This window comes from Somniosus microcephalus, chromosome 11, assembly GCF_052327205.1.
Source record: "Somniosus microcephalus isolate GS21.2 chromosome 11, FLI_Smic_1.0, whole genome shotgun sequence".
Taxonomy (NCBI): domain Eukaryota; kingdom Metazoa; phylum Chordata; class Chondrichthyes; order Squaliformes; family Somniosidae; genus Somniosus; species Somniosus microcephalus.
In genome coordinates this window covers 204,176,650-204,320,828 of record NC_140997.1, presented here as the reverse complement: position 1 = coordinate 204,320,828, position 144,179 = coordinate 204,176,650, and the positions used below count along the sequence as shown (strand labels likewise).

General features: G+C 46.1%; 2 protein-coding genes and 1 long non-coding RNA gene across 7 annotated transcripts in view; all 3 read left to right on the top strand.

Annotated features, from left to right (window-relative positions):
- Window positions 1-11,577, top strand: part of cnbpb (CCHC-type zinc finger, nucleic acid binding protein b) — a 19,855-nt gene extending 8,278 nt beyond the window's left edge. For all 4 annotated transcript variants that reach the window (XM_086001749.1, XM_086001748.1, XM_086001750.1 and 1 more), the window contains exons 3-5: window positions 1,388-1,450; window positions 1,534-1,732; window positions 10,585-11,577. In XM_086001749.1, coding sequence (XP_085857875.1) covers window positions 1,388-1,450; window positions 1,534-1,732; window positions 10,585-10,702 — 380 coding nt within the window. In that variant the 3' untranslated portion in view covers window positions 10,703-11,577. The remainder of the gene's footprint in view (window positions 1-1,387; window positions 1,451-1,533; window positions 1,733-10,584) is intronic.
- A 13,288-nt stretch (window positions 11,578-24,865) lies between these two features.
- On the top strand, window positions 24,866-58,042 carry LOC147111142 (uncharacterized). Its single transcript, XM_086000000.1, has 3 exons — window positions 24,866-25,003; window positions 25,537-26,172; window positions 56,858-58,042. The coding sequence occupies exons 1-3, from the start codon at window positions 24,866-24,868 to the stop codon at window positions 57,164-57,166; spliced, it is 1,083 nt and encodes a 360-aa protein (XP_085856126.1). The 3' UTR covers window positions 57,167-58,042.
- Window positions 58,043-88,393: 30,351 nt separating this feature from the next.
- LOC147111141 (uncharacterized) lies at window positions 88,394-101,601 on the top strand. 2 transcript variants are annotated; one of them, XR_015080049.1, is made up of 3 exons: window positions 88,394-90,365; window positions 96,894-97,053; window positions 99,864-101,553. It is a non-coding gene; the product is annotated as an uncharacterized LOC147111141 (long non-coding RNA). The 2 variants fall into 2 exon arrangements; XR_015080050.1 differs by having other exon boundaries at window positions 88,637-90,365; window positions 100,631-101,601.
- Window positions 101,602-144,179: the final 42,578 nt, after the last annotated feature.

The following is a 144,179-nucleotide window of genomic DNA, read 5'->3' as shown; positions in this document are numbered from 1 at the left end:
ATAATAGTTGGGTGGCATATATTGAGAACATAATATAATTGAGGATTCTGATGTATTTGTAAGCAGTGAGCAGAAAGCTGAGCTGGAATTGTAAACATTGCAACCCGAAGATTATTCGGCTATAACTAGTTTGTAATTCATCTGTATATAATGTATGATAACTTTATACCTGCAAGTAGTTATGGGATGGTGAATACCAGAGCTATCCAAACAGTGGTTGGCTTGCCTGATTGTGGGCATAGAGAAGCAACCGATCCCTCTGCTTGGTTAACTAGTCTGCTCTTGCTGATAATTCCTTGTACAGGAAACTTTGTGCTATCTGGAGGTGAGCTATCTGGCAATCTGGAGCCACCAGCAAAAATCAGCAGCTGTTTTTTATTCTTTTTGTTTTTTTTTTGCTTTGTTTGAACAGTCAAGCTCTGCAAGGTCTGTAGCTTTCGCAACAGCTTCAGCTACAGAGCTTTAGGGCCACACCCAAGTGTTTAGAAGCTGTTGCTAAGCAACAGTGTTTGTTGTCAAATACGGAGATAAGAATCTCCGTTTCTCTCAACATTAACTCTGGAGAGTACGGCAGTTTTGAAGCAATGGCAGCAGCTCGGTCCCGTGGGTGCCGGATAGCACAAAGTTTCCTGTACGTAGGGCTATCTTTTAATCCCTAACGGGTTGCCCAATTGTAATTGGCTTCCCATCATCTTGGACATGGTTTTTTTTCTGTTAAAGATTCTGCTATAACTAAACTCCCATCAGAAAGTAAACTGCTCCTGGCCCAAGCCCTTCAAGAATACAAAGAGCTGCTTATACTGAGGGCATGTCGGACAATCCTTTATAAATGTGGTTTATCAACTCATTGGAGCCATAACATGGGCAGGCTTTGTCAAATTCTGTGGTAACTTAGTTTCTTCACAGAAGAGTGATGCCATCAAAAATTGAAATAATATCCTGGGTCAAGTTTAATGACACCAACAGTAATCCAAGTGGGGTTTGACCATTCTAGATTTAATTTTTTTTTTTTTTAAATGTTTGTTCCATCAAGATGAAGGATGTTGAGAATGGAAAGCTTTTTCACCTTGGAAAACCAAAGTTAAGCATACCCAAGTTTGGTAGATTGGCAGGTGGAATGGAAAGTTCCTTATTGCCACTTTTTATAAAGCTACAGAATGCTGCAGAGATTAGAATTGCACATCTACGCATTACTAGATATTTCAAATTCTTTTCAGTACTCGCTTTTGGATAGTCTGCATTTTTCTTCCAATATTTGTTTTCAGTACTTGGAATCTGTCAAACTATATAAGTAGAATTGTAGTGGAATTCAAGCGTAAACCATATCAGTGGTGTGTTTTTATCACTTGCTGAACTCCATTTTAAATCTATACTCTGCTAATTCCAGATATCTGCTATCGCTGTGGTGAATCAGGCCACCTTGCGAAGGATTGTGAGCTCCAGGAAGATGGTAAATATGTGAACATTTTTGTTGGAGAATGGTAAAAAGTAACTTGTTGCAAACGAAAATAATTTTATACTGTCATATTTCAGCCTGCTACAACTGTGGTAAAGGTGGCCACATTGCCAAAGACTGTAAGGAGCCAAAGAAGGAGAGGGAACAGTGCTGCTACAACTGTGGCAGACCTGGACATCTGGCCCGTGACTGTGATCATGCTGATGAGCAGAAATGTTATTCTTGTGGAGAATTTGGGCACATTCAGAAGGATTGCACTAAAGTCAAGTGCTATAGGTATGGAGCAGATGACCAGCATTTTTTGTGAATTTTATTCCTGGATGTTGTGCTGTGGATTCAGTTGCTAGTTGCTAATTATAATTTCTATCTAGTTATAGATGCCTATTGGTTTCTGAAAATAAGCAATATTTCACTTGAATTGATTAATCTAAAATGTCTGCTGGAATAATTTTTCTTTTACAACATAACACACAAGCCAAGCACGCACCGGCCATTCATGGAGCTGCATTTAATTCATTATGTTTGAATACTTTGTTCATGTTTCTTCAGTTAACCAAAATCACAGGTGCAAATGTCCATTTGTTGTCTTCATGGCTAACTATATAAACATTACTGCAGTGTAAATGAGAATAGTGAAGTGTTCTTGAGAATGAACAGTATAAAACCTCATGTTGCCAATTGCATGTCTTTTTCCTCGATGGGAACTTTAAGAAAGCATTTGGGCATCTCAACAGTTCAGTTAAGTTGGGCGGCTGTATTTTTGTAACATGGGCAATACAAGAGACGTTTTTTTCTTGCTAGGTTTTTTCTCTCCCTTCCTCTAATGCCAATATTGACTCTCTACTAGGCTAAAGTTTTACAAGTGCCTTCCTGTGTTTTGCCCATTTGGCCATTCCATTATGTGAGCCCCTCAACAGTGCGGCTATTTCAAAAACAAGGCATTGCAGCTGAGCCCAAATCTACACAAGTGTACTTAAGGTAAGGGGCTGTTACTGGGTAGTAATCGGGAGCAAGAGCACTGGCCAATGTCCTGTCCCCACCCCTTCTCTCTTTCTCTCCCCCCCCCCCCCCCCCCGCCATTCCTTGACCTTGGATTGCTGAGGCTAATGCCATTGCTTATACTGCTGCCCTGGCTGAATGGGCCAGGTATTAACCTGGGATCTTCCAATCTATATGGCTCAGCCACTTGCTTGCCAAACCATCACAATCTGACATGAGCCCTTTAAGCAATCATGATTATATGTACGCTTGAATGAGAATTGTGCTATAAAAAAATCTTGACAAATGTTTGATATTCCAACATTCGGGGGTTTCCGAGCCAGCAGTATGACTCATCTGCAGAACTTGCGGCTCTAGCATCAAACCCATGTAAAGAAAGCATTAGTTAGTCAGCGTTCATTTCAAAATTTTCAACAGGAATGGGGGCTGCAACAACTTGCTGTGGGTACTTGGGTGCATCTGACAAGCCAATGGAAATGAGATTGAGGGCTAGAAGTCCTGTGTACATGTATATCTATATTGGTTTCTGAAAGAATAGTGGGTATCTGCTACACCAGTACATTACAGGGCTACTTGTAATGCATTAATAAAAATATTAAATGGACAAGTAACTGAAATGAGATCTGCTGAACTTCAAATTTGATCATATATGGTCAAGTGTATGAGATTTGAGTGATAAATAACCATTGGTTGTTAGCGTGTGAAGCTTGTACTTATTGCATCTTGTATCCAGCCTGAAAAATGGAGATAATCAGCTTTGGCTCAGCTCTTGTCATGAATTTATCTCGGCTAAATTTTTTAGGTGTTCCATGTATCTAATATTAAAAATCTTGTGTCTGCGCACACTGTCTACAAAACAGCTTCCTGTTGTCAACTTTTGTCTCGTGTTTCATTTTCCCATTAGAAATTCTTGTCAACATTTTGAATGGAACTTTTTTCTTGTATAAACTGGTCAAACTGTAATTACACTTTCATGCCAGTAGTGGTGCTGTTAACACTTTAGTGTTGTCTCCCAGCTCCTTGGCTTGTACTAGAGAAACTCCTATACTCCAACACTACTGCTTCCCAAATTACTATTCAAGTATAACTATTAAAATCAGTGTTATTAAAAAAAAAAAAAAAAAAAAAAGGACTGACAGTAGGATTTTAAAATGGGGACTGAATTACATCTTCACACCCTGGTTTCACCTGAAGACTGCACTTGGTCTTGACTCCATGTGGGAGGGGGGTCATCTATTGTGATTGTTAACATATTCATAAGGTTTGAAGTGGTTTTTATTTCATTCTGGTTAAACTGTTAGGTTATGTATGACAAAATTTGAGAAATTTAGTGAGATTAAAGTAATTGTTTACAGTTACATTGTGGTTTAATGACATTGATTAGAAATCTTTTTTGAAGGATGCTGACACCAAATGTAACCTCACGGGGACATAAATATAAGGTGGTCACTAACAGATCAACTAAAGAATCTAGGAGAACTTTAACAGGAGAATGTGGAACTCGCTACCACAGTTGATAACATTTAAGGGGAGGCTTGGCACATGAGGGCGATGGGAATATAAGGATACAAGAGGTGGGGTGGGAAACTACTGAGTGGGAGGAGGCTTGTGTGACACAAACACTGACACCATTGCGGTTCTGTGATGCAAGTTCCATGTAATTCTTCGTGACCTACCCAAGTATTCTGCTCCCTTTACTACACACCCATCAGATGATCGGCACCATTTCTTGGCACAGAACAAACCACCATCTCCCAGTTCCATTTGACAATTCATCGATTTTCCTTTACAGGAATGGTGTGGCACTGGCGAGATAGAGTTTCACTTAGAGGGAAGAATCATGGCCAATAACCCATATCCAACTACTCCATTGCACAGTGGATTCGTAGAATGATGCAGCACAGAAGGAGGCCATTGTACCTGTACTGGCTCTTGGAAAAAGTTGTCCCACTCCCCAGCTCTCTCTCCCATAGCTCTGCAAATTTTCCCCATCAAGTATTTATCCAATTCCCTTTGGAAAGTTGTTACTGAATCTGCTTTCACCACCCTTTCAGGCAGTGTGTTTCAAATTATCACAACTTGCTGCGTAATTTTTTTTTTGTTCCCTTCTGTCTCCTGATTCTTTTGCCAATTTCATTAAATATATGTCCTCTGGTTATTCACCCTTCTGCTATTAGAAACAGTTTCTTACTGTCAAAACCCTTCATGATTTTAAATCTCCCCTTAACCTCTGCTCTAAATGAGAACAACCCCAGATTCTCTAGTCTCCATGCAACTGAAACCTTTCAGCCCTGGTACCATTTAGAGTAGATGCCCTCCTGCACCCTCAAGGCCTTGACATGCATCCTGAAGTGTGTGCCAGAGTTGGTCACAATACTCCAGCTGGGACCTAACCAATGTTTTATAAAGATTTAGCATAACTTCCTTGCTTTTATGCCTCTATTTATAGAGCCAATGATCCCATATACTTTTTAACAGCCTTCTCAACTTGTCCTGCTACCTTCAAATACTTGTGTATGTGCACCCCCAGTTCCCTCTGTTCCTGCACCCCCTTTAAAATTGTACTACTTAGTTTGTAGTGCCTCTCCTCAGTCTTCCTACCAAAATGAATCACTTCACACTTCATGTTAAATTTCATCTGCCATGTGTCAGCCCATTTCACAAGGATGAACTATTTTTAACATTTAAATATTGACTTCCTATTCTACTGAAATTTGAGTCTTTTAATTGTTTATTTTGAGATTGTTATTTAATTAGAGGCACATTTCTATCACCACACTGTATAAAGCATAATTGAGTTTATCTGACTCCATCATTGAAAACTGAATCTTTTGTAGAAGCTTGTAATGCTATCAATTAAATTCAAAACGGCTGTTTACCTGTAAAATAAATATACAAGTAATTCTTGCAGTTGATATTGCCAACTTAATCACAACTAATTCCCCAAATTTCCATTTGTTGTGCTGGGGGATTGCAGATCAAGGAGAAAGCTATGGTGCTGATTTTTTCCCAGGTGTTTCTGCATAAAGTAGTGGATTACATGGGATACAGAGCACAGAAACCGATCATTCATCCCAACCAATCCCTGCTGAGGTTTATGCTCCACTTGAGTCTCCTCCCATCTTTCCTCATCTAACTCTCAGCATAACCCTTTATTTCCTTCTCCCTCGTAGGCTTATCTAGCCTCCCCTTAAATGCATCTATACTATTCACTTCAACCACTCCGTGCTAGCGAGTTCCACATTCTCACCACTCTGGGTAAAGAAGTTCCTTCTGAATTTCCTATTTGATTTCCAAGTGACTATCTTATGTTGATGGCCTGTAGCTTTGCTCTTCTCCACAAGTGGAAACATTCTGTATCTACTCTATGTATCTCCTCTATCAAAACCTTTCATAATTTTACAGACCTCTATTAGGTCACCCCTCGGCCTTCTCTCTTTTCAAGAGGAGAGACCCAGCCTGTTCATCCTTTCCTGATAGATATACCCTCGAATTTCTGGTATCATCCTTGTAAATCTTTTTTGCACCCTCTCCCGTGCCTCTCATTTTTTATAATATGGCAACCAGAATTGTACGTAGTACTCCCAAGTGTGGTCTAACCAAGGTTTGATACAAGTTTAGAATAACTTTAACTTTTCAATTTAATCCCTCTAGAAATAAACTTTGGTGCTTGGTTTGCTTTTTTTATGGCTTTGTTAACCTGTTGCTACTTTCAGTGATGTGTATTTGCACTCGGATCCCTTTGCTCTTCTACCCTACTTGGATTTGTATTTTCCAAGTATTATGTGACCTCACATTTATCTGTTGAATTTTATTTGCCCATTCTGCAAGTTTATATTAATGTCTTGTAATTTGTTGCTGTCCTCCTCAGTATTGACTCTTTTCCCCACCCCCCCCCCCCCCAAAAAAAAAATTGGTGTCATCTGCAAATTTAGAAATTGTTTTTTGATTCCAAAGTTTAAATTGTGAACAACAGTGGTCCCAGCACTGATCCTTGTGGAACACCACTTCCACCTTCTGCCACTGTGAATAGCTACCCTTTACCCCTACTCTCTGCTTTCTGTCTTGAAGCCAGCTAGTTATCCATTCTACTTGTCTCCTGATTCTGCATGCTCTGACTTTATTCGTCTATTATGTGGTACCTTATCGAAGACCTTTTGAAAATCTAGATAAATTACATCTACTGCATTACCTTTGTCTACTCTTGTCACTACTTCAAAAAAAATTCAATGAAGTTGGTCAAGTAAGACTTTCCCTTTTGAAATCCATGCTGACTATTCATTATTTTTGGTTTCTAGATGTTCTATTTTCTCCTTTTTAGTAGGGATTCCATTTTTCCTACCACCAATGTTAAGCTGACTGGTCTATAGGTCCCTGGACATGTTCTATCTCCCTTAAATATAATTATTACGTTGGCTATCCACCAGTCCTCTGGCACTATACCTTGTTCTAACAAATTATTAAATGTGTAGTAATGCCTCTGCTAGCTCTTCCCTAGATTATTTTAAAATGTGTGGGTGTAATCCATCCGGACCAGGGGTTTTATCCTGAGTTTGATTAGCTTATTTAAAATTTCTTTTATTTTAAATGCAGTTGTAGCGGTACCACTGGTTGTCCCTTACATTGAGACACAATTCCCTTTAACTTACCTTACTGTATGTTTAATTTACCTTTTGGGGCCGCCACACAGTTCTCCTTTCTAATTTCATCTGATGTCATGTCCACCTGTTCTGTCTCCCTGGTAAATACTGAAGCAAAGTAATATTTCTGCCATCTCTCTCGCTGCCTGTGATATCCTGTCCATCCCTTAGTGGCCCTATTTTTTTTATTTGTGTATGTAAAACATTTAACTCTTGTTTTGTCCCTTGATAATTAAATTTCATAGTTTCTGTTTGCCTTTCTAATTTTTTTTACTTCTATCCTAATCTCTTATTCTCTCGTCATGCTTTCCCCTGCTGTCCATGTACTTAGTGTATGCCTCTTTCTTTGCCCTCAGTTTTTCCCCTTGTGTCTTTATTCATACATGGTGTCTCATTAGTGTTTAGCTTCTTTAGCGGAATATATTTTTCTCGGACTCTTGAACACTTATTTCCCATTGCTGTTCTACGCCAATATTGTCCATTTTATTTTTCCCCAAGTTCTATTCTCAACCCCTCAATTTACTTTTCTCCAATCTATTACCCTGGTCTTTGTCATACTTATGTCCTTATCTATTATCTTAAAGCATATTATATAATGGTCACTTGCCTAGATGTTCCCTTTTTATCTGCTGTTTCATTCCCCATTACTAGATCCAATAGTGAATCCTCCCTTGGGCTTCTTGCATATTGGGTTAGAAAGGAATCCTGTACTCATTGTAGGAACTCCATTCCCTTATCCCCTTTACCTATATCTTCTGGCCAGTTACTATCTGGGCAGTTGAAATCCCCCATGAAGATTCTATTTTTTTACTCATCCCTAATTTGTTTGCATATTTCTTCCTCCGCCTCCTTCCACTATCAGGTGGTCTGCAGCTACCCCTATTAGTGTGATTCATCCTTTATTATCTTTAATCCACATGGATTCCATTTTTGTCTTGCTGATAGCTGCGTCCCTTTTTTTACTGCCATTGTTATCCCTAATAAGTACAGCTACTCCACTTCGTCTTTTTTCCCCTCTATCTTTTATATGTTATACCCTGCAATGTTTAATTCCCAGTCCTGATTTTTCTGTAGCCATGTCTCAGTAATCCCTACTATGTCTGGTTCCTCAATGTATTATTGTCTTCAGCTCCCCTATTTTATTACGGACACTGCATTGCTGTACAGACAGTTTTAACTCATTTTTAATAGCAGTTCCCCTTTATTGTTAACCATATTTTTACACTCCTGTTCTATAACTCTATTTCCTGGCCATCAATGTTCTCCTGTACTTCTTTCCTATGCTCTCTTTTCCTGTTTTGTTTATAGTTCGGCTGGTTTAATTTCTTGCAGATTGCTTCCTCTTTCTCTTCTCTCCCTGTGCGGCACCCCCCCCCCCCCCCCCCCCAAAAAAAATCTTGCTAGTTTAAAGCCTTTGCCACCTCATTTTTTTCCATGAGGACACAGGTCCATCCCAGTTCAGGTGGAGCTGATCCCATTGGTACAGCTTTCTGTTCCAGCACTGGTGCCAGTGTCCCATGAAAAGGAACCCTTCTTTCCCACACCAGCCCTTTAGCCACGTGTTAATTCTCCTGATCTGACTGTTTCTATACCAATTTGCATGTGGCTCGGGCAATAATCCAGAGATTATTGCCCTCTAGGACCTGCTTTTTAATTTCACTCCTAACTCCTGATACTCCCTCGGCAGGGCCTCCTCCCTGTTCCTACCTATGTAATTTGTTCCAACATGGACAACAACAACTGGATTTACCCCCTTTCCAAATTCCTCTCCAGCCACCTTGAGATATTCCTTACCCTGGCACCGGGTAGGCAACACGCCTTTCGGGATTCTCGTTCATGGCTGCAGAGGACTCTATCTATCACCCTAATTATAGAATCCCCTATCACTGCCACACTTCTATTCTGCTCTTCTCCCTCCTGTCCCTAGACAGCCTTCTGAGCAGCGGTGCTTTGGTCTGCATTGTGGCTGGTCCCCCCTGTAGTCTTTCTCCTTGTCCTCACAGGTAGCGAGTACATTGTACCTGTTTGGACAGGAGCATTGTCTGCGGAACCTCCTTCTCAACCTCCTAAATCCCCACTACCTGGCTCCCTGACAGTCGCACCCTCCCTTTCCTGAACCTGTGCTTTCCCCTGTGGTGTTACTGTTTTCTGGATAAAACTATCCAGAAATTCCTCCCCCTCCCTTTATATTTTGGAGTGTGTCTGTCTAACTCTCTCTCCAGCTCAATAACTGAGCCAGAGTGACTGGAGGCAGAGACATTTCCTACAGGAGTCTCTCGCTGTCCACAAACTCCCACATACTAGTTCCAACACGCAGCCTGCCCTGCCATCTCTCGTCATTATTTATTTGCTTATTGATAGCCTGAATTAATTTTAAGTTTTTATTCAAATGATTATTTAGTTATATTAATTAGTTTCTCTAGTTATAGTTCCCCAGCTCTTGGTTTAAACCACTACCTAGCTTAGAAAAAAAGTTATAATACCTACCAACCAATCATCTACCTGCTGTCCTGTGGAGCAAAAGCAGCACCTTCCTCTGCAGAGAATTCCCACTCTCCAAATTTCCAAGTTTAACGCTGTTTAAGTGCACTCTGTTTAAGATCACTGCACAGAAGGGGGGTGGGGAGGAAAGGGTCAAAGATTGAATACAGTCCCCACCACTTGCAATGCCTCTGCTGATCCTGGATAGCCACTTATATTGGGTAAATGGCACTTATCATTTGCCATTACCATAGGCATCAATTCCACGGGCACCACTTAAAACATATTAAGTGTGTGATTTTTCAGGCAGTTCAAGCAGCTGTTCACATCTTGTTAAAAGTACAATTACCTGTTGAGTTCTTTCAGGCAGCCCCAAGTGATGAACAAGTGGCAAAGCCTGCTGAAACTTGAGCTGCATTTACAGTACATACTGTAGTAGTGAAATTGACCCGACTGTTGCATACTTCAGCCCTGTTCAGCTCTCCATAGCTGAATCGGGCAAAAAGCGTTCACTGCGCGAAGTTTGTCTGTACAAAAGAACATTTTACACAATATAGTTAAATAATTATATAGAAGCCCAGAAATCCTCTTCCAATCTCCAGCAGCTCATTTGGAGTGGGCAAAAAGGTAAGACTTTCTGCAAGGGGCCACTTCCTGAGCGCTACTCTGGAGAATCACATTCATAGAGGGTGTTGAGCTCTGAACTCAAATACCACAGCTGCCGGTACTTAAACAATAATGAGGTGCATTTTAATTTCTGAAGTTAAGCTAAAATTGATCTTTCCTGATACACCAGCCACTGCGTGTAGTGCGTGAATTGGATTGACACCCACACGTCCACTAGAAGCGGTGGACTGTAATCGTAAGGGCTCTGGATGGATCGAGCTTGATGCTTTTTCTCACACTGGACTTGTGTTGCATAATTCTGTATTTGCTTAGTAATGAACCTAAAGTTGAGTGTAGCTCAGTGTGCATATTGAAACTTAATGTGTCTTGTTTAAATTACAGGTGTGGTGAAACTGGTCATGTTGCCATCAATTGCAGCAAGGCCAGTGAAGTGAACTGCTACCGCTGTGGTGAAGCTGGACATCTTGCACGGGAATGCACGATCGAAGCTACGGCTTAAATCTTACATTGTCGCCCCTCCTTTTCTGATTGATGGTTGTATTATTTCCTCTGAATCCTCTTCACTGGCCAATGGTTGGCAGATAGAGGCTAGTCCCAGGCCAGTGAGCTTTACTCAAAAAATGTAAAAGGAGGAAAGGGGTGGAAATCGACTTTCTGCATTTAACTACAAATGTTTATGTTTAGTTTGGTAGAGGTGTTATGTATAATGCTTTGTAAAAGAACCCCCTTTCCATGCCACTGGTGTATAGGGATTAATGAGTGGGAAGAGATGAGTCAGATCAGTGACCCTTTCTGGGTTCTGGAAGCGATTCTGTGTGAGAGGAAACCAAACCTGGAAGTGTAAAAACTTCCGCATGTGATTTCTTGAAATGTTGGCTTTGAATTGTTTGATCTTGGGAGCAGTTCATCACATAAACCAACATCTGTATCGGGGCCCTACGTACAGTAAACAGCAAAGTGGGAGTAAACAGAAAACAAGAAACAGAGCAAACCTGTTCTCAGCTGAAAAAAGTACAGGTTTTTTTTTTTTTTTTTTAAAGCATCATAGGAGTAAAGAGCTTACAGTAGCTGAAACCAGAGTCGGTGTCGGAGATACAGATGTTCAAGCAGAGGTTTGAATAAATTTTTGAATGTAGTTTAGCAACTATTATACCCATTATGAAACACATAGCAAACCGGATTGGAACTACACAGCAGTTGAATGTGTTTTCACAGAAATCAAGATGTTATTTTTGTATAATACAATTAGACTACTGTAAAGAATCATTTGCTTGAAATCAGTTTTTTTAAGACAGAAGGTAAAAGCAACTGAAGTCTTAGAACTATAGAAATGTAATTTTAAACTATCAATAAAGCTGGAGGAGGAAGGGGAAAGCTTGTCTGAGTGATCTTTGATTGTTGTACAGCAATGCATCTACAATTTCCATAGCTGTGACTTGCTTTTCAATTTGGGGAAGGAAAGTACAAAACTGGTTTGTGGTACTTTCCCGAGCACATGCACTACACTCCTGATTAAGTCAAACTATGTTAACACTGATTGAAATGAGAACTGGGTAAATGGCATTAGACAAGTGCACAGTGGGTTCAGATTAGTTTTAGCTGCCTTGTTGCTTCATAGGAATTTACAAGTAGATTGAATTATTTCCTTTTGCAACTGCCCTTCTGAAGGAAATATTTAGGGGGAGGGGTGGTTGCTACAGAAGGAAAAGCTGAAGAGAAATTGCTTTTCTTTGAGAATCTTGCGGTTTTTCTAATTAAATAACCACTGGGAAGTAAAAAAAGACTTGGGTAATTTGGTTAAATGAAGGGTTACAAAGTTGAGCAACTATTTAAAGGTAGATAAAGAATCCAGAAAAGAGTAAATTTTAAGGAGATGAAATCAAAATCAGCTTTGCATGCAAAGAAAGGAACCAGTAGGAGCTTCATGATCAGGATTTGACCTGTAGGCCATGTCTTCTACACCCCAGAGTGGAGGCCTCAAACCTGTAATTTAATACTAATTCAAGGAAGTTCTCCAAACTAATTGGAATAGCTTACTGTGACTGCCTGCATTGCGGTGTGTAATTTGTTTTAATGCAACCAGCTGATGTAGATTGCAGATTCCATGTAGAAAATTGAACAGATTGAGGAAAAAATGCAACTTGTGTAGACATTTACCGGATCAGCAAGAACTTCTACATGCAAAATTGAAGTGGTAGAGTAGTAAAAGTACATATCGTACAGACTTTTGGATAATGACTTGCAAGTCAAGGGATATGGCAGTATTTTGAGTACAGCTGGACTTCTCAAGGCCATTCTCGCAAGCTGCTTTGTATTCTTGAGATATGCAAGCATTGTTTGAAGACTATTTCCAAAGTTATAAAGCTATTAGTTCCATGCTTCATCTTTGTGGTTCAGTAACAGGCAGAGGCTTTGAAATGGTCATGGTTTGCCATTTGGGGTGCTCTGTCCTTCACCTTGGAGGCATTGCAAGCGTCAGGGTTCACTGTGTCTGGCAGTAAATAATACATAGGAACAGATCGTGGCTGTGTAAGATTTTTGTAGCCAATAGGCTAGCCTAGGGAAAAATTGAACGTTCAACCAGCTTTAGATGAATGGATGTGAACAGGAAACAGACAAATTAACACATACCCATGGAATGGGTGTAAAGTTTTGGAACCTTGGATTGATGCACAGTTCTATGCTAGCTCAAAAATATATCTAGCAATTATAAGTGAAGCCCAAATCATATGTCTGTGGAATATTAAATATATTCAAGGAGTTGGATATATTTCTTAAGGCTAAAGGGATCCAGGGGTATGGGGAGAAAGCAGGGACCGGGTACTGAAATTGGATGATCAGCCAGGATCACATTGAATGGTGGAGCAGGCTCGAGGGGCCGAATGGCCTACTCCTGCTCCTACTATGTTTCTCTGAATAATATGTGCATAACAACCGTTGGCTGATTCAGTATAAGTGGGAGACTTCTCAATAACTATGCCTATGCAACTTGCCGTGCTAGACCTACTTACAAGAGCCCCGTTCCCCATTATTTTCCCAAATCGTCTAATACTTGGGCTGGAATAATTTCTACAAAACTTTCCATTTTGGTACTGTTTATGAGCAGCCATCAATATAAGATAGTCACCAAGAAATCCAATTGGGAATTCAGATGAAACTTCTTTACCCAAAGAGGGGTGAGAATGTGGAACTTGCTACCACATGGAGTGGTTGAAGCAAATAGTATAGGTGCATTTAAGAGGAGGCTAGGTAAGCATATGAGGGAAAAGGGAAAGGGTTATGCTGATATATTTAGATGAGGAAAGCCGGGAGGAGGCTCGTGTGGAGCATAAACGCCGGCATAGACTGGTTGGGCCGAATGGCCTGTTATCTGTGCCGTATATCCAATGTAATCCTATGTAAAGCTCCTATTCAAAAGAGTTTTTAAAAAATATTTCCTAGTTTTTTTCTAGATTCTTAAATTTGCATGTTTACTGGATATTATTGACATGATTGGATTATTTTAAACAAACTGTTAACCATCAGTGCTTTTTTTTTCTGCTGGGTGTATTGCTGTTATATAAGTGGGGTGGATGGTTGACATGTCGCTAAGTCTTTTAGACTGAAACTAGGTATTTCTAGAATTGGCTGAGCCTAAAGGAATACCTGCTGAAGCCAAGGCAAACTACTCAGAACTAACATGAGGAATCATACCACTTTTATGTTTAAAGAAACCCAATATTACATAAGACGCAGGAGTAGGTCATTTGGCCCCAAGCCTGTTCCGCCATTCAATAAGATCATGGCTGATCTGATCTTGGCCTCAACTCCACCTCCCTGCCAGCTCCCCATAACCCTTGACTCCCTTACCTTTCAAAAATCTGTCTATCTCCATCTTAAATATATTTAATGACCCAGCCTCCACAGCTCTCTGGGAAAGAGAATTCCACAGATTCATGACCCTCAGAGAAGAAATTCCTCCTCATTTCCAATTTAAAAGGGTGCCCCCTTATTCTGAAATTATGCCCCCTAGTTCTAGATTCCCCCATAAGGGGAAACATCCTCTCTGCATCTACCCTGTCAAGCCCCTTCAGAATCTCATATGTTTCAATAAGATCACCTCTCATTCTTCTAAACTCCAATGAGTATAGGCTCAACCGTTCTTCATAAGACAACCCCTTCATCTCCGTAATCAACCTCAGGAACCTTCTCTGAACTGCCTCCAACGCAATTATATCCTTCCTTAAATAAGAAGACCAAAACTGTACGCAGTACTCCAGGTGTGGTCTCACCAACGCCCTGTACAGTTGTAACAGGACTTCCCTGCTTTTATATTCCATTTCCTTTGCAATAAAGGCCAACATTCCACTTGCTGTACCTGCATGCTAACTTTTTGTGATTCATGTACAAGGACCCCCAGATCTCTCTGTACCTCAGCATTTTGTAATCTCTCTCCCTTTAAAAAATAATTCGCTTTTTTATTTTTCCTACCAAAGTGGATAACCTCGCATTTTCCCACATTAAACTCCATCTACCAGATTTTTGCCCATTCACTTAGCCTATCTATATCCCTTTGGATATTCTTTGCGTCCTCCACACAATTTGCTTTCCCAGCTATCTTTGTATTAACAGCAAATTTGGCTACATTACATTCAGTCCCTTCATCCAAGTCATTAATATAGATTGTAAATAGTTGAGGCCCCAGCACTGATCCCTGCGGCACCCCACTAGTTACAGTTTGCCAACCTGAAAATGACCCTTTTATCCCGACTCTTTGATTTCTGTCAGTTAGCCAATCCTCTATCCATGCTAATATATTACCCCCAACCCCGTGAGCTCTTATCTTGTGTAGTAACCTTTTATGTGGCACCTTATCGAATGCCTTCTGGAAATCCAAATACACGACATCTATTGGTTCCCCTTTATCCACCCTGCTCGTTACATCCTCAAAGAACTCCAGCAAATTTGTCAAATACGATTTCCCTTTCATAAAACCATGCTGACTCTGCTTGACTATATGATTTTCTAAATGTCCTGCTACCACTTCCTTACTGATGGAGTCTAGCATTTTCCCAATGACAGATGTTAGGCTAACTGGTCGATAGTTGCCTGCTTTCTGTCTCCCTCCTTTCTTAAATAGGGGTGTTACATTTGTGGTTTTCCAGTCTGCTGGTACCTCTCCAGAATCCAGGGAATTTTAATAGATTACAACCAATGCATCCACTATCTCTGCAGCCACCTCTTTTAAGACTAGGATGCAGGCCATTGGGTCCAGGGGACTTATCTACCTACTAGTTTGCCTAGTACTTTCTAGTGATAGTTTTAACTCCCCCCCACCCAAAAGCCCCTTGATTATCCATTATTGGGATGCTTTTAGTGTCTTCTACCGTGAAGACCGATACAAAATATTTGTTCAAAATCTCCGCCATTTCCCTGTTTCCCATTATTCATTCCCCAGACTCGTCCTCTAGGGGACCGACATTTACTTTAGCTACTCTCTTCCTTTTTATATACCTGTAGAAGCTCTTACTGTCTGTTTTTATATTTCTTGCTAGCTTACTCTCATAAGCTATCTTCTCTCTATCATTTTTTTAGTCGTCCTTTGCTGGTTTTTAAAAATTTCCCAATCCTCTGGCCTTCCACTATTCCTCACAACATTGTATGCTTCTGTTTTCAATTTGATACCATCCTTTACTTCTTTAGTTAGCCACGGATGGTTCATCCTTCTCATAGAGTCTTTCCTTCTCACTGGAATATATCTTTGCTGAGAGTTATGAAATAGCTCCTTAAATGTTTGCCACGGCTTTTCTACAGTCTTACCCTGTAATATATTTTCCCAGTCCACTTTAACCAAGTCTGTCTTCATACCTTTGTAATTACCTTTGTTTAAGTTCAGGACACTAGTTTGAGACCTAGCTTTCTCACCCTCAAACTGAATTTGAAATTCTACCATGCTATGATCACTCTTCCCAAGAGGATCCTTCACTTCGAGATCATTAATTAATCCAGCCTCATTACACATTACCAGATCTAAAATAGTCTTCTCCCTGGTTTGTTCCACAACATTGAGTATGAAAGTACATATGCTTCCATCTTAAACACTAGTGCTTTTTCCCCTCAAGTTTTGGTGGGCCCAGTTCCCTTATCCTATGAAGGTAAATCTTCAGATCAGAATTGGCATGCAGGATTGCAAGCCTTAATTGTATTATTTAAATAGTGAATGCTGATGACCTCAATAGGGAACTGGCTTGGAGAATTTATTGAGCCTGAAGGAGGGAGTAAAATGATCAGAAGCATTGGAGTTAACTATGTGGTAATCATTTTTCCTATTATCCCTTCACCCCAAAAGCTTTGAAGAAAATGTTGCATAGCTTCCCACGGAGATTTACATTGCTTCTAGACCTGTTCAGCACATTTACCCACTATATAGTTTTCCAACTGAATGAAGTGAGCTCCAATAATATATTCAGTAGGTTCCTCTCTCTGGCTAACTAATGTTTGGAAGTTTCTCATTGGATACTGATGCTTGGATATGAGTTCCAGTACCAGATTAGTAACCAGAAGCAGAAAGAATGCTGATTGCAGGTGTCTTCAATAGCAACCAGCTGGAAGGGAGCTCACTAGATATGTTATCCAAGTTGATCTTTTGCAATTGAGAACCAAATGTGTTTCTTTTTAGCATAACAGAATAGAATCTGGAAATTGTACAGAAGGTGACCATTTGGGCTTATGCTGGTGCTAGTTCTTCAATAGAAGCTATCTGGTCTAGTCCCGTTTCCCTACCCTTTCCCCATATTTTTTTAGTTTTTTCAAATATTTAGTCAATTCCTTTCTAAATGTTATATGCTCTGCCTCAATAACCACTTGTGTTAAAGCATTCAACCCTGTGTAGAAAAAATGTACAACCTCCCTCTTTGTTCTTCTAGTGATGATCAGTCTACGGCCCTTGTTACCAGTTTGCAGCCAATTGAAAGTATATTTAACCTCAAACCCTTGCATAACCTTGAAAAATCTCTATTTGATCCCCCATAACCTTTTCTATGCCAGTGGGAAATGTACTAATAAATTCCTTTGAATCAATCCTGGTTTATGGTGTCATGATTGAACAATGTGAATTGTGCGGGAGGTGTATAAGTGGTAGAAAATCTCTCCTGTAACCAGCTGAAAGATTGCTAATCAAGTTTGGTAAGGGAATTCAGTAGAAGATTTAATTGGGCCTGCAAGTGAGAAGCTTTACCTTTAGCCTAAATTTCCAAGTGCTTGTAATTTGTATGCTTCCAACAGACTGGAAAAGCCAGTTTTATATTTGAAAATGTAATAATACTTTCTTGCTGTTTAGCCACTGGAAGACTTGAATGCTAAATTGTTACAACAAAAATGAGAAATTTCATACTGTTGCACCGTATGAAATATCAAAAGGGCAGTTATTTCATTGGCTATTGGAACAGATGTTGATCATGGAAGTCTGTTTTATATATGTGACAATGATTAAAGATGAAAATTGTTTGATACAATGCAGCTGAAGAAAAAAGCAAGTCAGTTTGTTACCGTGGAATGGGTGGGTATGATCTGTGCAAGAGTAATACAAAAAGTGTGCGATAGTATTTGGGGGGGGGGGGGGGCATGAGTGGTGGAGTAGTGTCATTTCTCAATAGTGGTTACTTTTCTTCCAAGGAAGGGGTGTAAAGTGTTTTATTTGTTTTGCTAGATTACTTTGAGGATGCAGTTAATTTGGTGCATGAACATTTTCTTGTAGATACATAAATTCTTGATCAAAATATGAGACTGGTAATATTGAAACTGGGAATAATGTAGTTATGTATTTAATACATGAGGGAGCAGTTCTGTACTGGGAACTAACCACTGCATGAGATTCAGCCCAAGATTCTGCAGTTTATCCCACTAAACAACAGCTTGCCATGTGGGTTTTTTTCTTGCAAAGGAGGGAAGAAAATGATCATTGTTGTATGTATCATGTAATGTGATGGATACACTGTGGGCAAATTGCAAATAAAAGTATGTGATATACAATTGATAATAGAGCTCTGGTGACAAGATTAATAGAATTACACAGGGCCCTCTTGGATTATTTTTTACAAATTACCCACATGAAGTGAGTTCAAACAGAATTTGCTGATGACTTAATTTGAGAATAAATAAGGAATATTTAAAGGATTTTGGCAAAACTCAATTTAGAATAATTGATTTTTTTAATGTTAATAAAAGCAAGCTAGTATATGTAGGAATTAAACAGTAATTTTAACAAGATGATCTAATTTGATTAATAAATATAAGATGGAAAATTAAGAAACTTTAAGTGCTCTGCCAGGATTATAGCACTGAGATAACAAAACATAGAAACATAGAAGATAGGAGCAGGAGTAGGCCATTCGGCCCCTCGAGCCTGCTCCACCATTCAATGAGATCATGGCTGATCATCCAAATTCAGTACCCTGTTCCTGCCTTCTCTCCATATCCCTTGATCCCTTTAGCCTTAAGAAATATATCCAACTCCTTCTTGAATATATTTAATGAATTGGCCTCTACTGCCTTTGGTAGAGAATTCCACAGGTTCACCATTCTCTAGGTGAAGAAATTCCTCCTCATCTGTGTCCTAAATGGCTTACCCCTTATCTTTAGACTGTGACCCCTGGGTCTGGACTCCCCTGCCATCGGAAACATCCTTCCTGCATCTAGTCTGTCTAGTCCTGTTAGAATTTTATAAGTTTCAATGAGATCCCCTCTCATTCTTCTAAACTCCAGCGAGTATAAGCCCAATCGACCCAATCTCTCCTCATACGTCATTCCTGCCATCCCAGGTATCAGTCTGGTGAATCTTCGCTGCACTCCCTCCATGGCAAGAACATCCTTCCTCAGATAAGGCGACCAAAACTGCACACAATACTCAAGGTGTGGTCTCACCAAGGCCCTGTACAACTGCAGCAAGACATCCTTGTTCCTGTACTCGAATCCTCTCGCTACGAAGGCCAACATACCATTTGCCTTCTTAACCACCTGCTGCACCTGCATGCTTACCTTCAGCGACTGGTGCACAAGGACACCCAGGTCTCGTTGCACTTTGATTTTGAACAAAGTCTATTTCTGGATCTGCACCTATGCACTGTGACAACAAATTATTCTTCAGGCTTTTAAAACAAATTCTCCCCAATTCTAGACCTGACACTCACATGTGCACTTCTCAACGGGGGTCACTGAATAGCAATCCGAGGCGTGTACCCCTGCTGATGTTCCATAGCCCAAAGACTTGTAGCATCATAACTGCTGCCCGAGCTACAATCAACTATCTCCTCATAGACCAGGAACAATACCCGAGGCCTCTACCAAGCTGGTTCAGGTTTTTTTAAATTTTATAGAAATTCACAGAAATCACAGAAACCCCACAGTGCAGATAGAGGCCATTTCGGCCCATCGAGCCTGCACCGACACATATCCCACCCGATCCCCGTAACCCCTACACCAACACATATCCCACCCTATCCCCGTAACCCCACGTATTTAATCCCCCTAACACTAAGGGTCAATTTATCATAGCCAATCACCCTAACCCGCACATCTTTGGACTGTGGGAGGAAACCGGAGCACCCGGAGGAAACCCACACAAGCATCGGGAGAATGTGCAAACTCCACACAGTCACCCGAGGCCGGATTCGAACCCGGGTCCCGGGTCCCTGGTGCGGTGAGGCAACAGTGCTAACCACTATGCCACCGTGCCAAGAAATTAGATTGCTTGAATCTATAATTGTAATCTAAGAGGCATTATATAACTGCATTCCATACCAAAACAAATAACTTGCTTAGGGGTTGCTGACTTGTGGAAGAAACTGCTACCTGAAACTTGACTGAAAAGAAATGTAATGGACTTTGAATGTAAAGGGGTATAAACTTTAATGTAGAATAGTGAGGGGAAATGGAGAAACTTGCAGCATTGACAGTTCCCTGTAGTTTTTGATGACTGAACAATGATTTCTTCATCCACAAATGGGCAGTCTGGGGAGTGTAATCAGAACTCTAGTGAAATTCTATTGTGATTTTCTGGTTGAATCTTCTGATGGTAAAGAGAATGTCACAACAATAATGCAGTGTTGCAATAGTTATCACACCAATGTAAAGAATTAGCATTCAATAATAATTTTAGATACACCATCCTGATCCCAAAGCTGTTGTGTAACAAATTTAGACTCTGAGAAATGTGGTCTTCCATTCTTTCTCCCTCCATACCCCTGCCTCCCATCAAACTCTAGTGTATTGGATCACAGGAGGTTGACTTGCACACACTCTTATTCACGCTGGTTATTGGGATATGTACAGTAATGGGTCTTAGGTTACTTGCCCTTTGATTTGTTTTTCCTAAAATCTAGGCACCATCCCCATTGTCTGTGATCAGGAATTAATCTTGGGGTTTGAGTGGCTATCTTCCTATATAGCACCTTGTGATGAAACATCAACCTGTGGTGCTAGTGCCTTCCATGAAAAGACTCAGGCAGCGGGCGCATATGAGGATTTCTGTATTTTTTATTCCGATTTACTTTAGCATGTCATACTTTCAGAGCTAGTTTCAGTTTGGGGTAAGCAACATCTGCAATAATAAGGCCAAAGAATGAGCTTATAGTTAACAATGCAATATTTATATTCAGATTACCAGGGAACACTGTCCAGCAGTACCTTGTCACAAATTCAATAACTGGGAAATTTTGAGCAACCTTGAAAATAATAAACACCAATTGGTGACTTAGAAGTTAGTAATCCAATCCAACAAGTCAGATGATGTGTTAAATAGCAAGACTGAAGCTCTGGCAGTCTGTTAATCTGAACACAATTACTGTGTTCAATTCACTGAGAATGCTATCATATATATTTGCATAGGAAATTTTCTGTACAATTCCTTTTTATTGTAATGCATTTGAAGATTTCACAGAATCTTAGATTTTCTATTTCTTTTTTACATGAATTTCACAAAGGTTCATTACCTTGCAGATAAGAATTAGTATACCCTAAAACTAAATACCATACGACCCGTAAAAGGTCACAATCTGCTGAAGAGGAAACAAATTCAAATCCAACTTACTGTAAGAAAAAAATGTTGCTTGCACACCTCCCAGAGTGGATTTTTTTCCTTCCAATTTTCATCCTTCCATTCCACTCCTAAAACTACTGACTCCGAATGCATTGCAGTTCCATGGGTGCTAACACATTGTGGAAATTGCCATTCTTTATGTACTAGCCTAGACAGTGAACATAAGCAGGTTATTCTACCACGTGATGTTCAGGTGGATGTAAAAGATCCTATGGCACTATTTCAAAGAAGAGCACAGAGCTCTTCTGGTGTCTTAGCTAACCTTCATCTTTCAAACAACACCAACAATAACAGATTAACTGATTTACTGTTTGTGGGACCTTGCAAATTGGCTGCCATATTTTCCTACATAAAAGTGACTATATTTCAAAAGAAATTTTTGGCTGCTAAAATCAGGACCTTCTTGTGGATGTGAAAGTCCCTATATAAATGCAAGTACTTTATTTCTTTCAATGGGATGTATCACAGCTGAGCCAGATACAGTCCGCCCTGACATTCACACACATGTACTTTTCAACAGGGATCACTGACTAATGATTGGATACTCTAGCAGTTTTTGCCCACACCCTATCCCAGAGTCATTGAAGCCAATTATGCCCCTACTATCGGCTTACTCAGCACAGGTCGGATATCAAACAGAACCAGCTTATAGCTCAGCTCTATGCTGGGCATTGCTTTTACAACTGGGCAGGTTTTTTGATTTGTTCTTTGTACTGGAAGGGCTACAGATGCTTGGCCCCACTATACCCAAAGGGACAAGGAATGGATCTTTTACCTGGTTCTTTGTTCTAACATAAAACATCATCACAAAAAGCTTTATTCATCACACAGAAACCTCAGAGGATGAATGAGACTATTTTCCTCTGTATATCCATAAAATCAATTCAAACAGCTCCTGTTAAGCGAGTAGGTTGTTTAACACATTTTCTCCACCAATATTCATGAACCTTTTTTATTGCAAGTGACAGATATTTTCTCAGTGTCTTTTCTCCTAAAATTGCTCTGTAGCATTGTTAAGAAAACATGTAAGGGCAGACTAATCATTTTGCAATGCATTTCCAATCAAAATTGATTGATGAACGGTGCTATCCTGTGTCTTGGTATGGGGGAAATGCAAAGTGGTGATTTTTCAACTGCAGATCTTTTACGATGTGAAACAAGCTCCTATGCCTGCTTTCACTAACCGTAAGGAAAACGTCCATAATTACTGGGCAGTTGGTGGGCAAATAGCCCAACTGTGCGCCAGCAATTGGTTTTTCCTCGGCAGTGCAGATGATCTGTCAAAGCGCATGCGGAAATCCCGAACTTGCGGTATATTTCAATGGCGTACTCTCAGAGCACGCCCTCATACCCACCGCAAAATCCAGGCCTATATATTTAATTTCAGGAGTAAGAATTGAACCCACAGTTTATAATGCTACCACCAAGCCAAACTGATTGATATTCATCTTTAAATAATGTTCCAATTAGAGGATGTACATGAAACGCAGGTCAATGCTCAACTCTACCCTTTGTGATAGATTTTTACTGCGAAATAGAAAATCAAAGGTCTAATTATAGCATCTAAATTTATTTTAGTTTTTTGTAATTCAACTACACAGGTGAGGGAAGCAGGTTAACTTCCTACCTGCTAATTTAGTTGGTCTCCTTCACTCATTGAATAAACAGGATTGACAACTTTACGTTCAGTATCGTCTATTTACAACTCAACTTATTTCAAACATCAGTGTGCACTACAAGTGTAATCAATGCTGATTCCTCATTTATTTATTTGTATGATGACTAGATAAGAGAAACACTAGATGACAAACGTCAAAGGCATATTACTCACCACATTTTTAATTAAGGTTAGAATTTTTCTAGAAAGCCTACTCAGGTGTAACAGTACCAAGACAGCTGCAAAGCAGACACGTGAAGAGCTCGTGTTTCCATCGAGGGGTGTGTGTACATCTTAGCTACGTGCCTTCAAATCATGGAGTATCAGTGTCCCATGTAACGGCAAATGGGAAGCTAGGCTAAGTTGTGGAGGCCGGTTTGTATTACTTATTCTCAATCAAACATTAAAAGAAGTGTGCTGGTTAAATCATAATATTAGCCATATTAATTAAACAGTGTATTTCCTGCGGTGCCCACCGGTTGCAGAAGATCTCGGGAGTACCGGTGGACACTGCACATTCCCTCTCCAGGTCCACCCGGGCAGGGACAAGATTGCGGAAGCCAGGCAGCCAGAGCGACCCTCCCTAGGGTCATTCATCCTGGACCTGTGAACCACTGTTTTTGCCTGGCCCAGGAGCAGATCTAGGAGAAGATCCTCCAACTTGCCGCCCCCCCCCCTCAGTACCGGGTGGCCAAAGATCAGGAGTGTGGGGCTAAAGTTGGGCCAAAAGTTGAGAACCAGCCCCTTTAAATAGTAAAATAGCGGCTGCAATCTCTCGCACTCCAGGTATATATGAAATAAGGTTTCCTCCAGACTGCTGAAGTTACAAGAGGCCTGGGTGTCCTTGAAATGACTCAGTATCATATAGCATGCCGTTTCTCCATGCGACAGTCTTCACCAGAGATCCCCAATGGGGCAGGGAAGGGTCCCTGCATAGAGAGCCTTCCATTGGGGGCTCCCGCCGGATGGTAAGATGAAACACCAGGCCCTGTCCGGACAGAAGACCAGAGCGAGGAAGTGGAGACTAAGCAGGAGCAGCCCATACAGGAAGTTCCTCGGTGTGGTGCTTAAAAGATGGAGCGTTTCCACAAAGACAGTGGCATTCTTTCCAATTTGAGATCAAGTATTCACCTTCTGAATACAGGGGAGGCATTGCTGCACTGGTTTGGTTGCTCTCCACCTGCGATGATTTTAGTTAGAATTTATTAGAATGAATGGTGAAAACTCATTGTCTAATTTTGCTTAATACTTAAAGGATTAGACTAGCTTAATTGTAAATTCGTTTTGCATCTGCATGTCTGAAGACATAGAGGTCAGACAGATCACTAGAATACTATCCTACAGCATCAACCAGGAGCAAGCTTGGCTATCCTGATTCGTGTCGGAAACCAAGGGGAGGAGACACCAAAGGGCGCGAAGGCACTAGATTTATGTTTCGTAAACGTCTCCTACTAAAATAACTCAAAAATTACTTCCGTTTTTTTCTTACATTTCTAACGTTTTGTGCAATTTCATTGAATTATTTGTGCTTATCTCCAGCTTTTTAACTAAATATCTATGTACTTTTGCTCGTTTCTGTTTAAGGGTGATTCCCCAGCGCTATTGGCTATACTTGGATCATACCAGCTCACTAACTCCGTTAACTGCTTTGCTTTGAAAAAATAATTACAATACCTTAAACGATAACAAATGTAATGGAGCAGTGGCAACAGATTACGTGACAAAAATATTGGTGTTTACTGAATGACCTTTTAACTTAATTGATAAATGCCCGATACTACACCCCACTGACATCTCGTACTTAAAATCTTGTGAAAATTATTTTTTCTTAACAGTTCGCTTTGGATCCTTACGTTATACTTCAAACAGAATGTTTCTGGACTTCCTGGTTGCAAAATATAACGGCTTGGTATTTGTGAACAGCTTGCAAGATGATAAAGCTGATCGGAGAAGTCTCCTTGGCTGTAGGAAGGCAAACTTTTGACATAGAGGCAAATGAGAAGGTGGAAATAAGAGAACGGCCCATGGGAATAGCAGATCAGGTGAATGGAAGCGCTGACAACAGGCGGGTAAGTGTGTGGTCAGGAAAACGAGCGGAATTGCAAGGATGTGGGGATGGAAGTTTTGCAGAAACATTTGAGACCTGGCAGAAAAATGAAATACCTTACAAGCGAATACAGAACAGGGTGATCGGGAGAACCCCGTCGCAACAATTCATGAGTCTGTGCGTCGTGCCAGACATGGCATCATTCCTCTAACAGGAGGAGCACTGTGGGAGTACCTTCACCACAGGGACTGCAGCGGTTCAAGGCGGCGGCTCACCACCACCTTCTCAAGGGCAACTGGGGATGGGCAATAAATGCTGGCCTTGCCAGCGACGCCCAGATCCCATAAGCGAATAAAATAAAGGTAGTGGAGTGAGTGAGCCAGGACGTCGAACAGCTGGAGAAAGAACAGGACAAAAATGGGGCGAGCTGCCTTCAGCTGAAAGAGCTGGTCGTGCAGCGAAAGAAATGGACCCTGAACAATATCCCAGTGAGGACGCGGAGGGGGGGATGTGAAGGCTGCTCCCTGGATACTTAAGAACCTGTGCAGCTCGTAGGCATCGGAATGCCGCGAGATTGTGATCGATGTGGATGTTACACATGAAACCAAACAGGGGGCAGAATCCCCTGCTACTCGTTCAGTTTTACTACGTGAGTGCGACCAATTTGTGGCGACATATGATAAAGATCGAGGAAACCTTTTTGAAGAAGTCCTCCAACAGCCCACCAGCAGGACGTGCCTGGGTGTTGGAATTAATGCAGAAGTCCATTCATTTGAATCGGGTAAGATTGATGGGATCATGGCCCTGTTGCCTGAAGGTCCAAAGCCTCAGGATTCTGAACCAACTAAAGAGCACCAACTCCGAGAGAGTGAGGGCGCCTCCAATTCTTGCAATCTGACAATGGAAGAGCTTGTAGAGGAAATTGAGAACATCAGAGTAAAATATGCATCCAGTCAGGCTGAAATCAGCCGGCTGGCTGACAAGTTGAATGGTTCTAACCGTAAGGCTGGGTTGCTCGAACTGGAACTGGACACAGAAAGGGAAAGGAACCAGCGGCATACTCGCAGAATAAAAGAGCTGGAGAATGACATGACAAGTAACTCTGTTCTGATCGGAGTGCTCTCTGACTGCAAAACCAAAGTGGAACAATTAGAGGGAATGAAACGATTCTCACAAGAACTGATATTTAAAGTAAGTGTTAGAGAACTAAGTAATTACTATTGGAATGTGTAGTAAACCTGTGTGTGCGCATTCTACATAAAAGTTGCACTTGGTATTCACTTTACTGGTATTTTCACATGTAAATTCCCAATATGAATTCATATTTATTCCTGCTACCTGTACATGTTTAAAGATTTGAAATGCATGGTTTTTACTTATATCAGTACAGTATGTGGCGTTGCTCGCGGTAAGTCAGATGACTTCCTGTTGTATATAACAATAAAAGTATTGACAATATCAACATAATTACAGATGTGGAAGGCCAATTGGCACATTTTAATTCACACAACCAGCCAGTTCCTGAAGTCACCCACTATAGCATTCAATTGTTTCTTAAATGATCCCAGGGTTTTGCCTCCACGACTTGAAGTTTATTCCGCAAATTTGTGTGAACCCTGTGTGAAGAAGAATTTCAGTCCTAATGCCTTTTACTAGCTTGAACCTGTGCTCCCTAGCGCTACTCAGTTTAATTTAAAGTTATAATTTACCTCCAAGGTGTCTCTTACACATAAGACTACGCCCCCTTTTTGTCCACTTCGTCTTTTCCAAACACTCCACACGGTTGAATATTGTATTCATTTCCATCCTCGGGATTTAGCCACGTTACTGATACTCCCATCACACTCTAGTTCCCTAATGCCACAACAGTTCTGGCATCTTATTTCAAATGCTTCTATCATTCATTTATATACATATTACCGATTTGCCTCCTCTCATATTCCCCATTGTCTGCTTATACCTGGTCTCCAGTTCAAGTGAGTTTGCATCCATACCCGCTTGTTGATTACCTTCTACCCTACAATCTGTCTCATCTGAGATCTTGTTTCTTTCCTGCTCTCCTTCCACCTTCACCTGTCTAGTTTAAATGATTTTCTATTGTTGCCTTAATATTTCTCAATATGTACAACTCTAGCTCCAGGTAGACAGCTGTATCCATCCTGTAAGCATTGTCCTTATGACACACATGGGTATCCACTTTCCTGAGCAAAGAATCACCCGTGACTACAATCTGTGTGATCTGCATCATGTATCTTTGTCCAGTCTGTCCTCTTTGGTTTTCTAGTTATCCTTTCTACTGGGACCTTTATTATCTTAAGTAGCATTGGACAGTGCCTAGTATCTGTTTACTACAATCTCTTGGGTAGTTACACAGGGTTTCCTACCTCTCTTTTATCAACCGTAATCCAGTTGAAATCCACATTTCTTTGGATTCCCTCAGCACTCATCCCCCTGTCATTGACAACACTGTTCCTGGTTGTACTGTTCTCCAACTCCAATCCCTGAAGGTTCACTCTTGAGGGTTGGTGCTATCCTGGCCCTATCACGTCGGTGGGATGATTTACTTGTTGAACCCAATACTATCCACCTGCTTCTGAATTTCTCCTCAGTTCTGTCAGCCCTTGTTAAGTTCTTGTAGCTTTCTCTCTAAAGCCATAACTCTCTTTCTTTAAGCTTACTGATTAACAACGTGTTTGCATCTCTTTATCCTTCTATTAGATTTGGCTCTTTTTAATTTGTGAATGCAGAAATGACACGCAGCCTGGGTATCCACAAAGTGAGTTAAAATGGCATTTGATGCCACTACTCTGTGCAGCATTCTGAAGCCCAGAAACACTTTATAGAGGGTGCAGTATGGGAGGGAAAGACCACAAATTAAATTAAATATTTCACCTTTGATGGTTGTTTAACTCATGAAACCTAATACAGTGTGCATTTTGGTTGAAGCATTCAAAAGAGAGATGTGGCCATTCTGACTCATGGGGAGCAGAGAGATATAGAGCTGACACCAAGGCTGAAGGAAATGAAAATAATTGAGTGAGTCAAATAGTTAGATAGGCTCACTTTCTTATTGCCAAGATCATTTCCTTTATCATTATGGTACATTTGTGTTTCTGTAGATTTTTCTTTCAGACTTTATGAAATAACACCTACATAGCTTTTATGAATTGTGTAATGAATATCCGATCATTTTGACATTAGTCTGAGAATTAAGTAGTACAAAAGTGAGGAACCAATGGCAAAAACAGCTCAAAAGTTTATCCATCTGGGTTTTCATCATGCCAGTGATTGTTCTCGAATAAAGTGAACATTTTTAGTCAATAACTGTAATGCCATCTATCAAATTTTAAAACTGGTTAAATTCTTTGTGGTAAGTTTTGTGGAAAAAAAGTGTGTGGCACATGTTCAATTGGTTAGATTTCCTTAGAAGAAACACCTCTATATTAGAGAAGTTTGGGTGCCAAAATATTGTTTTATTCCATAATCATTATCATTTTTATGTTATATGTTTCAAAACATCTTGAACTGTTCTTGCCCAGCTACATTTAAAAAAAAATAAAAAGCTGATTTAGAGTCATAGATTCATAGAGTTATGCAGCATAGAAAGTGGCCCTTCGGCCCATTGTGTCTGCACCGGCCATCAAGCCCTGTCTATTCTAATCCCATTTTCCAGCACTTGGTCCATAGCCTTGTATGCTATGGCATTTCAAGTGCTCATCTAAATGCTTCTTGAATGTTGTGAGGGTTCCTGCCTCTACCACCCTTTCAGGCAGTGAGTTCCAGATTCCAACCACCCTCTGGGTGAAAAAGTTTTTCCTCAAATCCCCTCTAAACCTCCTGCCCCTTACCTTGAAACTATGCCACCTGGTTAGTAACCCCTTTACTAAGGGGAAAAAGTTCCTTTCTATCTATGCCCCTCATAATTTTGTACACCTCAATCAGGTCCCCCCTCAGCCTTCTCTGCTCTAAGGAAAACAACCTCAGCCTGTCCAGTCTCTCTTCATAGCTGAAGCGCTCCAGCCCAGGTAACATCCTGGTGAATCTCCTCTGCACCTTCTCTAATGCAATCACATCCTTCCTATAGTGTGGTGACCAAAACTGCACACAGTATTCCAGCTGTGGCCTAACTAGCATTTTGTACAGCTCCATCATAACCTCCCTGCTCTTATATTCTATGCCTCGGCTAATGAAGGCAAGTACCCCATATGCCTTCTTAACCACCTTATCTACCTGTCCTGCTGCCTTCAGGGATCTATGTACATGCACACCAAGGTCCCTCTGATCCTCTGTCCTTCTTAGGGTCCTACCATTCATTGTGTATTCCCTTGCCTTGTTAGTCCTCCCAAAATGCATCACCTCACACTTTTCAGGGTTAAATTCCATTTGCCACTGTTCTGCCCATCTGACTATCCAGGGAGCAGCGAGGAGGAGCCCGGTATAAAAACCGGCGCGAGCACCGAGGCCCGACCAGTTCCAGGGAGCAGCGAGGCGAGGAGCCCGGTATAAAAACCGGCGTGAGCACCGAGGCCCGACCAGTTCCAGGGAGCAGCGAGGAGGAGCCCGGTATAAAAACCGACGCGAGCACCGAGGCCCGACCAGTTCCAGGGAGCAGCGAGGAGGAGCCCGGTATAAAAACCGGCATGAGCACCGAGGCCCGACCAGTTCCAGGGAGCAGCGAGGAGGAGCCCGGTATAAAAACCGGCGCGAGCACCGAGACCCGACCAGTTCCAGGGAGCAGCGAGGCGAGGAGCCCGGTATAAAAACCGACGCGAGCACCGAGGCCCAACCAGTTCCAGGGAGCAGCGAGGAGGAGCCCAGTATAAAAACCGGCACGAGCACCGAGGCCCGACCAGTTCCAGGGAGCAGCAAGGAGGAGCCCGGTATAAAAACCGGCGCGAGCACCGAGGCCCGACCAGTTCCAGGGAGCAGCGAGGAGGAGCCCGGTATAAAAACCGGCGCAAGCACCGAGGCCCGACCAGTTCCAGGGAGCAGCGGAGGAGGAGCCCGGTATAAAAACCGGCGCGAGCACCGAGGCCCGACCAGTTCCAGGGAGCAGCGAGGCGAGCAGCCCGGTATAAAAACCGGCGCGAGCACCGAGGCCCAACCAGTTCCAGGGAGCAGCGAGGAGGAGCCCAGTATAAAAACCGGCGCGAGCACCGAGGCCCAACCAGTTCCAGGGAGCAGCGAGGAGGAGCCCAGTATAAAAACCGGCACGAGCACCGAGGCCCGACCAGTTCCAGGGAGCAGCGAGGAGGAGCCCGGTATAAAAACTGGCGCGAGCACCGAGGCCCGACCAGTTCCAGGGAGCAGCAAGGAGGAGCCCGGTATAAAAATTGGCGCGAGCACCGAGGCCCGACCAGTTCCAGGGAGCAGTAAGGAGGAGCCCGGTATAAAAACCGGCGCAAGCACCGAGGCCCGACCAGTTCCAGGGAGCAGCGAGGAGGAGCCCGGTATAAAAATCGGCGCGAGCACCAAGGCCCGACCAGTTCCAGGCAGCAGTGAGGAGGAGCTCGGTATAAAAACCGGCGCAAGCACCGAGGCCCGACCAGTTCCAGGGAGCAGCGAGGAGGAGCCCGGTATAAAAACGGGCACGAGCACCGAGGCCCGACCAGTTCCAGGGAGCAGCGAGGCGAGGAGCCCGGTATAAAAACCGGCGCGAGCACCGAGGCCCGACCAGTTCCTGGGAGCAGCGAGGTTTACCAACTCAGCAGCAGGGAGAGAGGTAAAAAGTAATCAGAGTGTGACGTCACCAGGGAGCAGGTAAGTGATTGGTTGGTGACTATTTCTCTTCTATAAACTTTAACTCTGTGGTTTATAGTTGCTAAAGTCTTTCTGGTGTAGCGGGGACTGTTGGTAAACCATACAAGCGCCTTAGAGTTTATCTTTAATTGGTGATAGTGAATTAATTTAAATTAATTAAAGGGTAAGTCATATCAGGACAGCACAGCCCCATGTTATGCTCCTCTTGCTCTATGTGGGAATTCAGGGACGCTGCCTGTGTCCCTGACGACCATGTGTGCCAGAAATGCATCCAGCTGCAGCTACTAGCAGACTGCATTGTGGCACTGGAGCTGTGGATGGATGGGCTTTGGAGCATTCACGATGCTGAGAGGGTCATGGATAACACGTTTAGTGAGTTGGTCACACCGCAGGTAAGGGCTGCACAGGCAGAAGGGAAATGGGTGACCATCAGGCAGAGCAGTAGAGGCAGGCAGGTAGTGCAGGGGACCCCTGTGGCCATCCCCCTCTCAAACAGGTATACCGATTTGGATACTGTTGAGGGGGATGACTTACCAGAGGAAGGCAGCAGTAGCCAACTTCCTGGCACCAGGGGTGCTTCTGCTGCTCAGGAAGGGAGGAAAAAGAGTGGGAGAGCAATAGTGGTAGGGGATTCTCTCGTAAGGGGAAGAGATAGGCGTTTCTGTGGCCGTAGACGTGACTCCAGGATGGTTTGTTGCCTCCCTGGTGCCAGGGTCAAGGATGTCACTGAACGGCTGCAGGGCATTCTGAAGGGGGAGGGTGAACAGTCAGAGGTCGTGCTTCACATTGGGACCAATGACATGGGTAGGAAGAGGGATGAGGTCCTGCAGCAAGAATTTAGGGAGCTAGGTAGCAGATTAAAGAGCAGGACCTCAAAAGTTGTAATCTCTGGATTACTCCCGGTGCCACGTGCTAGTGAGTATAGGAATAGGAGGATAGAGCAGATGAATGCGTGGCTAAAGAATTGGTGCAGGAGGGAGGGCTTTAGTTTCCTGGATCACTGCGCCTGCTTCTGGGGAAGGTGGGACTTGTACAAGTCAGACGGGCTGCACCTGAACCAGAACGGGACAAATATCCTTGCGGGGAGGTTTGCTAACACTGTTCGGGGGTGTAATGTATATACCTTTACGTGGGGAACTATCTTTTACAGCTCATGTATACTGTAGTACCGGCAGTGACTACACCTGTATATAGCCCTGAGTAGTAATCTGTACAGATCAGTTCCACTGTGAGCCACGTTGAGTAAACACCTGTTGTACTGTTCTCCGCAGTCTGTGTCTTATTATACACGGACACAACATTGACGATGAGGCAAGTTCGAACCTACCTGCAACTCTGCATCACCTCCCGGGGATTCGTTCCTGGAGATCAGTGGATTGGAGGTCAAGGCCAGAGACTCAGGTGTCGACCACGGGCAACTGCCCAGTCATCCAGCAGAGACTTGAGAATTGCGGGGGAGGCTGTCGAGAGCCAGGCTTGGCTTTCCAGTCGAGGTGGTCCAGCGAAATGGGCTGGCAACAGGTAGTGCGCAGACCCTTCCCGGACAGCGGCGGGCTAGAGCCCGACCGAGCGGCACAGCAAAGGGCCGAGCAGCGTTGACGGGGGAGAGAGAGAGAGGGCAGAGCGCACAGGGCGCAGCCGGTGTTCAGGGGCCGAGCAGCGTTGGAGAGAGGGAGAGAGAGATGCGCAGAAACCTACAGGACGCCGCCATTGCCACGAGAACTGCCGGGAGCAGCGTTGGCAGCAGCGGGGGAGGAAGGAAAGCGCGGGAGACGCCATTTTAAGCCATTGGGAGACGCCATTTTAAACCACACCCAAAATGCCGAAGAGTGGCAGTATCACCGCATTTGACAATGAAGTCGAAGATTGGACTACATATGTCGAACGAATAGAGGTGTACTGCAAGGCAAATGAGGTGTCAGATGACAAGAAAGCGTCGGTATTGTTAAATTTAATGGGTGCAAAGACGTATGGTTTATTACGAAATCTAGTAACCCCAACGAAGCCAATGGAAAAGAGTTTTGAAGACATAGTAACGATACTAAAGGAACATTTAAACCCCACACCGCTGCTGATAGCAGAAAGATTCAAGTTTCACAAACGGAACCAGCATAAGGATGAAAGCAATGCTGATTATTTAACAGAACTGCGCAAACTATCGAAACACTGCCAGTTTGGAGCGGGACTGGCAGATACCTTAAGGGACAAGTTTGTGTGTGGGCTTCAAAGTGAAGGAACCCAGAAACGGCTTTTATCTGAAAAGGACCTTACGCTGGAAAAGGCTTTCAGCATTGCGGTATCATATGAAGCAGCAGCACGGGGCGCTGCAGAGATACAACAGAGACCGCAAGAATATGGCACAAACGAAATGTCATATTGGACAGAGAAGTGCTATCGCTGCGGCAGAACAACACACGACCAGAATGATTGCTGGTTCAAAGACAAAGTGTGCAGACAGTGTGGAAAAGTAGGACACATAGCACGAGTCTGCAGGTCGGGAAAGAAAACCAGCAATAAGAAACCTACCAAAGAAAAGTACAAGAAGGTACATAAGATGACGGAGAATAGTTCAGATGAACAAAAGAGTGATAACGACTCCGAAAGCAGGGAACTGAGTTGTCTGAAACTACATAATGTGATCACAACGGAGGATCACCGAACCATTTGGGTCACACTCAAGATAGCAGGAGTCCAGGTAAAGATGGAATTGGACACAGGATCAGCCCTAACAGTCATAAACCGATGGGACTACAAGCGGCTATTCTCACACATACCCTTGAGAGACACAAAAATTATTTTGAAGACGTACACGGGGCAAAAAGTCTACCCCAAAGGAAAAATAAGGGTGACCGTTATATATAACGGTAAGGAAACACCAAAACTAGACCTGTATGTATTACAAGATGGAGGACCACCATTACTGGGACGTGAATGGATCCGGAAAATACAACTGGATTGGCATTCCATACAGGCACTGACTGTGGCTGACAAAAAGGATGACGACGTCACACCCGGGCGACTGTCAAAGATCCTAACTGACACGAAAGAAGTGTTCCAGCAAGGACTCGGAACACTAAAAGGCATGACAGCGACAATTAAAATTGAAGAAAACGCAAGCCCAAAATGTTTTAAGGCCAGACCAGTACCTTATGCGATCCGCCCAGCCGTCGAAGCAGAGCTGGAGAGTCTGGAACGTTCAGGTGTACTGTCCAAGGTAGACTGGAGCGAGTAGGCTACACCCATCATCCCTGTGATGAAAAAGTCGTTGAGCAGCACGCCTGGGGAACCAAGGAAGGTTCGCATCTGTGGGGACTTTAAGGTAACAGTGAACCCAGTCCTTCACACCATACAATATCCACTTCTGCGGATTGAAGATATTTTCGCCTCACTATCTGGAGGGAAACGCTTCACTAAGATTGATCTGGCCCAGGCGTATCTGCAAATGGAGGTAGAGAAGCATCAAAAAATACCTCACAATCAACACCCATAAAGGTCTCTACCAACACAACCGGCTGGTTTTCGGGGTAGCATCAGCTCCGGCTATTTGGCAGAGGGCAATGGAACAAGTCCTGCAAGTGATCCCAGGGACCCAGTGTTATTTGGACGACATCCTGGTCACGGGCGAAAATGACAGTGATCACCTTGCCAACCTGGAGCAGGTGCTCACTAGATTGCAGGAATATGGGCTCCGAGCTAACCGCCCCAAATGCGAGTTTTTTAGAAAACAGATCTCGTATTGTGGCCACATTATCGATAAAGAGGGGTTACGTAAGTCCCCAGAGAAGATTGAGGCAGTAGTCAAGGCTCCAGTACCGGAAAATGTGTCACAACTGAGGTTGTTCCTCGGGCTGGTAAACTACTACCATAAGTTCTTGCCAAACTTGTCTACAATACTACACCCACTGAACACCCTACTGCAAACTGGGGTGCCATGGAAGTGGAGTGACGAATGTAGACGAGCTTTCCAGAAGAGCAAAACACTAATCACATCGAAAGAGGTATTGGCCCATTACAACCCGGCATTATCAATTCGGTTGGCATGTGATGCGTCACCCTACGGCATTGGAGCGGTGCTGTCGCACAAATTCTCGGACGGCTCAGAGAGGCCAATAGCCTTCGCGTCACGATCACTAACCTCAGCCGAGCGTAACTACGCCCAGATTGACAGGGAGGCCCTCAGCCTAGTGTGGGGAGTGAAAAAGTTCAATCACTATCTGCACGGGCAGAAATTCACCTTGCTGACTGATCACCAGCCTCTTGTCTCCATTTTTAATCTGAAGAAGGGCGTTCCGGTGATGACTGCGCAATGACTACAAAGATGGTCACTTTTTCTAGGGGCGCACCACTATGATATTGAATATAAGGGCACGAAACAGAATGGAAGTGCTGATGGGCTATCACGCCTGCCACTGCCTACTGCGGAGGAAGCACCAACAGTGGATCCTGTCAAAATATTCCATTCGACTATGGTTGAATACCTACCGGTAACTAACGCTTGTATCAAAAAGGAAACCCAAAATGACCCGACACTGTCTCGGGTATATGATTTGACGGTGAAGGGATGGCCAGCACATGGCGACCACTGTTGCCAGCATTCTTGACAAGGAGAGAACAGCTGTCAGTGTGCCGGGGGACCTTGATGTGTGGATCCCGAGTGGTAATTCTACCCAAGTTAAGGGATAGAGTGCTCAATGAGCTTCATGAGGGTCATCTGGGAGGGGTAAAAATGAAAAGCCTAGCCAGGGCTTATGTGTGGTGGCCGGGAATCGATAAACAAATCGAGGACCTGATCAAGAGCTGCTCAGGATGCCAGAAAGTCCAAAATGCACCACCACAGGCCCCTCTACACCCATGGGAGTGGCCCTCATCTCCATGGCAACGGGTGCATATTGATTTTGCTGGTCCATTCATGGACTCAATGTTTTTAATAGCCGTGGATGCGCACTCGAAATGGCCTGAGGTCATCAAAATGTCCTCCACCACCACGGAGAAAACTATTGCAGTCCTACGGACCATTTTTGCCAGGAATGGCTTGCCAGAACAGATTTGCTCCGAGAATGGACCACAGTTTGTGTCCGAAGAGTTCCGGAGGTTCTTGAAAAAGAATGGGGTAAGGCATTACACATCCGCCCCGTATCATCCAGCCACAAATGGATTGGCTGAGAGGTTCGTACAAACCTTTAAGAAGGCAATAAAGGCTATGTACAATGACAACATTCCGCTGCAGCACAAGGTGGACAATTTCCTGTTCACCTACCGGAATGCGACACATGCAGTCACCAACCAGGCCCCAGCCATGATGTTCTTTAACCGAAGGTTAAGATCTCGCTTGGATTTGCTCAGACCAAATGTACGAAGAGATGTTGAGAGTAAGCAATTCCAGCACATCCATGAGAAGCCAACAAGGAGCTTCAATGTAGGGCAACCAGTCTTGGCCCACGACTACCGAACAGAAAAATGGCAGCCAGGAACGATATGCACACGGCAGGGCCCACTAATGTACACAGTGGACGTTGGGGAGAGCATCATGAGACGCCATGCTGACCAGATCCTAGAGTCACAGGAACAAGTCAACCCCATGCCTCGCCCATACGTACCTGGTGATGAGCCCGACGTACAGGTCGCATCTACCCCAGAAACAGTAGCATCGGAAGCTGATGAACCAACCGACGACAGGGGGCCAGAATCGCCTCCGCACCAAGAGCAAGACACTCGGGAAAGGCGCTATCCAGAAAGGATCAGGAAGCCTCCCCAAAGACTGAATATGTAAATAGACTATTTACAGCTAATGTTGCATGTTAAAAGTGTTAATTGTAATTAGTTTGATATTTAATTGTTAAATGAGTGTTATGGTACTGTTAATCTAAAAGGGGAGGAATTGTAATGTATATACCTTTAAGTGGGGAACTATCTTTTACAGCTCATGTATACTGTAGTACCGGCAGTGACCACACCCGTATATAGGCCTGAGTAGTAATCTGTACAGATCAGTTCCACTGTGAGCCACGTTGAGTAAACACCTGTTGTACCGTTCTCCGCAGTCTGTGTCTTATTATACACGGACACAACAGGGAGGGTTTAAACTAAAATGGCAGGGGGTTGGGAACCTGAGCAGGGAGACAGAGGAAAGGGAAACAGGGATAAAAGGAAAAGATAGGAAGGAGAAAAACAAAAGTGGCAGTCAGAGTAATCAACGGTTTAAATCAAACGTGGCCACAGTAAATAATAATTCTAATAGGTCTAAGAGCGTTAAAAAAACAAGCCTGAAGGCTTTGTGTCTTAATGCGAGGAGCATTTGTAATAAGGTGGATGAATTGGCTGCGCAAATAGAGGTAAACGAATATGATTTGGTTGGGATTACGGAAACGTGGCTCAAGGATGGCCAAGACTGGGAACTCAACATCCAGGGGTATTCGATATTCAGGAAAGATAGGCAAAAAGGAAAGGGAGGTGGGGTTGCATTACTGGTTAAAGAATGGATTAATACAATTGGAATGAAGGATATTAGCTCTGATGATGTGGAATCTGTATGGGTAGAATTGAGAAATACTAAGGGGAAAAAAACATTAATGGGAGTTGTTAGATCCGTGTGTTAATGGAGACACGGAATGCAGGAGTTGATTTAACAAGTGTTTACTGAACAAATTCTGGAGGTGAACTAACAACACAAGACGCTACACAGGCTTATATACCCGAGTGGTCACTACTGGTACTACAGTATACAAGGGCTTCAAAAACATAGTTCCTCTTAAAGGTACATACACTACAATTTCTCCCTTTTTACATAAATAGTACATAATAGTACATAACATTTTAAGTAATCATTAAATAACATTTTTACAAGAACAATAATATACACATTTGCTGAAGTTAATCAATTACAAATTCAGTCTCTCTGGAGGCTTCCTGACTCGGTCCGGGTAACGCCTCGGTGGTGTAGTAGGTTCTTTTGGCAAGGTCGATTCGGCTTCAATGCTAGTGTCGGGTTTATCTGGTTCCAGTATCACCGGATCGGAGGTAGATACTATGGGTATCTGCTTCATCACTAGGCGTTTCGAGTTGTGGTGTAGGTTGTCCTTTTTCGGATGACTCTATGATCTGGTCAGCATGGCGCCTTATTATGCTTTCTCCAATGTCCACGGTATACATCAGCGGTCCTAGTCGTGTGCAAATAGTTCCAGGCTGCCATTTCTCGGTACGGTAGTCCCGGGCCAAAACTGGTTGACCTATCTGGAAGGTTCTAGTTGGCCTTTCATTCATGCTTTGAAATTGTTGGTTCTCTACGTCCCTTCTGACGTTTGGCTTGACCAAATCCAGCCGGCATCTTAGTCTTCTATTGAAAAACATCATGGCGGGGGTTTGGTTTGTAACCACGTGTTGCATTCCTGTACGCAAACAAGAAGTTATCTACCTTATGTTGTAGATTTATGTCTTCATTACCCATGGCCTTTATGGCCTTCTTGAAGGTCTGGACAAACCTTTCAGCTAATCCATTGGTGGCGGGATGGTATGGGGCGGACGTGTAGTGCTTAACCCCATTGTTTTTGAAGAACTTCCTGAATTCTTCGGATACAAATTGCGGTCCATTATCAGAACAGATCTGTTCAGGCAGCCCATTCCTGGCGAATATGGTCCTTAATACTGTGATGGTTTTTTCTGTGGTGGTGGACATCTTTATTACCTCCGGCCACTTGGAGTGTGCATCCACCGCGATTAAGAACATTGAGTCCATAAATGGACCAGCAAAGTCGATATGTACCCTTTGCCATGGAGATGAGGGCCACTCCCATGGATGTAGAGGGGCTTGTGGTGGGGCGTTTTGGACCTTCTGGCATCCTAGACAGCTCTTGGTCATTTCTTCGATGTCTCCATCGATACCTGGCCACCACACAAACGCTCTGGCTAAGTTCTTCATTTTCACTCCACCCAGATGCCCCTCGTGAAGCTCCTTTAGCACTTTATCCTTGAGTTTGGGTGGAATCACCACTCTGGATCCACACATCAAGGTTCCTCGGCACACTGACAGCTGTTCTCTTCTTTGCGAGAATGCTGGCAACAGTGGTTCGCCATGTGCTGGCCATCCCTTCACCGTTAAATCGTAGACTCGTGAGAGAGTCGGGTCATTTCGCGTTTCCTTTTCAATGGTAGAATTTGTCACTGGTAGACATTCCACTATGGTCGAGTGGAATATCTCCACTGGGTCCACTGTAGGCGCCTCTTCCACCGTTGGCAACGGTAGGCGCAATAACCCGTCAGCATTCCCATGCTGTTTTGTTCCTTTGTACTCTGTCATATTGGTGTGCCCCTAGGAAAAGGGACCACCTCTGTAGCCTTTGCGCTGTCATAATGGGAACGCCCTTTTTAGGGTTGAATATGGAGACGAGGGGTTGATGGTCAGTCAACAAGGTAAACTTTTGTCCGTGTAAGTAATGGTTGAATTTCTTCACCCCCCAGACCAGGCTGAGTGCCTCCCTGTCGATCTGGGCATAGTTACGCTCAGCTGAGTTCAATGAGTGTGACGCAAAAGCAATCTGCCGCTCCGAGCCATCAGGGAATCTATGCGATAATACCGCTCCCACGCCGTAAGGGGATGCATCGCACGCCAGTCTGATTGGCAGTGATGGGTTGTAATGAGCCAACACTTCCCTGGACGTGATCAAGCCTTTGCATTTATGGAAGGCACGTTTACAGTCTTCGCTCCATTTCCAAACTACTCCCGTTTGTAGCAGTGCGTTAAGCGGGTGCAGAACCGTCGACAAGTTTGGTAAAAATTTATGATAGCAATTTACTAATCCCAGGAACGACCTTAATTGTGAGACATTTTCAGGCGCTGAGGCCTTTACGACCGCTTCAATTTTTTCAGGTGACTTATGCAACCCTTCTTCGTTAATGACATGGCCACAATATGATATTTGTTTCTGGAAAAATTCGCATTTGGGGTGATTTGCTCGTAGGCCCCGTTCTCTCAGCCTCGTGAGCACCTGCTCCAAGTTGGCAAGGTGCTCGTTGTCATTTTCTCCTGTTACAAGGATGTCATCTAGGTAGCATTGAGTCCCCGGAATCCCTTGCAGGACTTGCTCCATAGCTCTTTGCCAGATAGCCGGAGCTGATGCCACTCTGAAAACCAGTCGATTGTACTGGTACAGGCCTTTGTGTGTGTTTATCGTGAGATACTTTTTAGAGGCCTCCTCAACCTCCATCTGTAGATATGCCTGTGCTAAGTCAATTTTGGTGAAACGTTTCCCTCCGGATAGTGAGGCGAAAATATCTTCTATCCTCAGAAGAGGATACTATACCGTGTGAAGAACTGGGTTTACAGTCACCTTGAAGTCCCCACAGATGCGAACTTTTCCCTGTTGTTCAGATTTATCATTATTCAACGTTTTCTTCATGACCGGGACGATGGGTGTTGCCCACTCGCTCCAATCTACCTTAGATAACACGCCTGCTTTTTCCAAATTCTCCAGCTCTGCCTCGACGGCTGGACGAATTGCGCAAGGCACCGGCCTTGCCTTAAAAAACTTGGGAATTGCCGCATCTTCCACTTTTATTGAGGCGGTGGCGCCTTTCAGGGTTCCTAGTTCCTGTTGAAACACTTCTTTTGCGTTAGCCAAGATTTCTTTTAATCGTCCAGGTATGATGTCATCATCGTTTTTTTTCTTACTGGTCACCGTCAGTGCCTGAATGGAGTGCCAGTCTAAACCTATCTTTCTGATCCATTCACGTCCCAACAACGGTGGACCACCATCTTGCAGAACGTATAAATACAACTTCTGTATTTCTTTGCCGTTGTATACAACAGGCACCCTTATTTTCCCTCCTGGGGTATACTTTCTGCCCTGTATATGTCTTCAAGACAATGGATGTGTCTTTCAAAGGTATATGCGGAAATAGCCGCTCATAATCCCGTCGACTCATGACGGTCAGAGCTGATCCTGTATCTAGCTCCATTTTGACTGGGGACCCCACTATTGTGAGGGTAACCCAAATGGTCTGGTAATCTTCTTTGGCAATTACATTATGTAATTTGAGACAGCTTAGTCTCTTGTTTCCGGAGTCGCTATCGCTCTTCTGGTCTTCGGAGCTACTGTCCGTCATCATTTGTACCTTTCTGTACTTTTCCTTATTGACCTTTTTACTGTCAGCGGATTTCTTTCCAGATCTGCATACACGTGCAATGTGTCCCATCTTTCCGCATTGCCTGCATGCTTTGTCCTTGAACCAGCAGTCCTTCTGGTCATGGGTGGATCTGCCGCAGCGATAACATCTCTCGAAACCCCGTGTCATTTCATGGGTGCCAAAGTCCTGTGGCTTTTGCTGTATCTCTGCAGCTCCTCTTGCTGCTGCTTCGTATGATACAGCCACACTGAAAGCCTTGTCCAGTGTCAAATCTTTCTCAGAAAGTAGTCTTTTCTGTGTTCCTTCGCTTAGGAGACCGCAGACGAATTTGTCTTGTAGAGAATCTGCCAGTCCTGCCCCGAATTGGCAGTGCTTTGACAGCTTTCGTAATTCGGTGAAGTAATCAGCGTTACTTTCATTCTTGTGCTGATTCCTCCTGAAGAATTTGAATCGTTCCGCTATCAGCAGCGGTGTTGGGTTTAAGTGCTCCTGTAAGGTATCAACAATCTCCTTAAAATTCTTGTCCATCGGTTTGGCTGGAGTGATCAAGTTTCGTAACAGCCCGTATGTCCTTGCGCCCATCAGATTTAGAAGTAGCGATGCCTTTTTATCATCCGCTACTTCATTCGCCTTGCAATATACCTCCACTCTTTCCACATATGTGGTCCAATCTTCTATATCACTATCAAAAGCAGTAATATTGCCAATCTTCGGCATCTTGAAAATCTAAAATGGCGCTTCCCGCGCTTTTCTTTCTTCCCCGCCGAGTTAAGATGGCGCCTCCCGCGCTTTCCCGCCGCTGCCGCTGCTGCCAACGCTGTTCTCCGCGGTTCCCGTTGCGACCTGCAGCTTTTCGCGGTATTTCTATTTTTTTTATATATCGCTTCAATAGTTTCTCCGTTACTTGGAGAACCGTTCCCGTCGTGGAGCGGACCCTCTGGGACTTTCCCCTCCCTCTGCTCGGTCTGAACGCCGACCTGCTTTGCAGCACCGGCCGCGCCCTGAGTGCTCCACCCTCTCTCCCTCTTTGCTTCTGCTTCCCGACTCGTTGCCCGGCCCCATTACAGAGCCACCCGATCGAGCTCTAGCCCACCGCAGCCCAGGAAGGATCAGTGCACTACCTGCCACCAGCCCGTTTAGCTGGGGAAACCACAGACTGGAGACCAAGCCTGGCCCTCGATTTCGAGTTTCTTCGAGTTATTTTTTTTTTCTTGCTTCTGGCTTCGACCTTCGTCTGAGGAATCGATCCCCTTGAGGTGCTGCCGAATTGCAGGTAAGTTCGTTTCTAACTCGTCGCCACTGTTAGATCCGTGTGTTAATGGAGACACGGAATGCAGGAGTTGATTTAACAAGTGTTTACTGAACAAAGTCTGGAGGTGAACTAACAACACAAGACGCTACACCGGCTTATATACCCGAGTGGTCACTACTGGTACTACAGTATACAAGGGCTTCAAAAACATAGTTCCTCTTAAAGGTACATACACTACAGGAGTGGTATATAGACCTCCCAACAGTAAGGCAGAGGTTGGGGATGGCATTAAAAGGGAAATTAAAGAAGCGTGCAATAAGGGCACAGCAGTCATCATGGGTGACTTTAATCTACATATAGATTGGGCCAACCAAATTAGTAACAATACTGTGGAGGAGGAATTCCTGGAGTGTTTACGGGATGGTTTCCTGGTCCAATATGTCGAGGAACCAACCAGAGATCATGCCATCTTAGACTGGGTATTATGTAATGAGAAAGGATTAATTAGCAATCTTGTTGTACGAGGCCCCTTGGGTCGGAGCGATCATAATATGATCGAATTCTTCATTAAGATGGAAAATGAAGTAGTTGACTCAGAAACTAGGGTCCTCAATTTAAATAAAGGAAACTACGATGGTCTGAGGAGCGAGTTGGGTAGGATTGATTGGGGAATGGAACTCAAAGGGTTGACGGTAGATAGGCAATGGCAAACATTCAAAGACCGAATGGATGAGCTACAGAATTTGTTCATCCCAGTTTGGCATAAAAATAAAACAAAAAAGATGACTCAACCGTGGCTAACAAGGGAAATTAGGGATAGCATAAGATCCAAGGAGAGGACATATAAATTGGCCAGAAAAAGCAATAATCCTGAGGATTGGGAGCAGTTTAGGATTCAACAAAGGAGGACAAAGGGATTAATTAAGAAAGGGAAAATAGAATATGAGAGTAAGCTTGTAGGGAACATAAAAACTGACTGTAAAAGCTTTTATAGATATGTGAAGAGAAAAAGATTGGTGAAGTCAAGCGTAGGCCCCTTGCAGTCAGAATCAGGGGAATTTATAATGGGAAACAAAGAAATGGCAGACCAACTAAATTCATACTTTGGTTCTGTCTTCACAAAGGAGGACACAAATAACCTCCCGGAGATGCCGGGGAACATAGGGTCTGATGAAAGGGTGGAACTGAAAGAAATCAGTATTTGTAGGGAAATGGTGTTAGGAAAATTGATGGGACTGAAGGCCGATAAATCCCCAGGGCCTGATAATCTACCTCCCAGAGTACTTAAGGAAGTGGCCCTAGAAATAGTAGATGCATTGCTGGTCATCTTCCAGAACTCGATAAACTCTGGAACAGTACCCATGGATTGGAGGGTAGCTAATGTTACCCCACTATTCAAAAAAGGTGGTAGAGAAAAAGCGGGGAATTATAGACCGGTTAGCCTGACATCGGTAGTGGGGAAAATGCTAGAGTCTATTATAAAAGATGTAATAGCAGAGCACTTGGAAAGCAGTGACAGGATCGGACAAAGTCAACATGGATTTACAAAAGGTAAATCATGCTTGACTATTCTACTGGAATTTTTTGAGGACATAACTGGTAAAATAGATAAGGGAGAACCAGTGGATGTGGTGTATTTGGACTTTCAGAAGGCTTTCGATAAGGTCCCACATAAGAGATTAGCGTGCAAAATTAAGGCATATGGGATTGGGGGCAAGGTATTGACTTGGATAGAGAACTGGTTGGCGGACAGAAAGCAAAGAGTTAGAATAAACGGGTCGTTTTCCGAGTGGCAGGCAGTGACTAGTGGGGTACCGCAAGGATCGGTCCTAGGACCCCAGCTGTTCACAATATATATTAATGATCTGGACGAGGGAATTGGATGTAATATCTCCAAATTTGCAGACGACACAAAGCTGGGTGGGAGGGTAAGCTGTGAGGAGGATGTCGTGAAACTCCAGTACGATTTGGACAGGTTGGGTGATTGGGCAGAAACATGGCAAATGCACTATAATGTGGATAAATGTGAGGTTATCCACTTTGGTGGCAAAAACAGGAAGGCAGATTATTATTTGAATGGCAATAGATTGGGAGAAGGGGAAGTGCAAAGAGACCTGGGTGTTCTTGTGCACCAGTCGCTGAAGGTAAACATGCAGGTGCAGCAGGCGGTTAAGAAGGCAAATGGTATGTTGGCCTTCGTAGCAAGAGGGTTCGAGTACAGGAACAAGGATGTCTTGCTACAGTTGTACAGGGCCTTGGTGAGACCGCACCTTGAGTATTGTGTGCAGTTTTGGTCACCTTACCTGAGGAAGGACGTTCTTGCCATGGAAGGTGTGCAGCGAAGATTCACCAGGCTGATACCTGGGATGACAGGAATGACGTACGAGGAGAGATTGTGTCGATTGGGCTTATACTCACTGGAGTTTAGAAGATTGAGAGGGGATCTCATCGAAACCTATAAAATTCTGTCAGGTCTGGACAGACTAGATGCAGGAAGGATGTTTCTGATGGCCGGGGAGTCCAGAACCAGGGGTCATAGTCTAAGGATAAGGGGTAAGCCATTTAGTGTCACGGGGCCGTGCATTCACGGGGCCGTTTTGCTAGGGTTTCGGTAGTGGACCCAAGTGCAGGAAACCTATCCAAGGACTCGAGACCGGGTAGAACTCGAAAGATGCTTCACTTGATACTCGAAAACACAGAGACATGGTAACACTCGAAAGGAGATTCACTTGAGACTCGAAAAGACAGAGAGACTCGAGAGTGCTGCTACTGCAGGCAGGCAAACCCAGGACTGAGCAAAGAGGACAGGAAACAGGAAGCTTAAATACAGGCCAGAGTGGTCACGTGACATAATTAATCAAATGAGACAGGAGACAAATACATTAACAAGACACAGGTGAGGCCAGAGGCATAGAGGACAAGACAAGGACAAAAATGAACAACTTTATTAACTAGCCTAATTACTCTGATGAGATCAATTACTCGAGAAACAGGTGAGAAGAGGGGCCCAAAGGCACGGCAGCAGTGCACCGAAGCCTCAAAAACCACCCTCAGGCGGCGATCAGAGGGAAGTGCCACTGAAGCCGTTACATTTAGGACTGAAATGAGGAGGAATTTCTTCACCCAGAGAGTGGTGAACCTGTGGAATTCTCTGCCACAGAGGGCGGTGGAGGTCAGTTCATTAAATATATTCAAGAAAGAGTTGGATATATTTCTTAAGGCTAAAGGGATCAAGGGATATGGGGAGAAGGCAGGGACAGGGTACTGAATTTGGATGATCAGCCATGATCTCATTGAATGGCGGAGCAGACTCGAAGGGCCGAAGGGCCGAATGGCCTACTCCTGCTCCTATCTTCTATGTTTCTATGTCTATATCGTCCTGTAGCCTGAGGCTTCCCTTCTCGCTATTTACCACTCCAGCAATTTTCGTGTCATCTACGAACTTACTGATCATACCTCCTACATTCATATCTAAATCATTAATGTACACTACAGACAGCAAGGGACCCAGCACCGATCCCTGCGGTACACCACTGGACACAGGCTTCCAGTCACAAAAACAACTTCGACCATCATCCTCTGCCTCCTGCCATGAAGCCAATTTTGGATCCCATGGGCTCTTACCTTCTTGACCAGTCTCCCATGCAGGACTTTGTCAAAAGACTTACTGAAGTTCATGTAGACTATATCAACTGCACTACCCTCATCCACACACCTAATCACCCCCTCGAAAAATTCAATCAAATTGGTTAGACATGATCTCCCCCTGACAAAGCCATGCTGAGTATCCTTGATTAATCCATGCCTCTCCAAGTGGAGACTGACGTAAGAAAACTACTAGGCACTTGGTCAGAGTATTAAACAAGGCTTTAATCGACTGTTTCACAACATGGAAGTCTAGTTATCCTTCACTAGTTCCTGTTTACAAAATGTCCCTGAGCAAGCTGGGCCCGTGCCCGAGTATTTATACTCTCCCTGGACAGTGCCACCAGCAGGCCGCCCAGTATATTTCATAAGTCATTTCTACATGAATGGCACGATTTATATAATTCTTCCTGCCTGAAAGATTGGAAGTCCGGCAGCTTCTTTCTACCGAATTAGTCGGACTAAGAATAGACGCAGTCGTTTGGATCTCCGTCGGTGGCCGGAAGGCACGTCTCCTCAGACCGTGTTTTGGTCCCTGGGTCGCTTAGTTCATACCAGCGGGCTGGCAGAGTCCGTGTCGCTTTTATCGACCTGAGGGGGACTGGAGAGATCGTGGCTCCGGGTGCATTTGGATATCTGTTGGTGGCCGGAAGGCACGTCTCCTCGGACCGTGTTTTGGTCCCTGGGTCGCTTAGTTCGTACCAGCAGGCTGGCAGAGTCCATGTCGCCTTGATCGACCTGAGGGGGACTGGGGAGATCGTGGCTCCGGGTGCGGGCCCCCACAGACGCAGAGCTGCCTTCACCCTGCCCAGTAGTCAGTAACTGACCGGCGTCCTGGCTTCAGGTGGCCATCCCGCGGGGAGCACTCTGTTCCCCGGGTTGATCCGGTGGAATAGCTGGCAGGTCCCTTGACATCCCGGGTAGGGCATCATCCTCAGAGGAGTGCAGGGTATCGGCGTCATTGATACGGGCCCCACCATCGATTGGGTCCGTGGGACCGTTTGGGCAGGGAGCCAGATCCCGGAGTGACACTGCGGATTCCCGGTCATCAGGGTACCGCACGTATGCGTACATGGGATTGACATCCGTCAGTTCCACTTCGTCGATGAGGGGATCACTCTTAGAGAATCGGACGAATCTTCGGAGCAGCACGGGCCAGGAGCTGCCAACCATGATGGTAGGGACGTCCCATGAGTGGAGCGACGCTGGAACCCGAAGAATCGTTCGTGAGGAGTAGCGTTGGTGGATGTAGAAAGAAGAGACCTGATGGAATGCACTGCGTCAGGGAGCATAGTTTCCCACTGCTTGTCTGATAGGTTGTGTGACCTCAGTGCAAGACGAACAGTGTTCCAAATGATAGCGTTGTATCTCTCAACTTGTCCGTTTCCAATAGGATGATACGGTGTTGTTCTACTTATGGCGATTCCCTGTTGGGAAAGATAACTTTTGAGTTCGCTAGACATGAAGGAGGGATCCCGATCAGAGTGGATGAAATTGGCCGTACCGCAAAGGGAAAAGACCTGATCGAGGCATTTGATCACTGTGGAAGTAAGCATATTGGGACAGGGGAAAGCAAAGGGAAAGCGTGAATATTCGTCCACCATAGTAAACAAGTAGGTGTTTCGCATTGAGGAAGGCAGTGGCCCCTTAAAGTCAATGCTGAGTCGCTGCATAGGCTGTGTAGCGTGTATGAGTGAGCCATCTGACGGATGGAAGAATTGTGGTTTTAATTCCGTGCAAATTCTACAAGTGGAGCATGTTCTTCTCACGTCTTCCGTAGAAAATGGGAGATTTTTAGATTGCACAAAGTGTAACATACAGGTAACGCCAGGATGGCATAAGTCAGTATGAAGATCCGCAAGAGTCGAAGTTGACATGGAAAAGCAGAATGCACGTGTGAGGGTATCCGGGGCCACATTCTCTTTGCCGGGTTGATAATGTATGGTGTAGCCAAAGGCAGCCAATTCCATCCTCCAGAGCTGTATTTTGTTATTCTTGATCTTAGTGCGTTTCCGGTTATCCAGCATAAAGGCCACGGAGCGCTTATCGGTTATAAGCATGAAATGGCGACGAGCGAGAAAATGACTCCATTTACGTACAGCTTCGATGATGGCCGTAGCCGCCTTCTCGACAGAAGGATAATGGAGCTTGCTACCCTGCAAAGTTCTGGACAGAAATGCCACGGGTCGACCACCTTGATTCAAGGTAGCCGAGATCGCCACATCCGATGCATCGCACTCGACCACGAAAGGGAGATTTTCATCGATGGAATGAAGCGTGGCTTTTTCCAGTTGTTGCTTGAGGTGGTCGAAAGCTGAAATAGCCATTGCCTTCAACGGAAATTACTTCACGTGAAGCAGGGGCTGGACCTTGTCGGAAATGTTGGGTATCCACTTCGCATAATAGGTGAACATGCTGAGGGCCCGACGAAGAGAGCCGAGATTCGTAGGAGGTGGGAGCTCCTGAAGCAGATGAAGTCGCTCTGGATCCGGTTTGATGGCACCATTGCCCACCCAGTAGCCAAGGATGTTGGCTGATGGTACTGATTTCACAGATTTGGACTCATTTAAGGTTAAGTTGCGACGACGGAGAACGTCAAGAAATTTCTGGAGGTTGGCTCCTTCTGGTCATGACCAGCAATGGTGATATTATCCAGATATGGAAAAGTGTCCGTTAAGTTCTCCTGTTTGACTAAGCTATCCATTGCCCATTGGAAGACGGCCACCCCATTAGTGACCCCAAATGGAAGGCGACAAAACTGGTAAAGCCGACCATTGGCCTCAAAGGCCGTATACTTTTTGTCAGAGTCCTTTAACGGTACTTGATGGTATGCGCTCTTTAAGTCAAAAGTTGAAAATACCTTGTAGTTGGCAAGGTTATTGACCATGTCATCGATGCGTGGTAGTGGGTAGGCATCCAGGTCGGTATACTGGTTAATAGTTTGCGAGTAATCGATGCAAAGATGTTTCTTGTGTTGCTTCAGAGGATTTTTAACAATGACGACTTGAGCCCGCCAGGAAGATGAACATGGTTCAATGATACCGTCAGCTAGAAGGCGAGAGATTTCTGTCTCGATAGAGGATCGATCATCTTGGCTGAAACGTCATGATTTAGTGACTATGGGCTTACATCGGGGGGAAAGATTGGCAAACAAGGAAGGCTCATCGAGCGAAGCCGCCAAAAGCGCACAAAACAGTACTTTGGAAATAGTAAGCTCCGGCTTTGACCCTCCAAACTCAAAAGTGAGTCTTTTGTGTTGTTTCTGGAAATCCTGTCCCAGGAGCACATCACTGCATAGGTTTTTAAGCACCCCAAGCCGGGTGGAGGAATAAGTGCGGCCATTGAGAATAAGGTCGACAAGACAAAAGCTGGAAGAGTTGGTGGTCAGTGTCGTCAGAGCCATTGCAATTTCCCTGTCCGAGGGGTAAATACGCAGTTTTAACTTACTGACAGCCTGCTCACTGATGAAGCTGTCAGAGCTGCATGAGTCGATTAGTGCACTCAAAATGTGTCCATTTACCGAAACCTTCATGGCTGCATGCGACAGGCTTTGGAAAAAACAGCTGTGATGGGAGGAGGAGTAGTTTTACCCTTGACAGTTGTAACCTTAGTAGTGGCTCTTGGGTGAGGAGCAGTTTTATAGATAGCAGCTGTAAAACTAACAGGGGCTCTTGACCGGTATACCTTAGAAAAGTGACCTTTCTTACTAACAGAGGCTCTTGACTGGCATACCTTAGAAAAGTGACCTTTCTTACTGCAATGACTGCAGGTTGCGTTACGAGCAGGACAAAATTTCCTATAGTGCAATGCACCTCCACAGAAGAAACACTTCCTTCCAGATTGCCAAGATGCCGCTAGGGCAGGGTCGTCATCAGTGAGGGCTTCTAGGGTAGGGTTGTCATCGGCTAGGATAGAGTAGCCATCAATGAGGGCTTCCGCCGGAGGCCCATTGGAGGAGTCACCAAAAGTGATAGCAGCAGTCCGTGCACACGGTAAAAGATAGGCATCTGCATTTTTTTTGCTAAGTCCAGAGAACATGCCTGGTCATTGGCAGCTACATTTTTTTTGGTAAGTCCAGAGAACATGCCTGGTCATAGGCTGCTTGTAACTTGAGGGTTTTATTCTCCAACAGACACTGGCGCATGAAAGGAGACGCAATTCCGTTAATAAAGGAATCACAAATTAACTCCTCCTGATACTGCTCAGCTGAGACAGTTTTGAGATTACAATCCTTGCTGAGCCTGCGAAGCTTTTGAAGGAATTCATCAAGTGATACCCCGGGTTGTTGTCGAGTTGTGGCCAGTAGATGCCGAGCAAAACTTTCGTTTGGGGCCTTAACATATAGTTGCTGTAGTATTTGGATAGTGGAGTCATAGTCTACACAGTCTTCAATATAGTCAAACACATGAGGGGATACATAATTGGCAAGTATCTCTAACTTATCAGGAACATTCTCACCACACACCCTGAGGAAGTTGCTGAAGGTACGATACCAGTGTTTCCATACCTTAGCCATTGTAGGTGAATTCGGGTCCAGGTCAAGATGAGCGGATCAGAGTAGTTTCTCCATGATGGATTGATTACTACCTCTGGTTCCCTTCTGCCGTTTGAGTCGTAGCCATCTGTTCCCAAAACCACTCAGAGTGTGGAGCAGCAGTCGATTAAATTGACGTAAGAAAATTACTAGGCACTTAGTCAGAGTATTAAACAAGGCTTTAATCGACTGTTTCACAACATGGAAGTCTAGTTATCCTTCACTAGTTCCTGTTTACAAAATGTCCCTGAGCAAACTGGGCCCGTGACCGAGTATTTATACTCTCCCTGGACAGTGCCACCAGCAGGCCGCCCAGTATATTTCATAAGTCATTTCTGCATGAATGGCACGATTTATGTCAGAGACTAATTCTGTCCCTCAGAATTTTTCCAGTAATTTCCCTACCACTGATGTTAGGCTCACTGGCCTGTAATTCCCTGGTTTATCCCTACTATCCTTCTTGAATAATGGTACTACGTTAGCGGTCCTCCAGTCCTCTGGCACCTCCCCTGTGGCCAGAGAGGTTCTGAAAATTGTGTCAGAGCCCTTGCAATCTCCTCCCTTGCCTCACACAGCAGCCTGGGATACATCTCGTCTGGGCCTGGGGATTTATCCACTTTTAAGCCCGCTAAAACCACTAGTACCTCCTCCCTCTCAATGCTAATTTGTTCAAGTATATCACAATCCCCCTGCCAGATTCCTATGCCTACATCGTCCTTCTCCATAGTGAACACAGATGCAAAATATTCATTTAAAACCTCACCTACATCTTCCAGCTCTACACACAGATTGCCACTTTGGTCCCTAATGGGCCCTACTCTTTCCCTGGTTATCCGCTTGCCCTTAATCTATATATATAAAAGAGCTCTTCTGTCTGTCCCGATGTCTGTCTGTCTGTCCCGATGTCTGTCCGTGTTCTATACATTTGAAAGTTACAGAGCGTACCGACGCGCGCGTCACCTCAAAAGAAAGCTTGCGATTCCGGACCGGTCATAGGCATATTTACGTTTCGGCCGGACAAAAATCCCGCCCGCGGTATCCCAAAAACGTTCAGCGTTCCGCTCATTAGCATCTCATTAGCGACCATGTGACGTCGAGGTCCACCAATCGGACGGCGGGTTCCTTCCTACAGTTGAGTGTCGAGTGACTCGACGATTGACCAATCCTACGCTTCGGTGACCTGACCGGTCGACCAATCGGTGCGTGTGTGGGCGGGCCTTATCCTTCTGAACCGAGGTGAGTGGCCGCCATCTTGATTTTTCACAATTTTTTCCCCCACACTTTCTGTGTGTTAGGGAACGAAGGTAAATATTTTAATGATGTGTTAGGGAATTAAATAACAATTTAATAGGGGGGGGGAGAGCCTCGGGAAATCGCGGGGGGGGGAGAGCCTCGGGAAATCGCGGGGGGGGGGAGAGCGTCGGGAAATCGCGGGGGGGAGAGCCTCGGGAAATCGCGCGGGGGAGAGCCTCGGGAAATCGCGGGGGGGGGGGAGAGCCTCGGGAAATCGCGGGGGTGGAGAGCCTCGGGAAATCGCGGGGGGGGCGAGCCTCGGGAAATCGCGGGGGGCTCGCGCCGCCCGCACTGACCGCGCATGCGCCGCCCGCACTGACCGCGCATGTGCCGCCCGCCCGCCCACAGCGGCCGTCCATCAGCCGCGCGATACACGGGGGACCTCAGCTCCGGACCTCAGGCGCTAGGCAGGGGGAGGGGCCGGAGAGAGGGACAGAGGTTTATTCCTGAAACTTATCGAAAGCGGGGTAGGAGGAAAAACATATGATGTAATTAAATCAATGTATACAAACAACAAATGTGCAGTTAAAATTGGAGACAAACAAACAAAATACTTTCCACAGGGGCGGGGGGTGACGCAGGGCTCGCCAATCTCACCGACACTCTTTAATATTTACATAAATGAATTGGCAAAACTACTTGAACAATCTACAGCACCCGGCCTCACCCTATATGAATCCAAGGTTAAATTCCTCCTCTATGCAGACGACCTGGTTCTGCTGTCACCAACTAAGGAGGGTCTACAGCAGAACCTGGACCTGCTGGAGTCGTACTGCCAGACTTGGGCCCTGACAATAAATCCCCAAAAAACCAAAGTCCTTGTGTTTCAGCAAAGATCCAAACATCAGGGACCCAAAATAAATTTCACACTAGGAACAACCAAAATTGAACAAACCACTAACTACACATACTTGGGCTTAAAAATCAGTTCTACGGGAAACTTCAAACTGGCTGTGAATGAACTGAAAGAGAAAGCAAGATGGGCTTTCTATGCCATCAAAAAATCAATCCAAATAGAAATCCCAATTAGCATTTGGCTCAAAATTTTCAAATCAGTAATTGAACCAATTGCACTCTATGGCAGTGAGGTATGGGGACCGCTAACACAACAAGAATTTGCAAAACGGGACAAGCACCCAATTGAGATCCTACATGCAGAATTCTGTAAAAGTATCCTCCGGACTCAAAGGAAAACAGTAAACAATGCATGCAGGGCGGATCTAGGCCAATATCCATTAATAATCACTATCCAAAAAAGAGCCACCAAATTTTGGAATCACCTTCAAATGAGCAACCCCCAATGCTATCACTACGACGCCCTGAAATGCCAAGAGCTGACCATAAAGAAGAATACCCTCAGTCAACTAGTCCTGGGACTCAGCGAAGTAACTACTAACAATACTAACAATAACCAGCCCCAGGACAGTGACAGGGTAACACAAAGAATTCGACCCAACACAATCGTCGCTAAGCAAAAGGAAAAATATCTGACATATTGGGCAGAAACAACAAAAACCCAAAGCAAACTCAATTGCTACTTGGCCCTAAACAGACAATACAACATAGCTGATTACCTGACCATGGTAAAGGATAACAAACTGAGAAGAACCTTGACAAGGTACAGACTTAGCGAACATAGCCTAGCGATCGAAAAAGGCAGACACAGGCAGACCAGGCTGCCAAGAGAAGACAGGATATGCTCTCACTGCAGTCAGGGAGTAGTGGAGACAGAGATGCACTTCCTCACAGCCTGTGAAAAATATCAGGGCATCAGGGAGAATTTCTACCAAAAATTCTCACAAATATGCCCTGAATTCAGAAATCTGAATGACAACCAAAAACTCCCATACCTACTGGGAGAGGAGAGAAGCTGTGTAACACTGGTGGCACACTATGTTACAGCTTGCCATGAACAGAGGGACAACCAGTAAACTAAGAAAAGAGTATATATAAAAAATGCGAATGTATATTTATACACTCAGGGATATACCTATTTATACAATGTATGAATAGAACTGCGTTTATGTGTTCAACCATAAATGTATTTTGATGCTTTGGCAACATAAGATGTACCTTATCATGCCAATAAAGCGATTTGAATTTGAATTTGAATTTGAGTGGGGGAGCGGGGGAGGGGAGGGGTGGGGGTGGGCGAGGGGAGGGAGAGGAGGGGAGGGAGGGATAGGACAGGGAGAGGACATGACAGGGAGAGGGGGGACACACAGGGGCAGGGAGACCAAGCACCCCAAATTTGCCCTGGGGGGGGGGGGGGGGGAGAGCCTCGGGAAATCGCGGGCGGGGGGGGGGGGGGGGGGGAGAGCTGATGAGTTTTAAAAAAAGGAGGCCGCCAGTTGCGCGGCCGCCTTGATGACGGCACGCATTCGCACGGCCCCCGCTACCCCGGCAACGGGGCACGCCGGCGGTCTTGAAACCACGCATGCGCACGGCCCGCCACCCCGTCACGCCAGTTCCGCAGCCGCCTTGACGCCGGCACGCATGCGCACGGCCCCCGTGATGCCAGCACACAGCCTCGGGAGATCGCGAGGGGGGGAGAGCCTCGGGAAATCGCGGGGGGGGGGCGAGCCTCGGGAAATTGCGGGGAGGGGGTGGGGGAGGGGAGGGGTGGGGGAGGGTAGGTGTGGGGGTGGGGGAGGGAGACAGGGGAGGGAGAGGAGGGGAGGGATAGGACAGGGAGAGGACATGACAGGGAGAGGGGGGACACACAGGGGCAGGGAGACCAAGCGCCCCAAAATTGCCCTCGCAACGCGGGGCTCCCTAGCTAGTATACTTATAAAACACCTTGGGATTTTCCTTTATTTTGCCCGCCAGTGTTTTTTCATGCCCCCACTTCGCTCTCCTAATTTCTTTTTTAAGTACCCCCCTGCACTTTCTATACTCCTCTGGGGCTTCCATTGTTTTTAGTCCTTTGTATCTGCCAAAAGCCTCCCTTTTTTTCCTAATCCATTCTTGTATATCCCTTGACATCCAGGGTTCCTTGGACTTGTTGGTCCCACCCTTGACCTTTACGGGAACATGATTTATGTCATGTATGCTTTTATTTAAATCTGTACTGAAAACATTATCTTGATTTGGAATCATTAATAAAAGTACAGAAGCACTGATTATGTTCAAGAAGTTGCAGGATTCTTCTTCACAGGCTTTTCATTCAGTCGTATTGAAATTATACAATAATAATTTCCTTTTAATCATTGCATACTGATAATTCAGTGTTTAAAATTATTTAAGTGTATTATAGAAATCATTTTAATTATGGCCTTTGTCCAATATGAGCCGTCAGGTAGAGACCATGTTAGTTACTTGATTTTATATTTATGATATTGATCGAAGGATGACCATAACTGGAATATTTTAGATTCTGATCACTTTGGGCTGCAACTGAACAAGTAAGCTTTATGCCAATCAATTGCTGATTTTGAAAGATTACTATTGCCTCTGGTTGTTTCGTTCCTACCTTATTTAAATTATTTCAATACTTTTGTTTAAATGGTGAATATTTTGTGACATTATCAGAGGAACTGGCTTGAAGTTGAATAAAGTATCTGAATTCATTCATGTGACAATAAAAAAAATTAAAAATTGGCTTTTTATTACGAGTAGCAGAAGTAAAATCCGAAAGCTATACCTTTTGTATTACTATCTTTGTTCTTAACTATTTACTTCACTAATAAAATTATGGGTTACATCTTAATCACACTTTTCATTATCTGTTCAGCTCACAACTGAGGTCAATTACACAAAGATAATGTTTGATAACTTTACAAAATGCTTTCAATCTCAAACTTTAATCTGAAAAACAAACAGATAGGATTTGTCACAGAGCTCTGTGTTCAAACATAGATCTCATATTAAATAGCCGTCAACTTCTTGGAAATAGCTGTCAATCTATTCACTGTAAAATCAATAGTGCCTGCTACATCACTTTAAAATGGCCATGTGTCTTGTATGCAGCAAGCAGTAGGAAACTGTGATATGATCATCAGTTATCTGCTGTGCTCCAGTCTGGCATCAACTGAGATTACAGTATTGACAGCAGACCCATCTGTCAATCAGACAATGTACACCAATGGAAATTTGAATAATCTTACCTCTGGGTCACGTGTGTAACAAGAGAATGTGTTTAATGGCTTCTAAAAGTTTGTTAATAATAGTCCAATTTGTGTTGTTATCCCTTTGTTTTTTTTAAAAAACATTTACTGTATCTTAAAGGGGCTCCTATGAAATAAAGTTGTGATGCGCTAGAGACTTTTAACAGCTCTTTACAGATTTAATCTGAATTCCAAAGATCTTGCTAAAGTCTCCTACTTATTCATATTGAACCTGTTCATGCCAAAACTTGGTCAAATTAAAAGAGCAGAGAAGATCTTTTTGATAATTACATTTATGTAGTAAAATCAGGATTTTAAAAGTTTCAAAAGGTGGTCATCAATAATTGTCAATATGTTAAGAATTCCTGCATTGAGGGAGATTGCAATTTAATGTGGCCATTGCTCCTTACTGAAACTTTATCTGGACATCTCAGAAATTTGGATGCCAAACCTTGAACTCTAACTGTACACTAGTTTTCTATCTATATGTCCAAACACCCTCTTATAAACATAACGGTATTTTGATTGGAATTGCTGAGCTGTCTTTCACTGCTCTGAGAATAGTAGAATGTATGTTTTAAGTTTGTCATATCAGGATGGTGTGTTGGTGTGAGCAAAGTCTCAAATCTTTATGAATAATGTTATTTTGTATCTATTACATGAGGAGAATATAGTTTTTACAATGTTGTCAGAAAGTTTGTTTTGAGTTAGTCAGACCTGTAAGCAGAACCGTAAAGATTTCCAGCATCTGCAGTATTTTACCTTTTGTACCAGTAAAGATACTTCCTTGAAATAAAAACAGAAAATGCTGGAAATACTCAGCAGATCGGGCAGCATCTGTGGAGAGAGAAACAGAGTTAACGTTTCAGGTTGATGGCCTTTCGACAGAATTGCTTGCATTTCTGTTTGATTGTTGGGTCTGGTTCAAAGGCTGACCAGTACTCAGATCCGTCAGACACACTTGTGATCACGTTTATGGATTATTGGATGATAGGATACCATATGGTAAGGGAGTTAATGTTTGGATACCTTTCAGGGGAGGAAAAACAGTGGGTTTTGCCAGCCAGGAAGCAAAGCGCAAAATTTGCTACAAATCATGGAGAAAACTTTTTAAAGAAAATGTTAAACAAACCAAACTTAATAGTGGTTATTGCTTCTTTGCTCTAGTTTCAGGAATCCAAAGAGACTGCAATTCATTTAAGGGAGAGAATTACAGAGCTAGAATCTCAGCAAGCCATGAAAGAGCAGAGGATAAAAGAGCTGATGGATCAGCTGTCTGAACGCACAAAAACTACTGAGGCAAAAGATGAAGTGGAGACGCAGCGGGAAGAGCTGCTAAACCATCAGTCTCATAGCAGAATGAGTGAACAGACAGTTCACACACAAAATGAATCCACGCACCACCAGGGAAAGAAATCTGTTTCCCATTCTAGCCCATCATCTACAAATACTTCAAAAGTCTGCATGATTCTATGACTGGAAGATAACAAATGAAATTCAACTGTACATGGACATTTAATTGAAAGTTTGAAGTACAATAATTGTAAATGTAATTACATTTCAAACTTTAAAATGCCAACTTGGCTCAATTGGTAGCACTTGAATCAGAAGATCGTGAGTTCAATCCTACAACAGTACCAATGACTTCATTTGATCTAATTAGAGTAATGAGGTTACTGAACTGGACTCAAAATACCATTTTGTCAGTTTTTGTACAGGAAACATAATTTCTGCTTGAATGCAGCGCTTATCTTGTAAGTATTTACAAAGTACAAGATTATGCTCATTCTTTTTAAATGACAAATTTTCTCTCATATATTTGTCGCTCCTACTGCCTTTCCAAATGTATGCTTCTGTTTTTCAGATGGAAAAGTGAATGACTGTTGGTACTTGGATGCCATCAATGCTGCTCTGTACTACCTGACAAGAGGACCATTTTGTGGAGTGGGATAAGCCCCATGTTGATACTTGCTCTTTTCTGAGCTGGAGTTGTTACCCTGTCCAGATCTGATAAAAAATCATAATACGTATCCATATAGCCTAGTTCAACTGTCAGTCAAAGCTGAACTTCTGAGTAAGGGAATTCATCACTCTACTGTTGCAGCTACTAGGCTGCTCAATGTTGTAGTTTTAAAAATTTATATTTTAAAATTTGATAGCCAAGCATTTGTTTGCTCTTTGTGATCCAACAATGTTTTTGATAGTGACTGTTCAGAACTTTATAATTATAAATGATTTAACTTTCTAATCTTGGATACAGGTTTTGCCATTTCATCATTGCAACAATTGTTGAAATTATTTTGACTTTCTTCATTCTCTCAAGGTTTTTGATTTTCAGGAAATTAAAATCCTAAAGACTAGAATATGCCTCTTCTCTTGACAGCTTTTCTAATCAATTGTCCTAAGAGATAATACAACCATGGTTATAAATACAGTCAGTCAACTATTCATCAAAATTTGTCATTTTGTATTTATAACCATGGTGTATTATCCCTCCAACCCATCTGCAGTCATTGACACTATTGAGCACACTATCCTCCTCCACTGTTCATCTCAGTAAGAGTATCCTCACTTGGTTCCACCTTTTATCTATCCGATCACAGCTAAAGTATCTCTACCAATGGCTCCTCTCCCCACCCCTTGGGAGTCTGCTCTCTTCCCCCACTCCTCCCTTCTATATCTTGATTGAGGCCGTGATGAGGTCAGGAGCAAAGTGGTTTTGATGGAACTCAAACTAAGCATGGGCATGCAGGTTATTGATGATCAAGCACTATTGCTAACTCATTCCATCACTTTCCTGATGATTGGGAGGAGGCCAATGGGGCAGTGATTGGCCAGGTTAGAGGTTTTTTTGTAGATCAGACAATCTTCCACATTGTGAGCATCTGCCCAACATCATAGCTATACTGGAACAGCTTGGCTAGGGTGGAAACTAGTTCTTGTACACAGGTCATTAGCACTACAGCTGGGATGTTGTTAGGACCCATGGCCTTTGCTGTATCCAGTGCACTCAGCCATCACATAATGTAATTTGGAGTGAACTGAATTGGCTGGGACCTCAGAGGCAGAGTAGGATTGTCCACTGGCACCTTTTGGCTGAAGATCCTTGCAAAGACTTCAGCCTGGTCTCTTGCACTCTTGCTGGACTGCACAATGATTGAGGATGGGGATGTTCATGGAGCCTCTTCCTCCTGTTAATTGCCTAGCTGTGCCTCTTCCTCCTGTTAATTGCCTGGCTGTCTACCATCATTCTCAACTGAAGTGTATGGCTATATAGCTTTGCTCTCATCTTGGTTGTGGAAGTGTCTAACTCTGGTTATCTTCTTCTTAGGCAGTCCCTCGAAACCGAGGATGACTTGCTTCCACACTAAAAATGAGTTCTCAGGTGACTGGTGAGTTCAATGTGGGACCTACAGTCTCTGTCACAGGTGGGGCAGACGATGGTTGAAGGGGCGGGTGGGTGGGGTGCTTGGGTTGATGTGTGCTCCTTCCACTGTTTGCGCTCCATCTAGCGCAAACTCTGGCTAAATTCTGTTGTTTTTGGTGGTTTTTTGCAGGTTTTCCCATGTAGTGGCTCCTGGCACCCTCTTCTATACTCCCCAATTAACCAAGGTTGGTCTCCTGGCTTGATGGTGATCAAGGAGTAAGGGATGTACCAGACCATGGGACTACAGATTGTGGTACTATACAATTCTGTTGATGACCCATAGCATCTCAGATACCTAGTTTTGAGCTAATAGATCTGTTGCACTTAGCATTGCTGTGGTACTACACTACAAAGGATGTCCTTACTGTGGAAATGAAAAAAACTTCAGCTCATCCAAAACTCTACTGCTCATATCCTATACCAAGTCCCACTCATCCATAATCCCTTGTCCTCACTCACCCACAATGGCACCCTGTTCAAACATTCAAATTTAAAATTCTCCTCCTTGCTTAAAATCCCATGAATGGTCTCACCCCTCCCCAACTCTAAACTCCTCCACAGCTACGACCACCTCATCCCTTCCCTCAAATTCTCCATTCTTCTGACTGTTGTGCATCTCCACTCTTCCCTGATCACCTTTACTCCACTTTTGGTGGATAGGCCTTTGGTGAACCAGTTAGTGAGCACCCCGCAGCCACACAATGGTTTACACTGCTGCAGTAACTTTGATTACACAAGGATGTGAACCCACAGAAATTCATAATATACAGCTTCAATTGATCATATAATGCTCTCATCAGCAGTACATTAACTGGTAACAGTACCCAGCAGTCACTAACAAGTAACCAATATCAAGTTGTATTATGCAAAAACAGATTTTAACCATGAATTAATACCTGTATGCTCAACAAGGTTTCTCCATTTGATCAGTTCACCTACTGAAACTCAACCAACCACCTTGTTTGTAACGGTCATCCTTAACATGCAACATCTCTCCAAACACACAGTGCAATATTTTAAAATATTACATTTTGCCAAACAGGTTTCTGATGAATCAGTTTGTAAATGGTCAGTTCTGGTATTGGAGTAATACCTCTGATGGCACGTAGAGGCAACAGTACAAAGTGCTTTAAGTTGTTTCTAGATATCTTCAGTATATAGTTCCTGAAAGGAATGGGGTATCTTAATATATCAGTTCTTTTAATAAATTAGATTTTTTTCCTGAGACCTTGTTTAATTTTTTTATAAATTAAATGAAATGATTATTTTAGAACACATTTTAAATATTAGATTGCTTTCAATCCAGCATTTAATTTGAACTTTTCAGTCCTGTCTAAAATACGAGAGAGTATAAATGTGCTTCCCCTAAGTGGATGTATCCTCCAGTCTTTCAGGAGTGTAATGTTTCTCTCTCGACAGCAGAGCTATTAGTGGTTTATACTTTGCAGATGGTCAGGCAGTAATGTGATAGTCATTCAGATCTAAACCTGTCTTTCTAAAGTTGTCAGTAAGTATTCAAATATCAGCAAAAAGAGTCAGAAAATAATTGACAAGAATTGATGATTTCACCTGTAACTCAAATCCAAGTTACTTTATGTCTAAGCAAAAGTTAAGTCAGAAAAGATGGGTTTCAGGTCAAATTTCCAGACACTAAACTTTAACCTATACGCTCTGCCCAGAAAGTGTGGTTTTATTTTGAAACTGAGTGAATGAGTGACTTCTTCTATCCATTAATTTTCTCCTCTCCTTGCTGGGGTACTGTTCCATAGGCACTAGTAACCCTCTGGTACCTTGTCTAAGTGCCCATAAATTTTTCACGTGTGAGTCTTAATAGTGAGTGTTGGCAGGCTATTCGACCACAGGGGTAACACAGCTGAGCTGAATGCAGTCAGCAGATGCGCACTTTCAGTAAGGACGTCTGGATAGTGATCAGCAACAAGACCCTGGCTGGTTTGTCTGTCCCTAGCCTGGGTAGTTGAAGGAAATTCTAGCATCCTTAACACGCCCCAGGTGAGAGCAGATATCGGGTATTAAATGTGGGACTTTTTTAGTGACCATTTGCAAAGGAGCAGTGTTATTTTTATAACGAGACACATAGGCCGTGATTTTGCCTACTGAGGTGGGTTCAGTGCGGCCGAGGTAGGTGGCAGGTTGCGACCCCGCTCCCGGCTCCATTCCGCTCTGTGAGAAGAATTTTCCATTGATTGGGCTTGTTAAGCCCGTCCTGCGAGGTTCCCGGCCAATTAAAAGGAAGCAGGTCTGATGACATAATTTGATGACACGTCATCAGCTGGTTTCCTTAAAGGGGCCATGTCCACATTCATTTTTACAGTTCTGCTGCCAGTGTTCTACAGCATTGAGGTGCTACAAACACTGACAAGTACTGCAGAAAGGTGCACGGTTGCACCCAGGCTCTCCCATGACTCCCTGCATATGCTTATGCAGGGAGTCACAGCAGGCAGGGAGGTTCTCTTCCCTTCCAATGGGCGGAAGAGACCTCCCCAGGAGACCAACGCAGCCTGGTTGCACATTGCACAGGAGGGCACAAGCAGGGATGTCGTCAGGAGGACCAGGCTGCAGTGGCGCAAACCTTTCAATGATCTCAGTAGATTACGAAACGTTAGTACAAAGCTACACTCAACCTCATCCTGCTGTGTCACTCATCACATCCCCATCACTCTGCCTTCCCTACCCTACTCCTGCACATCATTACTCACACCTCCACCCATCCCTCTCTATCTACATTATCACTTCCCCATCTCACTAGCCACCCCTCATCCTACTGCAAGCATACCAACTAGGAACACACAAGGGTAGGCACTTGGGTGGTTTAGCCAATGTTCATGTGAAGTTTCTGGTAATGTGCTGTCAAACACTGAAATCTTTATTTTCAACACTTTGCGTTCTTGGACGGATTTGTATGCACCTTTGGAAGTGGCTTAGTGACTTGCAGTGAATGGTGAGACATAACGGTACCCCCCGCCTGCCCCCGCAATGGTGATGAGTGTGAAAGGAATGGCTTGGACTTTGTAGGGATGCTTTTTGGTGCTGGTGTGGAGTGGTGCCAACCTGGCACATCATGTGGCAGCCAGGGTGTACAGTGTCAAGTGAAGTATATCTGGCCATGGTGAGGCCATTGCTGGCGTCGCGGTCGGGTGCTGATGCCCAGTGTCCTGTGCAGCTTCAGGTGATTGCGGAGAAGGTTGGTGTTGCTGTTGGTGTTGGGGCTAATCGTGGTGGGATTCTGAGGACCAGGGTGAGATTTTTTCAAGGGCACCAATGCTGCTGGAATAGAAGGCAGCTGAAGTTGAGATGACAAGTGATCTGTCAATGGTGAGAGGTTGCTCCAAGGAGGTGACAGTGGATAGAGAGTTTACTCCAAACACTTCCAAACTGCATAAAGCTCACAAGTGGGTTCCAAATCATGAAGGCTCCAGCTTCTAAGATTGGGAAGTGACCAGCTGTGAAATGGTAGGTTTTATACCACTTTTGCAGCTGTCACCTATTCACAGCAATGGAGAGTCACTGAGAACATGACATACTTACCTGATGTGAATCCCGCTCTCCGGGAACCTCGTTAAAACCTGGTAAAATGGTAAGTACATGGGAAAATGGTGCTTAACTACCTTCTAACAAGCTTTTAAGTATCTAAATTTGCTGACCCGCCGCTTGGTGTCGGGTCTGTTCAGGGATGACAGACCTGACACTTGGGAAACTGACAAGGAGGCGGGTTTACAGCGGGATACCGACCCACTGTCAATCTTTGTGATTTTGACAGCGGACCTGCCTCCAAACCCGCACTCTGAGCGTTGGTAAAATTCCGGCCATAGTTACATTCAGTATATAAAATCTAACAATTGAGGCAATTTTATTTTAGCTACAGATTTCGCCCCCCCCCTTTAATCCAATGTATTGTTTGACCACACCAAATTCATTTCTGCTCAATTTTTGACCAAGTTGTTGCCACGAACACCACAGCAATATTCAAACCATGATTTCAAAATATAAAACGTTTGAATTTGTATTTTCTGCTTTATTAAAATTAAATGCTTTAGTTATCTTGTTTTGTTTTTTACACACAACGGTATTTTAAAAGAATTCCTGGGTAGTGGTTTAGTGTATTCCAAGAGGATTATTGCCAATAGCCCTGGGCATCTGTCCACTCATCTATATCCTTGGAAAGGCTGAATAGGAAAAAAATATGGACCATCCGAACCAAATCTAGAAAATCAGCATCTGCTATCAGGATCCTATTATATTTTCTAGGCTGTGGTTAGAACAGATTTCTTGAGAAACCTTCCAACCACTTGTAAAGTTCCGAAATAGTGTTCGTGTTAGACTGTCACACAACTTATTTATGCACCACTCTTCCCAACACAAACACATTCTATTTGCTGTTGGAATATTACAATTGCGAGTGTCCTTTTCACAAAGATAATACAAGATCGGGACACTGGAACAGGTCTGTCCCCTTTAATGTCTCTACTCTATATCCCTTTCCTGGAGTAGGTGCTACTTGCTTTCCATGTAGCCATTAGCAATTATGATATATTGATTTAGGAGAGTTGTTGTGTAACTAAAAAAAAAATTAAGTACATGTCCTTGAAAAGCAGTAGTGGTTTTTAATTCTAGTCTTACTAATGCATACACATCATTACCATCTGGCACTAGATCAATTTAAATAAGATATGTGACAAGAAACATTTACTGTATGTATATATCTATATCTATCTATCTTATATCTATAAAAGACCTCTTCTGTCTGTCTGTCTGTCTGTCCGTTCTCTATACGCTCATTAAATGGGAAAGGTTCCGCTCATTTGCCCATTAGCATTGAGTGACATGAAGGTTGACCAATTGTATGGTCGAGCGACCTGACAGTTGACCGACGGTTTACCAATCACTGTGTCACGGGGGCGGGTTCATTGCGCGTGCGGGCGGGCCATCCTACAGTTGAGTGTTGAGTGACTTGACGATTGACCAATCCTACAGTTCAGTGACCTGACGGTTGACCAATCGGTGCGTGTGTGGGCGGGCCTTATCATTCTGAACCGAGGTGAGTGGCCGCCATCTTGATTCTTCACGATTTTTTTCCCACACTTTCTGTGTGTTAGGGAACTAAGGAAAATAACAATTTATTTGAGTTTTAAATTGTATTTAGCAACAGTAGGAAATGAAATGATCCCCTGCCCTTCGCCCGGAGGCTTGCCTACTTTGACGGCCATTTCGAGCGGCTGTGCTGGCGCCGGGCGTGGCCTAGCAGCCCGGGAAGCCCGGGCCTTGAGTTGCGGGCCGTGCCGGGAGCTGCCGCGCACAAAACTTCCCCGCGGCGTCAACGGCCCCGCCCCAGAGCCCGACACAAAGCCACCAGGTTACCGGCCGCGGCGGGCCGCGCTGGGAGCTGCCGCGCACAAAACCTCCCCGCGGCGGCAACAGCCCCGCCCCAGAGCCCGACCCAAAGCCATCAGGTGAGCGGCCGCGGCGGCCCAGTCTCTCTCTCACGCTCCCAATCTCTCTCTCTCACACTCCCAATCTCTCTCTCTCTCACACTCCCAATATCTCTCTCTCTCTCACACTCCCAATCTCTCTCTCTCACACTCCCAATCTCTCTCTCTCTCACACTCCCAGTTGCTCTCTCTCTCTCACTCCCAGTCGCTCTCTCTCACACTCCCAATCTCTCTCTCTCACTCCCAATCTCTCTCTCTCACACTCCCAATCTCTCTCTCTCACACTCCCAATCTCTCTCTCTCACACTCCCAATCTCTCTCTCTCACTCCCAGTCTCTCTCTCTCTCACACTCCCAATCTCTCTCTCTCACACTCCCAATCTCTCTCTCTCTCACACTCCCAATCTCTCTCTCTCACTCCCAATCTCTCTCTCTCTCACACTCCCAATCTCTCTCTCTCACTCCCAGTCGCTCACTCTCACACTCCCAATCTCTCTCTCTCACTCCCAATCTCTCTCTCTCACACTCCCAATCTCTCTCTCACACTCCCAATCTCTCTCTCTCACACTCCCAATCTCTCTCTCTCTCTCACACTCCCAATCTCTCTCTCTCACTCCCACTCTCTCTCTCACACTCCCAATCTCTCTCTCTCACACTCCCAATCTCTCTCTCTCTCACACTCCCAATCTCTCTCTCTCACTCCCAATCTCTCTCTCTCACACTCCCAATCTCTCTCTCTCACTCCCAGTCTCTCTCTCTCTCACACTCCCAATCTCTCTCTCTCTCACACTCCCAGTCTCTCTCTCTCTCACACTCCCAATCTCTCTCTCTCACACTCCCAATCTCTCTCTCACTCCCAGTCTCTCTCTCTCACACTCCCAATCTCTCTCTCTCTCACACTCCCAATCTCTCTCTCTCTTCCTCACTCCCAATCACTCTCTCTCTCACTCCCAATCTCTCTCTCTCACACTCTCAATCTCTCTCTCTCTCACACTCCCAATCTCTCTCTCTCACACACTCCCAGTCTCTCTCTCTCACACTCCCAATCTCTCTCTCTCACACTCCCAATCTCTCTCTCACACACTCCCAATCGCTCTCTCTCACACTCCCAATCTCTCTCTCTCTCACACTCCCTATCTCTCTCTCTCTCTCACTCCCAATCTCTCTCTCTCTCACACTCCCAATCTCTCTCTCTCTCACACTCCCAATCTCTCTCTCTCTCACACTCCCAGTCTCTCTCTCTCACACTCCCAATCTCTCTCTCTCTCACACTCCCAATCTCTCTCTCTCTCACACACCCAAGCTCTCTCACACTCCCAATCTCTCTCTCTCTCACACTACCGATCTCTCTCTCTCTCACACTCCCAATCTCTCTCTCTCTCACACGCCCAATCTCTCTCTCTCTCACACTCCCAATCTCTCTCTCTCTCATTCCCAGTCTCTCTCTCTCTCACACTCCCAATCTCTCTCTCTCTCACTCCCAATCTCTCTCTCTCTCACTCCCAATCTCTCTCTCTCTCTCACACTCCCAATCTCTCTCTCACACTCGCAGTCTCTCTCTCTCACACTCCCAGTCTCTCTCTCTCACACTCCCAATCTCTCTCTCTCTCACTCCCAGTCTCTCTCTCTCTCACACTCCCAATCTCTCTCTCTCTCACTCCCAATCTCTCTCTCTCTCACTCCCAGTCTCTCTCTCACACTCCCAATCTCTCTCTCTCTCAGTTCAGTTCAGTTCAAATGCTTTATTGGCATGAAAGTTTACAGAGAACCATATTGCCAAAGCTTACATAGCAAAAAGGTACAGTTTTCCAACATCTCACACTCCCAATCTCTCTCTCTCTCACACTCCCAATCTCTCTCTCTCTCTCACACTCCCAATCTCTCTCTCTCTCACACTCCCAATCTCTCTCTCTCACACTCCCAGTTTCTCTCTCTCTCACACTCCCAGTCTCTCTCTCTCTCTCACACACACACTCCCACTCTCTCTCTCTCACACACACTCCCAGTCTCTCTCTCTCTCACACTCCCAGTCTCTCTCTCCCTCTCACACTCTCTTTCTCTCTCGCTCACACTCCCAGTCTCTCTCGCTCTCTCTCTCACACTCTCTCTCTCTCACTCCCAGTCTCTCTCTCACTCCCAGTCTCTCTCTCTCTCTCCCACTCCCACTCTCTCTCTCACGCCCCCACTCTTTCTCTCTCTCTCTCACACCCCCACTCTCTCTCTCACACACTCCCAGTCTCTCTCTCTCTCTCACTCCCAGTCTCTCTCTCTCTCACTCCCAGTCTCTCTCTCTCACACTCCCAATCTCTCTCTCTCACACTCCCAGTCTCTCTCACTCTCTCACATTCCCAGTCTCTCTCTCTCACACACTCCCACTCTCTCCCTCTCTCTCACACACACGCCCATTCTCTCTCTCTCTCTCTCACACACTCCCACTCTCTCTCTCTCTCTTACACACACTCCCACTCTCTCTCTCACACTCCCAGTCTCTCTCTTGCTCTCTCACACTCCCAGTCTCTCTCTCTCTCACACTCCCAGTCTCTCTCTCTCTCACACACTCCCAGTCTCTCTCCCTCTCTCACACACACTCCCACTCTCTCTCTCTCACACACTCCCACTCTCTCTCTCTCTCACACACTCCCACTCTCTCTCTCTCTCTCTCTCTCACACACTCCCACTCTCTCTCTCTCTCACACACACTCCCACTCTCTCTCTCTCTCTCACACACACTCCCACTCTCTCTCTCTCACACTCCCACTCTCTCTCTCTCTCTCTCTCACATGGCCACTCTCTCTCTCTCTCACACTCCCAGTCTCTCTCTCTCTCACTCCCAGTCTCTCTCTCTCACACTCCCAGTCTCTCCCTCTCTCACACTCCCAATCACTCTCTCACACTCCCAATCTCTCTCTCTCTCACACTCCAAATCTCTCTCTCTCTCACACTCCCAATCTCTCTCTCTCACACACTCCCAGTCTCTCTCTCTCTCACACTCCCAATCTCTCTCTCCCTCACACTCCCAATCTCTCTCTCTCTCACTCCCAATCTCTCTCTCTCTCACACTCCCAATCTCTCTCTCTCTCTCACACTCCCAATCTCTCTCTCTCTCACTCCCAATCTCTCTCTCTCTCACTCCCAATCTCTCTCTCTCTCACACGCCCAATCTCTCTCTCTCTCACACTCCCAATCTCTGTCTCACACTCCCAATCTCTCTCTCTCTCACACTCCCAGTCTCTCTCTCTCACACTCCCAATCTCTCTCTCTCACACTCCCAATCTCTCTCTCTCTCACACTCCCAATCTCTCTCTCTCACACACTCCCAGTCTCTCTCTCTCTCACTCCCAATCTCTCTCTCTCTCACACTCCCAATCTCTCTCTCTCTCACACTCCCAATCTCTCTCTCTCTCACACTCCCAATCTCTCTCTCTCTCACTCCCAATCTCTCTCTCTCACACTCCCAATCTCTCTCTCTCACACTCCCAATCTCTCTCTCTCTCACACTCCCAATCTCTCTCTCTCTCACACTCCCAATCTCTCTCTCTCTCACTCCCAATCTCTCTCTCTCTCACTCCCAATCTCTCTCTCTCTCACACTCCCAATCTCTCTCTCTCACACTCCCAATCTCTCTCTCTCACACTCCCAATCTCTCTCTCTCTCACACTCCCAATCTCTCTCTCTCTCACACTCCCAGTCTCTGTCTCTCACACTCCCAATCTCTCTCTCACACTCCCAATCTCTCTCTCTCTCACTCCCAGTCTCTCTCTCTCTCACACTCCCAATCTCTCTCTCTCTCACACTCCCAATCTCTCTCTCTCACACTCCCAATCTCTCTCTCTCTCACACTCCCAATCTCTCTCTCTCTCACACTCCCAATCTCTCTCTCTCTCACACTCCCAATCTCTCTCTCACACTCCCAATCTCTCTCTCTCACACTCCCAATCTCTCTCTCTCACACTCCCAATCTCTCTCTCTCTCACTCCCAGTCTCTCTCTCTCACACTCCCAATCTCTCTCTCTCTCACTCACAATCTCTCTCTCTCTCACACTCCCAATCTCTCTCTCTCACACACTCCCAATCTCTCTCTCTCACTCCCAATCTCTCTCTCTCACACTCCCAATCTCTCTCTCTCTCACACTCCCAATCTCTCTCTCTCTCACACTCCCAATCTCTCTCTCGCTCACACTACCGATCTCTCTCTCTCTCGCACTCCCAATCTCTCTCTCTCTCACACTCCCAATCTCTCTCTCTCTCTCACTCCCAGTCTCTCTCTCTCACACTCCCAATCTGTCCCTCTCTCACACTCCCAATCTCTCTCTCTCACTCACTCCCAATCTCTCTCTCTCTCTCACACTCCCAATCTCTCTCTCTCACACTCTCAATCTCTCTCTCTCACTCACTCCCAATCTCTCTCTCTCTCTCACACTCCCAATCTCTCTCTCTCTCACACTCGCAGTCTCTCTCTCTCACTCACTCCCAATCTCTCTCTCTCTCTCACACTCCCAATCTCTCTCTCTCACACACTCCCAATCTCTCTCTCTCTCACTCCCAATCTCTCTCTCTCTCACTCCCAATCTCTCTCTCTCTCACACTCCCAATCTCTCTCTCTCTCACACTCCCAATCTCTCTCTCTCTCACACTACCGATCTCTCTCTCTCTCACACTCCCAGTCTCTCTCTCTCTCACACTCCCAATCTCTCTCTCTCTCACACTCCCAATCTCTCTCTCTCTCACACTCCCAATCTCTCTCTCTCTCACACTCCCAATCTCTCTCTCTCTCACACTCCCAATCTCTCTCTCTCTCACTCCCAATCTCTCTCTCTCACACTCCCAATCTCTCTCTCTCTCACACTCCCAATCTCTCTCTCTCTCACACTCCCAATCTCTCTCTCTCTCACACTCCCAATCTCTCTCTCTCACACTCCCAATCTCTCTCTCTCTCACTCCCAATCTCTCTCTCTCACACTCCCAATCTCTCTCTCTCTCACTCCCAATCTCTCTCTCTCACACACTCCCAATCTCTCTCTCCCTCACTCCCAATCTCTCTCTCTCTCACACTCCCAATCTCTCTCTCTCTCACACTCCCAATCAATTCAATTCAATTCAATTCAAATGCTTTATTGGCATGAAAGTTTACAGGGAACCATATTGCCAAAGCTTACATAACAAAAAGTACAGTTTTCCAACATTCTGTAGGTGTCAAACAATACAATATTAGTTTAAACAATATTAATTTAAACAGTCGTTGAACATCGTTGGGTACATTCAGTATTAATTTTAAAAAGTCCTCAGGTTGTGACATGTTGTTACATATTTGGCACCAAGGTATGGTCTGTCTCCTTCTCCCAGGACTAATCTTAATTTTGACAGGTCATCCAATTCTTTGAAATCTGGGGTTGTTTGGCTGAGCTTGTCAAATAATATGTTTCTTGTTGTGTTGAATTTTTCGCATTTTAGGAGGAAATGCATCTCTGTCTCAACCTCGCCGGCCAGACATTGATCACATATTCTATTCTCTCTAGGCTGCCAGGATTTCTTGTATCTTCCTTTTTCAATTGCCAGTTGGTGGTCGCTTAGTCTGTACCTGGTGAGGGTCTGTCTCTGATGGTCGAGAGATAGTCTGCCAGTTTATATTCTCTTTTTAGGGCCCGGTAACATTCTAATCTGCTTTGGCTTTTGGTTATTTTGTTCCAATGTTCCAGGTAGGTTTCTTTGCATTGTTTAATGATTTGGTTCACTCGGATTGGTGTTTGGACGGCAGTGTTGGTCTGGGACTGGTCAGGGTCCGGCTGAGTAGGAGTACTTAGTTTCAGTAGCAGCTGACTCAGGGGACTCTTTTCTGGGTTTAGCTCTTGGGTCTGGAAGGCTTTAAAATGAAGGGTGTCTGGGGAGCTAGATTTGAGGTGATTTAGGAAGTTTAGTGCTCGTTTTTGGATGTTTATTATCAGTGGGTATCTGCCTAGTTCGGCTCTGCATGCATTTGTTGGTGTTTTCCTTTGGGTGCGAAGAATGCTTCGGCAAATTTCTGCATGTAGGGCTTCTATTGTGTGTTTTTCCCATTTAGTGTAGCTATGGTGATTGAGCGGGCCCCATACCTCACTACCGTACAGCGCAATGGGCAGGATTATGCTGTCAAATATTTTGAGCCAGATTTTGATTGGGATTTGGATGTTGTAGAATTTTCTTTTTATTGCATATAGGGCTCTTCGGGCTTTTTCTTTTAGTGCATTCACTGCTATGCTGAAGCTCCCTGATGCTGTAATGGTTAAACCAAGGTAAGTGTAGCTCATAGTGTGTCCTATGATGGTATCACTGAGAGTAAACTGGTATTTGTTTTCCTGACACCTGGGCCTTTTTTGAAAAATCATGATGTTGGTTTTCTTTAGATTTACTGTTAGGGCCCAATTTTGGCAGTATTTGTCGAGTAGGTCTAATTGTTGCTGTAATCCCTGTTCTGTGGGAGACAGCAGAACCAGGTCGTCCGCATAGAACAGGGATTTCACTTCTCCATCCAGGAGACAGCGACCCGGTGACTCGCTTTGCTCCAGCATGTCTGCTAATTCATTTATGTATATGTTGAACAGGGTCGGGCTCAAATTGCAGCCCTGCCGGACGCCTCTTCTCTGGGTGAAGAAACCGGTGCGTTTGTCTCCAATTTTGACACCGCATTTATTTTTCAGATACATCGATTTAATAAGGTCATAGACTTTGCCCCCTATTCCACACTGAAGAAGTTTATAATAGAGCCCTTCGTGCCAGATAGAGTCAAAGGCTTTCTTGAAGTCAATGAAACAAGCGAATATTTTCCCATTTTTTGTTTGGTGTATATGTTTTTCAATGAGAGTGTGAAGGGTATATATATGGTCGGTGGTGCGGTGTTTTGGAAGAAAGCCTATTTGATTTTTTCTAAGGATATTATGTTTGTTAAGAAAATCAAGTAATCTACTATTTAGAATACTGCAGAATAACTTCCCTAGACAACTGTTGACACAAATGCCGCGGTAGTTATTTGGGTCTGATTTGTTTCCACTTTTATATATGGGAGAGATGAGTCCTTGGCACCAGATATCGGGAAAACAGCCTGAACGTAATATGATGTTGAATAACTTGAGTACAGCACCCTGCATCTCCATATTGCTGAACTTGAGCATTTCATTTTTGATGTTGTCTGGACCACAGGCTTTCTTTAGGCGGAGAGATTTTGTTTTTGTGGATAGTTCTTTCCATGTGATTGGGGAGTCTAGAGGGTTTTGGTTGTCTTTAATTGTTGCTTCTAATGTGTGGAGTTTTTCTGTGACATGATGTTGACTTGGGTTTGTTTCGTTTATTGGGATGTCTTTGTAGAGGTTTTCAAAATGTGTTCTCCAGATGTCGCCATCTTGGATTGGTAATGCTTGCAATTGTGTTGTACTCAGGTTATTCCACATATCCCAGAATTGATTTGGATCAATGGAGTTTTCAATTTCTTCGAGTATTTTGTGGGTATAATTTTGTGTTTTGTTCCTAATGGTGTGTTTACATCTTTTGAGGGTCTCATTGTATCTAATACGTAGGTCTGGATTGTTTGGTTGGCGATGCTTTTGGTTTGATATTTTTCTCAGGTCTTTTCTGGCATTTTTGCATTCGTGGTCAAACCATTTCTCATTTTTATTTTGTCTTTTGTAACGCTTCCTCTTCTGTTTCACAAGGTCGGCTTTTACAGCTGCCTCATGGAAGATCATATTTATATCATCTATGGCCATGTTTACACCATCTCTGGTGATCTCATATAGATTTTCTTTAAATTTTGATATTTTACTTGTGAGATCAGGTGAATTTAGTGCTGTGATGAATTTATCTCCACTGTCTGGGGCCCATCTGTATGTCTGGTTTATTTTATGGAGCTTACTGGGTTCCTTTTTTGTGTCTGTAGTTTGGGCAGAAAGTTTAAGGTACACATTTATTTGGTTATGGTCTGAGAGGGGGGATTGCTGCCTGACAGTGAATGCGTTGATATCGCAGGGGTCCAGGTCAGTGATTGTATAATCCACCACACTAGACCCAAGAGTTGAGGAATATGTGAGTCTCCCTAAGGAGTCCCCTCTGAACCTACCGTTAACTATGTACAGGCCTAAGGCTCGGCAGAGTTGCACTACCTCCCTACCGCTTTTATTTATTTCACAGTCAAGGTTGTTCCGATTTGTGATGGCTGGTGTGACATATAAAGGGGTCTGGCCAAACACATGGTTGTTGCCCTGTGGGTCTATGAAGTCGGGTTCACATCCGGTCCTTGCATTTAGGTCCCCACATAGTAGCACCTTTCCTTTGGCCTGGAAATGGCTGATTTCCATGTGGAGAGTATCAAATAACTCCTCTTCAAAATATGGCGATTCTATTGGAGGTATGTAGATCGCACATAAGTAGACATCTTTTTTTGTTATTCCTATATTTTTATCTAATTTTAGCCATACATGTGATTTTCCCTGTTTTATCGGTGAGATGTGTTTGTCCAGTTCTCCTTTATACCACACCAAGATTCCCCCAGAGGTTCTGCCCTTGCGTGCCTTAGTGTTCTTTACTGAGGGCACAATGATTTCATGGTACATTGGAGGACAGTGGGTGGGCACGTCCTTTTGGCACCATGTTTCTGTTAACACAATTATATCAATGTCTTTTATAGCTTTTAGGAATTCAGGGTCTGTACTCTTCATCCTAAAAGTTGAGGAGCGGAGACCCTGGATATTCCAGCAGCTTATGTGGAAAGAACGCATTTATATAGTTCAAAAAACGAAATAAAATGGACCCATTTTGTGGGACGAGTGTGAAAACACTAGTTTCTATAATGCTAAATGACGATTTAGTATAAATTTCATGAGGCATGCACATACTGCTATCTAATAATAGTAATAGTAATGATAAAATAACAATATTAATAATTTAGTGCATTTCTCTCCGGCTTTCCATCAGGGTGCTTAGCATCGTCCTGATCTTTCTCAGTTCTTGGTCTACAGTCTGTGGTCTAGAGGGGGGTCTGGGGTCAGGTACAAAAGCACGGTTCTGTTGTTGGTTTTGTATAGGGGGGTGGGGGACAGTGGTGGTCCTGTTTGGGTTAGGGCTCCCAATGGTAGAGGGGGTGGGAGGGGTGCGTCTTTTGGCAGTGTTTATGAGGTTTTTTGCGAAGATCCACATCCGCTGTTTGAGTAGATGTATTTCGTCATAGAGGTCCCTTGTGTTGATGTTTGGGTGATGGGCCAGGTAGACGTTGGGGAGGGCAGTACATCTCGTGTCGATCTCCCTGTTGGTGTTGTGGATTACATAGGCTGGGGTGTCCTTTCTGGGCAGTAGTGTGGAGATCACGATCCGCGCCTCGGGGAATTCCCTGCTGGCCTTTTCCGCCATCCTGCTCACCGCCCTAGCAGTGTCTTCCCGTAGGGTGTGATGTAAGAAAAAGGAGACTTACCATCAAGTAACTTTAAAGTAAGCTTTAAGTAACTTATAAACACACTATATACAAGAGAGGTCTTTACCATGCCTCTGGTAGAAGCCTCTTACAATACTGAACAGACCAGTATTTATACCAGTCCAACAGGAAGTGACATTTACAGGAAGTGAGGTAATTACACAGTTCATAGTTCATAGTTCATAGTTCACAGGAAGTGATGACATAACTTCCCGGAAGTTAGCATTTTTATCACATTCTTCCCTCCTGCAGGATTAGGAGGCTGTGGTCTACCTTTTGGTCCGTAGCCGCCGAACAAGGAAGAGTCGCACCCGTTTGGATTCCCGTCGTAGAGGGTCGCTGGTCCGCTTACATGCGGTTGGCCATTGGTCAGAGTCTGTGTGGCCTGGATTGCCCTGTGAAGGGTCGGGGAGATCATGGCTTCGAGTACGAGCCCCAATAGGTTCAAAGTCGGACTGCCTCTGTTCAGAGGGAGGTGCAGAGCTGGTCTGTGGTGGATCAGTACTTTCATGCGCGGTACTGGGAGGGTCGTAACCTTGAGCACGGGGTTCTACCGGCACCAAGCTAGTTGGTGTCCGATCAGGATCCTGGAGAGGGGTACCCGATAGGTCCCAAGAGTTTCCTGGTGAAATGCCATCACCCGATGTCCCACTAGGTCCTGGTGGGCAGGGAGCCAGATCCCGTAATGATACGGTAGATTCTCGGCCGTCGGAATATCGTATGTTTGCATAGGTGGGGTTGGCATCGGTTAGTTCGACCTCGTCTACAAGAGGGTCATTTTTAGACGTCCGAACGTATCTTCGGAGTAATACAGGTCCAGGAGTAGTTAGCCATGACGGGAGTGATGTTCCATGAGATGAGCGACGCTGGAATCCAAAGAACCGCTCATGAGGTGTAGTATTTGTGGCTGTAGAAAGCAGGGACCGTATAGAGTGCAATGCATCCGGAAGCACTGTTTCCCATTGCTGGTCTGGTAGGCCCCGAGATCTTAAAGCGAGACGTACGGAATTCCAGATGATACCGTTATACCTCTCTACCTGCCCATTTCCGATGGGATGGTATGGTGTTGTTTTGCTTGTAGCAATTCCCCGTTCTGAGAGGTAGTCCTTGAGTTCCCTTGACATAAAGGATGGACCCCGATCTGAGTGAATATAAGCCGGCATGCCACAGAGAGAAAATACCTGCTCAAGGCAGCAGATTACTGTGGACGCCAGCATATTGGAGCAGGGGAAGGCAAACGGAAAACGTGAATATTCGTCGATCATGGTGAGCAAATATGTGTTCCGAGTTGAAGAGGGCACTGGGCCCTTAAAATCGATGCTAAGTCGTTGCATCGGTTGGGTTGCATGTATGAGTATACCATCTGAGGGGCGGAAGAACTGAGGTTTTAATTCCGCACAAAGCCGGCATTCTGAGCATATTTTTTTTACATCTCCAGTGGAAAAAGGGAGATTCCGTGATCGTACGAAATGTAGCATGCGCGTAACGCCAGGATGACACAAACCATTGTGGACATCCATGAGAGTGGAGGATGACATAGTGGAGCAGAATGCCCGTGTGAGGGTGTCCGGGGCCACATTCTCCTTGCCAGGCCGATAGAGAATGGTATAACCAAAAGAGGCCAGTTCCATCCTCCAAAGTTGTATTTTATTATTCTTAATTTTGGTTCGTTTTCGATTATCGAGCATGAAGGCGACTGATCGTTGGTCCGTGATCAATGTAAAATGCTGGCGAGCTAGAAAATGGTTCCACTTCCGTACTGCCTCTATGATGGCTGTGGCTTCTTTCTCAACCGGAGGATAATGTAGCTCGGCACCTTGTAAGGTCCTGGACATAAATGCTACAGGACGACCTTCCTGATTCAGAGTAGCCGAGATCGCCACCTCCGAGGCATCACATTCAACCACGAAAGGGAGATTCTCATCGATGGAGTGAAGAGCCGCTTTCTCCAACTGTTTTTTGAGAAGGTTAAAGGCTGCAACAGCCGCTGTTCCCAGTGGAAATGATCTAGCATGCAGCAAGGGTTGGATTTTGTCCGAAAAATGAGGAATCCATTTAGCGTAGTATGCAAACAGACCGAGAGCCCGACGTAAAGAAGCCGGATTCTTAGGTGACGGGAGCTCTTGGAGCGGGCGAAGTCTTTCTGGGTCTGGCTTAATGATACCATTGCCTACGCAGTAGCCAAGGATGTTGATGGTCGGTTGCGACTCAACAGATTTGGATTCATTCAGGGTCAAATTACGGCGATGGAGGGCATCCCGAAATTTTTGGAGGTTGGAGTCGTGTTCCTGTTGATCGTGACCTGCAATGGTAATGTTATCAAGATAGGGAAAAGTGTCCCTTAGGTTTTCCTGCTTAACCAGGCCATCCATTGCCCGTTGAAAGACAGCCACTCCATTAGTAACCCCGAATGGGAGGCGACGAAATTGGTACAGCCGTCCATTAGCCTCAAAGGCTGTGTACTGCTTATCTGAGACCTTCAAGGGTAACTGATGATAGGCACTTTTTAAATCGTAAGTTGAGAACACTTTGTATTCGGCCAGTTTATTAACCATATCATCAATGCGTGGCAATGGGTAGGCGTCCAAGTCGGTATATTGATTGATGGTTTGCGAATAATCGATGCATAGTCGCTGTTTGTGAGGTTTTAGAGGGTTCTTGACAATGACGACTTGAGCCCGCCAGGGCGACGAACATGGTTCAATGATATCCTCTGCTAGAAGTCGAGAGATTTCAGCCGCAATAAAAGATTGGTCTCCCTGATTAAAGCGCCGCGATTTCGTTATTATCGGTTGGCATTGAGGCGGAATACTGGCAAATAATGAGGGTTCATCAAGTGAAGCTGCTGATAATGCACAAAATGGTAATTTAGATGGTATATTAGAAATAGTAAGTCCGGGTTTGGATCCACCAAACTCAATGGTGAGTTTCTTATGCTGTTTTTGGAAGTCCAGCCCTAAGAGGAGATCACTACATAAGTCTTTGAGCACTGAAAGTCGGGTGGAGGGATACATACGACCATGAAGTGTCATATCAACAACACAAAAGCCGGAGATTCTGGTATTAAGTGATGACTGGGCCATCGCAATTGCCTGGTCCGATGGGAAGACATGTAGTTTCAATTTCGCAACAATCTGTTCCTTAATGAAACTATCAGTACTTCCTGAGTCAATTAAGGCATCTAAGGTATGCCCTTTAATTGAAATTTTTGTGGCTGCCTGAGACAGGTTCTGTGGGCAAGCAGCTGTAATTGGTGTCGTTGCACAGAGAGTGGCTAAAACTCTCGGTGTGCTTCTTCGGGAGAGAGCTCGAGAAGAAGCTTGATAGGTCCTAGCTGGAGCATCTTGATAGGCCCTAATTGGGGCAGTTCGGTAGGCCTTAGCTGGATTGGCCCTCGTAGAGGCCCTTGATAGGCAAACTTTAGCAAAGTGTCCTTTTTTCCCGCAATAACTGCAGATTGCATTGCGAGCAGGGCAGGTTTTCCTAGGGTGAAAAGCATCTCCACAAAAGAAGCATTCCTTCCTAGATTGCCAAGAGGCTGCTAAAGTGGGGTCGTCCTCCTCTTCTTCATCAGAATTATCAGAATTAGATTCCCCCATGATAGGGTTCACCTGAGACCGCTTGAATTGTCTGGTTGCAGCTACAGCAGCAGATCGAGATCTGGGCAGCTGATAGAGGTCTGCATTTCTCTTTGCCAAATCCAGTGAACAAGCTAGTTCAAAAGCTTTTTGTAGCTCAAGTGTTTTACTTTCTAGTAGACGCTGGCGTATAAATGGAGAGGCAATCCCGCAGATGAAAGCATCACGAATCATTTCTTGGCGGTACAGCTCAGCTGAGGCTGCCTGAAAGTTACAATCTACGCTGAGCCTGCGAAGTTCTTGCAGGAATTCGTCAATTGATTCCCCTGGCCCTTGTCGGGCTGTGGCCAGTAGATGTCTAGCATAGACCTCATTTGGGGTCTTCGCATACAGTTTCTTAAGTGCCCGAATCACCTCTTCGTAATTATCCCAGTCATCAACATATTCGAACACTTTTGGGGTCACATAATTGACAAGTATCTTCAATTTAGCAGGAGCATCCACTTTACATTCATCCAGAAAATTCTCAAAAGTACGATACCAATGCTTCCATACCCTGCCAGCTGCTGGTGTATTCGGGTCCAAGTCCAGACGAATAGGTCTAAGGATTTTCTCCATGATGGGTGGTTCCCTGGATCCTTAACTTCCGAGTTTGTCTGAAGGTCTAGTATTTGTCAGTGTAAATACTAAGTTACTTAAATTGATGTAAGAAAAAGGAGACTTACCATCAAGTAACTTTAAAGTAAGCTTTAAGTAACTTATAAACACACTATATACAAGAGAGGTCTTTACCATGCCTCTGGTAGAAGCCTCTTACAATACTGAACAGACCAGTATTTATACCAGTCCAACAGGAAGTGACATTTACAGGAAGTGAGGTAATTACACAGTTCATAGTTCATAGTTCATAGTTCACAGGAAGTGATGACATAACTTCCCGGAAGTTAGCATTTTTATCACAGGGTGCGTAGGTCGTTTGTGCCTGTGTGGATCACAAGCCATTTGGGGCTTCCAAGGGATTCTTTGTTCAGGATCTTCATTGCATGGCCTGTGTTGCTGCACCATTTTTTCAGGACTTGATGACCTGGGAACATCCTCTGGGGGTCCAAAAACTTCCCGTTGGAGTCGGTCAGCAGGACCGCCTGAGGGGCTGGCTTTTCAGACTGGGTAGCAGTAGTCTGGGCAGGACTCGACTGAGGGCTGGTTGTTGGCTGGGTTTCTGGGATAGGCTGTGTGGCAGGAGCAGGGTTTGGGGCCTTCGGTGTGTTGTCGCAAGGTGAGGGTGTGACATCCTCGTGTGGGGGGGCATCCGACGGGTTCTGTGTCCCTGTGTGTGTTGTTTTTGTGTCATCAGGTTTTTGGACCTTAAGAGGTTTGTGTTGCCTGCTGAGTTCAATTTTCTGCCTTTCTACGGCCTCCATCGTTTTGTTTAGCTGAGTACGGAGTTCTTTGATCTCATTTCTTTGCTCCTCTACGATCTTTCTCAACTCGTGGATGGTGGACTCGTTTTCCGTTTTCAGCTGTTTGAGTTCCTCCTTCAAATTCTTGGCCTGTGTTTCCTGTATTCGTTGAAATCGAGTTCTAGTTTGGACAGATTCTCCTTCAGCAGTTTGTTTGCGTTGAGAGGTGTGGGGGTGGGGGTGGAAATGGTCAGGGAGGTGTTTGCCTCTGCTGGCCTCTCTTCTTCTTCCTCCGCTTGGCTCTTTTCATCCTCTGTTCGGCTCTCTTTTGCCTCCTGTCCATTGGTCCTCTTTGTGTCTGCCTTAGTTTTCAACTGGGGGAATTCCTTTTCAAAGGAGTCCAGATTTTCTACATTCCCCTGTATCATGATCTTTTTTGTTGTAGTAGCTTATGGTTAGCAGGGGGTCATCTTTATCTAGATTTCCATCTTTACATATTTTCAGTCTGCCTCCCTTGCTAATACCTTCACTGGAGACGTGTGCGTAGTATTTTTGTAAAGTCTCCTTCCATGAGGGAACGGAGTCGGTGTAGAATATGAGGTTGTTCTTCATCTTAGTCCCTTTGTGTGTGGTATAGTCAACGTAGAGGACCTCTGGGTTATTATTTAGTGTTATGTCCTTGTGTTTATCCTTTGCCTTATTACTTTTGCATTGCTCAGGATATTTCACTTCCCTGCTCTGTGTCATTGTAGTCGTTTGTTTTTGTCGTAGCTAGATAACTTTTTTTCTCTTTCCCAATCTCTCTCTCTCTCACACTCCCAATCTCTCTCTCTCTCACACTACCGATCTCTCTCTCTCTCGCACTCCCAATCTCTCTCTCTCACACTCCCAATCTCTCTCTCTCTCACTCCCAGTCTCTCTCTCTCACACTCCCAATCTCTCTCTCTCTCACACTCCCAATCTCTCTCTCTCTCTCACACTCCCAATCTCTCTCTCTCACACACTCCCAATCTCTCTCTCTCTCACTCCCAATCTCTCTCTCTCTCACTCCCAATCTCTCTCTCTCTCACACTCCCAATCTCTCTCTCTCACACTCCCAATCTCTCTCTCTCTCACACTCCCAATCTCTCTCTCTCTCTCACACTCCCAATCTCTCTCTCTCTCACATTCCCAATCTCTCTCTCTCTCACACTCCCAATCTCTCTCTCTCTCTCACACTCCCAATCTCTCTCTCTCTCACACTCCCAACCTCTCTCTCTCTCACTCCCAGTCTCTCTCTCTCACACTCCCAATCTCTCTCTCTCTCACACTCCCAATCTCTCTCTCTCACTCACTCCCAATCTCTCTCTCTCTCTCACACTCCCAATCTCTCTCTCTCACACACTCCCAATCTCTCTCTCTCACACTCCCAATCTCTCTCTCTCTCACACCCCCAATCTCTCTCTCTCACACTCCCAATCTCTCTCTCTCTCTCACACTCCCAATCTCTCTCTCTCTCACACTCCCAATCTCTCTCTCTCTCACACTCCCAGTCTCTCTCTCTCTCACACTCCCAATCTCTCTCTCTCTCACACTCCCAATCTCTCTCTCTCACACTCCCAATCTCTCTCTCTCTCACACTCCCAATCTCTCTCTCTCTCACTCCCAATCTCTCTCTCTCTCACTCCCAGTCTCTCTCACTCACACTCCCAATCTCTCTCTCTCTCACACTCCCAATCTCTCTCTCTCACACTCCCAATCTCTCTCTCTCTCTCTCACTCCCAGTCTCTCTCTCTCACACTCCCAATCTCTCTCTCAAATTCAAATTCAATTTCAAATTCAAATCGCTTTATTGGCATGATAAGGTACATCTTATGTTGCCAAAGCATCAAAATACATTTATGGTTGAACACATAAACGCAGTTCTATTCATACATTGTATAAACAGGTATATCCCGGAGTGTATAAATATACATTCGCATTTTTTATATATACTCTTTTCTTAGTTTACTGGTTGTCCCTCTGTTCATGGCAAGCTGTAACATAGTGTGCCGCCAGTGTTACACAGCTTCTCTCCTCTCCCAGTAGGTATGGGAGTTTTTGGTTGTCATTCAGATTTCTGAATTCAGGGCATATTTGTGAGAATTTTTGGTAGAAATTCTCCCTGATGCCCTGATATTTTTCACAGGCTGTGAGGAAGTGCATCTCTGTCTCCACTACTCCCTGACTGCAGTGAGAGCATATCCTGTCTTCTCTTGGCAGCCTGGTCTGCCTGTGTCTGCCTTTTTCGATCGCTAGGCTATGTTCGCTAAGTCTGTACCTTGTCAAGGTTCTTCTCAGTTTGTTATCCTTTACCATGGTCAGGTAATCAGCTATGTTGTATTGTCTGTTTAGGGCCAAGTAGCAATTGAGTTTGCTTTGGGTTTTTGTTGTTTCTGCCCAATATGTCAGATATTTTTCCTTTTGCTTAGCGACGATTGTGTTGGGTCGAATTCTTTGTGTTACCCTGTCACTGTCCTGGGGCTGGTTATTGTTAGTATTGTTAGTAGTTACTTCGCTGAGTCCCAGGACTAGTTGACTGAGGGTATTCTTCTTTATGGTCAGCTCTTGGCATTTCAGGGCGTCGTAGTGATAGCATTGGGGGTTGCTCATTTGAAGGTGATTCCAAAATTTGGTGGCTCTTTTTTGGATAGTGATTATTAATGGATATTGGCCTAGTTCCGCCCTGCATGCATTGTTTACTGTTTTCCTTTGAGTCCGGAGGATACTTTTACAGAATTCTGCATGTAGGATCTCAATTGGGTGCTTGTCCCATTTTGCAAATTCTTGTTGTGTTAGCGGTCCCCATACCTCACTGCCATAGAGTGCAATTGGTTCAATTACTGATTTGAAAATTTTGAGCCAAATGCTAATTGGGATTTCTATTTGGATTGATTTTTTGATGGCATAGAAAGCCCTTCTTGCTTTCTCTTTCAGTTCATTCACAGCCAGTTTGAAGTTTCCCGTAGAACTGATTTTTAAGCCCAAGTATGTGTAGTTAGTGGTTTGTTCAATTTTGGTTGTTCCTAGTGTGAAATTTATTTTGGATCCCTGATGTTTGGATCTTTGCTGAAACACAAGGACTTTGGTTTTTTGGGGATTTATTGTCAGGGCCCAAGTCTGGCAGTACGACTCTAGCAGGTCCAGGTTCTGCTGTAGACCCTCCTTAGTTGGTGACAGCAGAACCAGGTCGTCTGCATAGAGGAGGAATTTAACCTTGGATTCATATAGGGTGAGGCCGGGTGCTGTAGATTGTTCAAGTAGTTTTGCCAATTCATTTATGTAAATATTAAAGAGTGTCGGTGAGATTGGCGAGCCCTGCATCACCCCCTGCCCCTGTGGAAAGTATTTTGTTTGTTTGTCTCCAATTTTAACTGCACATTTGTTGTTTGTATACATTGATTTAATTACATCATATGTTTTTCCTCCTACCCCGCTTTCGATAAGTTTCAGGAATAAACCGTCATGCCAGATGGCGTCGAAAGCCTTCTGGAAATCTATAAAGCATGCGTAGATTTTGCTCTTGTTATTGTGAACGTGTTTGTCAATTAGGGTCTGTAGGGTGAAGATATGATCTGATGTTCTATAGTTTGGCAGGAATCCAATTTGGCTTTTACTCAAGACATTGTGCTCCTCAAGGAAGTTTATAAGTCTTTTGTTTATGATGCTACAGAATACTTTCCCCAGGTTACTGTTTACACAGATGCCTCGATAGTTGTTTGGGTCGGTTTTGTCCCCACTTTTGTATATGGGCGTTGTGAGTCCTTTGTTCCAGATATCAGGGAAATAACCGACACTCAGAACCAGGTTGAAGAGTTTTAGGATAGCCAGTTTCATTTTGTCGTCTGTGTGTTTAATCATCTCGTTTAGTATGCCGTCTGTCCCGCAAGCTTTTCCTGGTCGCAGGTCCTTGAGTTTTTCAAAAAGTTCTTTTTCTGTTATTATGGAGTCTAGCGGGTTTTGGTTATCTTTTATGGCCATTTCTAGCTTTTCCAGTTTTTTGCATATTTGGTGTTGCTCTGGTCTTAGTGTGTTTTTCTGGTATAATTTTTCAAAGTGGTTTACCCATGTGTCCCCATTTTGAATGGCCAATTCGTCATGTTGTTTTTTGTGTAGTGTATTCAAGTTGTCCCAGAAACAATTGGAATCAATGGATTCCTCCATGGAGCTGAGTGTATTCTTAATATATTGCTCTTTTTTGGTTCTGAGTGTGTTTCTGTATTGTGTTAGTGTCTGACAATAAGTAAGGCGTAGTTCCTCGTTTTCTGGATGTCTGTGTTTTTGGTTTGATATTTTTCTAAGTTTTTTCCTCATGTTATGGCAATCTGGGTCAAACCATTTTTCATAGTTTTTTGTTTTGGGTTTGTTCTTGCGAGCTTTCAAGTTTGCACTTGTTGCCAAATTATCAAAAATATTGTTTAGGTTATTTACTGCCCGGCTTACGCCTTCTTTATTGTGAGTGTATATGTTATCCAGAAAGGTGTCCAAGAGAGCTTGAGTTGATGCATTGCTAATTGTTTTCTGGTATTTTTCCGTGTTGCTTTTGGCCCATCTGTACGATTTTTTGGTGTTGTACAGTTTACTGGGTTGTGTTTCTATGTTGTTTGTTTCTGTCTTTTTGAGATACATAGTAATTTGACTGTGATCTGACAGTGTTGTTTGTGGTTTGACTGTGAATGCTCTGAAAGAGGATGGGTCCAAATCTGTAATCATATAGTCTACTGTGCTGCAGCCAAGAGGTGAGCAATAGGTCGATCTTCCTAGGAGGTCTCCTATGAACCTACCATTGACAATGTACAGACCCAGGTTTCGACAGAGCTGTAGTAGCTGTTTTCCGTTGTTATTTGTCTGCTTGTCGCAGTTATGCCTGTATGGAAGGGAAGGGATGTCAAAGTGGTTATTCCCGAATACGTAATTGTTTCCCTGATTATTGGTGAAGTCTAGTTCTTCGCCCGTTCTTGAATTGAGGTCCCCACAGATCAACACGTTCCCCTGGGCCTGGTATTGGATAATTTCCCCCTCTATGTTGGAGAAGGTGTCCTCTTTAAAGTACGGGGAATCAATTGGAGGGATATAAAGTGCGCAAATGTAAACATCTTGGGTGTTTGAGATAATCTCCCTCTCAATTTTGAGCCACATGTGGTTTTCGCCCTTTTTTATAAATTTGATGTAATTCTTAAGTTCTGTTTTAAACCAGATCAGGATGCCTCCAGAGTCTCTGCCTTGGGTTACACTTGGTAATTTATTGGAGGGGACCATCAGCTCAGTGTACCCTTGGGGACAGCCAGTGTGTCCTTTTCCTTTATACCAAGTTTCCTGTAAAATGATAATATCTAGATCTTTAGTTTCATCTATGAACTCTGGGGTCCTACTCTTCATGTCTAGCACCGAAGAGCGTAGACCTTGGATATTCCAGGTCGAAATATATAAGGATTTCATGTTAAGTTTGATCTTTTACTATGATAGGTTAAAGATTGGTACGTGTTTGTCGTGTCTAAGTGTGGGAAAAAAAGATCACTTCAGTTGTCTATAAAGTTAATACTATTTGGTTACAGTTCTTTCTATTACTTAGTCCTTGATCCATAAGGCGGAAGTAGATGCTGCTGCACATCTGCTTATTGTCTCTTAATGGATTGTTTCTGTCTGAGGTATTGTGTACGTCCTGTGCATCTCTCCCTCTGTCTGGGGAGCGTTCCTGTTCCCCTGTGGGACAGGAGTGGTGCAGGTCTGATATTGTTGTTTTGCATGGGGATCCTCTCTGGTCTCGGTTGGTGTGGTGGTGGTCTTTGTAGTGGTCCTGATATGTACCCCGCTGATCTCTGGTGGTCGGGGGGAGGTCCTCTTGGAGTCTGGGTATGGACCCGGTTAAAAGCGACGTCCTTCAGGGCTTTAGCAAAGATCGATATTCTTTTCCTTTGGATGTGGACGTGGTCGTAGAGACATTCCTCATTGAGGGTGGGGTGTTGGGCCAGGTGCACGTTGTGTTTTGATTCGCAGTCTCTTGCTATGCTGGCATTTATCTCATGAATTGTGTTGTTGTTGAAGTCTGTTCTCGGCAATATTGTGGAAACAGTGATTCTAGTGTTTGGAAATGTACTGCTTGCCTTCCTAATCATTGCTCTGAGCGATGTTGCTACCTCTTTCTGTTGGGCCTTTAGGTCATTTGTGCCCGTGTGTATTATTATGTGTTGGGGGGAGCCTAATCGGGCTTTGGTCAGCCATCCCATGGCTCTGTCTGTTGTTGGGCACCAGATCTTTTCTACTTTACTTCTAGGGAAGAGCTTTTTCTCCCATAGAAATTTCCCATTTGAGTCTATGAGTATTACGATGTCAGCCTTGTTTGTGTTTACTGTAGGGTGGCTTTCGCCTGGACTCATAGTGTGTGTGCTGGGCTGGGGTGTCTGGTGTGTGCGTTCCTCTTGTGAGCGGCTCGCTTGTGGTTCTACGGTGGTGGGGGAAGATTGAGAATCAGTATGCTGGTCGGTCTGTGTGGCACCCCTTGTATTGTGTGTCTGCTGCTTTTGTTCCGTGTGGGAGTGCAGCCGTTCCGTCAGGCTCTGTCTTGTCTTATCTCTAGCCTCTGGTTGCTGGTCTAATGGTGTTATCTCTCCTCTATGGCTCTCTTCTTTTTCCTGCAGCTCTTTCACCCGATTCCCAAGTAGATTCACCTGGTTCTCAAGTAGATTCAGCTCTCTCTTGTGTCTCTCCCTCTCCTGCTTTTGTTCGTGAATCATTTTGAGGAACTCCTCTCTAAATTTAACCATCTCTATCTCTAATTGATTAAATTTATCTTTTAGTTGTATTTGGCTGTGTGATCCCGGGGTATGTGGCTGGTCGGCCCTGGAAGGCTCACTCACTTCCTGGCTATGCTGCTCTTCTCTTGGTGAGCTGGAATTGGTAGGGGGACTATGTGTGGCTTCCTCCCTGGTAGTTATGCTGGGGTTTGTCAGTTGTATCGTGTGGCTGTGGGTCCCCGGGGTTAGTGTCTGGTTTGAACTGTGTGGCTCGTTCACCTCCTGACCAGGCAGATTTCCTCCTGGTAAGTTGTCAATGTTGGGGGGAGTGCGGGCAACTCTGGGGCTGTTCCTTCCCCTCTTAGTTAACCCTTTCAGTGTCCTGAAGGCCGTTACAAATTTGTCGAGGTTGCCTTGCACTAATATTGTTCCGGTATTGTACGCGTTGACAGTCGTGGTTGCCCTGTCTCCTGGTGTGTTAAATTTCATTTTGGACCCATTTGCGGTGTTTTCTAGCTTAACACTGGTATAGTGTGATTTTATTGCTGTGATCCAAGCCGCTGGCTGATCTGAGTAGAAAATGAGGTTACTTTTTGTCCCATTGTTGTACCAGTCAGCAAAAAGAGTTTCTGGTTTTTCTCTCATCTGATCATGCTTGATCGCTTTTATAGCCTTTTTTGCGGTGTTGGGGGGAATCTGGAAGCGGTTGCTCTCAGTGTCCCTCGGGGGCTGTTGTGGCTCTTCTGATTCGCTCATTTTTGGTAAAGTATTGTTGATCTTAGAATAAGCTTTTCTGGGGCCCCGGGTTTGGTGTTTCCCTCTCCCTGTTCGCGACCTTTCCCGGTCCCCCTCTCCGACCCCGTGGTCCCTGGGCCTCGGCTTCTGGGTTCACCCTTCCCAGGTCTGAGTCTGTGAGCCGCTGTTTCACGGTGCCTCTGGGCTGTTCCCCTCCCCCTCAGAGGTCTCTGGGCCTCTGTCTCGGCCTGGCTCCTCAGACCTTTCCCTGGCTTCAGTCTCCCTCCCTGGGCCCTGTACTCACAGTCTTGGTTTTCTCGTTCCCTTTTGGTTGCTGGATTGCTGGGCTGCGGCCCGAGTCCCCTCGGCTGTGCCGGGTGATGGATTGCTCGGCTGCGGCCCGAGTCCCCTCTGCTGTGCCGGGTGATGGATTGCTCGGCTGCGGCCCGAGTCCCCTCGGCTGTGCCAATTGCTGGATTGCTGGGCTGCGTCCCGAGTCACCTCGCCTCCTCGAATTTGCTTTGCCTCGGTCACTGTCTGCGCCTGGGAGGTCTCCAGGCCTCGCTGGGCTGCGTCCCGAGTCACCTCGCCTCCTCGAATTTGCTTTGCCTCGGTCACTGTCTGCGCCTGGGAGGTCTCCAGGCCTCTGTCTCGGTCTGGCTCCTCCACGGTCCTGTGTTCCGGCCGCCGTTCTGGAGTCGCCGCTCTGATTGCCGCTGCGTCTCCGTGCGGCCTTCCCAAACTCGATGCAGCCGAGTCCCCTCGTTCCGGCTGCCGCTGCGTCTCCGTGCGGCCTCCCCAAGCTCGATGCGGCCGAGTCACCTCGCTCCGGCTGCGTCTCCGAGCGGCCTTCGCCGAGTTCTCTCGCTTCGGCTGCTGCTGCGGCCGCTGTTCAGGTTCTTCTTTGTTTTGTATATTTCTTCCCTTATTTCTTTTTGCTTTGGCTCTTTTATTTGTTTTTTTTTAAATTTCCTCTGATTGTTTTTTTTCCCCTTTTTTTTCGGGTCCCGTCTTTGGCGCTCTTTTTTTTCCGGTTTTTTTTTCTTCTTTTCTTTCTGTGTTTAAACTAACCTTAAACTTAAACTAAATGGAAATAAACTAAAATGAACTAACTTAGCAAAAATTAATACTTAAATGTAACCTTTTTTCCCCACATTAGACACTAAAAAACACTAAATCTCAGCAGCTCATCTTTTGTGCTGTCTCTCTCTCGCCCCCCTCTCTGTCCCCCCCAGTCTTTCTCTCCCCCCCCCAGTCTTTCTCTCCCCCCCCAGTCTCCCTCTCCCCCCCAGTCTCCCTCTCCCCCCCCAGTCTCCCTCTCCCCCCCCAGTCTCCCTCTCCCCCCCAGTCTCCCTCTCCCCCCCCAGTCTCCCTCTCCCCCCCCAGTCTCCCTCTCCCCCCCCCAGTCTCCCTCTCCCCCCCCCAGTCTCCCTCTCCCCCCCCCAGTCTCCCTCTCCCCCCCCAGTCTCCCTCTCCCCCCCCAGTCTCCCTCTCCCCCCCCAGTCTCCCTCTCCCCCCCCAGTCTCCCTCTCCCTCTCCCCCCCCAGTCTCCCTCTCCCCCCCCAGTCTCCCTCTCCCCCCCCCCCCCCCAGTCTCCCTCTCCCCCCCCCCCAGTCTCCCTCTCCCCCCCAGTCTGGGACTGAAGCAGACCTTGAGCCCCCAGCCCAGGGTGAGGGTCAGGCCTGTGCAGCGGAAATGTTTTGCTGTCAGTTTTAACATTAATTGTCTTCTGATGGTTGAAGTTTTTTTTATTGGACCAGAATTTGCGGTGGGGTGACAGTAAACTGGCAGCGTTCGCCGTCATTCCGCCTTTGAAACTGACTGCAACTTCGGGATTTGCCGCATATGGAAATCTCAAAGTTGCAGTCGGTCATTGTCAGCTTCAAAACTGACTGTGCTGTGGCACCCCCCCCCCCGCCCCCCCCCCCCGAGCCGGCAATCAGTGACATCAGCCAAATCATTGAAACTGATGAAAACATCAGCTTTTCTGCAGTAATTACGCTGTTAAATTCCCCACTAAAAGTTGGATCCAAAGAGATAAGGTGTAACTGGGGTTTTGACAGCGTATTGACTGCTAAACAATTGTTAAGGGTCTGGAAAACTAATTTAAATTTTGTGCAGTGTGAAATTTGTCCATTTTAATAATTTAAATTTTTAAGAAACTTGTCAAAAAAGGTTGTTTTAAAGTTTGTTCCTCTTTATTTCTGGTTTGCCTTTTCCCCATGCGAGAGCCCCAATCTTTGTTTTGCTCTCTCTAACATTTTTAAAAAGTTAGAATTTTAGGAGTTTACTCACTTCCTTGTTCGCTGTCTGTGAGAATTCTGCGTTTTGATTGGCTGCTTAGACAGCTTGTTGATGTCACAGCAGTTCACACGAGGGAATCCCCACTAACTTCCGTTGATTTGAATTGAAGGTTGGAAAACCCGAAGTTCTCTCAACAGGGATCGCGAGATCCTTGTGCGAAGTGTACTTCGGAGCCAGCAGCCAACGCCTTCACTTCGCTGTTGACCACAAGTTCCAGGCCATTGAATTCATAGAATCAAAATCATACAGCACAGGAGGAAGCCATACGGCCCATCATGTCTGTGCCAGCCATTTGAAGAGCAATCCAATTAGTCTCACTCCCATGCTCGTTCCACATAGCCCTGTAATTTTTCCTTTTCAAGTACAAAATATATACTAGGTTTTATGGCAAGAGGCATAGAATATAAAAGTCGAGATGTAATGGTGAATCTATGTAAAACCTTAGTGCGGCCACAGTTGAAGTACTGTGTAGTTTTAGGCTCCACACTATAGGAAGGATGTTGATGCAATTGAGAGGGTACAGAACAGATTCACTAGGATGCTGCCTGGTGTGAGTACATACATTCTTCTTTCAAAGAAAGACTTGAAAAATTGGGACTGCTTTCAATAGAACAGAGGCAATTAGAGAGTGATTTGACAGAGGTGTTTCAAATTATGACAGGATGGAGTAGAGTAGATAGAAATAAACTTTCTGGTGATTGAGGGGTCTAGAATGAGGGGTCATAGATATAAGATTAAATGTAAGAGATTTAGGACTGAGACCTGGGGAAACTTTATTTTCCACAGAGGTTGTGAGGCTGTGGAATTCACTACCAGAGTTAGTAACAGAAGCCGAGACCATGTCAACATTTAAGAACAGGTTAGACAGGTGGTTGAAGAAAAGGGGATAAAGGGATATGGGAACAGAACGGGCACATGGGATTCGGATACTGCTCATGGGAGATAAACACCAGCATGGATTGGTTGGGCCGAACGCCCTGTTTCAATTTCTGTGTCATTCTATGTAAACCCTGCAAGCCAGATAGGTAGGGTAGCCCTACGTGGTCAAATGATGGGACAATTACCCGATCTTTATGCTGGTGGGCTGTGAGGTTTGATCTAATTAGACTTCAGCAAGTAACCTGCACACACTTGGGTGTCTCTGAACCTTGGCTTGTCCGACCTGTGCCTAAGTTCTCTGGCCTTAAGTAAGTGGGGTGTATCCCAATGAGGGGGATGGGTGAGTGTGCTCACTCTGTGTTGGGCAAACAGAAATTCTACAGGCGTAGCTTTCTCAATAGCTTTGATTTGGTGACTTGAACATGGTGATTGATTTCCATGACCTAAACAACATTTCTGCAAGGACGCGTGGCTGGGGTTAATTGTCAGCTTACAGGAAGTATGTCCATGATGATCAGACAGAGTACTGATTCCCCCTCCCCTCTGGTTGTATGTTTCTGTTTACTGCAGTGATGTGCTGGGAGGTACTTACATTGCTTTTGTAATTTATGTAACAGGTGAGTTCCTAACTAAACAGTGGAGGTACCCGATTGAACTGCATGGAATCGGGAAGTACGGGAACGATTCCTACAGGATTTTTTGTGTCAAAGAATGGAAGGAGGTAAGAATTAAAAAGAACAGCAGTGACTACACTTCAAAACTACTTCAACAGCTGTGAAGCACTCTGGGTGATCTGGAGGATGTGATTAATGTAATATCAATGCAAGTTCTTTCCTTTTTCACATCTGCATGCCATCACATGTTCTTTGGGCTATAGGTGTTGAGAATTAATCTCTCTGCTTATTTTGCATGAAGCTTGAGCTCTTCTCAGACTGGCAAGAGGTAACTAACAGGTCACCCCATCAATTAGTGTTGGAACCACATTTGCTTTCCATATATAAATAAAAATGATCTGGACATAAAGGGGTGGATCTCAAACTTTACAGTTGATGCCAAACTGGGAGGGGCAGCAAACTGTCAGGACGAATACAGTCTAGGAGAATGAGCGTATAAGTAGCAGGTGCAGTTTAATGTTGAAATACGTGAGGTGATACAGAATAAAGAATGAAAATTTACTTGCAAGTTTCACAATGTAGTGCAGGAACAAAGTGGGTAGATTTTTAAAAAGCCACTAGGAAGGCAAATGTGCTTTATAGCAAGAAATTAAATACAAACAAATGCCAAGAGGTTATGATGGACTCTGGACAAGATGATGCTGCGGCCACATCTTGAATACTGTGTTCACTTTTGAGCTCCTCACTATAGAAGGAATACAGTAGCCCTGGAGACAGTGATATTTACCAGGACGATTCTATGGATGAGGAATCTGCGATATGAAGCTAGAGGAACTATGGCTATATTTTTCTCAAACTGAGAAGGTTGAAGGGGGGGATTTGTTGGAGGTATTCAAAATGATAAAAAGAACGACAAGGTAAACATAGAGGCCTAGAATTTCAGTATAGCCTGTTTTGGGGCGCTAACGTTAGCGCGCGCCCGAAGTTAGCGCCCGCCCCAAAGTTGCGCCCCCTTGCCGGAAATTCAGTGGCTTCGCCCTAAGAGGTTGCTGGAGCGCTAAAAGAGGCGTTCCACTACTATCTTTAGGCGCTAAGCCGGCGGTGCACAGGGATAGCGCCGAGGCGGGGCGCAGCGCAGGTGCGGTCATTTTTTGATTGACAGCAGACCCCGTGGCGCCGACCAGCTCTTAAAGGGGGAAGGGACGATTTGGTCTGCTGCCACGCCCTGCACACTGCAGCTTTGCAAATAGGCCTCAACACTGCTGCTCAGCCCCAGGGAGTCATGGCAACGCCAGAGAAGGCCCGTGAGCGTGCCCTGCGCTTCTCAGAGCGTGATCTGGGAATAATGGTGACAGCTCTGGAGAAGAGGCGCAGGATCTTGTTCCCAGAGACTGGGAGGAATCCGAACCACCAAGAATACACCAGAGCCTGGAAGCAGATCGCCAACAGGGTGACGTTCACCGGCGATGCCCCCAGGACCCACAAACAATGTCGGAAAAAATACAACGACCTGACCAGGATTGTCAGGGTGAGTACCCTTTCCAGTCTCCTCCTCATTCTTGCATGTACACCTGACATGATGGGCAAAGGGAGCTGAAAGTCCTAATGGCCAGCCCTCAGCCAGCAGCTTTGGGACAGTCATGAGCATCAATTGCCCATTCTGCACTCTACACTCTGGCCAAGCTATTCCTCCATGGGAGGCAGTGCACAGTACATCAGGGCTGCACTCTGGCCAAGCTATTCCACCATGGGAGGCAGTGCACAGTACATCAGGGCTACACTCTGGCCAAGCTATTCCACCATGGGAGGCAGTGCACAGTACATCAGGGCTACACTCTGGGCAAGCTATTCCACCATGGGAGGCAGTGCACACTACATCTCTTGCAGGCTAAAGTTGCCTATAATCGCCAGGCCCGTGCCAGGACCAGGGGAGGCCGTGCCAAGCTGCAGAAGCTCACTCCCCTGGAGGAGCGCATGAGTGGGCTCATGGGAGCCCGGCTGATCGTGCCCACAGCGTGCGGAGTAGCCGACCCTCCACTGCCCGGCAATGGTAAGGACCTCGCCTTTTGGCCCTCTCGCGTCGCACTTGCGCATCCGAGCTACCTCCTTTGCCACTGTCCCACCAATGCGCTGAATGCCACCAGTCCTGACTCCCTCGCTGACGCCGTCTCCTCACTCTGAAGCTACTCTTGTGCATTCCTGCTTTCAGCTGGTGACGACCAGGTCCCTGAAGCTGCCAGTGACAGCCCCTCCGAGCAGGAGGAGGAGGAGGAGGAGCAAGAGCAAGCCGGACCATCAGAGGAACACTCAGGTCCCGCAGGAGAGGACGAAATGATTGACACGTCCTCACTGGACGAGTGCCTGGACCAACTGTCGCAGGGGATTGCAGCTTCTGGGACCAGTGGCGTCCAGCCACCCAGGAGCCCTGCACGTGGGCCGCGGCCTTCCCCGGGGGAAGGGTCAGAGGGGAGTGCAGTTGATCGGGACACTCGCCGCCACCAACGTGGCAAGGTTCCCCTAGTTCGGTCCCCTGCTCCCCAGCGGGAGAGTCCCGACTCCAGTCCGGACACCTTCACCTCGGAGGAGGCGCGGAAGCTGGACAAGATGGCCGAGGATTCGGACCGGCGCCACACGGAGCTCATGCGCGTGGTGGGGCGCATGCCTGAGGCCATCGAGTCGCTGGCGACCAGTGTGCGCGAGTTCGGGGCATCAACTGCCACGAGTGGCCGCATGCTCACTGATGCCGTCAAGTCCCTGGCGGGTGTGATGCGGGCGCACACCAGGACAACAGGGGCACTCACTGCTGCCACACGCGCTGTCTCAGGCAGGCATCGCCAGGGCACCCGCCGCGCTGCAGCATCCCAGCGAGCCGCCCCTCGGCTGATTGTTGCGGATCCTGCAGTGCGGGCCCGGCCGAGTGCCAGCGCGCCACAGCACCAGCCAGCGCGTCCCAGACGCCAGCTTGCCCACATTGCGCCATCCGTCGCCGCCACTCCCCCACTGGGGCGTCAAGGGCAAGCGGCTGGAGCTGATGTTGGCCAGGCTCAGGTGCGCCACTCAGCAGCCGGCCCCTCGAGGCCCAAAGGCCGTGTAGGCCGCCCCCCAAGGGCATCTGGCGGAAGGACATCTGAGCCTCGGGCGCCTTCCCCCAGCCTCGCAGCAGCCACTGGGCAGAGCTTGCGAAGGAGCAGCAGGCCGGGCAGGGGAGGCAAAAGGCTGGACAAGGTCTCGCCCTCGCGGGCCACTCAGTAGAGGGTGTGGCCAGCTTTCGTTTTATATGGCGGTGGCCATCTTTCTTTTGCCCATGGTTGTTTGGTTCGTGGGCTTATTTTTTGCGTTAAGGCCGAGGTTGAGGCCAGGTTTGTTCAAATGTGGAGTTACTCCTCCCCAGTTTGTGGGAGTGAGTCGTTTGTTGGGCTTTTTGTGGGGCCCGTTGATTGTTTTTGGGGATTCATGTGGGAAGGGGTTTTCATTTTTGTGTAATAAATAATTATCTTTATTCATAGAGTCTCCATGGTTGTTCTTGTTAGTGTTTGTTGGCTTCGCCGGCTGAGGGCTTGCGGAGCGGCTGCATTCATCTTCCCTCATGGCCACAAGGCATTCCCTGACAGGGGGCTTAGAAGTACCGTGTAATAAGGTGGCGTCGCGCGGCCCTTGGCCCTGGTCGCTCCCTCCTGGGAACGTACTCCTGCTCCTCCTCCTGCTCCTGAGGTGCTGCTCCAACGTCAGGTGGCAGTGCCTGAGTCCTGCGGAGAGCCAGGTTGTGTAGCATGCAGCAAACTACCACAAATTGGGAGACCCGGTCCGGCGAATACTGCAGAGCTCCTCTGGAGCGATCAAGGCAGCGGAACCGCTGCTTGAGGACCCCAATAGTTTGCTCGATGATGTTGCGGGTGGTTTGATGGCTCTCGTTGTATGCCTCTTCAGCAGCGGTCCTGGGCGCGCGGAGCGGGGTCATGAGCCAGGTACACAAAGGATAGCCTTTGTCCCCGAGTAGCCATCCTCTTGGGGGAGGCTGTGCCTCAAACATGTCATGCACAGTACTCTGCCGCAGGATAAAGGCATCGTGGCTGCTGCCTGGGAAGCTGGCATTGACAGCCATGATGCGCTGCTTGTGGTCACACACCAGCTGCACATTCAGAGAATGGTAGCCCTTCCTGTTGCGAAACTGCTCGCCATGCTCCAGAGGGGCCCGCAAAGCCACATGCGTACAGTCAATGGCGCCCTGCACCAAGGGGAAGTCCCCGAGTCTTGCAAATCCCAATGCGCGCTGATGCTGGCTCTCCAGGGCCATGGGGAAGGAGATGAATTGGCTTCTCCTTCTGAACAGTGCTTCGGTCACCTGGCGGATGCAGCGATGCGCGCCGTACTGGGAGATGTTAGCTATGTCCCCAGCAGCGGATTGGAAGGAGCCGGTGGCATAGAAGTTCAATGCCACCGTCACCTTCATTTCCACCGACAGAGACGTCCTGCACCTGAGCTTTGGACGCAGATCTCTGCGAAGCAGGTGGCAGATCTCTGCAACCACCTCCTTTCGGAATCGCGCGCCAGTCATGTTGAGGTAGGAGCGCTGCTGGCGGTATAGCCTGACTGGGTAAGGCCTACGTGGCCGACGCCTGTAGCCCCCTCTGCCTCTAGCCAGGGCTGCCCCTCTCACAATGCGTCTGCGAGCCCTACGGACATGGCGCTGCAGCTCCGCGTTGGCACCCCATGCAACCCCCATCAAATCCTGGCAAACAGTCAAATTTCCAAAAGGCCACTTGCAGCGCTCTGGCCTGAGTCCAAAAATACCTGAGCTGTTGCTGCTTGAAACCAGTTAGCTATCCTCCTTGTTGTGTGTCCAGAAATGCGTTGCACAAGAGTGTTTGCTGCAAAATGGCTGGCCTTTATACTGGAGGGTACGTCCCCTTTAATTTGCGCCCCCCGGAGCCCGCGCTGGCTGTGTTGCGTTCCTTTTTTCAAACGCTCCGGCCGCCAGCCGCACAATGGGGCGGTCCGACTGAAGTTTGGAATCGGGGCGGCCAAAGGGCGTTGCACGAGGATGTGACATCATTTTCTGCGCGCGCATCCGGGCGGGCGCTAAACTTTGCGCCGGCGCTAACGGCCAACTTAATTTGGGGCGAGGCGCAAACTGCGCTGCGCCCGGCCGCAACACGCATATAGCGCCCGACATTCACTTTTCTTTAGGCGCTAACTGCTGGCGCAACCAACTGAATTTCTAGGCCAGAGTGTTTACATCAAGTAGTTGATAAATCAAAGCTACAAGCCGATAATTTCAAGGGAATGACTGGATACATAAAAAGGGAAATGAGAACAAACTTTTGATGCAAACAATTACAGGAATGTGGAACGTTTGTCGCAAGTGGCGAGTGATGCTACATTGATTATAGTATTGAAAAAGATATTGGATAATTACTGAAAGAAGAATAAAGTAGGATATGGGTAGTGACTGGAAAATTGAATTAATTTGGGGATAAGGTGGGACTGTAAAATCCAATTGAAAGGAGCCCAAATTCAGCACAAGCAAGAAGAGCTTAATGCCAGCTTCCCCCTGCTTTAAAAATTCTCTGTGTTCGTGTTTAATGTTTAAAATTTGTTTCACTTTGGACTCTATATTTAAAAACAATCTATCTATAATATTATTAAATATTTTGCATAGGGTCACTTCTTGTTGGTGTCAAGCTTGCACTTCCTGTGGCGCTATTTGTCACTTTTTCTATTTCTGTCAGTCCTTTGCTTGTATTTACCTGTGATTGGCTGTGATTCTCCCAGGTCCATTAGACCAACCCCTTTTTGTGGTTTATTCCTGGTCCACTTTCACACTTGCCAAAATAAACACAAGCGTCAGCTAGTATAAATATTAAAGTTTTGAGCGTATCCATCCATCACACTCCAGGTGATACACCTTGTATAAAACACCAACAAATCACAAATAAAAATGTTTTTTTTTGATGTGCAAAATGAGAAATAAATCCAGTATCTCCTGCTGTTTCCCTGGCCTTGAGATAACTTGGGGTGTTTCTTGAGACAATAAGAGCAAAGCAGCTGCCAATCTAGGTAAAATGCCCAACAACAATATGAATTAGAAATAAAAACAGAAAATGCTGGAGATACTCAGCAGGTCAGGCAGCATCTGTGAAGAGAGAAACCGAGTTAACGTTTCAGGTCGATGACCTTTCGTCAGAACAGTATGAATTAGATTTGAATTGGTCTCCATACCTATTTAAACGACCACCGCAGAGAGTACCTGAGCAGTGGCCTTAAAGGGGCAGGTTAGGTGAACCCTTAAACATTCCAACCGTGCTTCTGATTCCAGCCCAGCCAGTAACAGTGCCACGGGAGGTTAATGATATTATAAGACACCATCTAGCATCTCAGCCCGAGACTTGGGATTCCCTGAATGCCGCTCTGAAACTGGCCATTAGGAGGTGGTGAAAGAGTAACCCTCCCTCTGGTAACATGCCTGATCTCGTCTTTGTGCCTCTCCTCCGTAACATGACAGTAGGAACTCAATGTGATGAATTGTAGGCATAAAGCTACCTCCCTACCACGCTCCAAACACACAAAAACAGGGGAGTCCTGAAAGACTGCGAGCACATTCTCTTCCTATTAATGTCTTCATTTTTATTTCCCAGGTACAACCTCAAGATCACAAACTCAACAAATACTGGACGTGGCTTTGGGAGAACCATGAGACACTGGGCCTGTCCTGACCAGACACTACTCTGGCGATACAGTGCTTTCACAAGCAGTGTTTAGGTTGGAATTCTGCTGTTCAGTTAACTCCAAAGTGAGGTATGATCAATGCCGCAGGCTGGATGTGAAACAGATCCCACATTTCCGCATGCATTCTGTTTATATCATGTTAGCTAAGGAAGTACAATTATTGTAATTAGCTCCCTGCGATGGTGGGTAAAGACATTACAAGGAGTAGTACAAAGTCAGGACAGGCCAAAAAGCAGCAGTTTTGATTGTGCAGAGTTAGCTGATCTTTACCCTGTGCTACAATTAGCCTCATCAGCCCTTAGACTGGATGGGGGGGGAATGTTACCCAGATTCCTGCTTCTAATCACTACCTTTGGGCCCTTATAGGAAAGTAGATATTGGGTAAGAACAGGATTATATAATTATAGGCAGATCTGATCTTAAATGGGAACTATATTAACAACAGCTTTTGGTGATGTCACTGTGAACCATCTTTTTTTCTCAATCGAGTCTGTTCTCGGTGATGACGTCCCTGAAGTATGACATTGAAACTAAGATAATCACGTACATTGTCATTTTTTATTGTCCAGCACATATGCCTCAATACACAGGGTGATGTATTCTGTCGTGTGTGAGATAGAGTTTGTCCCCCATATTTGAGAGAAACTAACCTGAGCAACTATTCCACATGGTTGCAAGCAATTGAAAAAGAATTTCAAAGGGCTGAAGCTTAAGACCTGCTTGCCACCAATCTTATTAAATCTTCCCATTGATCAGATCGAGCCCCGGCCCCACCATGGTAACCATGCTGAGCTGCTGTCTAAGTCAGTCGTATTTGGGAGACGTCCTTGATGGTGGATTTCTGGCACACTTACAGTGATCCTGAGTTCCTCCTTCTACAGACAGGAAATCAGAAACCCAGAGCAGAGTGTAGACCACCTAGCTGAGAAATGTAGAAACCACATCATAACATAAAGAATAGGTTTTCTATCTGGCTACATAAAAGTTGAAATTAAATTTTGCGTTTAATATTTCCTAACATGTAAAGAGAGAAATGCAAGTTCGACACTTGGGGCTAGATTTTTGTGGAGCCGTCAGGCGGGGTTTCAGGCGTGTGGGGGGGGGGAAATCCCGACTTTGGGGGTCCCGACACCATCCCGCCCAAAACCCCGCCCCACGTAAGTTTCAGGGGCGGCGGGTACCCGCCCCGCACTGGGACCCGCCGAAACCAGGCTGGAGGGGATTAGTGCCAATTAACTGCCTGTTAACAGGCAGTTTTTAGCCTAATCCCTATTTTAAGGGGTTTCGTGTTGGTTTCCTGACGGCTCCAAACCACACCAGGTTAGAGCAGGCGGGCCGTCGGGTTGAAGGAGTTGGAGGGGTCGCGATGTTGGCGCTCAGGTGAGTGATGGGTGCATGAGTGTAAAGGTAAGTGTGTTTGGTGTGTCTAAAGTGTGTAAAGAATTTTTACTTACCTGTACTTACCTTCACAGCCTTTCTTCCTGTAGCCGTCGGGAGCGCATCACTCAGCCGGTACTTAAAGCTGAACGGCTGCGATCTGTGAAAAGTGACAGCCTTCAGCTTTGAGTGCCGGTAAGAGTTCTAACTGAGTCTGTGCAGAATGACTCATGTCAGAACTCAGACTGTCAGTGTTTGACAGCTTCAAACAGCTGTGAAACACTGATCTATCATCTGTCAAAAACTCTTGACAGATGAAATTTCAGTCTGTGATGTCACCTGTTGCCGGGTGGCCCTTGATTGGCCTGCTGAGCCCGCTGGCTCGGCATCCCTGGCTGGAGTGGGAAATCAACCAAGGTTCCTGCTCCCGATCACTGTCCTGTGACGACCCGCCCCCCTCCCCCCCCTGCTAAACTTGGTCAGGAGAGGATCAGGTATTGCTGTGATGTCTCACATGACAGAAGAACCTGCTGAAACTCCTTGCCTGGGGTCACATAAAAAATGGCTACTTCGGTGAGATACTCGAGGGCAACCGGCAGCAAAACGCTGTACCTCAGCTTGAGTCAGCACCTTCAGGCTAGTAAATACTGTGGGAGGGGCCAAATTTAAAACAAAAGTTGAAATTAAACTTTGCATATTAGATCTGTTCGCACAGACACTTTTAGGAGCCTTTCCTGGAGCATTTTTTAAAGGAGCTCTACGCTGTAATAAAACCTCAAAGTCTCTGATAAGATCTCTAGATCCTGTCTGAATATTTTTCCAACTTGCACCAGTTTAAACAATCAACTATTTTATTAAAATATAAACAGAAAATGCTGGAAATACTCAGCAGGTCAGGCAGCATCTGTGGAGAGAGAAACAGAGTTAACGGTTCAGGTCAATTACTTTTTGTCAGAACTGGAAAAAGCTAGTTATAACAGAATTTAAACAAGTACACAGAGGCAGGAATGAACAAAAGGTAAGGTCTGTGATTGAGTGGATGGCAGTAGTGATTAAATGACAAGGGATTATGGTGTAAGGCAAAAGGGGGTGGTAATGGGATAAGTAAAGAAACACAAGACGTCTCTGGAGGAGCTGTATATGGCAGCAGCAGAAAGGTTACCAGCACCTGCTGCCCGGAAAAATGGGGACAGTGATTATGATCTGAAATTGTTGAACTCAATGTTGAGTCCAGAAGGCTGTAAAGTGCCGAATCAAAGGATGAGGTGCTGTTCCTCGAGCTTCCGCTGAGCTTCATTGGAACAGTGTAGGAGACTGAGATCAGAGTGGGAGAGGGACAGTGAATTAAAATGACAAGCGACCGGAAGCTCAGGGTCACACTTGTGGACTATTTTATTTTATTGAGCTGATCTCTGCCTGACATTACCAGACCTTTTCAAAGTTCAATGACCAAGCAGCTCAAGGCAGTACTGCAGTAACTGCTCCTCTCTTTCCCCCACCAGTACCCCTCTTGCTGCCCATCGTTCCCTATACTCTCCGACCGGGAACAAATGGTAGCCTAGGTACCAGAAGAAAAATAAAGGAAAGACCTTTGCAACCTCAGGACGTCCCAATGGGCTTTACAGCCAATGAAGTACTTTTGAAGTGTAGTCACTGTTCTAATGTAGGAAATGTAGCAGCCAATTTGCGCACAGCAAGCTCCCACAAACAGCAATGTGATAATGACCAGATAATCTGTTTTAGTGATGTTGTTTGAGGGATAAATATTCGCCAGAAACTTCAAGAGGCAAAAAAGAAAAAGGTAGATTGGGCACATACATTCAGCAACAGAAGCAGGGCCCCGGGTTATTACAGGTACGTGGCAGCATAAACTCAGCATGGCACTGCTCAGAATGGAAGGCTTGATGAACTCTTTTGCTCTCCACGTCAGCTAAGTGAGCAAATGTTTCAACATTACCACTTGTTAACTCAACTCAACTAATATTACAGCTTTACAGTGGCCATAAACTGTTAACTTGAACTACAGCTAGTGGAAGTGAATGTTATAAAGGGCTGTTGAGCTAGTTGGCACAAATTGCAGTGTGCCAGAGAGGATTAAAACCAGTGAGAAAGTGCTAAAGGACCACAGGCAAAGGGAGAAATAAGTTTGCCTGTCTCACAATCTGGTGTGTTGCTCTGTTTTCAGTATTGGCAAAGCTAAAGAGTAACTCACCCTCTTCTCCCTGGCTTGTTGTTGGATTAAATTTTCTCCCCTTTTCCTCTGGCACAGATAAGGAATTACAGGAACATCCTGCACTCTCCCGCTTCATTGCGCAGTGTGGTAGGGTCAAACGTACTGGCACTCTCTTCCACCTGAATATTTTTTTTTTACTCTTCTTCCTCTCACTTTTTTATGGAATTCCTCCCACACTGGGGCAATATTATTTTTTCACTGGAATTTTTATGACTTCAGGAACATCGGGAGCACTGGCCCTGTGAGAATCTGGGCAAATGCTGGAATCCCACTCTCATCACAGTCTGCAAAACAGGAGATTTTATGTTCACCATAAGGAGGTGTTTCCAAAGAACAGTAACAACATGAATTGGGTTTTAGAAACTTGTGTAATTATATTGTGTCAATACTGAATTTGTCATTGTGTGGAATAGAAATTAGTGTTTTATAAAATTTTATACTTTGTTCAAGTGTTGAATAAAAGTTAAAGATACAAAATAGATGGTGTTGTAGCGGTTCGTGTTGATCGCCACTAAATAAGAGAGTTTGACTTCGACGAACTATAAATAAGTTGTTTATTTACAGAAACAGGCTAATTACAGCAGGTAAGATAGCAGGTAAGATGGCTGACTGTAGGAGCACCGTGGTGTAGGTCTTGTCCCAGAGGGGACTCCACGAGGACTGAGTTCACAGTCCTGTGGGGAGCGTGATGACGTCATTGCGTTTGTGTTGTGACGTCATCACGTTCGCGTTTCCCGCACTTAGGGCGTCACGTGATGCGTGTAGTTGTGTCGCTGGCCGTTGAGGCCGAAGTCGGGAGGCCGGGCTGTACCGGTGCTTGCCGGGGGAGCGGAAGATCGCGTCGCTCCCGTCGGCTGGCCGTTGAGGCCGAAGACGCTAGGCCGGGCTGTGCCGGCGCACGCACATCACGTCGTACGTGACGTGACGTCAGCGCGCTAGGGCGTGTCTTAAAGGGGCAATGGCCCCAACAGGTAAGTTAAAAGGGCAACGGCCCCAAAAGGTAAGTTAAAGGGAATTATGTGTCTTTATGTAAGGTACAACCGGTGGTACCGCCACAGTGTGATTTTGGTCCTAATAGTTTCATTGGGAATATAAAGGAGCAGGTCTCATTGTAATCTGTTTCTCTTTTCTCCCTCATTGATCTTGAGTAGACCACATGCTGTCTGTGGTCTCCACCATTTTCATTCCGAGACAGGCTATTGGGCGATGTGGGAAAACAGCCTGCTGGTTAGTTTTCTGTCCGTCTTTCCCTCCCTTCCTATAGGCAATTATCTGATCTCTGCTCTGCACTTCTCCAAGCTGAGATTGCAGACTTGTTGTATAGAGGATTTGGATGTGAGCTCACTATAACAAGGGTGGAATGCTGGTCTTGACAGGCTTGTGTATTTTAAGTAGCAAGAGTAACAAAACTTAAAATGATGGCTGTTCCTTCACTAAGTATAAAACAGCGGGACCTAAAAAACATTGGCCTGTATTTTCCGATCGCAGGCCTCCCGCGTGCAGAGGCCTGCGATCTGGAAAAATCTGCGCCCTTACCTGAGGGCTCCCGGGACGCGCACACTTCCGATCCTGGGCCTCTCCAAACTCCAAGTGCGCAGGGCCCACGTATCCCAGAGGCACAGGCAGTTCGCAGCGTCCCTGAGGTCACGTGGGCCATGGGGAGTCAATCAAAGAAGGGAATCTCCCTTCATACACTTGACAGGAAGACCTGTCAAATATATGAATGGAGATCAACCCAAAAACATAGTAAAACTTTAAATAATTTTTTATCACATTTTTTAAATGACTTGAAATTACACTAATAATTAAAGTCTTTTACAGGGCTAAAAATAAACTTACCTTTTTTTAAAGTATTTTTAAATGATAAATCAACTGTTATCCTGGTAAAAGCAGGCGTTACGCCTGCTTTTACCAGGCGTAAGAATTGTAAGGGTTTTTTGCGGGCAGAGGGTCTCCAAAAAGCGGAGCTATCTGGCCGCAGAGGCCCTACTCCAGGGCAAGCGGAGGATCTGTCAAGAGCATTCTTGACAGATCGGAATTGCCGGTTTTCAGCACATGCCTGAAACCATCATTTCCGATGTCCCTACGGGTGGGTACATAGCGCGCACTCACCCATAGGGATCGGAATATCTGGGCCATTGACTGCGAAAAATGGACAGATTCACACATGTTTGGGGGGCTGAGCAGCATGATTAAAATGTTAATGCATTATTTAGCAAATTAATATGTAATATCTGATTATGGTCATGTGTTAAGATAGTTTAGTGGTGATGCAGAATGTCCCAACAATTAAATGCAAATATTGCCAGCCATCTACTAAGCTGCAAAAACTTTTACCATTTATTGCCATGACTTCTTCCAAGGAATTGCTTGAACTTCAAAGGGTAAAATGTCTAACACTCGGGGAAACTACTGATGTTCAACAGTCCTCACGTCAGGGTTGAATGCAAGCTTCAAACGCATCAAACTCCATGGGCGTTTGGTGCTCGCATGTTTCACATGCAACATCTCAGCCAAAGGAACTGTTCCATTCCAAGAAACTATAAGAAGAATTCAAAGCAGCTTTCACTTTACACATGGAAAGCCTAATATTTGAAAAGCTAAATCGGACCAGATTTTGCTCTCAGTAACAGTGAGGCTAATGGCGCTCGCCATTATTTATGCAGAAATGGTATAGCATCTTCAGGCGTGGAGCAGATGCGTGGTTTAATGCCAATAGTCAAAGATTTCTGTCCCAGTTGCGCCGTTAACTTCGCGAAAACAGTATCTGGCTTGTCTGCTTCACCATTGCTGTATTTGTGCAGTAGATACGCACTAAACTCGCCACAGGAAGTTGTCTTGTCATTTCAAGTCTAATTACCCTTTTATAACAATGTGATAATTGTTAATTACTACCAATCAACCTCTCTGGCACTGAAAATTAACTATTACAAATGTGGAGTCATTCCTTCAGGTATTAATTGTTGGAGATTTTAAAAATGTAATTTTTTTTTCCTTTCTCTTTTTCCTCTCAATCCAATCTTTCTTCCTCTCTTTTTTTATTTCTCTTTCTGTACTTGATTTGACATTGAATTCACCCACTCGTTTTGAGTACTTGCACTGTTACTTTCCCAATCCTTCAATCTGATTAGTTAAGGAGATACATAGCTGCTGTTCACTCGGGTCCCAGATGCCCTGTTTTCCTTGCTGTGCCATTATCAGCTCGCACTTTCAGCAACTTGCCATGTAAAAAATGTAGAAACCTAAACGTGCGAGGGCAGGTCTGACAACAACAACTTTCATTTATATAGCACCTTTAACGTAGTTAAACATCCCAAAGTGCTTCACAGGAGTGTTATCAAACACAGTTTGACACATAAGACATATTTGGACAAATAACCATAAGCTTGGTCAGAGAGGTAGGTTTTAAGGAGCGTCTTAAAAGAGAGGTGGAGCAGTTTCAGGAGGGAATTCCCGAGCTTAGGGCCCAGACAGCTGAAGGCACTGGTGGAGCAATTAAAATCTGGGATGTGCAAGAGGCCAGAATTGGATGAGTGCAGAGATCTTGGTTGGGGGGGGGGGGTGGTGTTGTAGGGCTGGAGGAGGTTACAGAGATAGGGAGGGGCGAGGCCATGGAGGGATTTGAAAACAAGGATGAGAATTTTAAAGTTGAGGTGTTGACAGACTGAGAACCAATGTAGGTCAGTGAGCACAGGTGTGATGGGTGAACGGGACTTGGTGTAAGTTAGGATACGGGCAGCAGAGTTTTGGGTGAGCTGAAGTTTACAGATGGTGCAGGGTCGGAGGCTGGCCAGGAGTGCGTTGGAATAGTCAAGTCTAGAGGTAGCATGGATGAAGGTTTTGGCAGCAAATTAGCTGAGGCAGGTTAGATGCCCTGCTGCAGCAAAATTTGGGCCATTAACTTCTCGTGGACTGTTTCCAGTTATGCTGTTTAATATTTTGCTTGTTTTTTTTTTAATTGTTGATCCATTTTCAGTAGTCTAGTGTGTACAAAGCGATCTATCACTGATATTTCCCATCTTCGAGGCTGGTAATGCGATTTGTAGCACCGTGTAGTGCTGCTGTGCGCTGGCTCTCTGCATTGTGGGCACGAAGGCCTACAGGGTATTTGAAGCACACTGCGCATCATACCATGATCCAGAAGCCCCTGAGGCATTTGGAGTCTGTGCACAAGGCTCACTAATACTTCAATTCCCATTATGTGACAAGAGCACCTGAGCAGTGCTCCATAGCTCCACCAACAGCCTATTTAAAATAGCAAAGGAACCTTTCTGTAACTGCACCTTGGTCATTTAGTGTTTATTACTTGCGAGTCACATTCAAACACCCTTTGACATCCAGCAGCTGGGGGTAAACCTCTTTGTTGCATCAGCCCTGCAGCTAGTGGCTGGCTGTGCTCCATTTTACCCAGAGTTGAGATCACATCAGTCGCCTGATCTACCTGCATGCATTGCTTTTGATTAGAGAATTTAGCTTGTATTTCAGTGGCAGTCTCCAATATTCTAGCTGCTGAACAACTGGTCAATTCACTGTGGTGTTGCAATTTTGAAAACTGCTGTCGAAGTACAAATGAGAGGGCAGGTTCTCTACACAAAAGTAATGTGCATGAGTAGAACATCACAGCTGACTGATCAGCTCTTCAGTCACCTGCGATGTTGAACTTTTCAAACTGCTGCACTGGCATCCAAGTGCTTCACACCAGGTGGTGAATGAACACTGAGCAGGGTTGAGTGAAGAATGAGATCAGTTGAAGAAGTAGGTTCTGAGGAAATCTTTGAAGATAGAGAGAGGTCACATGAAGCTATGCTTAAACAGTACAGAACTCTAATAAGACGACATCTTGAGTACTCTGTCCAATTCTGGTCACAAACACAGGAAACTCCAAAAGTGATGGTGCAGGGGTAGAAAGGGAAGCCATTGCTGGAGATCCACTGGCTGAAACCATGCAAGGGTGGTCCCACAGAGATGGGCAACAGAGGAGGGATGTTGAAGGAGAATGGTGTGATCAACCATGTCAAATGCTGAAATTAGTCAAGGAGGGATAATGCACCATGATCACAGTCACCGAAGATGCCATTCCCGACTTTGGATAGGACCTTTTCAGTGCTGTGAGAGAGTGGAAGCTAGCCTGAAGGGATTCGAACAGGGAGTTTCTGGAGAGATTGGCATGGAAGACAGGCAGCAACACATCCAAGGACTTCAGGAAGTATGGGGAGATTGAAGATGAGACAGTAAGCTGAGAGAACAACTGGGTCAAGATTTGTTTTTGACGAGGTGATGGTAGTGGTTTTGAAGGGAAGCTCGAAGATGCCTGAGGAAAGGGCGATAATTGATTTGTATCAGCTAGCATTGCGTCCAGGAAAAGGAATTGAGCGGGGAGAGGATCAGAAGGGCAATAGTTAGCTCGCATGGAGCTTGGAGAAGGCACGAGGGAAAATGAGAGTATATAGATAGAAAGACTGGAGATAAAGGAGGAGGAAGCAGCAGAGGCAGCTGGATGGGTGGTCTCGATCTTAGAAATACATGAGCCCCATGCATTCGAGAAACACTTTAATGATTTGGATCTTCTGATGCTGCTGCTGCTACATTTTGAACTGCAAGACTCTCTTTTCCCACACCACTGTTAGTGACAGAAGCTGTTCTATTAAAAGTAACCAAAGCGCTCAGCATAGGCTTTCCATTGGACCCTTCTAAAGGCAATTTTTGCCTTTGCTCTCCGAGGGAAGAATGCAAAGATACAATGAGAAGTAGTGGAAAGATTCGCAGGCTAACAGCCTGACAGACCACGACGTGAATGCTCCTTCCATGCCTGTAACCATCTTTATACCAGACAACAGGGAGGGAGGGTTTTATGGGCTCCCACAACGCATGCAATGGCACACAATATGGGGGGGGGGGGAGCCCACTAACTCACACAATGCGAGTATCTCACGATGTCAACACAGTCGGAGCTCTAGTCTCTACCCCACAGTCTGGTGTGGGTTTTGAACCCTACACCTTCTGACTCAGGCAGGGACCCTACCACTGAGCCAAAGGCTCACTCTTAAAGGCAGTGATTGATTTGGAGGAGGAAGAGGAGTTTAGGCAGAGGTAATAAAGGGACGTGTACTTACATCTCAGGCAGCTCATGCCCGCTCAAGCCTTGTTCCAACTACCGGGAGGAGGAGGCTCCAAGAATATCCCCATCCTCAATGATGGTGGAGCCCAGCACGTGAGTACAAAAGACAAGGCTGAAGCGTTTGCAACCAACTTCAGCCAGAAGTGCCAAGTGGATGATCCATATCGGCCTACTCCGGAGGTCCCCACCATCACAGAAGCCAGTCTTCAGCCAATTCGATTCACTCCACGTGATATCAAGAAACGGCTGAACGCACTGGATACAGCAAAGGCTATAGGCCCCGACAACATCCCGGTTATCGTACTGAAGACTTGTGCTGCAGAACGAGCCGCGCCTCTAGCCAAGCTGTTTCAGTGCAGCTACAACACTGGCATCTATCCGACAATGTGGAAAACTGCCCAGGTATATCCTGTCCACAAAAAGCAGGACAAATCCAACCTGACCAATTACCGCCCCATCAGTCTACTCTCAATCATCAGCAAAGTGATGGAAGGTGTCATCGACAGTGCTATCAAGCGGCATTTACTCACCAATAACCTGCTCATTGATGCCCAGTTTGGTTTCCGCCAAAGCCACTCGGCTCCCGACCTCATTACAGCCTTGGTCCAAACATGGACAAAGGAGCTGAATTCCAGAAGTGAGGCGAGAGTGACAGCCCTTGACCGAGTCTGGCATCAAGCAGTCCTAGTAAAACTGAAGTCAATGGGAATCGGGGGGGGGGAAACGCTCCACGGGCTAGAGTCATACCTAGCACAAAGGAAGATGGTTGTGGTGGTTGAAAGTCAATCATCACAGCCCCAGGACATCGCTGTTCCTCAGGGCAGTGTCCTAGGCCCAACCATCTTCAGCTGCTTCATCAATGACCTTCCCTCCAACATAAGGTCAGAAATGGGGATGTTCGTTGATGAATGCACAGTGTTCAGTGCCATTCACAACTCCACAGATAATGAAGCAGTCCATGCCCCCATGCAACAAGTCCTGGACAAGGTTCAGGCTTGGGCTGATAAGTGGCAGGTAACATTGGTGCCACAGAAGTGCCAGGCAATGACAATCTCCAACAAGCGAGAGTCTAACCACCTCCCCTTGACATTCAATGGCATTACCATCACCGAATCCCCCACTATCAACATCCTGGGGGTCACCATTAACCAGAAACTTAACTGGACCAGCCACATAAATACTGTGGCAACAAGAGCAGGTCAGAAGCTAGGTATTCTGCGACGAGTGTCTCACTTCCTGACTCCCCAAAGCCTTTCCACCATCTACAAGGCACAAGTCAGAGGGTGATGGAATACTCTCCACTTGCCTGGATGAGTGCAGCTCCAACAACACTCAACAAGCTCAACACCATCCAGGACAAAGAAGCCCGCTTGATTGGCACCCCATCCACCACCATAAACATTCACTCCCTCCACCACCAGCGTACCGTGGCTGCAGTGTGTACCATCTACAAGATGCACTGCAGCAACTCGCCGAGGCTTCTTCGGCAGCACCTCCCAAACCCGCGACCTCTTCCACCTAGAAGGAGATGGACAAGGGCAGCAGGCGCATGGGAACACCACCACCTCCAAGTTCCCCTCCAAGTCACACACCACTAGGGGATGGCGTGCATGCAGTACGCTTGCGCCTGACTGCTCTGAGCAGTTCGAATCACTCCCACACCCCTGGGTTCTAGACACCGGACTTGGGTACAGGCAGCGATACAGAATTGGAGTAGACAACTGGTTTGGTGCAAGAAAACCATATTTTTATTAAAGGCACAATAAAATCACAACACTGAGAATTACTAGAATAGTTACAGGCATACAAGAGTACACTTACTTAGGAATGGGGAGCACACGGCACATCGAGGGAAAAAATCACAGTAATAATCCCCCTACCCTTGTCCCACCCCCAATGTCTAACTAATTGTGCTGTAAGGGGCCAGGGATTATGCTCACCAATAAGGGTTTCTGGACAGGTCGAATCCTGTCGATTAAGCCGGTTGCAGTTTTGGGGGTTCACTCTTTGGGGCCTGCCGTCGTCACGTGGTCCCAGGGCGCGGTGGTGGAGTCGTCTGAGTAAAGTACCCTCTTTTCTCCGTTAGAGATAGGGAGTAAAGTCTTTGTTGGGTACTTTACCTTGTAGAGTGGAAAACTTCGGGTTTTGTTCTGGTGGTGGTCTGGTCGTCGAAGTTTTTTTGCGGTTGGGGTTCGGTTGGCGGTCTTCGGTGTTAGCTCGGTCGCGGTGGCCTAGATCACTACCTGTGCAGTGGTAATGATCTGAAGGTATGGTTTACCCGGCCCTTTGTTACCGCAGTGCTCGTGGTCGTTCTGCTTCTTTGAGTTCCGAGTATCTCTGGACCAGAGCGTGTGCTTGCTCGGCCCCCAATGCTTCCTTGCGTTTTGAGTAAACTTGGACATGAGCGTGTGCCTGCTCATCCCCAACGCTTCTCCACGATGCCCTTCTCTGCTTGTTCGTCGGCCTTGCCGTTCGTCTCGCCCCGCTTGCTGCACACTTTTGGTTACCGGTGGGCCTACAATTATACTACTTTGGATGTTGTTATCTGTTAGGTATGTGTATTGTATTGAACAATTAACACAAAGACTTAAACGTATAACTCAAACAGGTCTTTACTGGTTGGAGGTAGGGACTATACATAGGTCTTTACTTCATGCCCACAGGCGGGAACTGAGGGGGATCAGTACCCACAGTACTATTTATACCCCTATGGCCAGGAGTGGTACTGCGTATCACTACGCCCAACAAGTAGTGCAGTCCTGTCCATAGGTTCAAAGTAGCACACATATTACATACACAACATTCCTCCCTTCCTAGCTTTACAGTCATCTCCCCATTTAACATAACGTAATAAGATATATACATATATAACTTCAGGTTTACATAACAGAATAACATAGATACATAGATAACTTCATGTCAAAACAGATCACAGATTCAGTCTCTGCGGAAAACAGTTCACAGATTCAATCTCTGTGGTGTAGTCGGTTCACGTTGCTGGAGTGACTCATTCAATAGTCCTTCCATGGATTTAACAGTTTGAACTTCCGAACTGAATTGGCTCCGTTCGGAGGGACCACGTGTGTGATCTGGTAGAGGTGATAATGGTTCAGATGGGTCATCTTCTGTTTTTACTTTTCCTTTTCTGCTTCTTGGAGACTCTCTGGGCTCCATTGTCAGCTGCCACAGCTGCCAGCTGCATGCGCAGTTCCTCCTTCTCTTCCTCCTGTTTCCGTCGTAGAGCCAGCTTCTCCCGATGTTCCATAGACTTTTGGTGCTCCTCCATGATTTCTGCACTTTGGGAGTCGAAGTTACAAGCTGGGCAGGACAGGACATCGTAATATTCGGTGTCGTCCTGAGCTAGACCAGTGAGAGGGTCGTCTATTTCCTCCATACCCAGCTGGACGTTAGCCAGCTCTTGTTCCAAATCCAGACATCTTTCCTGAAGAGACTTCTTCATGTGTACCTCTGCATCCAGCTTTTTCTGGGCTTTCAGCAAGTCGTTTACTAGTGACCTCATTTGTGATTTTAATACTTCAACTTCCTTTGGAGATTGATTGATCGGACTATGCAATCCCTCTACCGGAGCAGCTGTTTCAGCGGTCTGTTGTTCTACGTTGACGTGAGTCAGCGTACTTTTGGCATCCAAGGGCTGCTCTGTTGCAGTCATCTCAGTCTGTGTTGCCACCTCAGCTCTTCCAATAACCTTTGAGAGCTCCGAACCCCTTTCGTTTGAATATTGAAGTTCATGTTCAAGTTTTTCCCATTTCAGAGTCCTGTCCTTCAGCATATGCAGGAGTTGGCTGACCGTTAACTCCTCTGACATCAGACGTTTTGTGTGCTCCTGCTCCATTTTCTCCATCAGCTGCTTCTGTTGTCTTTCCAGATTCTCCAACTCTATATCAAAGAACTCTTTTGTTGCATTCAACTCTTGCTCAAAACGGCGAAGCATTTGTTCTAATTGCTGTTGTAGTTTGAAATGGAGTTGAGTTCGAGCCCGGTGTCCCTCAGAAATGGGCACATCAGTAGACTTGCCAGACTCAGAATCCACAGTTAAACTATGTTGTTGTTGCTCAGTGGAATTCTGTGCTGAAACTTTGTCTTTTGCACCTGAGTTGGGCTTACCATCATCCGTTCCAGAGTCTGGGCCGACTATCTTCACCGAGTTCTCACTCGTTATTGTTTGTAGGAAATGCCAGTCCATATTCATTTTCCTAATCCACTCCCGTCCTAGTAGTGGAGGACCTCCTTCAGATATCACATATAAGTCCATTATTTGACTGTCTTTGCCCTTGTGGACCACTGCAACCTCTATTTTCCCGATGGGGTACACTCTTTGCCCCGTGTATGTTTTCAATATAATCCCCGTATCCTGTAGGGGAATATGTTGGAATAACTTTCCGTAATCTTTCTTATTTATGACAGTCAATGCCGATCCAGTGTCCAATTCCAGTTTTACTTGGACTCCTTCTATCTGAAGAGTGACCCAAATTGTCTGGAGGTCTGCACCCTTACCAGCATTGAGTACTCTTAAGCTAGCCAGTTCATTACAGCTTAAGCTAGCCAGTTCATTACTGCTAGCGTCTGAATCGGACTCCTGTTTGGTCACCCTGTGTACCTTTGCGTATTTTCCTTGCGGTGACTTCTTGTTGCTGGTCTTCTTCCCTGACCTGCATACTCTAGCTATATGTCCAAGCCTACCACAAGTTCTACATTCTTGGTTTTTAAACCAACACTGGTTCTGATCATGCGTTGTCTTTCCACAACGATAACATTTGCCAGAACTCACACCCAATTTGTGTGCACTGAGCTCCGGTGACCGTAGCTGCATTACTGCCGTGCCTCTCGCTGCGGCTTCGTGTGCTGCTGCCATAGTGACCGCCTTCTCAAGCGTCAGCTCATTCTCCTCGAGCAGTCGCTTTTGTGTATCCTGTTTAAATAAACCACACACAAATTTGTCTCGAAGTGCCTCTGTCAGTCCCGTTCCAAACTGGCAATATTTCGCTAATTTACGCAATTCCAGCAAATAATCAGCATTGCTTTCATGCTGTAGCTGCCTTCTGTCGTAAAATTTAAATCGTTCCGCTAGCATCAGCGGCGTGGGGTTTAGATGATCTTTCAGGACAGTAACAATCTCATCGAACGTCTTATCCGCCGGTTCATCTGGTGATAACAGGTGTTTCAATTGCCCGTATGTCTTCGCACCCATTAAATTTAATAATGTTAGTGCTTTATCAGCCTCACGAATTTTATTGGCCTTACAATAATTTTTAACTCGTTCAACATATATGGCCCAATCTTCGATGTCACTATCAAAGTTGCTAATATTCCCGTGTTTAGGCATTGTAGTACTTTATCAGATTTGCAATTTCTCAGATTTTTTTTTTTTACTGTTATCCAAGATGGCGGCTTCCCGCTCTTGCCGTCGTCCTCCGCCCACAAAATGGCGGTTTTCCCGCTTCTGCCTTCTTCCCCAGCGGTTTTCCCGCGAAAAATGGCGGCTTTCCCGCGCTTCTCGCTCTCCCCGCCCACTTCAATGGCGGTTTTCCCGCGCTTCTCGTCGCTGACTTTCAGCCCGACTGCGGCTCTTATCTCCTGTGCGATCGCTGGTGCGCCGCCCGCCCGAAACGGTTCTCAGCCCTTATCACCGGTGCGATCGCTGGCCCGCTAAGCGCCTCCCGCTTGAAGCGGCTCCCGGCCTCTGGCTCACCCGCTCGGCGGCTCTTGCTCACTCCCTCCCGGGCTCTGGCTTACCCGCTCGTGCCCTCCCGGGCTCTGGCTTACCCACGAGGTTATGGAGGCTTCAGGGTCCTAATGCCTGTCGCTTCCAGTCGCTGGAAGCTGTCAGGATTTCTGCTGCCCTTCAGTTTTCAGTGGGGTGTTGAGGATTGGAACCTCTCTTCAACGTCCTGTCTTTGGACGAAGCCGCTGTGGAATAACTGCCGCAGGGTTCGAACCGACTCGTCGCCAGTGTTAGGTATGTGTATTGTATTGAACAATTAACACAAAGACTTAAACGTATAACTCAAACAGGTCTTTACTGGTTGGAGGTAGGGACTATACATAGGTCTTTACTTCATGCCCACAGGCGGGAACTGAGGGGGATCAGTACCCACAGTACTATTTATACCCCTATGGCCAGGAGTGGTACTGCGTATCACTACGCCCAACAAGTAGTGCAGTCCTGTCCATAGGTTCAAAGTAGCACACATATTACATACACAACATTATCTGCACGCCAAATCAGGGTTAGTTCTTTGTCTAATTTTTGGCGGGCTCGTTAAAGTGATTATAGTCATTCACCTTAACTGCTTTTTGGGTGGTTGCCCCGTTGCTAAATGATCTTTAATGTCTCGGTGTTTGTTATTCATGATGTTTAATCGGCGTCTTCCTGGCTTGATAGCTACTTTGAACTGTAACCGATTATTTATGCAAAGGTTTGATGGGTTCAAGATTAAGTCTTTCCTGAGTTGATTGGTTTCAAAATGAAGAATGCATATTCTGCATTATCTAGTTGTCTGGCTTCAGAAATAACAAGTCTCTCACAGGCCCAGGCATGTCATTTGACCTGCCGTGTTTGCAGGGTCCTGCTTTCCAATCTTGCAGGCTTCTGCCACGAGATCCAGAAGCCATTTTCTTCAGGGTACTCTTATTACTAACTTTGCCCTTCAGGGTCCCATTATCACTAACTTTGGGGAATGTGGGAATTTTGAGAACCCTACACCATCCTGACTTAGAAGTATATCGCCGATCCTTCATCGTTGCTGGGTCAAAATCCTGGAACTCCCTCCCTAACAGCACTGTGGGAGTACCATAACCACACGGACTGCAGCGGTTCAAGAAGGCGGCTCACCAGCACCTTCTCAAGGGCAACTAGGGATGGGCAAGAAATGCTGGCTTTGCCAGCGACGCCCACATCCCATGAACGAATCTTAGGCACACCTACTTGGGGATGTCTGAGGATATAGGTCTTCACTCTGTCACAAGAAGGTTGTCATAGTGTCATGGTGTCTGTCAAGCCTGAGCTCCATTTTAAATACACCACACAGGTAGCCATGCCTGTTGCTATGAAGGTTACCACTATATTAACATTTTGGGGAATTGAATCTTTCCAAGTCACCACTGGTGCCATTGTTGCATTAATCGATCTTCAGCATAATACAAGGGGCATAAATCTTGCTTGCCAGGGAAAGCACTTTAATCACATTGCCCACAGAAAGGAGGCAGCACTTTTCCCAAAAGTGCAGGGTCTCATAGCTACCAGTAAACCCATGACATATATGAATAGAAAAGGCTTTTGGTCCATATATGTGTAGGTGGTACAGGACCACAGGAACAGAATGATAAAGGTTACTGAGTAATATCTGACAGTAGCCACATTGTCTTCATTTTACTGCTGTCTGTCAGGCCATCATGATTTGAAGGAGCAGGCAGACTGGATGGCTGACTGCCTGGGGACAATGGCTATCCACTGGAATCCTACCTGTTGACACCATTGATTTAGAACACACACAGCAAAGCTCTTGCCTCCACTCAAATTCTGGTGGAACATACAATTAGCAAAGTTTCAGATGTTTGGACAGACCAGGCAGTATTACTCTGCAGACCTCAAGGATTATCTGTCTGCTGTATATTGCAGAATTTTGCTATCCAGAGATGAGAACCCGTTCACCCAGAGGAAGCTAAGCCTGAAAATTGTACAGGAGGCAGAGGAAGAAGAAATTTGGACAGTTTGCAGCCAGGAACACCTATGCATCAGTTATTGACTTACAGTAAGATCTGTAATGCGCCCCTACTAGAACAGTCCTGCGGTCTTCATATAATACACTGACCTAACGCACAACATGCTCTACCTAATCACCACTGCCTCCAGTACCTTGCCTCTCTAACCCACCACCTGCTGCCTTTATTTGCCCCATGGCTCAGTTGGTAGCACCCTTGCCTCTGAGTCAGAAGACTGTGGGTTCAAGTCCCACTCCAAAGACTTGAGCACAAAAATCTCGGCTGACACTCCAGTGCAGTACTGAGGGAGCGTTGCACTGTCAGAGGTGCCGCCTTTTGGATGAGACGTTAAACCAAGGCCCTCAGGTGGACGTAAAAGATCCCGTGGCACTATTTCGAAGTAGTGCAGGGGAGTTATCCCTGGTGTCCTGGCCAATATTTATCCCTCAATCAACATCCCTAAAATGGATTATCTGGTCATTATCACATTGCTGTTTGTCAGAGCTGTTGTGAACGGTTGTTTTTCAGACTGGAGGTAACTATACAGTGGTGTTCCCCAGGAGTCGGTGTTGGGACCAGTGCTCAATTTGATATATATTAATGACCTGAACTTGGGTATACAGGGCATAATTTCAAAATTTGCAGATGATACAAAACTTGGAAATGTAGTAAACAATGAGGAGGATAGTAGCAGACTTCAGGAAGGACATATGAAGGACTGGTGAAATGGGTAAACACATGGCAGATGAAATTTAACACAGAAAAGTGTAAAGTGATGCATTTTTGTAGGAGGAATGAGGAGAGGCAATATAAACTAAAGGGTACAATTTTAAAGGGGGTGCAGGAACAGAGAGACCGGAGGTGTATGTACACAAGTCTTTGAATATGGCAGGACAAGTTGAGAAGGCTGTTAAAATAGCATATGGGATCCTTGGCTTTATAAATAGAGGCATCAGGGGAGAATTCGTGCGCGCCAACAGAATTGCCGGTGTCACCAGCAACTCAAGTTAATGGCCGCAGCACTAACGTCGTAAAATTGGCTCTGGAGGTTGGCAATTTGGAGCACTAACCGTGCAACGCACTCCTAGTGATGTTAATGAAGGCCTCTGACCTGACGTTCCCGTCCACAGTCAGCATTGCTGCTTCTTACAGCCTGTGGGAGCAAGACTATGGAGATCACAAGGCATTGTCAGCAATTAAAGGGGCTATGAATTAAAGGGGCAATGCATTCAAAACTAATAAACATTCAAATCAAGTGGAAAAATGCATTTTCAGCCCTTACTGCCTTTCAAAATAAACATAAACATTAAAAATAATTCCCAAATGGCAGCCTTCAGCTCTTAAAGCTGAATTCCCTTCAGCATCTTAAAAAGTGGTATAAGTGCTTCAGCACTAACACAAATGGCTCAGCCAGCCAGGGAAGAGGCACCAGGGTCTTGCACGCAGCACTCCAGCTTTGTGCAGGGGGCCAACACTGCAAGAGCGGTCCCCTACCCACAGGGGCCAGGAGGCCCTCCAGAAAGAACAATCTGGGACCAAATCACTGAGGCCATCACTGCAAGCAGTGTCGCCCCCACCACCTGGCTCCAGTGCCCAAAGAAGCTTCATGACCTCAGACCACTGGTCAAGGTCTACAGCAGCATGGAAGGCTCAGCTGCACAGGCTTGGGGGGGGTGGGGGGAAGAGGAGAGGGAGAGCAATAGTGATAGTGGATTCAATAGTTAGGGGAGCAGACAGGCGTTTCTGCGGCCGCTGACGTGACTCCAGGATGGTATGTTGCCTTCCTAGTTCCAGGGTCAAGGATGTCACTGAACGGCTGCAGGGCATTCTGAGGCGGGAGGGTGAACAGCCAGAGGTAGTGGTCCATATTGGTACCAACGACTTAGGTAGGAAGAGGGATAAGGTCCTGCGGGCAGAGTTTAGGGAGCTAGGAAAGAGGTTAAAAAGCAAGACCTCAAAGGTAGTAATACTACCAGTGCCACGTGCTAATGAGTACAGAAATAGGAAGATAGAGCAGATGAATGCGTGGCTGGAGAGATGGTGTAGGAGGGAAGGCTTTAGATTCCTGAGGAATTGGAACCGTTTCTGGGGGAGGTGGGACCTCTACAAGCCAGATGGGTTACACCTCAACGGGAATAGGACCAATATCCTCGCGGGAGGGTTTGCTAGTGCTGCTGGGGAGGGTTTAAACTAGCTTGGCAGGGGGATGGGAACCTAAGTATAGAGTCAATAGGGAGAGAAGAAAAACTGGAATTGGAAAACAAAAGCGTAGAAAGTAAATTGGAAGGACAGAGGAATCAAGGGCTAGATAGTAGTCAACAAGGAGGTTTGCCTGTACTAAATGGTATATACTTCAATACAAGGAGCATAGCGAACAAGGCAGATGAGCAGAGGGCACAGGTAGATACTTGGGATTATGATATAATAGCTATTACAGAGACGTGGCTGAATGAGGGGCAAGTATGGCAGCTCAACATTCCTGGTTACAGGATTTTCAGACGAGATAAAGAGGGAGGTAAAAACGGAGGGGGGTCACGGTATTGATTAAAGAAACTATTACAGCTGTGAGGAGGGATGATATGTTGGAGGGATCATCAAACGAGGCCATATGGGTCGAATTGAAAAACAAAAAAGGGGCGATTACACTGCTGGGAGTGTACTACAGACCCCCAAACAGTGAGAGGGAGATAGAAGAACAAATATGTAGACAAATTTCTGAGAAGTGCAAAATCTGTAGGGCAGCAATTTTAGGGGATTTCAACTACCCCAAAATTAACTGGGATAAAATTAGTGTGAAGGGTATAGAGGGTGCGGAATTCCTAAAATGCATCCAGGAGAACTTTTTTAGCCAATATGTAGCAAGCCCAACAAGGGAGGGGGCAGTTCTGGACTTAGTTTTAGGAAATGAAGCTGGGCAGGTGGAAGGTGTATCAGTGGGGTGTTGTGTATGTAATATGTATGTTGCAACACTCCAAGTGCGAGAGGTACACAGCCCAGCAGTGACCAAGCGAAATCGACCAACACTCGAGAGGTGCAGAGCCAGCGGCGACCAAGAGAAATCGACCAACACTCGAGAGGTGCAGAGCCAGCGGCGACCAAGGGAAATCGATCAGCACTACAGGTACCAAAAAGAGCAGCAGCAACAGAGAGGGGCGCTCCATCCACGGGGCAAAAGTCCAGGTAACTGAAATCCTTCCAGGGAACGGCTGTTGCAAGGAACGGGCAGGCGAGCTCGGGAATAAACTGAGCCACGAGGACTAACACGCCATCTAGTGGACAAAAGGGAAAAAAAAAAATTTCATCCAGCAGTGAAAAAAAAACAGCGCGATCTAGTGGACAAAAGGGGAAAAGTTTTTTTTAAACAGCGCCATCTAGTGGACAAAACGGGAAAAGTTTTTTTTTCTCGAGGACTAGCACGCCACCTAGTGGACAAAAGGGGAAAAGTTTTTTTTTCTCTCTTCAAAGTTTTTTTCTCTTCACCAATTAAAAATGTCTAAAGACGGGTGGTTGGCACCATTTGTGGAGGACACAGAAGAATGGGAGGCCTATATCGAAAGGCATGAACTTTATTGCATAGTGAACAAGGTGGAAGATGATCAAAAGGTAGCAACCTTATTAAATTTCATGGGGCCAAAAACATACGGGCTGCTGAGAAATCTTCTTACTCCAGAAAAGCCAGCGGACAAAACGTACACCCAAATTGTTGATACGTTAAGGGAACATTTAAACCCTAAGCCACCATTTATAGCGGAAAGGTACCGCTTCTACAGACGCGACCAAAGGAATGATGAGTCACAGGCAGCATATTTAGCTGAGCTCAGAAGGTTGTCCAAACATTGCCAGTTTGGAGCCATATTGACAGACGCGATCAGAGACAGATTTGTCTGTGGCATGTTAAATGACGTAAACGGTTGCTAGCCAAGAAACAGCTCAGCCTAGATCAGGCGATTGAAATAGCATCGGCCCATGAAGCAGCAGCACAGGGTGCGGCCCAAATACGACAAAACACAACCAGCTATGACACCCATGAGGTGACACTTCACAAAGGTAAATGCTACCGTTGTGGCAAAACCACCCACGACCAAAGTAATTGTTGGTTTCGTGATAAAATATGCCGGCAGTGTGGTAAAAAGGGGCATATAGCGAAAGTTTGTCGGTCTGGTACGAAACCCAATCATGGGGGCAATCCGAGCAGTACCAAGGCAAGGACAACAATACATAAGCTGTCTGACAGTAGCTCAGACGAGTCACAGGAAGGCACAACAGCAGAGCCTAAAGGTCTAGGATGTCTCAAGTTATATGGTGTAGACAAAACGGAGGACCACAGCACAATGTGGGTTAAAATGACGGTAGCAGGCGTCGAAGTTAATATGGAGCTAGACACGGGTTCAGCCCTATCAGTAATTAATGAACAAGATTATAACAGGCTGTTCAAAAGCATTCCCTTAAAGGATACGGAAATTAAATTAAAAACATATACTGGACAAAAAGTTTACCCGAAGGGAAAAATGCAAGTAACAGTTAAATACAACGGCACAAAAGTGCCAGGACTTTATTTATACGTCCTACCAAACGGTGGACCACCACTTTTGGGTAGGGAATGGATAAGAAAAATCCACTTCGACTGGAAGTCGATACATGAGTTAAAAGTAGAGACAACCACGGATGATACAACCATTACAAGCAGGCTGTCGAAACTATTGGCAAAAACGCCAGAGGTGTTCCAACAAGGGCTGGGGACCTTAAAGGACATTTGAGCAAAAATAACTATTGCTCAAGACGCAAACCCCAAGTTTTGTAAGGCCAGACCTGTGCCTTATGCCATTCGGCCAGCGGTGGAAGCAGAACTGGACGCCTTAGAGAGTGCAGGTGTCCTTACAAAGATTGAGTGGAGCGAGTGGGCCATGCCCATCATCCCAGTTATAAAGAAATCTGCAATTAACACACCGGGAGAACCAAAGAAGGTTCGCATTTGCGGGGATTTTAAGATAACTATTAACCCAGTCCTGCACACGGTACAGTATCCGCTGCCGCGGATAGAAGACATATTCGCATCGTTAGCTGGGGGTAGACACTTTACGAAGATTGACCTTTGTCAAGCTTATTTACAGATGGAGGTGGAGCAGGACTCGAAAAAGCTCCTAACGATTAACACACACAAGGGATTGTACCAGTACAATCGCCTGGTATTTGGTGTGGCGTCCGCCCCGGCAATATGGCAGAGGACCATGGAACAGGTCCTACAGGGCATTCCAGGAACGCAATGCTACCTGGATGACATCCTGGTGACAGGACAAATGGATAACGACCACCTCGCTAACCTGGAGCGAGTACTTCTGCGGTTACAACAATACGGACTCAGGGCGAACAAGCACAAATGTGAGTTTTTCCAGGAACGTATCTCATACTGTGGTCACATTATAGATAAGGAAGGCCTGCATAAGTCCCCGGAAAAGATCGAGGCAGTAGTGAAGGCCCCGCCCCCTGAGAATGTATCTCAGTTACGATCATTCTTAGGCCTTATAAACTATTACCACAAGTTCCTCCCGAACTTATCGTCCATTTTACATCCACTAAATTCATTGCTACAAAAGGGAGTCTCCTGGAATTGGGACGAAACGTGTGAGGCTGCTTTTAAAAAGGGTAAACAACTCATCACATCAAAGGAAGTGCTCGCACACTTTGACCCAAAAATGCCAATGAGGTTGGCATGTGATGCCTCCCCATACGGTATAGGGGCAGTGTTGTCACACAAATTTCCCAACGGGACGGAGAGGCCAATAGCATTTGCCTCAAGGTCGTTAACTACAGCTGAAAGAAACTATGCGCAAATCGACAGGGAGGCCCGCAGTCTGGTGTGGGGTGTAAAAAAATTCCACCACTACCTGCATGGGCAACGTTTCACACTACTGACGGATCATCAACCGTTGGTGTCGATATTTAATCCAACAAAAGGGGTGCCCCCGATGACGGCCCAAAGGCTACAGAGATGGTCACTGTTCTTAGGAGCACACCAGTACCTTATCGAATATAAGGGTACCAAACAGCATGGCAATGCGGATGGCCTGTCGCGGCTACCCTTGCCTACCGAGATCGAAGAGATAGTACAGGACCCCGTTGAAATATATCATACGGCTGTTATGGAACACTTGCCCATCACCAGCCAATGTATCGAGCGGGAAACACGGAACGACCCGACATTGGCAAGGGTTTACGAACTAACCGTGAAAGGCTGGCCGGCGCAGGGTGACGCATCATTGCCGGCGTTTTCAGCAAGGAAGGACCAGTTGTCCGTCTGCCGGGGCACATTGATGTGCAGAGCCAGGGTAGTGGTCCCTCAAAAATTACAACATAAAGTGTTGCAGGACTTACACGAAGGTCATCTGGGGGGTGTCAAAATGAAAAGCCTCGCCAGAGCCTACGTCTGGTGGCCCGGCATTGACAGGGACATTGAGGAAGTAGCAAAAGCGTGCCAAGGATGCCAGATGGTACAGAACGTACCACCACAAGCCCCACTACATCCGTGGGAGTGGCCCTCAACGCCGTGGCAAAGGATCCACGTGGACTTCGCTGGCCCCTTCCTGGATGCGATGTTCCTCATTGTAGTGGACGCCCATTCAAATGGCCGGAAGTCATAAAGATGTCATCAACGACAGCCGAAAAGACGGTCACAGTCTTAAGGACCATTTTTGCCCGAAACGGGGTGCCCGAGCGAGTCTGTTCGGACAATGGGCCACAATTTGTGGCAGAAGAATTTCAAGCATTCCTAAAAAGGAATGGAGTGCGACATTATACGTCCGCACCATATCATCCGGCTACAAATGGGCTGGCAGAGCGATTTGTACAGACTTTTAAAAAGGCCATCAAGGCGATGGGAGAGGAAAGGTTGCCACTACAACACAAGGTGGACAACTTCCTATTCGCATACCGTAATGCTGCACATACGGTGACCAACCAGGCCCCCGCCGTCATGTTCTTTAATAGAAGGTTAAGGTCTCGCCTTGAATTGCTTAAACCAAACATTCGGAGAGATGTGGAAAACCGAGTATTTCGTAGGGCCCCTGACAGACAGACACGGAGCTTCGAGGTGGGGCAGCAAGTGTTGGCCCGTGATTATAGGAAGGAAAAGTGGCGGCCTGGTACGATCAAGGCCCGCCAGGGACCCTTGATGTACACAGTTGAGACAGGGGAAGGCATAATCAGACGACATGCTGATCAACTTGTGGAGTCCAGAAACCCAACTGATCCACTACCTCAAACGTCTCAGCACATTATTACAGCGGAATCACAGCCCAGCTCGTCGTTACAGAGGCCTCAGGATGGCGAGGAGTTCAGCACTCCAGTGATCTCCACGGCACAGGATGTGCCATCAGACACCGATGAGTCCAGCGATGAAGGGGTGACGGAAGTACCGCCGCCTACACCGAGACCGACTAGAGAAAGACGTTATCCTAGTCGAGACAGGAGGCCTCCTCAGAGACTGAATCTATAACCTGTTTCTGCTTATATGTATATAAGTAGACAACTCTTGATGTAAATATGTTATGCAGATTGTGTTACCAAATGTTATTAGCCCTAATTATGGGGCATCCATTGACTTAATTGCATGGGTACGTTTTAATTAAAAGGGGAGGAATGTTGTGTATGTAATATGTATGTTGCTTTAGACCTATGGCCAGGGCAGCACTACTTTGTAGGGCGTAGTGATACCATAGTACCACCCCTGGCCATAGGGGTATAAATAGTACTGTGGGCACTGATTTCCCCTCAGTTCCCGCCTGTTGTTATGAAGTAAAGACCTACGTTGAATCTTCCAAGCTGTCTCTTCATTATTGAATTAAGTATAGACACATACTTTACATGGGGGAGCATTTTGGTGCTAGTGACCATAATTATGTTAGATTTAAGGTAGTTACGGAAAAGGACAAGGATAGACCAGGAATAAAAATTCTAAATTGGGGAAAAACTAATTTTGCTAAGCTCAGAGGGGATTTAGCCATAGTGGATTGGAAACAGCTAGTTGAAGGTAAATCAGTGTCAGAGCAGTGGGAGGCATTCAAGGAGGAGATCCGTAGGGTTCAGACCAAATATGTGCCCTTAAAGAAAAAAGGTGGGACGAACAAATCTAGAACCCCCTGGATGTCTAGGGACATACAGGGTAGGATAAAGAAAAAAAGGGAGGCATATGACAGATACTGAGGGCTAAATACTCCAGAATCTTTAGAGGAGTACAGAAAGTGCAGGGGTGCAATTAAAAAGGATATTAGGAAAGCAAAGAGAGAGCATGAAAAATTTATTGGCAAGTAAAATTAAGGAAAACCCAAAGATGTTTTATAAATATATTAAGAGTAAGAGGATAACTAAAGAAAGGGTAGGGCCTATTAGAGATCATGAGGGTAATCTGTGTGTGGAGGCGGGAGACGTCAGTAGGGTTCTTAATGAATACTTTGCATCTGTTTTCACAAAGGAGGGGGCGAAGCAGACATTGCTATCGGGGCGAGGAGTGTGGAATATTAGATGAAATAAACATAGTGAGAGAGGAAGTATTAAGGGGTTTAGCAGCTTTAAAAGTGGATAAATCCCCAGGCCTGGATGAAATGTATCCCAGGCTGTTAAGGGAAGCAAAAGAGGAAATAGCAGAGGCCCTGACCATCATTTTCCAATCCTCTCTGGCTTCAGGTGTGGTGCTGGAGGACTGGAGGACTGCTAATGTGGTACCCTTGTTTAAAAAGGGAGAAAAGGATAGACCGAGTAATTACAGGCCAGTCAGCCTAACCTCGGTGGTGGGAAAATTATTGGAAAGAATTCTGAAGGACAGGATAAATCTTCATTTAGAAAGACACGGATTAATCAAGGATAGTCAGCACAGATTTGTTAAGGGAAGGTCGTGTCTGACAAACTTGATTGAATTTTTTGAGGAGGTAACAAGGAGGGTAGATGAGGGTAGTGCATTTGATGTAGTGTATATGGACTTTAGCAAGGCTTTTGATAAGGTTTCACATGGCAGACTGGTCACAAAATTAAAAGCCCATGGGATCCAGGGCAAAGTGTCAAGTTGGATTCAAAACTGGCTCGGAGGCAGGAAGCAGAGGGTAATGGTTGATGGGTGTTTTTGTGACTGGAAGGCTGTTTCCAGTGGGGTTCCGCAAGGCTCAGTACTGGGTCCCTTGCTTTTTGTGGTATATATCAATGATCTAGACTTGAATATAGGGGGTATGATTAAGAAGTTTGCAGATGATACTAAAATCGGCTGTGTGGTTGATACTGAAGAAGGAAGCTGTAGACTGCAGGAAGATATCAATAAATTGGTCAGGTGGGCAGAACAGTGGCAAATGGAATTCAATCCGGAGAAGTGTGAGGTAATGCATTTGGGGAGGGCTAACAAGGAAAGGGAATACACATTAAATGGTAGGACACTGAGTAGTGTAGAGGAACAAAAGGACCTTGGAGTGCATGTCCACAGATCCCTGAAGGTAGCAGGCCAGGTAGATGAGGTGGTTAAGAAGGTATACGGAATGCTTGCCTTTATTAGCCTTGGCATAGAATACAAGAGCAGGGGGGTTATGCTTCAACTGTATAAAACACTAGTTAGGCCTCAGCTGGAGTACTGCGTGCAGTTCTGGTCATCACATTACAGGAAAGATGTGATTGCCCTGGAGAGGGTACAGAGGAGATTTACAAGGATGTTGCCGGGAGTAGAGAATCTTAGCTATGAGGAAAGACTGGATAGGCTGGGTCTGTTTTTCTTGGAACAGAGGAGGCTGAGGGGAGACCTTATTGAGGTGTATAAAATTATGAGGGCCATAGATAAAGTGGATGGAAAGGACCTATTTCCCTTAGCAGAGGGGTCAAAAACCAGGGAGCACAGATTTAACGTAATTGGTGGAAGGTTTAGAGGGGATTTGAGGGGAAATTTCTTTACCCAAAGGGTTGTGGGGGTCTGGAAATCACTGCCTGAAAGGGTGGTAGAGGCAGGAACCCTAACCACATGTAAAAAGTACTTGGACGTGCACTTGGGATGCTCTAACCTGCAGGGCTACGGACCAAGAGCTGGGAAGTGGGATTAGGCTGGATAGCTCTTTGTTGGCCGGCGCGGACACAATGGGCCGAAATGGCCTCCTTCCGTGCTGTAACTTTCTATGATTCTATGATTCAATGGTTGAAAGTCATTGAATGCATCTTCAAAAGCCGTCTCCTACCAACTGCACCACTAGCTTCACACACTACTGAATGCACGACTCCCCCTCCCCCCCCACCCACCCACCCCCATCACTCACCTACCAACAATCTGCATCAATCACAAGGCACATCTCTCATTCCTAGCCTCACCTCACCCCCTTGGAGGAGATGGTGGAGGCCATTCTTGGCAGGGGCATGGCTGCGGCGGGGCTGAAAGGATACAAGATGCTGGTATCCTCATACGTTATCCTTCTTCTGGCATGCACCTCTTGCTTACCTGTCCTCCCCTCACCACAACTGCCTTCCTCATTGCACACACCCAAGAAATGTGGCCTGCCCAGCCAGTGGGTGACCAAGAAGAGAGGGGAGAGTGACGAAGAAGATTGATTTGACACTCCCAGCCACCAAGGTCAACCAGCAAGGACATTTGCAGCATCCCCCACTGAAAGTCAGCAGCCTTCCACCAGCCATGCTGCAGCCACTGGGGTAGCACTGCATGACATCAGTAGGATAGGCAAAGGCACACACAAGACAGTCACTAAGGGAATGCACAAGGGTGATGAGTTGATTTCTTGATTTCAAATCAGATGGATAGGTGTATAAAGTTGGATTGGAAAGTTTGCTTTGTGGTGGCTTTTATTTCAGCATTGTGGCCAAGAGGTCAGTAACAGAGGGACGGGAAGGTGTGGGACAAATGTTGAAAGGGGAATTGGGGTTGTGGTCACTGGGATCGCAAGCTGATAGAAACATAGAATGGTTCCAGCACAGGAGGCCATTCGCCCCGTCGAGCCCGTGCCGGCTCTTTGCATGAGCACTTCAGCTAGTCCCACTCTCCTACCCTTTCCTCGTAGCCCTGCAAATGTTTTTCCTTCAGGTACTTATCCAATTCCCTTTTGAAAGCAACGATTGAGTCTGCCCCCACCACCCTGTCAGGCAGTGCATTCCAGATCCACTTGCTGTGTAAAAAAGTTTTTCCTCATGTCGCCTTTGGTTCTTCTGCCAATCACCTTTAATCTGTGTCCTCTGATTTTCGACCCTTCCACCAATGGGAACAGTTTCTCTCCTCTGTCCAGACCCCTCATGATTTTGAACACCTCCATCAAATCTCCTCTCAACCTTCCCTGCTCTAAGGAGAACAACCCCAGCTTCTCCAGTCTATTCACGTAACTAAAGTCCCTCATCCCTGGAACCATTCTTGTAAATCTTTTCTGCACCCTCTCTAAGGCCTTCACATCCTTCCTAAAGTGCGGTGCCCAAAATTGGACACAATACTCCAGTTGAGGCCGAACCAGTGTTTTATAAAGGTTCATCATAACTTCCTTGCTTTTGTACTCTATGCCTCTATATATGAAGCACAGGATCCTGTATGCTTTTTTTAACTGTTTTCTCAACCTGTCCTGCCACCTATACCCCCAGGCCTCTCTGTTCATGCACCCCCTTTAGAATTGCACCCTTTAGTTTATATTGCCTCTCCTCGTTCTTCCTACCAAAATGTATCACTTCGCACTTTTCTGCGTTAAATTTCAGCTGCCACGTGTCTGCCCATTCCACCAACCTGTCTATGTCCTCTTGTAGTCCTATCCTCCTCACTCAAGTCATTAATATATATCAAGAAAAGCAGTGGTCCTAGTACCGACCTCTGGGGAACCCCACTGTATACCTTCCTCTAGTCCGATAATCTATATTAATGACTTGGCTGAAGGGACTGAATGTAATGTAGCCAAATTGCTGATGATACAAAGATAGGTGGGAAAGCAAGTTGTGAAGCGGATACAAAGGGGTCAATTTTCTGGCTGCTGTCGGGCGGCTTTTCATGCGTCCGGGGGCCGAAAATCGGCGAAAAAGCAGGCCAGGACCCCCCCCCCCTCCGCCTGATTCCCCGCCCTGTCCGACTTTCAGACCGCCGTTTCTCCATGACCCGCTTCTGGCCCAGCCGCCGCTGGCAGGACTGGTCGTCGGAGCACTAATAAGCAATTATCAGCTTGTTGAGGTAGATTTTCCGCGGCCGTTGCAACTTTGGGGCTTTCCCCACATCAAACACGCCTGCGGGGAACCCCGCTGCTGAGACCTGGCATGAAGCTTGCCGGCTTGGTTGCTGTCAGCTGCAGGTCAATCGGAGAAGCTGCGATTTAAAGGGACAGCACTTGTATGTTGAAGGACCTTGTTGTTGCAGGTTTGGGGCTACTTCTTCAAGGCTTAGGCACAGCTGTGGAAGGTTGCAACCTCACACACTTCTCCAATGCGATCTCCTGGGAAGCCCCTCTCGCCACCCTCACTCAGCGCTTCCTCAGCAGAGGCATCTACGAGAAGCATGGGATGCCTTTTTTTCCTTCCCTTCTTGCCATTGGAGGATCTCCAGCAGCAGAGGTGGCAGCAACAGAACCAGGAACAGCAGGATCAGCAACAGGAACACCAGGCTGCTGCTCACTCACCTGAAACTGCACAGGCCAGAAGGGGCCAGCGCTTGGAAGTGGCTTGAGAGCACCTTGCTGCACTTTAGGGGGCCATGGGGACCTGTATCTGCACTGGCAGTCCTACTCAGAAGGACTTCCATGAAGGTCTGATTTCTCTGTTCAATAGATGGCCAATGCTCCTCAAGAGATGTCATTCTCTTATGAGCACTCACCATGTTTTCCGTACCCTGGAGAGTTATCTCCTCCATCGAGGTTGCCAACCTTTCCATGGTGATGCATTCATGTGCCAATGACTCCACAAAGGCTCTGCTCATGGTCGCTATGGACTCCTCCATTCGCTCCACACTCGCAGCGACCCTGGAGACAAAACCTGCCAGAGACTCCTGCATCTGTGCATGGAGATCCATCACCTCTTCTCTTGCGGATGGACCCCGAGGCAGAGGGTCGACATGCAGCGCAGCTGAGCTGAGCTGGCAGAGTCCTGCGCCCTCTGACGAGGACTCTCCACTGCTGTCCCTGTCTCCAGAATCTGCTGAGGCTCACTTGTGAGCTGTGAAACACCAGGTGACAACACTACTCTATGTCCCGAAGGTCCCCCCGAGTTGTGAGTGTCTGCGCTGGTGCTGGGTGCGCTTACTTCTGCTGACGCTGCGACCTCAGAGGTTGGAGCTTCCTCTGAGGAGTCTAGCTGCACAGCCTCTTCCTCCTCCACAGTGAGGATGGGGGCTCTGGATGGAACTGTGGGGGAGTAAAGGAAGGAGTTAGAGATGTTCTTCTGGTGACTCCCAGCGAGTTGGCATCTGCTGACACCTGCATCCATGCAGCATTGGTCTCAGTGGGAGGCCTCTTCCTCCCTGACCTAGGGAAGAGGACCTCCCTGTGGGCCCTAACCCCATCCAATAATGCCTGCAGTGAAGCCTCGTTGAATTTGGAGGCAGCTCGGGGTCTGGCACTGGCCACAGCTGCTGCAGGCTCCTCTGCCATCCTGTATGGTTCGTTTGGAAGCCTTCAGAAGATGCAGTGCTTGCTATGGACCTTGAAAGCACCACGAATGATGACATCATACTGTGGGGATTTCTGACATGACTTGGACAATTAGCAAGGCTTCCCACATGCTGGGAATTAATTGGCCACTTGAGGGAAAATTGCGTGGAGCTGGCTGACACTTTTTTATGTGTGTCAGAAACCCCACATTCGGGGAAACCCGACCATTTCCCACACAAGCCGAAAATCGGGGCCAAAGAATCTGCAAAGGGATATAGATAGGTTAAGTGAGTGGGCAAAAATTTGGCAGATGGAGTATAATGTGAAAAAATGTGAGGTTGTCCACTTTGGTAGGAAAAATAAAAAAGCAAATTATTTTAAATGGAGGGAGACTACAAAATACTACGGTACAGAGGGACCTGGGGGCCCTTGTACATGAAACACAAAAAGTTAGCATGCAGGTACAGCAAGTAATTAGGAAGGCAAATGGAATGTTGGCCTTTATTGCATGGGGGATGGAGTATAAAAGTAGGGAAGTCTTACAACAACTGTACAGGGCGTTGGTGAGACGATACCTGGAGTACTACATACAGTTTTGGTCTCCTTGTTTAAGGAGGGATATACTTGCATTGGAGGCAGTTCAGAGAAGGTTCACGAGGTTAATTCCTGAGATGAAGGGGTTGTCTTATGAAGAAAGGTTGAGCAGGTTGGGCCTATACCCATTGGAGTTTAGAAGAATGAGAGGGGATCTTATTGAAACATATAAGATTCTGAGGGGGTTTGACAGGGTAGATGCTGAGAGGATGTTTCCCCTCGTGGGGGAATCCAGAACTAGGGGGCATAGTTTCAGAATAAGGGGTTGCCCATTTAAAACGGAGATGAGGAGGAATTTCTTCTCTCAGAGGGTCGTGAATCTTTGGAATTCTCTACCCCAGAGAGCTGTGGAGGCTGGGTCATTGAATATATTTAAGGCGGATATAGACAGATTTTTGAACGATAAGAGAGTCAAGGGTTATGGGGAGCGGGCAGGGAAGCGGAGTTGAGGCCAAGATCAGCCATGATCTTATTGAATGGCGGAGCAGGCTCAAGGGAGCAAATGACTGACTCCTGCTCCTATTTCTTATGTTCTTATAAACAACCGTTCACCACTACTCCCTGTTTCCTGTCATTTAGCCAATTTTGTATCTATGCTGCCACTGTCCCTTTTATTCCATGGGCTTCAACTTTGCTGGCAAGCCTATTATGTGGCACTTTATCAAATGCCTTTTGGAAGTCCATTTACACCACATCTGCATTGCCCTCATCAACCCTATGTTACCTCATCAAAAAACTCAATCAAGTTAATTAATTAAGATTTGCCTTTAACAAATCCATGCTGGCTTTCCTTAATTAATCCACACTTGTCCAAGTGACTGTTAATTTTGTCCCATATTATCGTTTCTAAAAGCTTCCCTACTACAGAGCTTAAACTGACTGGCCTGTAGTTGCTGGGTTTATCCTTACACCCTTTTTTGAACAAGGGTGTAATATTTGCTATTCTCCAGTCCTCCCGCACCACCCCCGTATCCAAGGAGGATTGGAAGATTATGGCCAGTACCTCCACAATTTCCACCTTTACTTCCCTCAGCATCATAGGATGCATCCCATCCGGTCCTGGTGACTTATCTACTTTAAGTACAGCCCAGCCTTTCTAGTACCCCCTCTTTATCAATTTTTATCCCATCCAGTATCTCAATTACCTCCTCTTTCACTATGACTTTGGCAGCATCTTCTTCCTTGGTGAAGACAGATGCAAAGTACTCATTGAAAACCTCAGCCATGCCCTCTACTTCCATGCGTAGGTGTCCATTTTGGTCCCTAATCAGCCCCACCCCTCCTCTTACTACCCATTTACTATTTATATGCCTATAGAAGACTTTTAGATTCCCTTTTATGTTAGCTGCCATTCTATTCTCATATTTGCCCCTCTTATTTCCTTTTTCACTTTCCCTCTGAACTTTCTATATTCAGCCTGGTTCTCACTTGTATTCTCAGCCTGACATCTGTCATACGCCCCCTTTTTCTGCTTCATCTTACTCTCTGTCTCTTTCGTCATCCAGGGAGCTCTGGCTTTGGTTGCCCTACCTTTCCCCCTCATGGGAATGTACCTCGACTGTACCCGAACCATCTCCTCTTTAAAGACAGTCCATTGTTCGAATATAGTTGTCTGCCAATCTTTGATTCCAATTTACCCGGGCCAGATCCATTCTCAACCCACTGAAATTGACCTTCCTCCAATTAAGTATTTTTACTCTAGATTGCTCCCTGTCCTTTTCCATTGCTATTCTAAACCTTCTGATACTATGATCACTGTTCCCTAAATATTCCCCTACTGACACTTGCTCTACTTGACCCACCTCATTCCCCAGAACCAGATCGAGTAATGCTTCCTCATTGGGCCGGAAACGTACTGATCAAGAAAGTTCTCCTGAATGCACTTCAGAAATTCTTCCCCCTCGCTGCCCTTTACACTATTACTATCCCAGTCTATATTAGGATAATTGAAGTCCCCCATTATAGTTCTTGCACCTCTCTGTAATTTCCCTGCAAATTTGCTCCTCTATCTCCTTCCCACTTGTTGGTGGCCTATAGAACACACCTAGTAGTGTAATGGCACCTCTATTGTTTCTCAACTCTAACCAAATAGATTCTGTCCTTGACCCCTCCAGGACATCCTCTCTCTCCAGCACTGTAATATTCTTCTTAATCAATACTGCCACCCCACCTCCTTTCCTTCCCTATCTTTCCTGAACACCTTATATCCAGGAATATTTAGTACCCAATCTGGCCCTTTTTTGAGCCAGGTCTCCATTATCGCCATGACATCATATTCCTATGTGTCTATTTGTGCCTGCAGCTCACCAATCTTATTTACCACACACTTCGTACATTCACGCACATGCACTGTAAACCTATCGTTGACTAATTGGATAGTTCTTTCAAAGTTTCCAGATGACACGTTGAGCTGAATGGCCTCCTTGTGTGCTGTATCATTCTATTGAGCCAGAGATCTGATACTGGAACCGAAGAAGATATAATTAGGACAGTGATCTGACATCGGGATGGAACATGATATAACTGAGTCAGGGATTGGACACTGGGCCCGAATTTAGATATAATTGGGACAGAGATCGGACACTGGGACAGAACAAGGTATAATTGTACAAATCCAAATCCAGAGACTTGAGCATGTAATCCAGGCTGACACTCCAGTGCAGTACTGAGGCTCCGCTGTAGTGTCGAAGCCATGTCGTCTTTCAGATGAGACGATAAACCGAAGCCCTATCTGCCCTCTCAGGTGGATGTAAAAGATCCCATGGGATTATAACAGAGAAGAGCTGGGGAATTCACCCCGGTGTCCTGGCCAATATTTATCCCTCAATCAACATCACTAAAACAGATACAATAGCAAAATACTGCGGATGCTGGCAATCTGAAATAACAGAAAATTTTGGAAACACTCAGCAGACGCAGATGCTGCCTAGCCTGCTGAGTGTTTCCAGCATTTTCTGTTAATTCACTAAAACAGATTATTTGGTAATTATCACATTGTTGTTTGTGGGAGCTTGCTGTGCACAAATTGGCTGCCGTGTTTCCTACATTACAACAGTGACTCCACTTTAAAAGTATTTCATTGGTTGTAAAGCACTTTAGAACGTCATGAAAGGCTCTATGTAAATGCAAGTCTTTCTTTTACAATTGGGCCAGAGATAGCTGATAGTTTTTTATGTTCCCTTGATTTATCGGGTAAAATGTTGCTAATTGTTCTGTTTATAGTTCCATAATGTTCCAGCCCTGGTTACATTGTTCATGTGGGACTCTTCACCTGGCACTGAAATAGTTTGAGTATTAGAGTGTCCGTGTAGATATAAGGAGAACGATTGTTCAAAAATTTATCTGAGCATTGAATTCTTTGCAAAGCAACAAAGCATCAGGAAGAAGAAATTGTACAAGGAAGTACAAAGAAGAAGTGTCTTCAGACTATGAGTAAAGAAATCAAAAAATGCTGCATTGATAACTAACTAAAGAATTTAAGTGGTTAAGTCATCAGATCTTTTTTCATGTTGAACAGGAGTAATTGGAATTTGCCCAAAGAAAACCAAGGACAGAGACGTTTGACGCTGCATTTCTCTCTGTGATTGTCTGTATGGCAGGACAGGTCTTGCCCTAGCACTGACTCTCATGAGGTTTCTCAAGGCTCCTCTTGTTGTGGGCAAGGATAGGAAAGGTAAGCAGGGTCAACCATACCTTCAAAGAGTGCAAAGATGTAAATCTGCCTCTTACAGCAACTCCTCCCACTATGTTGAAGTACTTCAAGAGATTACCACTAATGTCCTGGAGCTACTGAGCTGGACAGTGTTACAGAGCACTTCCAACTGATCCAATCACCTGTAGTGCATCTTCAGAGTGTCACTGGTGTGCTCCACGACAGGGCAGATGCATGGCAGATGCAGTATAATGTGGATAAATGCGAGGTTATCCACTTTGGTGGCAAAAATAGGAAGACAGATTATTATCTGAACAGCAATAGATTGGGAGAAGGGAAAGTGCAACGAGACCTGGGTGTCCTTGTGCACCAGTCACTGAAGGTAAGCATGCAGGTGCAGCAGGCGGTTAAGAAGGCAAATGGTATTGTCACATCTAAACCATGTAAAAGTAAAAAGATGCAGTTTATTATCAGAGCTCTGGGAGAAGCGTCTCAGACCCCGCGATCTGTGTGAGCACCTTCTCAACTTTACATAGCTGTTAGGCTCCTTTTATACACCTCAAGGAGCTGGAAAAAAAGTACAGAAAATACATAAATTCACGTGGTTATTACATCACTGCCTAAGCAACAATTGTTCTCCAGTTAAAATCTTTCAAAAACAGTTTATTGATAACAAAATCTAGTCTTTCAATTGATTGGACATCGTACAATAGCTAATTAACCATATCCTGCAATGATTCTGGCAGCTAAGCCCTCGTGACCCTTATTTGGTCTACAATATTGGGCTGCAGGTCATAGGTTACTTACAAACAGTTTGTTTGTAACTGAGCCCCTTCTTTCTGTTTTGCTTCTTGCCTCTGTCACTTGGACCATGAGTTCGGTTCTACAAACTGCCAGACCATGTACTAGGCTGATGTTCCTCTTTCCTACCTTTCCGAAACTCAGAACAACTATTAATATATATGCAAGCCAACTGCCAATTCTGTGAAGCCATTTTATTTCTTTATGTTACTGCTTCTAAGTCTAGCTGACATTTTATTAAATCTTTCTCACACCTCAGCATTAGCTGTGTGTAGCCTGGTGGCTATGCCTTATCTTATTCTTGTAAGGCTCTATTGTATAATGTCCTTGGGCTGGGCAGACTTTTTATCTAGCCACCTGGCTTCTCCTCGGCTCTTAGTGATTTTGCACATGACCCCTCTCTCTCTTTCCTTTGTCTAAAGTAATTTGTTTGCCCTGCATTTTAAACACTGAGAGGATTTGCTTTTTAACCCTTTCAGTATGTTGGCCTTCATAGCGAAAGGATTTGAGTACAGGCGCAAGGATGTCTTGCTGCAGTTGTACAGGGCCTTGGTGAGACCACACCTTGAGTATTGTGTGCAGTTTTGGTTGCCTTATCTGAGGAAGGATGTTCTTGCCATAGAGGGAGTGCAGCGAAGATTCACCAGACTGATACCTGGGATGGCAGGAATGACATATGAAGAGAGATTGAGTCGATTAGGCTTATATTCGCTAGAGTTTAGAAGAATGAGAGGGGATCTCATTGAAACTTATAAAATTCTAACAGGACTAGACAGACTAGATGCAGGAAGGATGTTCCCGATGGCAGGGGAGTCCAGAACCAGGGGTCACAGTCTAAGGATAGGGGGTAAGCCATTTAGGACTGAGATGACCCAGAGAGTGGTGAAACTGTGGAATTCTCTACCACAGAAGGCAATTGAGGCCAACTTATTAAATATATTCAAGAAGGAGTTAGATATATTTCTTAAGGCTAAAGGGATCAAGGGATATGGGGCAAAAGCAGGGACAGGGTACTGAATTGGGGTGATCAGCCATGATCTCATTAAATGGCGGAACAGGCTCGAGGCGCTGAATGGCCTACTCCTGCTCCTATCTTCTATGTCTATGTCTATGACTGGTGGCAGAATGGAGCTGGTTAATGCTGCTGTCCTGGTGCCTCATCAGCCAGGGCTATACAGGGTAACCTTCATCCACCAGGACGCACGCATTGATCGGCCTTTCTAGGTGAAAGTGGTGGTACAGTGGGACACCTTCAAAATGAAGGCGCGGTGAAAACAAATATTCACTCGTACAGCGTGGTGCTGCTGGTCAGAACTGAGCTGGTGCTGTGCGAGTAGAATATGTGATGGGAGTGATGAAGGGGCAGATACTGCCACGGGGTGCAGTCTGTGCCTCCTGGTACTTTGGGGAGTCCTGCCGCTCGGTAAACTTTCATTGCCCTCTGTCGCGGGGATGTGGGTGTTACCGGCTGGCTCTAGCAAACAATGCAACCTGTGACTTGCTTGTTGCAGCTGTCCACAACTGATTGGCAAATGCTACTGATGCCCCCAGTGTCAGCTTGGAATCAACTGGTAGCATAAAAGCTGGTGGAGGTGGTAACAATTGCAGCCATCGGCTGTGCAGTGCCTGTGGTGGAGGTGGTGACCACACAATGATGAGAGTTGGATCAGTGTCTGTGTTCTTCACATGGTGATGGGACGTGGGTCTGTGTTTGTGTTCTTCATACAGTGATGGGTCCTGGGTCTGTGTCTGTGTATTCCACATGGTGATGGACGTCGGTCTGTGTCTGTGTTCTTCACACAGTGATGGGACGAGGGTCTGTGTCTGTGTTCTTCACACAGTGATGAGACGTGGGTCTGTGTCTGTGTTCTCCACACAGTGAGGCGTGGTGGTCCTCTGTCTGTGTTCTCCACACAGTGATGGGACGTGGGTCTGTGTCTGTGTTCTTCACACAATGATGGGACGTCGGTCTATGTCTGTGTTCACCACACAGTGATGGGACATGGGTCTGTGGCTGTGTTCTCCACACAGTGATGGGACATGGGTCTGTGGCTGTGTTCTCCACACAGTAATGGGACATGGGTCTGTGGCTGTGTTCTCCACACAGTGATGGGACATGGGTCTGTGGCTGTGTTCTCCACACAGTGATGGGACGTGGGTCTGTGTCTGTGTTCTCCAAATAGTGATGGGACGTGTGTCAGTGTCTGTGTATTCCACACAGTGATGCGACGTAGGTCAGTGTCTGTGTTCTTCACACAATGATGGGACGTGGGTCTGTGTCTGTGTTCTCCACACAGTGATGGGACATGGGTCTGTGGCTGTGTTCTCCACACAGTGATGGGACGTGGGTCTGTGTCTGTGTTCTCCAAATAGTGATGGGACGTGTGTCAGTGTCTGTGTATTCCACACAGTGATGCGACGTAGGTCAGTGTCTGTGTTCTTCACACAATGATGGGACGTGCGTCTGTGTCTGTGTTCTCCACACAGTGATGGGACATGGGTCTGTGGCTGTGTTCTCCACACAGTGATGGGACATGGGTCTGTGGCTGTGTTCTCCACACGGTGATGGGACGTGGGTCTCTGTCTGTGTTCTTCACACAGTGATGGGAGGAGGGTCTGTGTCTGTGTTCTTCACACAGTGATGAGACGTGGGTCTGTGTCTGTGTTCTTCACACAATGATGGGATGTGCGCCTGTGTCTGCGTTCTCCACACAGTGATGGGACGTGGGTCAGTGTCTGTTTTCTTCACACAGTGATGCAACGTGTGTCTGTGTCTGTGTTCTCCACACAATGGTGGGACGTGTGTCAGTGTCTGTGTTCTTCACATGGTGATGGGATGTGGGTCTGTGTCTGTGTCCTCCACAAACTGATGGCATGTGGGTCTGTGTCTATGTTCTGCACACAGTGATGGAACATGGTTCTGTGTCTGTGTTCTTCACACAGTGATGGGACGAGGGTCTGTGTCTGTGTTCTTCACACAGTGATGAGACGTGGGTCTGTGCCTGTGTTCTCCACACAGTGATGCATGGTGGTCCTCTGTCTGTGGTTTTTTCACAGTGATGGGACGTGGATCTGTGTCTGTGTCCTCCACAAACTGATGGCATGTGGGTCTGTGTCTGTGTTCTGCACACAGTGATGGAACGTGGTTCTGTGTCTGTGTTCTTCACACAGTGATGGGACGTGAGTCTGTGTCTGTGTTCTTCACACAGTGATGGGAAGTGGGTCTGTGTCTGTGTTCTCCACACAGTGAAGCGACATCGGTCAGTGTCTGTGTTCTTCACACAATGATGGGACGCGCGTCTGTGTTCTCCACACGGTGATGGGACGTGGGTCTCTGTCTGTGTTCTTCACACAGTGATGGGAGGTGGGTCTGTGTCTGTGTTATTCACACAGTGATGGTGCGTGGGTCTGTGTCTGTTTTCTCCACACAGTGATGGGATGTGGGTCTGTGTCTGTGTTCACCGCACAGTGATGGGATGTGGGTCTGTGTCTGTGTTGTTCACACAGTGATGGGATGTGGGTCTGTTTCTGTGTTCTCCACACAGTGATGGGAAATGGGTCAGTGACTGTGTGCTTCACACAGTGATGGGATGTGGGTCTGTGTCTGTGTTCTCCACACAGTGATGGGATGTGTGCCTGTGTCTGTGTTCTCCACATAGTGATGGGACGTGGGTCTGTGTCTGTTTTCTCCACACAGTGATGGGATGTGGGTCTCTGTCTGTCTTAACCACACAGTGATGGGACGTGGGCCTGTGTCTGTGTTCACCACACACTGATGGGATGTGGGTCTGTGTCTGTGCTCTCCACACAGTGATGGGACGTGGGTCTGTGACTGGGTTCACCACACAGTGATGGGACGTGGGTCTGTGTCTGTTTTCTCCACACAGTGAGGGGAAGTGGATCTGTGTCTGTGTTCACCGCACAGTGATGGGACGTGGGTCTGTGTCTGTGTTCTCCACAGAGGGATGGGATGTGGGTCTGTGTCTGTGTTCTTCACACAGTGATGGGACATGGGTCTGTGTCTGTGTGCTTCACACAGTGATGGGACATGGGTCAGTGACTGTGTGCTTCACACAGTGATGGGACATGGGTCTGTGTCTGTGTTCTCCACACAGTGATGGGACGTGTGTCTGTGTCTGTGTTCTTTACACAGTGATGGGACGTGGGTCTGTGTCTGTGCTCTCCACATGGTGATGGGACGTGGGGCTGGGTCTGTGTTCTTCACACAGTGATGGGACGTGGGTCTGTGTCTATGTTCTTCACACAGTGATGGGTGGTGGGCCTCTGTCTATGTTCTCCACACAGTGATGGAACATGGGTCAGTGTCTGTGTTCTTCACACAGTGATGGGACGAGGGTCTGTGTCTGTTCTTCACACAGTGATGGGACGTGGGTCAGTGTCTGTGTTCTTCACACAGTGATGGGACGTGGGTCTGTGTCTGTGTTCTCCACACGGTGATGGGACATGGGTCTGCGTCTGTGTTCTTCACACAGTGATGGGACGTGGGTCTGTGTCTATGTTCTTCACACAGTGATGGGCCGTGGATCAGTGTCTGTGTTATCCACACAGTGATGGGATGTGGGTCTGTGTCTGTGTTCTACAAGCAGTGATGGGTGATGGGCCTCTGTCTATGTTCTCCACACAGTGATGGGACGTGGGTCAGTGTCTGTGTTCTCCAAATGCTGATGGGACGTGGGTCGGTGTCTGTGTTATCCACACAGTGATGGGACACGGGTCTGTGTCTGTGTTCTCTGCACAGTGATGAGACGTGGGTCTGTGTTCTCCACACAGTGATGGGACGTCGGTCAGTGTCCAGTGTCTGTGTTCTTCACACAATGAAGGGACGTGTGTCTGTGTCTGTGTTCTTCAGACAGTAATGGGACGTGGGTCTGTGTCTGTGTTCTTCACACAATGAAGGGACGTGTGTCTGTGTTCTTCACACAGTGATGGGCCGTGGATCAGTGTTTGTGTTCTCCACACAGTGATGGGACGTGGTTCTGTGTCTCTGTTCTTCACACAGCGATGGGACGTGTGCCAGTCTCGATGTTCTTCACACAGAGATGGGACGTGTGTCTGTGTCTGTGTTCTCCACGCAGTGATGCGTGGTGGGCCTCTTTTTGTGTTCTCCACACAGTGATGGGACGTGGGTCAGTGTCTGTGTTCTTCACACAGTGATAGGATGTGGATCTGTGTCTGTGTTCTTCACACTGTGATGGGACATGGGTCTGTGTCTGTATTCTCCAAACGGTGATGGGACGTGGGTCTGTGTCTGTGTTCTTCACACAATGATGGGACATGTGTCAGTGTCTGTGTATTCCACACAGTGATGGGACGTGGGTCTGTGTCTGTGTTCTTCACACAATGAAGGGACGTGTGTCTGTGTCTGTGTTCTTCAGACAGTAATGGGACGTGGGTCTGTGTCTGTGTTCTTCACACAATGATGGGACGTGTGTCTGTGTTCTTCACACAGTGATGGGACGTGTGTCTGTGTCTGTGTATTCCACACAGTGATGGGACGTCGGCCAGTCTCTGTGTTCTTCACACAATGATGGGACGTGCCTCTGTGTCTGTGTTCTCCACACGGTGATGGGACGTGGGTCTGTGTCTGTGTTCTTCACACAATGAAGGGACGTGTGTCTGTGTCTGTGTTCTTCAGACAGTAATGGGACGTGGGTCTGTGTCTGTGTTCTTCACACAATGATGGGACGTGTGTCTGTGTTCTTCACACAGTGATGGGCCGTGGATCAGTGTTTGTGTTCTCCACACAGTGATGGGACGTGGTTCTGTGTCTGTGTTCTTCACACAGCGATGGGACGTGTGCCAGTCTCTGTGTTCTTCACACAGTGATGGGACGTGTGTCTGTGTCTGTGTTCTCCACGCAGTGATGCGTGGTGGGCCTCTTTTTGTGTTCTCCACACAGTGATGGGACGTGGGTCAGTGTCTGTGTTCTTCACACAGTGATAGGATGTGGATCTGTGTCTGTGTTCTTCACACTGTGATGGGACATGGGTCTGTGTCTGTATTCTCCAAACGGTGATGGGACGTGGGTCTGTGTCTGTGTTCTTCACACAATGATGGGACATGAGTCAGTGTCTGTGTATTCCACACAGTGATGGGACGTGGGTCTGTGTCTGTGTTCTTCACACAATGAAGGGACGTGTGTCTGTGTCTGTGTTCTTCAGACAGTAATGGGACGTGGGTCTGTGTCTGTGTTCTTCACACAATGATGGGACGTGTGTCTGTGTTCTTCACACAGTGATGGGCCGTGGATCAGTGTTTGTGTTCTCCACACAGTGATGGGACGTGGTTCTGTGTCTGTGTTCTTCACACAGCGATGGGACGTGTGCCAGTCTCTGTGTTCTTCACACAGTGATGGGACGTGTGTCTGTGTCTGTGTTCTCCACGCAGTGATGCGTGGTGGGCCTCTGTTTGTGTTCTCCACACAGTGATGGGACGTGGGTCAGTGTCTGTGTTCTTCACACAGTGATGGGACGTGGGTCTGTGTCTGTATTCTCCAAATGGTGATGGGATGTGGGTCAGTGTCTGTGCTATCCACACAGTGATGGGACGCGGGTCTGTGTCTGTCTTCTCCATACAGTGATGAGACGTGGGTCTGTGTTCTCCAAACAGTGATGGGATGTGTGTCAGTGTCTGTGTATTCCACACAGTGATGGGACGTCGGTCAGTGTCTGTGTTCTTCACACAATGATGGGACGTGCCTCTGTGTCTGTGTTCTCCACACGGTGATGGGACGTGGGTCTGTGTCTGTGTTCTTCACACAGTGATTAGACTTCGGTGTGTGTCTGTGTTCACCACGCAGTGATGGGACGTGGGTCTGTGTCTGTGTTCACCACACAGTGATGAGAAGTGGGCCTGTGCCTGCGTTCACCACACAGTGATGGGACGTGGGTCTGTGTCTGTGTTCTCCATACAGTGATGGGACATGGTCCTGTGTTCTTCACACAGTGATGGGATGTGGGTCTGTGCCTGTGTTCCCCACACAGTGATGGGATTTGGGTCTGTGGCTGTGTTCTCCACACAGTGATGGGACGTGGGTTTGTGTCTGTGTCGTCCACACAATGATGGGACGTGGATCTGTGTCTGTGTTCTGCACACAGGGATGGGACATGGGTCTGTGTCTGTGTTCTCCACACAGGGATGGGACATGGGTCTCTGTCTGTCTTCACCACACAGAGATGGGACGTGGGCCTGTGTCTGTGCTCTCCACACAGTGATGGGACGTGGGCCTGTGTCTGTGCTCTCCACACTGTGAAGCGACGTGGGTCTGTGTCTGTGTCCTCCACAAACTGATGGCATGTGGGTCTGTGTCTGTGTTCTTCACACAGTGATGGGACGAGTGTCTGTGTCTGTGTTCTTCACACAGTGATGGGACGTGGGTCTGTGTCTGAGTTCACCACACAGTGATGAGACGTCGGTCTGTGTCTGCGTTCACCACACAGTGATGAGACGTGGGTCTGTGTCCGTGTTCTCCACACAGTGATGGGTGGTGGGACTCTGTCTCTGTTCTCCACACAGTGATGGGACGTGGTTCTGTTTCTGTGTTCACCACACATTGATGGGTCGTGGGTCTGTGTCTGTTTTCTCCACACAGTGATGGGATGTGGGTCTGTGTCTGTGTTCACCACACAGTGATGGGACGTGGGTCTGTGTCTGTGTTCTCCACCCAGGGATGGGATGTGGGTCTGTGTCTGTGTTCTTCACACAGTGATGGGATGTGGGCCTGTTTCTGTGTTCTCCACACAGTGATGGGACGTGGTTCAGTGGTTGTGTTCTCCACACAGTGATGGGACGTGGGTCTGTGTCTGTGTTCTTCATACAGTGATGGGACGTGGGTCTGTGTCTATGTTCTTCATACAATGATGGGGCGTGTGTCTGTGTCTGTGTTCTTCATACAGTGATGGGGCGTGGGTCTGTGTCTATGTTCTTCATACAGTGATGGGGCGTGGGTCTGTGTCTGTGTTCTTCACACAGTGATGGGACGTGAGTCTGTGTCTGTGTTCATCACAAACTGATGGGACGTGGGTCAGTGTTTGTGTTCTTCACACAGTGATGGGACGTGGATCAGTGTCTGTGTTCTCCATACAGTGATGGGACGTGGGTCTGTGTCTGTGTTCTTCACACAGTAATGGGACGTGGGTCAGTGTCTGTGTTCCTCACACAGCGATGGGACGTGGGTCTGTGTCTGTGTTCTCCACACAGTGATGGGACGTGGGTCTGCGTCTGTGTTCTTCACACAGTGATGGGACGTGGGTCTGTGTCTATGTTCTTCACACAGTGATGGGCCGTGGATCAGTGTCAGTGTTCTCCACACAGTGAGGCGTGGTGGTCCTCTGCCTGTGTTCTCCACACAGTGATGGGACGTGGGTCTGTGTCTGTGTTCTTCACACAATGATGGGACGTCGGTCTATGTCTGTGTTCACCACACAGTGATGGGACATGGGTCTGTGGCTGTGTTCTCCACACAGTGATGGGACATGGGTCTGTGGCTGTGTTCTCCACACAGTAATGGGACATGGGTCTGTGGCTGTGTTCTCCACACAATGATGGGACATGGGTCTGTGGCTGTGTTCTCCACACAGTGATGGGACGTGGGTCTGTGTCTGTGTTCTCCAAATAGTGATGGGACGTGTGTCAGTGTCTGTGTATTCCACACAGTGATGCGACGTAGGTCAGTGTCTGTGTTCTTCACACAATGATGGGACGTGGGTCTGTGTCTGTGTTCTCCACACAGTGATGGGACATGGGTCTGTGGCTGTGTTCTCCACACAGTGATGGGACGTGGGTCTGTGTCTGTGTTCTCCAAATAGTGATGGGACGTGTGTCAGTGTCTGTGTATTCCACACAGTGATGCGACGTAGGTCAGTGTCTGTGTTCTTCACACAATGATGGGACGTGCGTCTGTGTCTGTGTTCTCCACACAGTGATGGGACATGGGTCTGTGGCTGTGTTCTCCACACGGTGATGGGACATGGGTCTCTGTCTGTGTTCTTCACACAGTGATGGGAGGAGGGTCTGTGTCTGTGTTCTTCACACAGTGATGAGACGTGGGTCTGTGTCTGTGTTCTCGACACAGTATTGCGTGGTGGTCCTCTGTCTGTGTTCTCTACACAGTGATGGGACGTGGGTCTGTGTCTGTGTTCTTCACACAATGATGGGATGTGCGCCTGTGTCTGCGTTCTCCACACAGTGATGGGACGTGGGTCAGTGTCTGTTTTCTTCACACAGTGATGCAACGTGTGTCTGTGTCTGTGTTCTCCACACAATGGTGGGACGTGTGTCAGTGTCTGTGTCCTTCACATGGTGATGGGATGTGGGTCTGTGTCTGTGTCCTCCACAACTGATGGCATGTGGGTCTGTGTCTATGTTCTGCACACAGTGATGGAACATGGTTCTGTGTCTGTGTTCTTCACACAGTGATGGGACGAGGGTCTGTGTCTGTGTTCTTCACACAGTGATGAAACGTGGGTCTGTGTCTGTGTTCTCCACACAGTGATGCATGGTGGTCCTCTGTGGTTTTTTCACAGTGATGGGACGTGGATCTGTGTCTGTGTCCTCCACAAACTGATGGCATGTGGGTCTGTGTCTGTGTTCTGCACACAGTGATGGAACGTGGTTCTGTGTCTGTGTTCTTCACACAGTGATGGGACGTGAGTCTGTGTCTGTGTTCTTCACACAGTGATGGGAAGTGGGTCTGTGTCTGTGTTCTCCACACAGTGAAGCGACATCGGTCAGTGTCTGTGTTCTTCACACAATGATGGGACGCGCGTCTGTGTTCTCCACATGGTGATGGAACGTGGGTCTCTGTCTGTGTTCTTCACACAGTGATGGGAGGAGGGTCTGTGTCTGTGTTATTCACACAGTGATGGTGCGTGGGTCTGTGTCTGTTTTCTCCACACAGTGATGGGATGTGGGTCTGTGTCTGTGTTCACTGCACAGTGATGGGATGTGGGTCTGTGTCTGTGTTGTTCACACAGTGATGGGATGTTGGTCTGTTTCTGTGTTCTCCACACAGTGATGGGAAATGGGTCAGTGACTGTGTGCTTCACACAGTGATGGGATGTGGGTCTGTGTCTGTGTTCTCCACACAGTGATGGGATGTGTGCCTGTGTCTGTGTTCTCCACATAGTGATGGGACGTGGGTCTGTGTCTGTTTTCTCCGCACAGTGATGGGATGTGGGTCTCTGTCTGTCTTAACCACACAGTGATGGGACGTGGGCCTGTGTCTGTGTTCACCACACACTGATGGGATGTGGGTCTGTGTCTGTGCTCTCCACACAGTGATGGGACGTGGGTCTGTGTCTGTGTTCTTCACACTGTGAAGCGACGTGGGTCTGTGTCTGTGTCCTCCACAAACTGATGGCATGTGGGTCTGTGTCTGTGTTCTTCACACAGTGATGGGACGTGTGTCTGTGTTCTTCACACAGTGATGGGAAGTGGTTCTGTGTCTGTTTTCTTCACACAGTGATGGGACGAGGGTCTGTGTCTGTGTTCTTCACACAGTGATGGGACATGGGTCTGTGTCTGAGTTCACCACTCAGTGATGAGACGTCGGTCTGTGTCTGCGTTCACCACACAGTGATGAGACGTGGGTCTGTGTCTGTGTTCTCCACACAGTGATGGGACGTGGTTCTGTGTTTGTGTTCTTCACACAATGATGGGACGTGCGTCTGTGTCTGCGTTCTCCACACAGTGATGTGACGTGGGTCAATGTCTGTTTTCTTCACACAGTGATGCAACGTGTGTTTGTGTCTGTGTTCTCCACACAATGGTGGGACGTGGATCAGTGTCTGTGTTCTTCACACAGTGATGGGCTGTTGGTCTGTGACTGTGTTCTCCACACAGTGATGGGACGTGTGTCTGTGTCTCTGTTCACCACACACTGATGGGATGTGGGTCTGTGTCTGTGCTCTCCACACAGTGCTGGGACGTGGGTCTGTGTCTGTGTTCTTCACACTGTGAAGCGACGTGGGTCTGTGTCTGTGTCCTCCACAAACTGATGGCATGTGGGTCTGTGTCTGTGTTCTTCACACTGTGAAGGGACGTGGGTCTGTGTCTGTGTTCTCCACACAGTGATGGGATGTGGGTCTGTGACTGGGTTCA

Bases quoted from the DNA above. Each gene is read 5' to 3' on its own strand.
- LOC147111142 (XM_086000000.1), top strand. From the start codon at position 24,866: ATGATAAAGCTGATCGGAGAAGTCTCCTTGGCTGTAGGAAGGCAAACT. The intron at 25,004-25,536 runs GTAAGTGTGTGG...TGCAGCTCGTAG, and splicing joins GAAGCGCTGACAACAGGCGG to GCATCGGAATGCCGCGAGAT. The intron at 26,173-56,857 runs GTAAGTGTTAGA...TCTTTGCTCTAG, and splicing joins CACAAGAACTGATATTTAAA to TTTCAGGAATCCAAAGAGAC.